At 38.3% G+C, this 144,179-nt stretch overlaps 2 protein-coding genes across 2 annotated transcripts; one reads left to right on the forward strand and one right to left on the reverse strand.

The window, feature by feature from the left end:
- Positions 1-7,901: 7,901 nt before the first annotated feature.
- Positions 7,902-57,415, reverse strand: lrch2 (leucine-rich repeats and calponin homology (CH) domain containing 2). Its single transcript, NM_001016380.2, is given in 21 exon segments — positions 7,902-8,230; positions 8,417-8,494; positions 9,225-9,362; positions 10,106-10,218; positions 10,781-10,838; positions 13,566-13,616; positions 15,033-15,077; positions 21,233-21,331; positions 22,252-22,294; positions 23,734-23,802; positions 28,815-28,922; positions 29,734-29,795; positions 29,967-30,070; positions 32,082-32,193; positions 33,065-33,152; positions 34,216-34,349; positions 35,125-35,261; positions 35,477-35,582; positions 38,730-38,856; positions 39,476-39,620; positions 57,054-57,415. Coding segments are annotated over 21 exon segments (2,247 nt in total). The 5' UTR covers positions 57,364-57,415; the 3' UTR covers positions 7,902-8,110.
- A 3,034-nt stretch (positions 57,416-60,449) lies between these two features.
- Positions 60,450-81,952, forward strand: LOC100497901 (UAP56-interacting factor). Its single transcript, XM_004916901.4, has 9 exons — positions 60,450-60,618; positions 69,071-69,193; positions 70,501-70,643; positions 71,271-71,368; positions 72,841-72,925; positions 73,613-73,650; positions 73,729-73,803; positions 74,691-74,811; positions 79,471-81,952. The coding sequence occupies exons 1-9, from the start codon at positions 60,549-60,551 to the stop codon at positions 79,564-79,566; spliced, it is 849 nt and encodes a 282-aa protein (XP_004916958.1). The 5' UTR covers positions 60,450-60,548; the 3' UTR covers positions 79,567-81,952.
- Positions 81,953-144,179: the final 62,227 nt, after the last annotated feature.

Genomic DNA, 144,179 nt, shown 5'->3' on the forward strand with positions numbered 1-144,179 from the left:
CCCCATCTTCCTTTCTGCTGATTCACTGCACATGCACTGTGCTGCGGTCACTTACTTGAGCTTAGGGACCCACTCACAATATACTGTGTATATAAAATATAAATGTCACAATATAAGAATTTAAATAATTAGTATAAGTATAAGTTGGCTCTGAAACAAGCACAGTTAGAATCAGAATTTAATAATCAGCCCTGTGATACAACCCCTAAGCTTAGCTTCTCAACAGCTGCTCAGAGCAGCACTGAACATGCAAGTGCCACTGCCACTGCTCCAGAATCCAAGATGGGGGACTCCTGTGACCGCTGTAAAGGCCTGGATCATTACTACTATAGATATTCTTGAACTTTAGACTGGCGCAGTAAGTTCAATATACAAAATATGGCATTACTATATTCAAATATGCAAAAATAAGGAAAGGGGCAAACACTTTGCTTACATCAATGTACATTCATTAATTGGGTGTAGCTGTGAGGATTAAGGAAAAAATCTGTATTAGTCAGAATTGTTATCATTTGTATGGATTTCCTTGTCTTGTTTTTTTTGGAACCATTTCAATGAATTTTTGCAACACACACAAAACAAGGGGGGAAAGCAAAGCTAAGCAAAGATAACAAAAGACACCTTAGTAAAAACTCATGTTAAATAAAGACAAAAGCGCTCATATACTTGAGCCCCAGACATGAGTGCAAGAGCACCCCCTTACTGCTCATGTACATGAATGCAGGCAGAATAGTATTTTAACCTTGGAATTTAAGTTGGCAAATCATTCCCCATCAAAATCAGTCTGGTAATTTAAATGCATGCCAAGTACAGCTATATAATTCAAGTTTTCACAAAGTAATGTAATTTTAGGGATCTGTCACTCCGAGCATATTTATTCCATAAAATACTTCTACACCCTGTAGATGTCTTCTGCTTGGCCCCTATAAATCAACAAATGCACTTCTTAGATGAGGTGCAGGGGACAGACAGGCCCAGACATGTAAGGTAAATCATGTTGTGAAATTCCAGCACCCTGTGACCCAAATAATCAATGGCACATTTTGCTTTTCATGGATGCATGAAAGTGGATCATCCCAAAATAAATCCCATATTCTATATAAGCTGAAAAAAATGTGTCAATATTAAAAATATCAATGACTTTAAAGACTCCATAGGCTGAGTCACTATAATTCTTAACCTTTTCCAAGGATTAACAGAAACTTGGATAAAAAGAATACTGTGACTCTGGTATATTAAAATAATACTATGGCAATTGATACAGAATTACGCTAAAGGCAGATCTGTAAACTAAGGGATTTAAACTGTTGGAATAAAACTGACTTCCTTCCAAGTAAGAAGAGTTGTTCATAGAAATTAGTCATAATGAAAAAGATATGCATGCGGATTAACTCAAGTTCAGTTAGGGACAAATACATTTTCATTTGTATATTATTGCTCTTCAGGAGATTATTGAAAGCTAATTTAATAGCTATACATATGACAAAAACAGAAAAGGGCAACTTTAAGGGCTAAAGTACAATTCGAAGGCAATTTAACATGTTATGTAACAACCTCTCAAGTTGTTGCACTGGGGACAAAAAAATACTCAAAACCACCTCAAGCACTTGCATGGCAATCTACAAAAAGCATGGGTTGCAAGGCTTGTCAAGCAACTGCTACTTGGAAAAGGGGTAGCGCAGGTGAAATGAAACTTAATTATACTTAGTAGCTCAAAGAATTTAATTGAAGACCTGTAAGCCACATTCAAATGGAAAAAGTATTGGGGAGCAACACAAGCATGGAAAAAGTTCCTGGGGGTGCAAATAAGAGCTATAATTGGCTATGTAGTACTTCCTATGTACACAGGTAACCTATAGAAGGCTCCGTCTGACTTTACACTGGGTTTTATGCAATCCACACTTGCTTCCAAGCCAGAAACTCAGAAACGGGCAACTACTTTGAGGCGACTGGGAGCAACATCCAAGGGGTTGGTAAGCAACATGTTGCTCACAAACCACTGGTTGGGGATGACTGAGTTATACTGTGCAGTGGGTGTGTACATTGAGATGGAGAGCTGGATTTTTAACCCCAGATGGCACGGTTACCTTCACTGATTGAAATACTGTGCGTTTTCATACTCACCTCAGCTGAAGTGGACTTCTTTTGTTTATATAATATAGGATTTTCAAAGTAAGTATCCGAAAAAAAAAAAATCTCAGATGACTTTACTATAAAATGCATACAAATGGTGTTTACAGTAAATTACAGCCAAATGTGTTTCTCAGTGGGTCTATCTTTCTCCAGAATTATTTTTCGGTTTTAAGGCAATTTTTTGTGTTTAGAAAGCTTTCTACGTTTCCTGCATTTTGAGCACTTTTCAATTCCTTCTAGCCTTTCTCACCCCAACCTCTATGTCTTTTCTGTTCAGCTGATCTGTACCAATTGGAATGGCGAGAGATGCTAAAAACAATTAAAACTGAGCAAGAGCATAAGTACAGACCTACTGGAAAAACAGCTACCACAGGCATTGCCTATTAAGAACATGGGTAAAGAGGTGTTGACAAACAGATTGGAATTGCTCTTAAACAAGGTTCTGCCTATTTCAAAAATTGTCAGGTCCAACGATGATAATTTTTCATCTGGCCTTCTACCTGCAGGTAGCTGAGAAAAGCTAATTACTGATGGGTTGATTAGTGATATGGGTGATATTAGTGAACATTATAAAGTATGTTTAGAGTTAATATTTGTATGTTTATGCCATTTGCTATAAGCACTTTCCCCAAAATGTAATACTATAACAGCATGGCACCTATCTTGATCCCTGTATATTCATGCCAATTCACCATTATCCAGTCAAAGCTTTTTTCCATTCATTTGAAAAGGAAACAAGCTACCCAGGTCAAAGCTGGTGCTGACTGCAATCACTCTGAAAAGTGGAATTTCCAAAACAATTCCAACTTATTGGACAGCCATCTAAATTAAGAGAATTGAACTAAGGGTATTGACACAAATGAGTGCTCTGTTGTCTGCCGAAAATCTCCCCTCCCATGTAAGACAAAGTGTTGAAAATACATTTGCATAAAATAAATGTAAATTTATGCGGATAAAACATATGAATCACATGATCGGTCAAAATTGCCTTCCAAGGCAATTGTGTGATTAATTTATTTTGCCGGCTACGATTTAAACTTATCTCCATGAAAAGGTATTTTGGGGCATTTTATGGCTCACAACATTTCCCGTGGGTGACAAAATCCTCCATGTGCAATCACCCTTAAAAAAGCTCAAAAAAGGTGTGCAGAGATATCCTAGAAAAATCCCTTTATTGCAGCTGGCAGAAAACAGCACAAAGTTGGTGTTTAATGTTATTGTAAAATCTAATCTCGCGCCAAAGATATTGAAACACCTGTGTTCTTTCATAATAAGATTTAGCCTAAAAATTCTGATAGATTGTCAGCATAACATCAGGTTAAATAAGAAAATGATTATACTCCACAATGTTCATTTCTAACAACAAACCTATCTTCGCTTGAATCCACAGTCAAACTACCTATACATCATTTCAGTCACTTGGTTCAGCTCTATATTACAAAGAGACAGAGCAAGAGAATGACCTCATCCTACTGGACCCTAGAGAAACAGTCTAGAAGAAAAAACAAAGGTAAGGATCTCTTATTTCTTATTATCTTTTATTTCTTTCCCAAAGGGCTCATTCTACCCATTATATATGGCTACTATCATCTGCTACACAGACATCAGGTCATTTGGGAAGTTTGTTTTTATGGCACATTATATTACTATTGTAACTATCAGCTCCTTTACATATGATAACCAGCTAGTTATACCTTACAAAAACAAGAGTAATCTCCTTGGACAGATTAGGACTAACTGGAAAGCACTTAAGCATAAGAAAGGAAAATCCAATAAGAGTTGCTCTCTGGGTTAATTGTACATGTCATTCCAATGGAGAATAAAAACAATGGTGACGCTGTTCTGAATATAGCTCATAGCTTTGCATCAGAGGTGACCTACTAAATTAGAACAATATCAAAATGTAACCAGTGTTCAAGTTACCATAAGACATATATAGATCACAGAGCTATAAATAATTGCATTAATGTTTTTATTGTCTCTATTTCATAGTATCCAAAAAGTGCCAACTTTCTAAGCTTGATAACCAATGCGAGAAAGTCCTCCTCCATAACTCAACTTATGCATATACTGATATTCGTGTTTCATGGAAAGGAACATACACAATAGTTTCATAGCATATGGCATTTTGGATTGCCATAATTATGTTATGCCTAATGAGAAGCTCATGAGAGCACATATAATATAAAAGCTTTAAGCATTATGTATTCTGGTTGCGTGAGTTAAAAATGGAATGCCTCTTGCTGACATCAATGAGAAAAGGCAGCAACATCCACGGATTAGTCACAGTGACTTGCTCCTAAATTTTTGCAGAAGATATTTGGAGTTTAGTTATTCGGGCTGCTTTCACTCCTTATATTGAACACAGGTGTTATAGGACATTGGCAACATTTTACGGAAAAATTTTATAATGGTATAGGATTCAAATAATTGTAACCAGCTAAAAATATGCAATAGCATGTTTCTTTACATAAAAGTTAAAACCTAGAAGGTTAAAGGACCTCTGAAAAAACGGACTATAGTGTGTTATTATGATAGGGACCTAAGATTGTAAGCTCCAGACACTGACTGCGAATGCTGTATATTCTATTGCAGTGAAATATATCTGCAATATATAAATAATAATAAAATGAAGGGACATAGCATCAAAAATGAGGTTTGTTTTTTCCTGAATTAGAGTAGCAGTGGAATGTACTGAGATTATTTATAAGAAAAAATGGGCTCTGAAATCCCTTTATTCTCTATCATCACAACCCAACAGCATATAGTATAAAAGTAGTGAAAAAAAACATAAGAATAATAGAAGGTTATCTTATTGGTTGTGGTTGGTATACAATTATTACTTTAAGTACAGGCTTCTAACCATTTTGGCACAGGCAAACAGGGTCCTATAAAAAAGGCATATTCCCTTAAAGGAGAAGGAAAGGCTAATAAAGAGTTAATCTCAAGCTGCAGGCATACCTTCAGTTGTCTCAATAGTGCCCTTAAGTCTCCCCATATTTCACCTGTTCAGAAGATCTGAAGCCAAACACTGAGAAAAAACGCTGAGCTGGGTACAGAGGATTCCCATAATGCATCACTCCCACATTGACTGTGTGACCGGGCACTGAAGGCAGCACATGCGCTGTAGTAGGTTTTAGTGAGAAGCCGGTGTGCTCCCCTCTTGCACACAGTGACATGAATCGCCGAACAGGCAAGGAGCACAGAGGCAAGCGGGGAGCGAGCGGTGGGGTGGGGGTGTTGCGGGGGGTTGATCGGCACAGGGGGGAAGCGAGCGGGGGTGAGAGCGGTGTTGTTAGATCACGGGGGTGCGAGTGGGGAATCCAAGATGGCGGCCGTGACAGGCTGCAAATAAACTTAAGTTAGAAGCAAATTTTTTGGAGATGTGAGCATTATTTTAAAAAACAAATTTGGCGATTTAGTTTGGGCAAGGGAGCTCTACACTATATTAAGGGCTACAGTAGTAGCCTTTCCTTGCTCTTTAAGCAGCTAAAGTGGCTATATGGTAACATTATAGCTGATACTTTTAGAACCTTATAACAGGTCAGGCTACAGCCACATGGGGCTAATTCTCTATGTTTATCCACAGGCTGAAAATCTGACTGGGTGCAGGCACATGGAGTGGATTATGTTGGCAAAATGTACACATTTCTAAGCTTACAATGCATACATTTCTAAGCCTACAATGCATACATTTCTAAGCCTACAATGCATACATTTCTAAGCCTACGATTATCTGCACATCAAGAATCAGCCCCATGTGGCTCAAAGTGATACAGACACTAAAACCTACGGATCAAAATATTAACGTATATTAAAAGTTCCCTAAGTAATTGTTACTTGAATTTCCTAAACCTGACTGTTCTGCCAACCTGAGCTTCTAATGCTAAGGGACTCCTGCTGCGCAAATATGGCAGCCCAAAGACAAAAGTTATGATAGATGTAAATGTAGATTTTAATTACTGGTATCAGTATCTCTTTAAGCCTTAGCTTGTGAATAACATGCATGTTTTTTACTGTTTGGATAACATTCCTACATTTAGCATGTGAGCCTAACACTAATAGATCCATATGCAAAAATACAAAATGAAAGCATAATGCAGTAGGGGGGCTAACTAAATGTACACAGAGTATTTTATCTTAAAAATGAACCTGAAAAATGTCCCTTTTCCTTCTTGCAATAAATAGCTAAACCATACTTTTCAAAAGTAAACAAAAAAGTGACACCCAATTTGAAGACCACAGTTTCAATCTACTCTTTAGAAATGTAAAACTTTTAAAAGGTCATTTGTACAGGCACTTCACATGTAAACAGTCTACAACAGAAAGGAAATTTGGCATCAACTTAGACTATAAAAATACTTAAAAAATTACAAATATATATAGAAAATCCAAATCAAGTCGTAAGTAATACTTAAAAGCAGTCACTAACTCAACAAATTTTACAAGTATCCTAATTACAAAAAATGACAAAATAAAAAAAAAAAAGAAAAATAAATTCCTTCCCTCCTAAGGAATCCCATGTTTGGTCAAATAGAAAAAAAATGCAATGGTTAAAAGGGACACTATCACTTTTTAACCAACTTAAAGGTGAAGGAAAGCTGTAGGTATAGTACAAATCATGCTAATGCTGTTCTCCTTGCCAAACTTTATATAACCAGAGTTACTGGCACCAGAAATCAGCTTTGTTCCTAGAACTTTGCAGAAACAATCCAAGCTCCCATTGAAAATTTTCTTCACTTGCCTTGCCGGCAGACCAGGATGCACCTGGGAATAATTATTCACCAAAGAAACTTGAAGCTTTGTTTTCTGTTTGTGACACATATAGAAAAGGGGTACTTGTAGGGACAGTAATGATGAGCAGGGTGATCATGTGGCTGACACTCGCCCAGGTGAAGGGGTTTTGGTCACAAAAAGAAAATGCAGTTTCATTGGTCAAGGTGAAAGTACTGAGCAGAGATGAGGGAAGATTGCAGGTTATAAGAACATTATGGAACAACACAGTGAGTTAAGAGTTACATACTGTATTCACAATATCCTAGATTCAGCTTAACTTTCCTTATCCTTTAAGATGTTTTTGCTGTGTTTAATGTAAACAAAAGAAATATAAATGAACATTTAAAACAACACCTCTTATTTTGATTTCAAAGCTGTAACTTTGCTGCTTAGGTGGGACATGCCTAGGCAGTAGCTTGTCTATAAACACAGCAGCTAGCTCTCACATGTGCATTATCTTGCCAATTATTCACTATGTGAAGGCACGTGGTAATTTTAGGGTGTTTTTGCTCATGTCATAATAAAAACATTCCATTGCTGGTGTTTAGATGCAAATTGCTTGCAATGAGAGGCAATTTCAACAGGGAAAAAGATGGGGCAAGCAAACAGCAGAAATTTACACTCTGTGACATTTCCCCCCCCCCCCACCCCCCCAATATCTATGCTTTAATATGCTGCAATGTATTTCCAGATGAATCATAAGCATGCTGAGTGGAATGCTGTTAATGACATTTATTGCTTTCTGCACCAATGTCACTTTTCAAAGATTTCAGCTGCATGCCCCACCCAGTGGAACAATTGTAAGTATTTTCATAACAATGCTTATGCTGTTATAAATACAAAAATGAACAAATGTACATTTTTAAAAATACATAAGAAAATAAGTGGTGAAAAATCAAGAGATAGTGTCCCTATAACAATGAACAACAAAACAGTTAACATTTGGTTTAAAGAAAATATATATTAAGAAATACTTCTTAGATTTTTTTTTGTTTTTTACTTTAAAAAAAAAAAAAAAAAAATGAGAATGGAATGGTAAAAATAGGATTTTTAACTTCAACTTAAATAGTACAGTAGCTGTGCACAGTGCCTATTTCAGCTTGCAGGATTTTACAAGAATTGTCCTAGGAATTAATTCTGAGATTTGACTTTTGAGGCTTAAGAATGAGTTAATTAGAATGTCAGTGCTTATTTGATCATTTTACAATGAAGAAAGTTGTGATGCTCTTAGTAAAGGTAACTCTAGAAGCGCCTGTACTGTGACACCAACTTTAACCAAACCTCTCTCTTCCAAGATATGATGTGGCAAGCAAAGATGGTCCTGCGGAAAAAAGAAATAAATAAATATCTGCTATGATAACGCTGCAGTACCACAATATGATGGGACCAGGCACAGTAGAAGGGAAATGCAGAAACAGAATAGGGGCACTAAGAGAAACATTATAAAGAAGTTGTGTCATTAAAGGAAATTCACAGATATTTGTTGGGGAGAGGAAACTAATCTCACCTGAGGAACACCAAGTTTCTTGCAAGCCTCGAGGAAGTTTTCAACATTTCGCCTGCATTTTGCCATACTTAGTTTAGGCTTAAAAAGAAAATAAAAAATAAATAAATAATTTCTTCTTTGGAGACTCTACTTTCTTAACATCCATAGGTCTCACATGGCCCATACAAGTTTCTCAGCATACCAGTAGAATAAACTGGGTTCCATGAGCCATGTGGGTCTCCCTCTTATTGAATATAGGATCTAGGTGCATTGTCATTAAGGCTAATAGCACTCAATTTTGTCCCCTCACTGTCTGCTCTAGCAAGCATGTGATCAACCAGTAAGTGCACACAGGTGTGATTTCAGTGTGAAAATGAAAGTTTTTGCACTTCCCCACAAAAATCATCTCAGTGGCAGTGACGAAAATACATAATCAATCAATATTTGCACATAGGTTTCATTTATTTTTTTCAAGTTTAAAGTTTCTGAAATATAAAAGATTTATTATTGTGCTTCTTCAACCTTACTTTTTTCCCAACAGCAAACAACTCAAACATGCTGTTTGCAAAGCACTACTATTCATTTGTAAAACTGTAAGAAAAAAATAAACCATTTGAAAAACAGATTTATTAAACATCCATCACAGTTTGGTGAAATACACAATAAGTATTGTGTGTAAAAGCATATAAGCTACTCTTATGTTTAGGTAATTTTAAACCATAAACAAATGTTCCAAGATGTGCTGTACAAAATGATATTCAGTATAAATATTCCAATACAGAAAATATATTAAATGATTTAAAATTAAGAAACAGATAGTAGCACATACCACTGCTGGTGAAGGGACATGAATACTGCCAACAGAACGTGGGCGTATATGATTTGCAAGATGGCACAAAACTACTCCATCCATCAGAGCTGCACCAATGTCCTCTGGTAAAATAACTTTCAGTCTGGACTCGAGATTCTAAAAAAAGAAAAATATATGAATGTAAGTTCTTGCGAGCAAAGCTCTCCCCTCCTATTGTCTTCTAACAAATAACCAATCGTTACTGTGAAATGATATTGGGGAAGTGTTGGTCTGTATGTAAACTGGTTATGCATATGTATCCTTTTACTCTGTAAAGCACTGCGGGAACAATAATTTGTCAGTATTGCTGTCACCATGATATTCCAAACAAGGATTATGACAACTTTTTAAAATATATATTATTTGGGATATTTAACTGTATCCATAAACACAAACCAACACAAGGTATTATATATACATCAGGTAAAGAGTAGGAAGATAAGAGCAGCTATTACATTGAAAGAAACATTTAACTTTATGTCATATGGCATATGGGGCAATTTCAAGTGCTTTGTAGCACTCTGGGCAAATAATAAAACTAATTTCTCTAATTTCACTTTGAAGAGAAATCACTGGCCCATGTTTTGTTCAGCAACAACACATTACAAGTTTAAATACAATTTTAAATACCATAATTAGCCAGTATAATGTACTTTTACTGAATGCTGGCATATTAAGCCCCACAGTGCCAGATCTTGTAGCATACAAATGATGTTGATGAAAAATGTATATACATACCCAAGTAATCCTTTCCCACTAAATACACAATAGTTACAGTTATAAATATAAAGGGTGAGCCAGTCTCCTTTTTTGGAACACAGACGCTGAAATTTCCCAAAATGTCATTGTATTTGACTTACATTCCGAAGCTGGTTTATTTGTTCCCTTTCTTCTCGTAAATGTTCCATCTTCCTCCGCATTGTAAATCCTGGATCCATTGAGGTATAATCTTGCCTGGAAGAACGGCTAAAAGCTGTAAAACACAAGTATATTATCTACAAGGGCACTTTAAGATAGGGAGATGCAAATTACAGAAATACCCCATATGTGGTAAACCCCATTTCACAAGCATTCCAGTTAATAGATCCTAAACCTGTACTAAGAAACACATTGGTTTAAAAATAACACTCTAGTTTAAAATTAAATTAGAGTTATAGAGGGTAACTCTATAACCGAACATAATTTCAATTATTCAAAGATGCAATAAACACTGTGTTTGATTACAATGACAGGCATGTCAGTAAAAAATCTGTTCTGTGGGGTGACAGTGAGCCATCTAGGCCAGTATATAGATCATGGATTCTTAAACTATAGGTTGGCACCCAGGCTGTTTAAGATTGGGTCTCCATGTTCCCACTATGTAATGCGAAACAATTAAACATGAGTAAAATAAGTGATTCTACATCAATTTTAGAGTGAAAAGGCTAATTCTGCAACAAAATTTGGAGCTTCTACAAAAAAGGTCAGGGACCATGGGTCTAGATAAATGTTATCCTCATTTTTATAGTATATAGAAAACAGAATGAGACACTCACCTGACCTTGGCTTTAGCCCAAATGGAGTAGGAGAATTGCTGTGAGATCTTTCACAGTCCTAAAGCATAAAACATTAGTATTATTGACTCATGTAAAGCAAATGCATTACCATCAACAAAGTTAAGGAATTAAAGACAAAACCCCAGCAGGGATGGTAAAAGGATTGTCACTTCACCATTAGTACCATGAATTGCAATGTCATTTTTGGTCTGTGTTTTAAGCAGAGGGTACACAGACAGATGCTTAACTGTTTCTGCTATAGCTTGGCCTTTATGGCTTAGTGACAATCACGACTTGTTAAGCTTCTTGAGGCGTAATTTTGGTTTATAATGTGAGGCCACTGCATTTCATCTGCTTACAAAGCCTTCAGAAAAAGTTATCATGATGTATTGTACTGGTACAATAACAGTTAGGAAAACAGATAGCCTTATTAGACCCTTCGTTATGACTTACTTCATGACTAAGGCACCTGGGATTATTTGCACTGGAGTTTTTTGCCAAAAATGGAAAAATCTGTCCTATAATATATATGTACAATATTTTCAATACTCTTCTCAATAAAAGCCTCTAATTTTGAAAATGTTACATAGCTAGTCAAGGTTAAGTTCCCAAGTAACAATGGCAGTAATATGTAAGCAAATACGGGCCAGGTATTTTTTTTTTTTTTTTTTTGCATTCTGACGTATTTTTAATATTCTTGACTGACTCCGCAACTTATTGCCCAGAGTATAGGACCACAAGCATTTCCTCCCCATACAATATCTTTTAGAAAGACTATTTCAGAATTTTGTAAATGTTATAACAGTAGAATCCCACTGAGATCACTGCAACCTACCTACTAACTGGTCTCCCAGATGCCGGTTAATCTCCCACTCTGGTTAATCTAAAACTTCAGTGCTAAAATCCTCCTGCTTTCTAAACTTGTTCATCCCCTATTAGTCTTTCCCATGGCTCCACATTAGGCAAAGTATATACAAAAAAAGCTTACAAAATTCTTCTTCTGACCTTTAGGGCAGTCGCACACAGCGAGATTAGTTGCCCACGATAAATCACTACTGCTGGCGACTAATCTCCCCGACATGCAGTTCCACAGGCAAGAATGTAAATCGCGTGTTTTCATCCTGCTGTGCCTTAGCTCTAGAATTACATACCTAAATTTCTCCTCAAAGAACTCCCCTCAAGTTTTTCAAAACTAAACACAGATCCTATCTTTTGGAGTATCTTTTTGGAGTAATAATATAGCATAAATAATAATAAAAAAGTATCTGATTCCATCTTGGCTCTTAAGGCCCAACGCACAAATTTGTGTGCACTTATTTTACTCCTCACTCCTCCCATGTCTCTTAGTACATATAATTTAATCTTCGTAACTCTGTATATTTCAAGTGATATTGACACCAAAAAAATTACTCTTCAAAATATGATGCATGAAAAGTCTCCTATAGGTCATGCTAATCATTTTTCACTGATAGGTCTCTGCTTGGGTAAGTAATTGTTACTTGAAGTTCCTAAACCTGACTGTCCCCTTTCAGCCTGTCAGTTATAGCTAATATGGCAGCCCACTCATAGAGGAACATGGGGGATCAAAAAGGTAATGTAAAAGCACCAAGCAAAACTTTTAAAGCACCTTTATAAAGTGCATGCAAAGACAATTTTACATTAAAAACAGTTTTATTTCTGGTGTCCGTATCTCTTTAATGTATTGTTTGTTCAGAGCATTCCTACTGCACTGTACAATTGTACATCCCTGTGTATACAAATAAAAGCTTGTAAGTGTATTTAAAGCCCCTTAAGCAAAAAACCCCAGGTTTTGTCCTAGAATTTAAAGGAGAAGGAAAGTCATTTTTGGCTTTTTACTGCCATTGGATTTGCCCCATATGTGCCACCTAGAACAATATATTTAATCAGCAGAAAGCTTTACTATACCTGAGTAAAGAGCCCCAGAAGCTTTCTACATTTGTTTAAACAGCTACAGCTCTAGCTGTTTGTAGCTCAGATCACACATTCCTAAGGGAGGGTGGAGGGAGTTCTTAGCATTCTTGCGGGAGGGGGGAGCAGGAGAGAGGAGAGAACTGCAAAGACTCTGGCCCTAGGAATGAAGGATTTTTCTGAGAGATACCCCAAGAACATGTTTATCAAAAGAAACAGGTTGTCTTGTCTCCTTTTTTTGTAGAGGACATAGTACAGCATTACTGTAAGGGCTTAGGCTGTATTTACATAGCCCTTTCTGATAAAGCTTACTTAGTTTTTACCTTTCCTTCTTCTTTAAGTGATCTTTTTTTGAATTTATAAATATGCCTCTAAACAGTTGCACACTACAGCGTATCTTATTTTTGTGGCTAATGTCTGAACGAACTCTATAACATATCAGTTCTTACAAGAGTTCTTATCATTTGTATAATTATAAACAGTAAATATCAGAAAAATAGGGCATCAGCATGTCAACACATGTATAATTCTCTCTCAAAATATGAAATACATTTTATATTGGACAACATCTGTCACTTGTTCTGATTTTACTGAAATAGCAAAGAACAGAAATCCTTCCAATTACAAATCAATGTTTATGTCTGCAGTTTCCAAGACCGGTTACAGGCCAACACAGAATGAAAGATGATTTGGAATAAAAAATAACTAAAGTGCATATTCTGAAGCAAATGCCTGTCACATACATGTTGACTCATTGCAATAACATATTTATTATAATAAATATTAACATTGTAAATATCAGAAAAAAATAAGGAAAAGAAAATAATAAAATAAAAAACTATATTTTATAATGTACCTCTGAGGAAACAGGAGATGAGGGTGACACATTGGCACTATCATTGTTATGCTGAAATGAGACAAAACAAAAAAGCAAATTTCCTAAATTCACAAAATCTTATACAATGAATAAGTAAAAACAATTTTAACTCTGTACATACATTCTGATCTGTGTAAACTTTTTAAATTACTGCATTTCAATGCAAACTTGACAGAGCATATAATACTATTACTAGAAATATTAGCTATAATTCAGCAAAAAACTTTATAAAACCATATTTATATCAGCATTCTGAAAAAAGGAGAACAAGCACAAATTAAATTAAAATAGCAGATAAGCTCTGTAGAATACAATGGTTTTAGCTCTAAAGGTGGCCATACACGAGCAGATCCGCTCGCTTGGCGATGTCGCCAAGCGAGCGGATCTTCCCCCGATATCCCCACCTACGAGCCGATGCAGTCCCCGATGCGGTCCCCGACCAGATTTTCTAACCTGGCCGATCGAGATCTGGCCAATTTCAGGCCAGATATCGGTCGGCCAGGCCGCTCTGCTCTCCCCATACACGGGCCGATTAGCTGCCGAATCGGTCCAAGGGACCGATATCGGCAGCTATAGTCGGCCCGTGTATGGCCACCTTTACACAGGATTCAAACCCCTATTGTTTTATACAGAGCTTATCTGCTATGTAACCTGTTCCTTTTCTCCTTTTACAGATAAAATAGCTACCCCCATGGCTACACAGCATTTTTTTTTTTAATATATTGATCATTTTTTACTAATAGGTTTGCTTTTGTAAGTAATCATTACTTGATGTTCCTAAATCTGACTGTTTTGCCAACCTGACTGTCCTAAGCAATTTTCGGCTTGCCAAAAATAAACACCATACGCATGGTGTTATATTAACCTTAGACGCTGTAACGGACAGGCTGAGAAGGGACAGTCAGGTTGGCAAAACAGTCAGATGTAGGAACATAAAGTAATGTTTTTACATAGGAATGTAAAAGCATAAAGCAAATACTTTTATGACAAAATTATATATAACATGAAGACTGTTATGATAAATATAAAAAAGGTTTAATTTCTGGTGTCAGTATCTCCTAAAAGGGGAAATAAAGCCTCCCTGGTGTATATTTTATGTTAGAACCAGTCCAATACCTTCCAATTCACTGACACTTTCTCTCTGCCTTTCTGGACATGCTACAGAGGCACATTTACAAAGCTGCGTTGGTGGCTGCAATGTTTGGCCATATGACTCCGACATGTAGCAGCAGATGTACAAAAATTTGCAAAAAAAAAAAAAAAAAAAAGAATAAAGACAAAATGACTGTTCCGATTATGGATTGGGTATCAAAAAAGAATGTCTTATGTTAAAATAAATAATATATTCCGTTCAACCACACTAGGTACAAAAGAAACCATCTTGAGCACTCTGATGGAGAAACAATATCAGTAATTTGCGCAAAAACCCACATTAAACAGCCTCACCTCATTATTTTCATTTCCACCTGAACACTTTCGGGAGGACTTGTACTGTTAAAAAAAAAAATCATAATTACAAAAAAAGGTTCAAAATGATGAGAGTGTTTTTTTATTTTGACCACTTTAAAATAAGATAGTGGGTTTTTATTTTGACCACTTAAAAAAATATCTTTTCTTCAAACCCTTTTCCAAATATGACTTTTTATTTTTTTTTTATATATTTCAATGAACTGGATCAATAAAATGTATAACTTTACTAGAAATTTCCTCATGCAGTCAAACAAATATAGTTTGCTTTATTATTTACTTTACTTATATTGCTTAGATGTTACAGGTTACCTTACTAGTATATTACTGGAGTTTGAGGGAAAACTAGAGCACCGGATATCCACCCAGACCTGGGGAGAACATTCAAGCTCCTTGCACATAATACATGGGCTAGAATCGAACCGAGGACCCCAGAAGTTCAAGGCAGCAGAGCTAACCACTAAACCATTATGATGTGCCAAACAATAGATTGAATACATGATTCCTTCTATTTGTATTTCCTTACAAAGATTAATTCTGGAAGTCACTTTAACTATCTTACATTTGGTTACGCTGGCCATACACGATTTTTAAAAGATCATTTCATTATCGTAGGACCAAGCTTATCCTAAAACTATTGTTTAAAAAGATGATATGCCAATCAATAAAAAGGGACCATTTCAAGTGATATTGTCTAGCTAGGAAAACTACCTGCTTGGTTTTTCAAACAACTGAAAAATGGGCAAATGGGAAAATTTTCAAACCTGCCCGATTGATTTTCTGACCGATATTGTATGAAAAAGCACTAGATGTGTGATCATTTGGTGCCAACTAACCTTACGATAATTTGATAGATTTGTCAGACTGCACTGAAATTGGTTGTTAGGGAGAGAAAAATCATAACGTGTATGGTCAGCTTTAGGCTTAACTACTGAACTCCTTTTCACCCTGCTTAACTAGAAATAAAATATCAACTGTGCTTAAAGAGATGACAGCCACAGAGCAAACCATTTAATATCCTACCTATAAGTCCAAAAACCATGCTATAATAATATGGTAGGGGCAAATAATGCAGTAATGTAATTTTAGCTATACTCTTTTTCTTTCTATACAACAAAATTGTTTAGCTGGAGATCCTTAGTCCAATCTGACCCAACACAGAAATATCACGGGCATTGACCTGCTAAACTACACAGTGTCAGTAGCCCCAAGTATTAGTGTGCACGTAATATAGATGTATTAATTAAGAAATACAATTGTACTCATTTTTGACTACTTCAAAATTCTACATCTGTATAAGAGCTATAAAAAGAGATGGGCTTAGATAGGTTAAGAGGAGTTGTTACCAAACTGTGGGAACGGGAAGCAATTTCCCAGGGCACAGTATTTACCAGGAATAGGGGTAAGATGTTTACTAGTGCCCTAAGTTCCCTGTGTCTATGCATCTATTACTCCTTAACGGAGCAGTAACATCAAAACATTTAAGCATTTTAAAGTAATTAAAACATAATGGTTCTGTTGCCCTGCACTGGTGAAACCAGTGAGTTTGCATCAGAAACACTACTATAGTTTATATAAATATGTTGCTGTGTAGCCATGGTGGTAGCAATACAGGTTGAATACAGAGGATTTAATTCTTACACGGGAATCTACAAAAACTATAGTTGTGTTTCTGAAGCAAAGACACCAGTTTTATCAGTGCAAGGCAACAGTACATTATGTTGTAATTACTTTAAAATACTTTAATGCTTTAATTCTCTTAGATGCAGTAGTTAACTAGGTTTGTCTCCATCTGTACAAGCAATTCACAGGTAAATCTGATAAAGCAGTTTTGCTGTATGAGCCTCCTACTGTATCCAATCACTTTTCTGCTCACTTGTGCATAAACACATTTATTTTACCACTGGGCCTATGGGAACAAAGAAGCAGTAGTTAGAGGAACAGAACAGAAGGATAAAACCACACAATAATGGCAGAAGGTAAGAAATGCTAAATGGAAAAAGTCGCAGAAAAGAAAATGGAGACCTACGAAGAGATAAGTGGCGAAATGACCAAGAAGGATTGGGTACACAAAAACAGACAGGTAATATACTGAAGGGACTAAATAGAAAAAACAAACAAACAGGAAAGGTGAATGAAATTTAGGACAGAAAACTTAAGTTGGATGAACACTTTAACTTGACAACACTTCCATCTGCTGAAAACTGATGGTACTGCAAAGAGCCTCATTTATGAAGATTGGCAGACAATGCACCATAATTTTTTTTTACCCAGGACTAGAGTGTGCAATAACTGTTGTGGAATATGTTGCCACTTTATAAATACCTTTTAATAATAACTTGTACCTATGCATGAGTACATTTCCCCTTAAGGCAAAACTATAAATATCAAGCAAAGAAAATGTTATGATAAAAGTAAAAAAGGTTTAATTTCATGTGTCAGTATCTCTTTAAAGCTGGTACTAATTCCAATGGCTGTATGTCCATGTACCATGTATTTTGCACCTTATTCTGAAAAGTAGAAGCAACTGGCATTTGGCACAAGTACTAAAGAACATGTAAAGGCACAAACACTTTAATTAATACTGTTAAAGTGAAAATCTGTAATAAAGTCTTTTTATTTTCTTACCAATACACAAGTCCGGATCTGTGGCAAGGCCACAAAGGCCCAGGCCTAGGGCACCACTAATTTAGGGGAGGCATGGCACCCAAGTCGCACTGAACCTTAGCTCCCAAAGGGGACAGGACACACAGAATACTTCAGCGCATTGTGATCGCTTCAGTATGTTGGCACAGGTGCAGTAAGCCATACTAACCACTGTGATTTGCTTTTTAACAGGTGAATAGTAAATCCTGCTGATTGGCTGCTACTTGTTACTGCTCCCGGGTTTAGTCTCTTAATGCATAACTTCTATAGACTGCTAAATTTGGGCAGAGACTTTAGTATATGATGAACATTGTAACAAATGCTAAGTGCGAAAATGTCACCACTATATAAATACAGGGTTACAAATAATCAGTACAGCTGCTTTGGATATTATTGTGGTTTAGTTAACAAAATTAATGCATTCTCTAATTATTACAGAGAAAAAAAATAACTGAAAAAATGAAGTATTGCTTTTTTTAAAGAATGCAATATGGAACTAGCATTTCAGGTTTTCTAGACCACTGGTTTCCAGATAATATGTCCCATCCCTGTTGCTAATTTTTCACACAATGTGAGTACTGGTCACCTTCCACTCACTGGAACCTGCTGTGCACCTCCCTCCCAAAGTCCTTTGCTAAAATGTGTGTGAGAAATTATTTTGTTGACTCATTATTAATTATAAAACAATTATGTAACCAATAACAGCTTCACAGCCCAGATGTGTCTCTTTCCTAATGTACTTCCACACAATGAAGCTAATTTTTGTGACTATAGACTGGATTCTATTAAATATTGCTGGCTTAATACACATGGCATTTTTAATTAAGAAAAAATAATTATTCTTCATTATGTCTAAATTAGTTGTTCAGTCAGTCCAGAGAAACACTAATTTAAGTCAGAACTCATTCTGAGTCATTTTAAAACCATTTTAACCACCAGATCCTTACAAGACCAATTTTGGCGGAAACTTTAGCCAAATACACAAAAAACTATAATGGAAAAAAAAGATGTAATAATTTTAATTTTACTATACAAATTTTGATTTATTATTGAGTATTTGTCTTTTGAGTTGCCATTACTACCTATTATCAGTTTTCAAACTGTGAAGTGAAATCCTTGAATGTATATATTGTTTTTTTCTGTACAATGAAAAAGGGGTTAGTACCAATTGAAAACTGGGTACCTAAGTTTGATTCAAGCCAGGGAACTACAGTATCTGCAAGCAGTTGTATGTTCTTCCTCAGTACACCAGTATTGCGGCTTCCTCCCACTTTCCAATAAAAATATAAAGAAGGCTAACTGGCATGTAAAGAAATTGACTGTGTATGTGGATGGGATTGGGACCTTAGTCTGTGTGCTCTATTAAACCAGGACCAGTATGCATTTAAAGCACCAAAGGTTGGTTTCTAATTACGCTTCAGGAAAAGGTGTTGTACTGTGTTAAGGAAAAAGTTATAACAGTTTAAACTTTGGAATGTAAAGCACATTACATGTATCGATCCCGGGGAATCGAGCAATATTGCCTTCTTCTGCATTTTAGGGTGATTGCCCACGTGATATATTTTACATGTGGTGATTCAAATGTATGTGAAAGAGTTGGTATTGTTGGGTGCTTCATTGCCCATGAGAGAAGAGATTTTCCATGAAGCAATAAAGTCAGGGCCCTTAAAGGAGAAAGAAAGGTAAAAGTTAGCTTTTACCTTTCTTTCTCCTTTAAGAAAGCTTTATTAGAAAGGTCTATGTAAACACAGCCTCTATCCTCTATCAAAAGAAACATGGGATTTCTTGTCTCCTTTTTTGGGAACATGTTCTTCAGTATCAGACTTGCTCTCTTAAAGGGCTCTTTCAGGTTTTGTGGGTTGATGTCTGCTCAGTTCTCTCCTCACCCCCCCCCCCCACACACTTCTCCTGCTCCCCCTCCCATAAGAACTCACTTCCCCAAACCTTAGGAATATGTGATCTGAGCTTCCAATAACTGCAACAGGAAGCTACCAGAGCAAGCTGAAATGGCAGCTGCTACCAGAGGGAGCATCTAGGGCTCATTACTCAGGTATAGTAAAGCTTTCTGCTGAATAAATATAGCGTTCTAGGTGGCACTAACGAATCTATTGGCAGTAAAATGCAAAAATGACTTTTCCTTCTCCTTTAAAGGAGAATGCAAGCCAAAATTTAAAAAGCATACTGCCCAATAGTCCTTCTATTGTTTAGTAAAAATGCCACACTTTTGGCTCACCTAATCAAATATTTACTCACACTTACTTCACATTTTCTAGAACAGGCAGCCATCTCTAAAAAGGTATTCTCCCTTCCTTTCCCTCCTTGCTTCATACTGCACATGTGTTTCATTCCCCCCCCCCTCCCCTCTGGCAGATCTACTTCTGATTGGCTGGTGGGCATGTGTAGCTCAGAACAGCAGACAGGATCAAGTTACACACATGCTCAGAGAATAGGAAGGCTACAGGAAGGACAGAGAGATTTCAGTGATGTCACTGTAGTCTTCACACTGCTGTAGGCTGCCAGAACCATATCTCAGAGAAGCAAGCAGGGATCTGGGAATTTAGATATGCAGTATGTACTTAAAAAGAATGCCTTTAGACTTACTTTTAATTTATATTAACCTTTCATTGTCCTTTAAGGTTAAACCTTTATTGGCTAACTAAGATAATAATCACAGGTAGCTTGCCAAGAATTGCAAAACTGAAATGTTCTGAAAGCTTGCTGCCAATATCATCTTAGTTCAGTAATAAAGGTACCACTTTTACAAGTCTGTTTCCACAAAAGAATCCAAAGCTGGCCCTTGTATTATGACCATACACTATTTTGGTGTATGCAGCAAAACATAGATTAACACATACTGTAATATAATGTGGTGCACACTATGGGGTATATTTATCGTGCTGTGTAAAAAGTGAAGTGAAGCATTACCGGTGATGTTCACCAGGGCAACCAATCAGCGGTTAGAAAACCGAACCAAAGCATCTGATTGGCTGCTATGAGCAACATCACCAGTAATGTTTCACTCCAATTTTTACACAGCATGATAAATATACCCCTTGGTGTCACTACAACAGAATAATGGAACATGAAAATGGATAACAAACTTCAAAAAATAAATTGCCCATGTTTTGGCTTTTGAATTCTTCAGCAACAAAAAAAATGTAAAGAAATTAACTGAAGATGAAATGTTGGTGACATATATTTGAAGTGCTTAATGCCAAAATGTGCAGTTTGCCAATTCTTTTCAAACGAATGGTAACGCTCCGGGGAACACTATCCTATGAGCATTTTAAAAATCTTTAAAAATATCAGTGGCCCTGTAATCAGGCATGTTGTAGAAATGTACACAGTAAAACTAAAACAGATTAATTATTTCCTAGTCATTTTAGGCAATGGAAGGGCATTGCAGTTTACCAAAAAGACAGTTCATTAAACTTTCTAATTGCAAACATGACAAATATAGGTGCACATGAAAATATTTTACATAGCTAACATATAAAGTAGATATAGCAGGTACATTACCATGAGCCCATTACCTTAAAATACTCTTTCCTGGTCTGCTTAGACCTCCGTCTTTCCTCTGTCTGGCAGCCTCCAGTACCCCCTTCTGTATCAGCATTATCTTTTTCTGATGCCTAAAACAGTTAACAGCTTAAACACAACTCCACAAATGTATGTCCTCTCTGGCTGCAGCTAATATGCCCATACAATGCTTATGTCTACTATACCAACCTTAAATAACTGGCTTCCCAGATTTCCCCACTTGAGACAATTATTTAATCTGGATATTAGAATTTAATAGAAGTGGGTGAGCAACAACAAAAATCTATTTTGTAGCTACCAATGAAGCAGTGTACAAAACCTCTTTAAGCATTAAATATATATTTATTATGAACCTAATCAAAATAGTGTGTTTCAACAATCTAATTAATTAAAGGAGAACTAAAGCTTATATAAAAAATAGGGCAGAAATGTACATTTTGTTTTGGGCTTCTATACATGCCCTCATTAGCTCCCCATCTTCTTTTCTGTTGATTCACTGCACATGCCCTGTATAGTAACTGAGCTTAGGGACAGACTCATAAAATACTGTCATATTTAGAATATAAATGCTATATTTTAAGGATGATTAGTAAATCATCCAGATTAGTACATGGCAGCTCTGAAACCAGTGCAATTAGCATCAGAATGTAATAATCAGCCCTGTAGCATCAGATTATATGACAGGCAAACCTCATTTTATGCTTGATGACTTGTGACGACCCCCTAAGCTTAGCATCTCAACAGCTGCCCAGAGCAGCACTGAGCATGCAAGTGTCACTGACATTTCTAACAAAATCTAAGATGGGGAGCTCATGTGCCTACCGTAAAGGCATTGCTGCTATAGAGATGCTGAAACTTTAGACTGGTGAAATAAGCTCAGTATGTAAAATACGGCACAAGCCATATTTGTTTTTAGGGTTTAGTTCTCCTAAATTAGTAAATTAATAAATGACACAAACATGTCAAAACAAAATATCTAATAAAAACCTCAAATAGCAATAACTTATCTTACCTGCCAGCCGCAAGGTGACAATGGCGAATTTTCTCCTGTTGGGCTAAAAGGAATAATGTGTGGTTAAACATATTTTCAAGTCCAGTTGCATTAGGTTTATTACTACTAGATACTGCATATCATGATTTGGATGAATAAGAACCTTTATACATGTTATATCTGTTACTAAAAGTAAAGGTTACATCTTCATTTGTTTGGCTGAGCAAAAACATCAAATCTTTTGCGGTCCACAACATGAGTGATACAAATGTATGTGGGCTGTTCGATTCTAAGAAGTAACTGCAAACTATTCATTTAATCAAATCTTATGTATAAGATCTGCTGAATAAAAGCAGCATAGTGTAATGCCATCAGACAGGGCAAAGAAACAGAAAGTAAAAGCTGCTTCTTTAGTAAGAGCCACTTGTACTGACTGAATTGTGAAACTCCTGGAAGTGAAACCTAAGGAATCACTCTTTAGGGACAGCTTTTAGTGCAAGGCCACCATCAGTAGAAAAAAATTAAATTATTCCATTTGGCGCATTCTTGAGTACTGCACCCAGAATTAGATATTATACTCTGACATGAGCAGGGTGTACTTTAATGTATTTCTAAATATAATAGAAAATGGTGACAGATATGAGGATCTGATCATTTAAAACCCATTAAAATGTATGTTACAGTATATCCTATTCTTACCAACTTATTTTTCCTCTTAAATTCCTTAGGGTATCTTTTTTTAAATGTATATCCTAATAAAGGTATGGGATCAAAAATCCAGAAACCCATTATCCAGAAAGCTCCAAAATATGGGAAGGTCATCTCACATAGACTCCATTTTAGTCAAATAATTGAAAATGTTAAAACATATTTCCTTTTTTTCTTTAATCATAAAAGAGTACCTTGTACTTGATCCTATCGAAGATACAGTTAATCCTTATTGGAGGCAAAACAATCTGTTTAATGTTTAAATTATTTTTTGGAAGTATGGAAATCCAAACTGCAGAAAGACCCCTTATCTGGAAAACCTCAGGTCTTAAGCATTCTGGATAACAGGTCTCATACCTGTATATATTATATACATGTCTTGAGTGCCTGGATGTGTAGAACATGTTAAACTGTTTTGTCTGCAGGGAGCAGAAGTATCAATCATAAAAAGAGATATGCCTTTATATTTTGGGGCTCTACATGACACACAGCCTCAGGCATTCATATTTTAGAAAAGTTGTCTTTATCTCAGTACATGTGGGAGAGATTAGCAAATAAATGCTTTAATATGACATATTTTAGCAAAGATGTGCAGCTTTCTATATTTGTGTACAAAGACAAATGTAACCATTTTGAATTTATTGAAATTCAATTTGAAGGCTTTGTGAATTAAGTTTTTTCTTGACACACAAAATGCAAGCAGTGGTCTTTTCTGATTAAACCTTCTGCAAGAGGATGTTATAAAAAAAAAAAAAATAAGATCTTTGCTTAATGCAAGAAAAGAGAAAAGCATACCATTTTTCCGATCCTCTGCTTTGCTTTGTTCTGTCCCGCGTGTTTGCAGAAGTAGTGTGGTGAAGAAACCTAGAAACAAATATAAATAGCATACATTAGCAGAAATCTAACGGACTGAGCTCTGTCCCACGTGCTTTGTGATGTAGCATGATTACTAAACCTCCATGCATATAAAGCCTACTTTGGAGTGAAATCTAGCAGACTGGCCTATGCTGCCCAGAAACATGCTTAAGGTGACTATTTATTAACAACCCAGTGGGGTCCATTAACTGAATGCACATCAACAAAGCTTAAATTCTTCATGATACAGGGCAAAGCTGATTATACAGGACAAAGAAGTTCATAAAGATAGAGTGATCACAAGACCCTTTTGATGTTGCCAGTCCTATTTTTACAAGCAGGCAAAATTTCTCAATTATGGGTTCAACAATGAAAGAAGAAAAATATGGAACATGTGACTTTGATTGTAAACAAGGTAAATCGCATTTTTACACAAGTACCTAATATAAATCCCTGCCCATAAAATCCCTGGTTAAACATCCATACATGATTTATTGTCTATTTCCTTATACAGGGATAGTTTTACCAGCACAATTAGGTTGAAAAACTAATGGCAGTATATACTGGACACCACAAAAATCAATTAAAAGAAACTGGAACGCTACAATGAGGATCAAGCCACTGTCCTTTTATGAACTTATAGCTATTCTACAAATGCAACTACATGTCAGTCAATCTGTAAGCTATAAAAAGCTTTTTATGTTTTAGCCAAATGGCAAATACAACCAATATGGAAAGAAACAGGGACAGGATAAAAGTAATAAGAAATCAAATGGTAATTTATTTGTCTATAACAGCTAATAAGGGGTAAAGAAAATTATTAATGAGGTAGAAGTCAATACTTAGTCCCTCAGGAATAACATTGCTAGTCTAGAACTAAGTTAAACATTACACTTTGATTAAAAACGTTAAAGGGGTTGTTCACCTTTGAGTTAAGTTTTAGTATGATGTACTAAATTAATAATATTCTGAGACAATTTGCAAATGGTCTTAATTTTTTATTATTTGTATTTTTTTCACTTTCAGGTCAGTAGCTCTCCAGTTTGGAGTTTCAGCAGTTATTTTGTTCAAGTTACCTTAGCAACCAGGTAGTGGTTTGGATGAGAGGCTGGTATATGAATAAGAAAAAGTTATAAAAAGTAACAATAACAATAAACCTGCAGCCTCACAAAGCAATAGTTTTTGGCTGCTGGGGTCAGTGACCCCCATTTAAAAACTGCAAAGAGTTAAAAGAAGACAGGAAATAATTCAAAAATGATAAATAATAAAGACTAATTGAAAAGTTGCTTAGAATATGTCATTCTACAATATACTAAAAGTTAACTTAAAGGTGAACCAGCCCTTACACTAGAAATCACCAAAGAAGTGTGACTGCAGTTTTCATAAAACAAATAATTACATATAGTAACAATTCATTTTTTTTTTAATCAGAATAAATCCAATGTGATGGCAAATACAAATAAAGGCACAGTTCTCCACAAACAAGTTTTCTCCCAAGTTATCTGGATAAGAGATCTCATAATTCTATTTACAAACACTTACACTGCATTGCTAAATAGAACATGCATTGTAAAACTCATTTAGTCCTAAGAAGACCATGAAACCTGTCAATGCCACTGAATCTCTGTATAAGCCAGTATTCTGAAGGCTTGTCTCACTGCTGTACAAAACTGCTTACACACATTGACATTTCTCATTAGAAAAATAATCAAGCAGTTTAGTAAACTATTTTATTAACTTAAACTGCTAAACTGCACAGTAAACTATAACTGCATAGCAAATATCTTTGCACATAGACTATATGGTTATTAACACAACAAAAACATCAGATCAAGTACTTTAAAAATACAAATTACAGACTGCATTCAAAAATATATTGTGGCAAAAGTCACAAATATTGCTGTATAAAGCAACAGCAAAAGCAGCACCAGAAACAGCACATTGCTAAAATCTAAATATAATATTCTGACCACAAGGCAACAACAGATAAACTAAATAAAATCAGTGCAGCAACAAACCTGCCTGTTGAAAAATGTTTTGGAATAAATCATCCCTCTGAAGACAATGTGCTGCACTCTACCCAAGTAACTAGATAATAGGCATAGACTGTGCTTGCACTCAGAAAGCACCCTACTGTACTCCTATGGGAAATGCTCCCTTCTTTTACCTGGTTAATGGCTAAACGCAATAAAAGGCATAACGGCTCCTGAGGGAAAATTCAGACACTATGGTAAGTGGCAGCAAACAAGTAAGAATCCCTTGGTTCTTTTGTTAGTGTTCTACAAAGGTACACTAAAGCACCATATCAAACAGGCTTAGATACCTTGATGCCCGTCCAGCTGCTCTTGTCCTCTGGAACAGCTTTTCACTGAATGAAGTTCTATAACTTAATGGCCGCCGTCTGCAGTCATATTTCAAACAGACAAGCCAAGCCCAATGAGCGAAGTAATAAGTGGAAGATACAGATGGAAAAGTACAGGTGGTGTTAGTTTTGCAAGGAGGAAAAAAAAAGAGAAGAGAAAGATTTTAAATTAAAGGATACCAGAAGAATATAACATATTGGCACTATGTTAAAGAAAAACTAAGGTGCTTTGTAAAACTTTTCTAAATATCCCAATGTTATTTACTGGCTAAGGGAAGAACAGCAGTACAGAGCTTCCTCAAAATAATGCCTGCTTGAAACATAGGACCAAGCCGGTATTGTAAATAGAGTAGCGTTATATAAAGAATGACACTTAACCGAGATAGTATAATTAAATGCACATTTTCACAAAGACAGGCTGACAAATATTCAGGGGTATAAAAAAAGAGCACCGTTTTTATTTAACTAAAGCAAAGATGCTTTTTTTCCATCTAGGTGCCTCTTATCACAGAATTTGTTTAAGCTATTATTAACTCTTAAATAATTCCTGTTCAATTACCCTAAAAGCTTTGGTCTTGGATTTTTAAAATAACTAGCTGAATTTATTTCACTGACTCAAGGTTATTAAAACTAATAAGAGAGTATATAAAGTCTGCAACAAACATGTCACTCAGTATGAGTCGTGATAGAAGAACACTGACCATAAGGAGGTTAAAGGGTATATATGTAATTAAATCAGCTTTCTTCCATGTCCCTAACTGCCCAGATAATACAGATGCAGCAAGAGGGTAAAGCCCAAGAATGAATTTTGTGTGTTACAAAGAAAATACAATCTTATCTGCCCAAAATGTAACTTATAGTAGCCCACAACAATAGATCCCCTACTAGGCAGAACTGTTGAAGCAGCAGACAAGAATTCAATTTATTATAAAACCATTATGGCTTATTACTAGGCTTACTAATCTGCAATCACACAAACAGCATGGAAGGTGCCAAATAGGTACCGCAAGCAAAAAGAGTATGTCAAGGGTTTCACAAATTGGGTCATATGACTTTCATAACCATATCACTTAACAGGGGTCCGACTCTTTTGGAGCTTTGTAGAGGATCTTTTACTGGCAAAATACTCAATCACGTTATTAGTTTGGTCAGAAGAGGGAGTAATATTTGCTCCAAAACTTTCACCTTGGGACATAGTCCCTGCGCAAAGAATTATGCTGCTGTTTTCAATAACATGCCTATACTGCACAATTTACAAAACAGGTAGACCATATGGTGACATATCAAATGATTCTCCGTTTTTTTTTTTTTTGTCACATCCATTACATGACCTCAACAATGACTTTCCGTTCTAAGGATAATTGAACTCAACATATTTTTTCTTTCCAATATTTCTCCCCACAAATATGAAAGAATATGTAGGACTAGGTTTTTGGATGTACAGTCAGATGTGCCATAGTTAACGTATCCACAGTAAAATATATTGGCAACATTTCCCATATTTTGTTGATGTTTCTTTTTCAGAATTAATTCACATTGACAGCGCTTGATAGAACCTACTCAAGTTCAAGCACAGTGTAATGTTTGAACAGATATTGAATGCGTAAAAAAAATAGAACAATTTTAATGATTTGTTTAACATGGGTGAAGATACCGTGACTGGATGTGAATTTAGGTGTCTCTCATTTCTTCAGGAACACAAGAAAAGTTTAGATCCTCTCGCGAGCAGAGTAGGTGGTCATACTGTCTGCTCACCAGTGTGGAAGCCAGTAGGTAAGTGCATTGCATCTCACGCCACCCTTATCATAGCTACAGTATGTCTGGCCACAGGTTAACTTTAAAAGTACACCATTACTTCTTCTAAAACAGTTTGACCGTAGTTAACAGTTGTTTTTGTTAGACATATACACTGATACTACTCCTGAAGAAGTGTACCGTTCAGTTTATGAGTTTATGAGAGTCTGTTCATTGTCTACATTCTGTAAGTAGCACCGATTTTAGCAGTCTTTAGTAATAAATAATTTTGCACTATTTGCCGTTCTTCTCTCTTTCTGAGCCCACACTGAGGACATGGCTACAACTTGACATTGGATATTTACATATTTGGCCAGTTCGTTACCGCCATCTGGTGAGCATTCTGCATTAAAGCATATGGTGGTTCACACAGTGAATAATTCTTTTCACATGTTTGGTGGTTGCTAATTTCTTCACCTTTGAGCAGATTTACTGTTAAACAGCTTTATTGTTAAACAATTTTGCACTATTTGTTTTTTGTTTTTACACACATGCGCTCCTGCTATATGTTTCTGTAAGCGTTTTGGACCTAGTCAAAGGGGTTGTCTCGAGGAGGAGCTGCAAGATCACATTTTCACAGTTAATATTCACTGGACACTATCGGATCAAGAGCGCTGAGGATTTGGTATTGTATATACCACAACACATATACAGCCAGTACGTAAGTGCATTGCATCTCACGCCACCCTTATCATAGCTACAGTATGTCTGGCCACATGTTAACTTTAAAAGTACACCATTACTTCTTCTAAAACAGTTTAACCGTAGTCAACAACAGTTGTTTTTGTTAGACATATACACTGTTGTAATGTAATTTGTCTTTTCAAATGTTAATATAAGTGTTCCACCCAGAATTCACATTTACCTGTTGTGCTTTTCTTGCTGCAGTAGCTGTGCTGCTATTTTTCTCAAGTCCATCACTTCCTTTATTTCATCTTCTTCTTCTTCAACCAGAAGTTGGTCTTTCTGAAGCCTTTTATTATTTAAAGACAGTTGTATTAGCTCCATTAGATTGGTAAGGATTCAGGCAGGTATTAGTGTGCTTAAAGTAACCAAACACATTCTAAATGGATACATTTTTCAATCTCTTACAACATTCCCAAAAGTTATGAAAGTTTTGAAACATACAAAATAATATTTAACTGCTTGGATTCCTTCTGGATTCCTTGTATGGATGTTTGATGAATTAACCCCTAATTTTCACTTTGTTGTAATCTAATTGACTTTGTGAACAGAAACAATTACTGTATGTTTCATTTACCCACAAAAACTACATTTGAAAATCTGTATTCAACAGCAATATACAAGCTTTCAGAAGGAGCCAGTGCTACACATTAGAACTGCTTTCAGGTAACCTAGTGTTTCTCCTACTCCCATGTAACTGGAGGAGTCCCAAGCAAGACTTGGATTTCTTACTATTGAGTTCTATTCTAATATCTACTGTGTGCTGCTATCTTGCTACCTTCCCATTGTTCTGCTGATCGGTTTCTGGGGGGGGTGATATTACTATAACTTGCAGTGCAGCAGTAAAGAGCGATTATCAGAGCACAAGTCACATGGCTGTGGCACCATGGGAAATAAAGAATATGGCTAGGCCCAAGCAAAATTAAATACAAAAAAAAAAATCTGTTTGCATTTTTGAACAACTGATCTCAATGCAGCATTCTGCTGGAGAAGCTCTATTAACTGATAAATTTTGAAAAAGACATGTTTTCTCATGACAGTACTCCTTTAACGAAAACTATTACTGATTATAATATAAAAAGAAACCAATTACAACCTACCTACTCTCTTCATCCCATTTCTCGTTTTCTTCAACCTTCTCAATTTCAAGTTTTCCTCTTTCCTTAAGGTGAGAGAAAAATGCAAACCTTAAATTCTTTCTGGTGAGTGCTGTAATCCCAGAATAAATGTATCTTTTCAAGGTACTGTGTCAGCACCCAGGTGGTAAAGTTGCTAGTGAAGGTGTACTGAGACTACTAGAGTAAGCCTGTATGTTTATAGCAAAATCTGTTACCTTGATATATGTTACAAATGGGCTACTAAGTTGTACATCTCCCCGGTCAGATAAGAGAGCTTCTTCGGCACTTGGGTCGTAATCATAAATATCATGTTCAAGACCTAGGTTATGAAAAAAAGGAATATGTGATTTTAACAATTATCATATGCTAAAGGGGACCTCTCACCCAGACATAAAAGCTGTATAATAAAAGTCAAATTAAACATGAAATCCAAATTCCTTTATAATTAACACATCCATAACTATTATAAAGATGTCTAAAAATCCCAGCTGTCAATCAAATATAGCCTTCCCCGCCTCTATGCCTATTTCCTTCAGCATTTTGTAGATGTCACTGCTCTCCTTACTTTCCTCTTCATCATCTTATTGTGTAGCCAGTGCATGACAATAGGTCCCCCATTCTGGCACATAAACAAGATTTAAGCATGATGCAAAATAGCACCTTGCTGCTTGCTGTAGTTGTGTAATTCCAAGACTGAAGGAAACAAGATTTAAATTTATATAGTGTAAGTGAAGTTTACTATGACTGACTAACTTGATAGAAAATATTTTTTCTTATTAAGGGGGGAGGTCCCCTTAAGAATATGTTGCATTACCCACCCCCACAGGAATAATTTTGGCACTTTACAAAATAGACAGAGAGGCATAAGTATGGAAAAAGAAAGACAATTTACAGACACTTTTGTGAATTTAAACGTTGTTTTAATGAAAGATTTTCCCGTCACTTTTCCCGCTATTTTCAAAATGGAGTAAAGCTCAGTGTAACTCTGTCAGACCAATTCTAAGCTCCTCTGTTTTGTTTTGTTTCCCCCGTCTACAATTCACACCTCTGGTAGGGGACCCATTGGGGGATCATCAACATATTAAGGGGGATTAGTAGACTATTGTTAGGGCACAAGTTTCTGTCTAATCCTAGAACAATAGGTGCAGATGTTTAGTTTTAGCAGCAGTGCCCCCTCTTTTAACTTCACTGACATTTGCCCCAACTTATTTGTGCCCCCATAGCATGTCCAGAACTACAGAGCTACTTGACAGCATTGGCCCACCACCTTTAGCTGTGTCCCTTCTGTTCCCAGCAGCCATTTCGGTAATCTGCAAACAGCACATGCACACTGGCACCCAAACTGGGATAATGGGGCACAGGGTTGGACTGGCCCAACAGGGCACTGGATAACAACCAGCTGGGTCCTAGTCTTGTTGAACCTCTTTTTTTTTTACCAGGCATGTTGGTGTGTGGGCCAGATTGCTGCTGACCAGTAATGCTGGAGAAGATGGTATTTAGACCCTTAAATCATGTTACAGAAGTGGAATTACACAGAAACAAAGAAAACATTAGAAAGTCCAGCTTGTCCTGAAAAAAATGATGTACAGTTTCCCTGGGCAAACTAAAATTACCCTTTAGGAAATACCCACAAAATGAAATGACAAATGAAATTCAAAATACTGCTGGTAAAATCCTTATTCCAAGGCTCATGTAGATGTGGGACTGAGTTTGTTGTTACCGACAGATTTACTAAGAGCTAAAGGCAAATTCATAAAAAAAATGTCGGGAAAATGACAAAATCTGAAAACTGTCTGTTTAAAAGACAAATTCACAAAAGTGGAGATTTGTGAATTAGGTGGAAAATCCGACAAATCTATCTCTACTTTTATTTTGTCTCAATATCACCACATTTGTGAATTCTCCCCATAGACTAACTTAAGGCTTCTTTTTTGGTAAGAAAACAGTATGTAGAAATCAAAATGATACAGGATAAGAATGTGAGAGCAACATCAGTAAAACCATTTCTGTTTCTGCTGCTTTTTTTTTTTTTTTTTTTTTTTTTACAACAGAGCCCATTGCAAAATGTGTTGGTTCAAATGCAGAAATAATATGCCCAAAGAGTAAATTTCCCAGGTAAAGCTTTTAATCTGATGGGAGAGATTGCTCCCAATTACTAAATAGCAGGGAATGGTTACAAACATTTTCCACAGTCTGTTTTAATCTGCCTGGAAAATATGCAAGCAAACCAATTCAGTATGTACCTTTTCAAAGTCAAATAGACTTCACAAAACAAAGATTCAAAATAATCTTTATGTAAAACCAAAAAATATTGCCAAGGGAACTCTTACCTTTATTAGGATCAGGTTTTGTGCCAAGTATTTGATTGTCAATTTTTGGTAACTGATCTCTTGTTGATTCTGACACCTGAGAATGAAGGCTGATTGTATCATCATCTGATGGCTTGAAAAAAACAAAAAACAAAACCACAATTGAGATTTAACACACTCCACCAACTCAATCACTCTTAATTTGTATTAGTTTGAAGCTATTTTTTATTTGTTTAGTGTTGCCAAACCAGCTGAAGATTCTGTTTTGTGTCAATGTATTCACACAGGAACAAACAATTAATGTGGGATAGGAGGAGCAGAAGTTCAAATACATGGACTACATTAAATTTCATTGGCATGCCTTGCATACAGCTGTTTTCCTTGCTTCTCCCTTGCTAACTTCTCAAAGCCTTTCTTAAAATATGTTACCTTGTGGCGTTCTGTACCTTGATTTTAATCAATTACATATAGGGTTCACATCTGGTTTAACTAGACTTATTAGAGGCTTACCCAAAATATGAGTCTTACAAGAAAGAAAGCTACGATCTGGCCAATTTCCATTCTTAATTTTGAATGCATCCCTATTTAAAGTGATATTTATGTTTTATTCCAAAGAAAAAATGTGGTTTTAATGGCTACAAAAAAATAAACAAGCACAACAAAACTTCCAAGTTACCACAGAACCAAATGCAGTACAAGTACATTGCAATGGGCTCTTAGGCTAAAGCCATACTGGGTTGTTTCTTGGACAGCCTATAAATGTAGGCAGAGAAACAGCCGAATCACACATATGCTCTCTTTTGTGTCTGCAACCAAAGTCATTGCTGTAGCTCAGGTGTAGACCCCTGGAGAGGATTTCAGTGCATTTCAGCACTAAAATCTTCTCAGTGTGTCTGTGTTTATACGAAGGCCAAGAAACAGCACAGTTTTCATCAGCCTTATAGGTCACCAAACAGCCTTATAGGTCACCAAACAGCCTTATAGGTCACCAAACAAGAACTTACTTCAGTGGTTGACAGACGCTTATCTCCATTATCACTACCAATCCCAGAATCTGGGCCATGATTTTTATTTGGATAAAAATCTTCGATACTGTGGGGGAAGAAAACCAAACAATGCAATTTCCAGTTCTCAGTTCTAAAGAAGTAATATTCATTTTATTACCATAATAAAATAAAAAAAAAAAGAAAATACATTATATATAAATCAAAGCATGGGTTAAATGTGAAGGAAAGGCTACGTCACTTGGGGGTGCTAAAATGTTAAGCACCCCCAAGTAACTTTAATCGCTTACCTGGTACCCCGGGCTGGTGCCCCTGTTAGGAGAACACAGCACCAGCCCGGGGTACCTGGAGCGATGCGCTTCCTCCTTCGTTTCGCTAAGACTAACACAATAGGCGCATGCGCAGTAGAGTGAAAAGCCGACTTCTCTGTTAAAGTTCGGCTTTTCACTCTACTGTGCATGCGCGCGCTCGCGAAGCTGGAAGGAGGAAGCGATGCAGCTACCCCGGGCTGGTGCTGTTCTCTCCCAACAGGGACACCAGCCCGGGGTAAAAGGTATGCAATTCAAGTCACTTGGGGGTGCCTAACATTTTGGCACCCCCAAGTGACTTTGCCTTTCCTTCTCCTTTAAGAGAAAATAAAAAACAAAAATGTCTGACAGTTAAGTGCATATTCACAGCCCTTTAGAAAATTTAACCTAGAGCAGTCATGCACTAACAGTCAAGCTGAAGAATAATATACTTGAGGTAAATGAATGTATTATATAGAAATGCAGTCAATGGGACTATCATTAGATCCTTGTCTTAAGTCACAGCAACAATCATGCTTGTTACACAAATTATTAATAAACATAGATTGTGCATGCCACATCTGTTCATTAGAATTCTTATGACTGCAAGCTAAATGTGCATGAGTAGAGAGAGTTGAAGTACAATGCAGGTTATTAATGGGAATAGGGCTACACTAGAAACCAGAAATGAAGTGGCTAGGTTTTGTAGAACAGTAGACCTCAGATGTGATGGTAGAAATAAATTCTGAGAGGGGGCTTCACCAACACAATTTCTTTTTGGACAGGGCAAGAGAGAGAAAATGCCTGTACATTTTGACAGTATAGGGAGACAATAAGCAATGTAAATTGTTAAAAGCAGAGTACCTGTCTGTTAGAGGTTGGCAAGGCATTCGTTTTATTAAAGAAGGCAAGTCAAGAGAGTCTGGCTTCTTTTCTGTTCTGCAACAAGCTTGAATGTTGAGATATTTAAATATATGCACTTTACCCTTTAGGCAAATCTGTATGAGAATAGCATGGAAATAAAATAGTTGAATTTCCGAAACTGCAAATGTAAGGAAATTACACAAAAAAACCCCCAAAGATTATATAGGTGAATATTCCATTATAGAGAAATATATAAAATATTTACATTTAAGTTTTACAAATATAAAGAACTAGTAATATAATAAAGCGTTGATCTACTTATCACCTTTTAATCTTGTAACATATGCGTAACTAGTAATTTATACTAGATTCAGGGCTTTTACGTACTATATAGAGCATAATATAACCAAAGAAGAAAGCTAATGTCAACATTAAGGCAGATTCTATCAGCCTCTGTGTGGCATTAGCCTAATATCTTCATATCAACAAGGTACAGTGAGTCATGTTACAAAAGTGACTTCGCAACATAAGTACATATTTTCACAGGTTATTCAAGACTTGTGAATTATATACAGGTATGGGACCGGTCGTTTTCAGATAATGGATCCCATATCTGTGCTGTATTAATACCAGGTAGTTTACCTGATAATACCAAAGACCTCAGTGCACCTTATGAAGCAAAACACAAACCATTAGCAATGCACATATAAAAAGTTAACAGTAAACAATATTTGTTAAATGTGTTTCTTGGGCAATACAATAAAAAATGCGTATTTTAATGTGCATGCACCACCACATACACAGCAGTTCCCCAACCTGCATAAGCAGTTCCAAGTGGAACTGGGTTTAAAATAAAACTGTATTAGACAAAAGGGAAAGTGAAAAGTGAGTAAAGAATATTTTAAATACCTGGGCAGGAGGCATCTGCATAGGATTATTGTCCAAAATAATAAGCTCTAGATGACGGAGTTTTCTATAACTTACTGGGATTTCCGTAATTTTATTACATGAAAAATCCAATTTTACCAAAGGTAAGAATGACAGCTCTAAAGACAGGAAACATGGTAATTGTGATTATTTGGTGCAATTTCATATTCTGGGATTAAAATAATAGGATTGAATAGCAATACAGAACACACAACCAATAAGTAATTGTTCATGGGCTCTTAAGTGACAAATCTGACTTCTGAAGACTTTTTTCCTGACTTGTTTCTTCTGTACTGTACCACTCCTCATACTTCATGGGTATTCAAAAACTTACCATCTGGCAATACTTGGAGATTATTTCTTCTTAAATTAAGTTCCCTTAGTGAATGCAGCTTTCCTACTTGCTGAGGGAGAACTTGCAGTTCGTTACAGCTGACATCCTGAAAAAAAATTAAGGATTGTAAAATTTGTCCACCCAGTCCCTCCTAACATAAGCTTTATAAGTTTAAAGTGTGTACAACTCAGGCCCAACTAACTAATTGGTTTCTGCTCTTATATGCCTGTATACCTTACCTACCCAGTGATATCTCGTTCTCTTTCCCTTTATCATTTCTTTTTTTTTTAAAAAAAAAAAAAAAAGAGAGACCGGTACAGAACTAATCTTCTCTCTATTTCTTTACTTTACCCTATCCTGCTTTCTATTACTTTATTGCAATTGTTCCTTTGGTTAGTGGATAATTATGATTATGAGGAATCAACAGGGTTCAGATGGAATTGTTTTTTTTTCTTTTCTCTCAACACCATCTTCGGTCTTATACTTTTTTACTATTATGTAAGCAAGAACTGACAATTGCTACCATGTATATGCTTTTTGTACTTCTCTTTTCCCTGAATTTATGATACGGTATTACTGTACTGTTGGAACCTCAAGATCAATAAAAATATTAAAAAAAAAAATTGTAAACTTCTTTTTTGAAAAAGAATAGGATATGATGTACAACAATTCTACGTAAACACTGCTATTTTGGGAGATTTAAAAGCTTATTAGCTGTTACCTTTGTTACAAAACAAGTACCGTATATACTCGAGTATAAGCCGATCCGAATATAAGCCGATCCGAATATAAGCCGAGGTACCTAATTTTACCTAAGAAAGCTGGAAAAACTTATTGACTCGAGTATAAGCCTAGGGTGGGAAAAAATAAATACCAATAAAATTACATTAAATGAGGCATCAGTGGGGTATATGTTTTTAAATATTTATTTCAAATAAAAACTGTAAACTAGCTCTGTAAGTGGAGGGTCAACAAAAACAAATGTTTTATCAACAATGATACCTTAAGAGTACTCAATCAGCAACCAAGCTAAAACACAAAGAGTTAAAATCCTTTAAAACTATATATAGTTTATATAGAATATAAAGTGCAGTGTCTAGTGCAGAATGAGACAGGTGAGGATGGTAGATGAAGATGAATTTGGGAGCGGGCCTGGGCACTGGAGGGTCTGGTTGCGGGTGGCCTAATTTGCACACAAAGGACAGAGGGTGCTAGTCTGGAGGGACCCATGGCACCCGACTCGAGTATAAGCCAAGGGTGACTTTTTCAGCACATTTTGGAGGCTGAAAAACTAGGCTTATACTTGAGTATATACAGTAAGCTAAAGCATAAACCTTCAGATTTTCCATCACCTGTGAGTAGAAATCACCAACAATCCCTTGTCTATCAGAAGTTAAAGCAAGAGTGTGCAATAAACAATTTGAATATGGCCTGGTACAAATTCAACATATAATACCACAATTTTAGACACCTGGTCTCTTTGGATCTTAATACACAAATGGCTATTCTACATTACACTCTTTAATCCTGTTTTGTTTTTACCCATTCACCTCCCCTAACTGAAAACCTCCTGATATTACTGCTGATACAGGTACAAGCAAGTTGGTATTATTGTATGCCTTTATAGGACATTTCTATGTTAAGTTGCAGCACTACATGATTAACGATTTGTTTGTTTGTTTTTGCTTTTGGACCAAGCAATTGGCAGCAACTGTACCAAGCAACTGTAGCTGTCAATTTTAACCCTTGTTGTTTGTATATACTGTATAACTCCAAATAAAAATGTAAGTTGCGAAGCAAATAAAATCAATAAAAATTAACCTTAGTTCTTTGTATATGCAGCATGTGTCCTAAAGTATAAACCAACATCCAGCTATAAAAGTAAGCAAATATAACTCTTCTCCCGTTACCAGCAAGGCATCAAAACCTTGCCAGGATTGTAACTCTTGTAGTTGCCACATAGATGGGTGAAATCACCTTTCCATTCACTTTAGGGTGAAAGTAAAAGGTTTATCCCTGTCAGCCATAAGGGGGCTGATTTATGATCAAAACTCTGCAAATTTTTTGTCCACAAATTTTTTCCACATACATGTTTTTGGGTTTTTTTTGAAATGCAAGGTTATAGGTATTAGCTTTTAAGCTTTTTTGAAAACACACATGTGATAAATAAAATGCAAACTGATGGCAGAAAACATGACAGCTCCTTAGTTTCCTGCCAGCTATGGGGGTGTGCGGAAGCTGCTTGCAATGATGCACAAGGTCTACAAGGGTATAGCTGTTAAAATTTGTGGGAATTTTGTTCTTCTTAATGGCCAATACATATTGAAATATGTTTTAATTCCTTATGTTCTCTATTTCTGGCTCCTAAAATAATGAAGCAGAAGTCAGTTCTCCTCCAGGCATGTTAATTAATTGTCTTTAGCAGCACTGTCGCAGGAGTGAGAACTGTTAAAGGGGACCTGCCACTCAGACATAAATAGCTATAAAATGAGTCCTGTATAAAACTCAAATTCCTTTTTTTATTATCACATCCGTACTAATCATAAAGCTCTTAAAAAATGCCAGCTGTCAATCATATATTGCCTGCCTATGTCAATCTGTGCCAGTGCAAGGGCATGTGAATAAGGTCCCCCTATTCTATCACATAAATAAGAATTTGGCATGATGTAAAGCTTGCCTTACTAACAGTGTATTATGGGAGGATTCAGTTCACCTTTAACAGGAAAGTGTTCATTTCTTCCTCCATCTGGACTATTGTAAATTGCCTAAAAAAAGCTAATTAGGTTTCACATTGCCAAAATCCTCCTCTTTGAAGCTAGGGCTAAAACCCAGATGAAGGCACTCAACCTATCCATTTTTGACTTTAGTAACTTTCACTAACCTCTGTATCTGTTTGCCATAATTCATCTTTATGAACTTATCCACTTTTCAGTTAATTGCTCAAAAGACCTTAAAATGTCTTTAAAAAAAGATCTCCTTCCTACCTAATATTCACTGCAAAATGTGCATCTTCCTACTTTTGCTCACTTGCACCTCCCCACATGCCAGCTTTTAGCACTACAACCTCTTTTAAGGACTACATACATCTACCATTCTCTAAACATTTTGTTAACTTCAATATTTGTCTGTCACCATTAGTAAAGTACAAGCCAGGGGACATCAAAACATCATCCTTCTGTTATTACTATTAGTAAAATGCAAAACTTAACCTTTAAAATGATTTTTTTTTTAATTTCACGTAAGATGTACTTACCAGTTCCATTAAATCTTTCAACTTCCCAACTTCTTCTGGTATAGAAACTAATTTATTATTACTAATGACCAACACTTTCAATGGCAAGTCAAAGAGATATTTTGGCAAGGTTGATAGAAGATTTCGACTACAGTGAAAATACAAAAAAACCCAAAGTATTAGAGAGCATGTTAGCAGCCTGCTAAATAGTGCACTATCAAAGAACAAAAATATCAAGACCATGCCAAATTATGAGCCTAAATTCCTAACAACTACCTTTTTCTTTTTTCAAATGCAGGATATATGTAGCAGTGCATCTGACCATATTCCAGGTTGACCATTAGGAAGGTGGGATGCTGCCCACATCTATACAAGAGCATTACTTCCAGTGATTCCAAATTGAGCCTCGGCAGAAAGTTTGCACAACTGTACAACAGTAAATATTAGGCACAGTGATCCAAATTAAGGAAGCAAACTCCCTCACTAAAAGCAATTGTGGATTACGGATCTTATAATTGTAATTGTGGTTTAATTGTAATTGTGGTTGCTGTCAGAAATCATGGGCCAAGTCCTTGATCCAAACAATCCCTAACCCAAACCACCCAAACTATACCCCTTTAGTAGGAAGCAAACTTGCCCCATTCATGGTAGTACTGCACCTGCCAACAAAATCTATTGTGACTGCATCCCTTAATATGGGAAGCAAATAAAATGAATGCAGCACACAATATATAAAGACAAATATAGAAAGACAGAAGAAATCTCACCTAATGTTTAGGTAAGTTAGCATCTGGAGATTTTTTATGGTCTCTGGAATGCATTTGATGCAGTTGTGGTATAAATTTAAGGTTTCCAAAGGTGCAAATGAGTAAACATCTGGTGGGATTTCAGTAAATCTATTTTTGGAGAGATCTGAAAAAAAAAAAATCAAACAAATATCAAGATTAATATTTGGTAGAAAATCCAACTTTGTTTTTATCCAAAATAAATTATAAAAGATATAATTACATATAAAAGACATTAAAGTTCAAAAATGGTTGCTTAAATCAGAAAAAAAAATATTTTACAGTTTCATTCATACATTCAGCATTTTTTTGTATTTTTGTAAAAGCTTTACTTTGGATAATTCATAAAATAAAAGGATTACATGGCTGAAACTATTTTCTCGCTTATATTAATACATGGTACATCTATATAACACAGAACTTTAACAAAAAAAGATGGCTTTTCACTCAATTATGCACGCACAGGTCCCAGGATCTCATCAAAAGGAGAAGGAAGAGGATTGCTTGCCTGCATAGGAGCACCGGCCAGGGGTTTCAGGTAAGCGATTACATTCACAGGGGGTGCTTAACATTTGGCACCCCTCAGGGATTAAGCCTTTCCTTCTTTAATACACTGCATAGCATGTTAATAAAGCAGGATCTACAATGTAATTGTGTTTTAATTTTAACTAAATAGTTATTTTTTGTATGAACTTCTTAACTAGAAGTTCATCTTTTTGTATGAACAATGCATCAAAACATTGTGAAGGAAAGGACACTGAAAATTTGCTAGTAAACCTTAAACATTTTCATGCTATATTGCTCCAGTTTTAGAGCCATTTAAGCTATTTATTTTTTTATTAACTTACAATATAATAAATTCTGCAACAACATCACCACCTGCTGGTCAGTTCCTGTAACTAGTGAAGAGTTCTGATGTTGCTCTTCTCAGGAAGGAGATGAGAAAGGGCTTCTGATTTCTTTTCTGAGCAAAGCAACATCAGAACACTTCTCTGAAGGTATATCACTCAACAGAGAGAATATTAATAACAATATTTATGGTCATGTTTTTTGTGGAAAAACCACTGCACACAAGAGAGTATTTCACTGTTCTATTTATTTCCAACAAGGCTGAAAATCTTGAATGTTTTAATAAACCGCCAAAAAAAAAAGGTTGTTAGAAGCAATTACCATTGATTTGTATAGGAACTCATCAGCTTTTACCAATGTTGCCAAGTTTTTCTGGCAACTTTTCACTTTTTTTTCTTTAATAAATCTCCACTAATTGAGGTTTCAGATAACTAATGATTGTATGAGGTTACTTTTTACTTGTTTTTCATGAATTGAGAAAAACACTAACTTGATTTTTTTATCAATAACATACTTAGCGTACAAGTAATTACTACTGAATATGTGAACACAAACTCTGCTTGGTTGCAGGGGGGGCCAGTAAGGCCATAAGTAATGAGCAACTTCAATATATTTTGGTAGATATCAATTTAGCAATGTTTTCATGCCGCAAATTGAATTGGCTGTGGGGCTCAGGAACATCTTGTTACACCACTGATTGCATTATAAAATCTAAAGAGTAAAATAATTGTGTGTATGGCAGCCCTACCTATATAGCAAATTTATTTGCCTTTCTTACAAAATTAGCCATTTTCTCTATGCCACTATGCAAGACAGATTTTGTCAAGTACTACCTATTGTTCAGGACAGAAACCTCAACACTTTTAAAATGGGAACTCATGGCCTTCTGATATCGGCTCATTAGGCAATCAGTACTCAAATGTAATCCTCTCCCAAGGAGTCTGTATGAGGCTCCTATGTGATCAAATAGTTGAGCTTACATATGCATCAGATCCTCATTGCAATTGCAGGTGAATGCAGCTTGGCCATCCATTATAAACACACAACATTAATAATAAAATTACTCTTTATAAAGATCCAGAAACAATGTAGTAGCAGCTATAAAGAGCATTTTTTTTTTAAATGTGGTGCTTTTAAACCATGATCACACAGGTCTACTTAAAAAAAAAAATATATATATATATATATATATATATATATATATATATATATATATATACACAGCTGTAGTAGAAAGCACTCACGGCTTCAATTGTTCAAAAATATCAAAAAAGTTTTATTGCTCCACACTCACATCGACGCGTTTCGATCCACAAGGGACCGTCGTCAGGATAATACCCAGAAGTGACCACGGTGTTTAAATAGTGCATACAACCAATCATTATACATACCCGATTAAACATGATAATATATCCAAATTCATACCCTCCCATCTAAAGGGGAAATAACAATGCTGATCATAAACATATCTATCATAATATTTCCCTCGTATTAATCAAAACCGTGATTAAAAAGTGAATAAATAGTGATTAAAACAAATAGAGATCATATATAAATTTTCAAAAGCTTCGCAATCACCTAGGCATCATAATTAGTCAGGGGCTAACCAGAGGAGAATAAGCTTTCCATCTGGAATAAGACAAAAAATATAAAATATAAATTTTATGTCAAAGAATACAAATTTGTAGATGCACACTAGATCACTAGGGGCTAACCAGAGGAGAATAAGCTTTCCAGCTGGAATAAGACAAAAGGTATTGGTCCCTTGTGGATCGAAACGCGTCGATGTGAGTGTGGAGCAATAAAACTTTTTTGATATTTTTGAACAATTGAAGCCGTGAGTGCTTTCTACTACAGCTGTGTGAATATTTTTGGTGAGCACCCGGCGTGTGGCCTGTGATTGGTGAGTGCCGTCAGTGGAATAGATATATATATATATATATATATATATATATATGAAAAGTCATCAGAATCTAGTAAAAATAAGTGTAAAGTAACTGGACTTTTAAAAATATCTTGAAAAAGATTCACCACTCATTTGGGTGGCTTATTCAGTTCAACAAAGTGGTAAATAATTCCCTGACATTTCATCCCCTAAGAGTAGTACAGTCAATAACATCCATTACAATGTTTCCACTGAGGTATTTAGACTGAATAATGTTTTCAAGATAACTCAAAGTCCAGTTGCTGTACACTTATTCCTACTAGATGCTGTATATTATGACCTATGTCTAAGAAGACTTTCATTCACACATAGTGACCTCTTGTCACAAAGATTTCTATGCATTGGTGCAGGGCACTTGAACCTGTCACTGCCTGCCAGCTGACCCACTGTCTAGTACTTCAATCTTGCTTGACACTCAACGTGCCTATGTGTCTAATAGATGCAATGTCCTAGATGTGCCCACTAACCCCGCACACCTGCTAAGTAGCGCTTGCCCTGGGTAATTTCGTGACTTGGTGCGTCCATGATTGGGCACTGCTAGTGCAAGTGATGCAATTCGCTCAAAATGATGATTGAGAGGCCACACACTGTTACAGTGTTTCTGTCCTTCAGGAGTTTATGTGGGCAGTTCGAGACTATTCTCCCTGATTTGCCTTCAGTCCTGCTGTTGTTGCTCTGCTTGTCCCTGATATGTTGTATGAAACTTATTCCCTATAATTTAATGTTTAGATACTTCTTGCAACATTCTTTCACTTGATACATGTGTTGAAACCAAATAACCACTTACACTTAACTGTAACACTATAGTTTCACCTATTTTCACTCCATTTTACTATATTTCTTTGCCTCTTTTTGCTTCTTTTCTCCATGCTGTTTGTTTACAGTGGTTGCTGTGGTTACCAGGGTTACTCTTTGGCATCATTTTTTTTGGGGGGGTACTTAAATTGTATGTTGGTATTCAGTCAGTTGGTTTTTCACTGAAAAAGAGTACTGTTTGTACTCAAAACTTTGGAATTTTTTCAGTAATCTCTCTCTCTCTCTCTCAATACCTATATTAAATAACTTTAAATCACAATAGCCTTTGGTATTATGCTTGTCAAAGAAGTCATACAAAGTTCAATGTTCAAATATAAAAATGGAAAATTACAAAAACAAATGTAAACTTCATGTTGGGTTAAAAAACATGAAGTCACTGAATGGGCTCTGCCCACTTTCTTTGACCTTGGACCATAGTTATATAGTAAAAACCACTGTGCAAAGTTTGGGGACCCTGGTTTTAATAGTGTCTGAATGGTAGCAATTTAAATTTCCCCACTGAAAGTCAACGAGTGACATCTGATTGGCGGTTGGTGGCTCCACCCCCTTTTTCTAACCTGGAACTGCAGTTAACCAGTGACTAACTCTGCAAAGTTTAGGGACCCTTGGATTAATAGTTAAAGTACAGCAGCATTTTAAATTTAAAGCAATACAATTCAATGGATGAAATCTGATTGGCTGTTGGTGGCCCAACCCACTTTTCCTATTTTTGAACTGCAGTTCCCCAAATGACCAACTTTGCAAATTTTGGGGACTCGGGCATAAAAATTGTGAGACTGACAGCATTTTACACTTTACCATTGAAAGAAAAAAGGTGAAATGTTATTGGCTGTTGGTGGCTCCGCCCACTTGTCTAACTTTGAACAGCAAATACCCAGTGACTAACTCTGGAAACTATAACAACCCTGGAATTAATATTTAAATAATGGCATCAGTTTAAATATAAACCAATGAAATCTAATGGGTGGAAATGGATTTGCTGTTGGTGGCTCCTCCCACTTGTTCTAACCGTGACTATGAAGTTAGCCAGTGACTGATTGTGCAAAGTATGGGAACCCTGAATAAACAGTGTAAGAAAAGCAGCATTTTAAATTTAAACAAAAAAAAAATCAATTGGTGAAGTCTGATTGGCTGTTGGTGGCTCCAACCACTTTTTAAAACCTAAAAATGCAGTCCCCTAGTGACCCTGGTGTTAATACTGTAAGAATGGCAGAAGGTTGAATTTCCCCATTGAAAATCAATAGTTAAAATCTGATTGGCTGCTGGTGGCTCCACCCACTTTTTCTAATTCTGAACCGCAGTTACCAGGTGACTAGCTCTGCAAAGTTTGGAGACCTTAGTATTAATATTTAAAGAATGGCAGCAGTTTAAATTTAAACATATGAAGTGTATAGGTGAAATCTGATTGGTTGCTGTTGGCCCCGCCCACTTTTCTAAACTTGGAACATAGTCACTCAGTGACAAACTGTGCAAAGTTTGGGGACCCTGACATTAAACATGTGAGAATGGCAGCAGTTAAAATTTCCCCACTGAAAACAATGAAAGAAATGTGATTGGCTTTTGGCGGCCCCGCTCACTTTTCCAAAACTAAAACTGCAGTCCCCTAGTGACCAACTGTGAAAAGTTTGGGGACCCTGGTGTTAACACTGGGAGAATGGCAGCAGGTTGAATTTCCCCATTTAAAGTCAATAGGTAAAATCTGATTGGCTGTTGGTGGCTCCACCCACTTACAAAAATACAAAAAACCTTAAATGCGTAGTCACCCAGTGTCTGACTATGCAAAGTTTGGGAACCCTGGCAAAAAAACAATAAAAATCAATAGGTGAAATCTGATTGGTTGTTGGTGGCTCCGCCCACTATTCTAAACTAAAACTGCAGTGCACTAGTGACCAACTGTGAAAAGTTTGGGGACCCTGGTGTCAATTCTGTGAGAATGGCAGCAGGTTGGATTTCCACAAGTCCATAGGTAAAATCTGATTGGCTGTTCACAGCTCCGCCCACTTTTGGGCATTCAACAATCATCATATTTTCATTTAGGCTGACCCCATGACTATGTGATTCAAGTTTGGGGAGTGTAGCCTCAAAGCTGTAACATTGGCAGCAGTTTCAATTATCCCATAAAAGTCAATGGGTAAAATTTGATTGGCTGTTGTTGGCCCCTCCCTCTTTGCATTTTTTTTTTAAACTTGAATGCGTAGTCACCCAGTGACTGACTGTGCAAAGTTTGGGAACTCTGGCATCAAACCAATAAAAATCAATAGGTGAAATTTGATTGGCTGTTGGTGGCTCCTGCCACTTTTCAAATCCTAGTAACCAAGTGTAAAAAGTTTGGGGACCCCAGCGTTATTACTGGGAGAATGGCAGCAGGTTGAATTTCCGCCAAATCAATAGGTAAAATCTGATTGGCTGTTCACAGCTCCGCCCACTTTTGGGCATCCAGAAATCATCATATTTTCATTCAGGCTGAGCCCATGACTATGTGATTCAAGTTTGGGGAGTGTAGCCTTATAGCTGTAAGATTGAAAGCAGTTTCAATTTCCCCATTAAAGTCAATGGGTGAAATTTGATTGGCTGTTGCTGGCCCCTCCCACTTTGGGGGTCATCCAACAAATGTTGCTGTTTCATTCGGGGTGACCCCATTATTATGTTATTCAAGTTTGGGGGGTGTAGCTTCAAAGATGTAAGCAGCAGCAGTTTAAAAATCTTCCCAGTCAGGGCGAATAAGTGTGGGGAGCTTGGGTGTTGTACCCCTAAAACTGTAGGAGTAGTACCGTTTAGAAAACGGGGGGCTCGAAGAAAGAAGAAGAAGAAAGAAGGAAGAAGAAAGAAGAAGAAAGAAGAAAGAAGAAAGAAGAAAGAAGAAAGAAAGAAGAAGAAGAAAGGAAGAAGAAGAAAGAAGAAGGAAGACGAAAGAAGAAGAAAGAAGAAGAAGAAAGAAAGAAGAAAGAAGAAAGAAGAAAGAAGAAAGAAGAAGAAAGAAAGAAGAAAGAAGAAGAAGGAAGAATAAGCCAAAGTCTAAGAACAGTGTGTTGGGGTTTTCAACCCAACACAATGATAATCATGACTTAGACCTTTGGGGGATAAACCTTGTAATTCCTTTAACCAAAAAACTTCCCTCTGTTTGAGAACAAGCTGTTACCACCCCTTAACCCCTCTTTAATGGCAAGACCCCTTTAATCACCTTAAACTGCATCTGCTTAGAGCTATGAGACCTCACATAAATGTTTGACTTCCACAGGTTTCTGCTTTATAGTTACATAGTTACATAGGGTCGAAAAAAGACCATTGTCCATCAAGTTCAACCCATCCGAGTAAACCCAGCACACAACCTATACTAACCAATCTATACACTCACATACATAAACTATATATAAACAACCAGTAATACTAACTGTAGATATTAGTATCACAATAGCCTTGGATATTCTGCTTATTCAAAAACTCATCCAGGCCCCTCTTAAAGGCATTAACAGAATCTGCCATTACCACATCACTAGGAAGGGCATTCCACAGCCTCACTGCCCTCACCGTGAAAAACCACCTACGCTGCTTCAAATGGAAGCTCTGTTCCTGTGGGCAAACTTTTGGGCTCACAGGCCACATTTACTTACCCCCCGGCCGGACCGGACCAGGGCGGGCAGGGCCAGGGCAGCGTTAAGCCCTCCTTCGTCTCTTTAATTCCAGCCCGCCAATGACACCAAGTCTCGCGTGATGAGATTTGGCGTTGTCGGCGGGCCGGATTAAAAGGCCAAGGGGCCGGATGTGGCCTGCGGGCCGTAGTTTGCCCACCCCTGCTCTAATCTATAGGGGTGACCTCTGGTGCGCTGATTGTTTTTATGGGAAAAAAGAACATCCCCCAACTGCCTATAATCCCCTCTAATGTACTTGTACAGAGTAATCATGTCCCCTCGCAAGCGCCTCTTTTCCAGAGAAAACAACCCCAACCTCGACAGTCTAACCTCATAGCTTAAATCTTCCATCCCCTTTACCAGTTTAGTTGCACGTCTCTGCACTCTCTCCAGCTCATTAATATCCTTCTTAAGGAGCCCAAAACTGCACTGCATACTCAAGGTGAGGCCTTACCAGGGACCTATAAAGAGGCAAAAATATGTTCTCATCCTTTGAGTCAATGCCCTTTTTTATACAAGACAGCACTTTATTTTCTGTAGTAGCCACAGAATGACACTGCCTGGAATTAGACAACTTGTGATCTACAAAAACCCTTAGATCCTTCTCCATTAAGGATGCCCCCAACACACTACCATTCAGTAGATAGTTTGCGTTTATATTATTCCTACCAAAGTGCATAACTTTGCACTTGTCAACATTGAACCTCATTTTGCAGTTTGCTGCCCAGTTTTCCAATTTTGTCAAATCGCTCTGCAAAGCGGCAGCATCCTGCATGGAACTTATAGTTTTGCACAATTTAGTGTCATCAGCAAAAATAGAAACAGTACTCTCTATGCCCACCTCCAGGTCATTAATAAACAAGTTAAAAAGCAAAGGACCAAGGACTGACCCCTGCGGTACTCCACTAACCACACTGGCCCAATTAGAAAATGTTCCATTTACCACCACTCTTTGTACTCTTATCCTTCAGCCAGTTCTCTATCCAATTACAAATATTATGTTCTAGGCCAATATTCCTCAATTTGATCATTAACCTTCTGTGAGGTACTGTATCAAACGCTTTAGCAAAATCTAAGTAGATGACATCAACTGCCATTCCAGCATCAAGGTTCCTGCTCACCTCCTCATAAAAGGCAACTAAATTAGTCTGGCAAGATCTGTTACGCATAAAACCATGCTGGCACAAACTAATAGTATTGTGAACTGCAATGTATTCAACTATCCTATCCCTTATTACCCCTTCCAGAAGCTTTCCTACTACTGATGTCAGACTAACAGGCCTATAGTTTTCAGGCTGAGAACGAGATCCCTTTTTAAATAATGGCACCACATTAGCAATTCGCCAGTCTCTCGGCACCATGCCAAACCTCAACGAATCCTGAAAAATTATGTGAAGAGGCTTGGCAATCACAGCGCTCAGCTCATTTAATACCCTGGGATGAATCCCGTCCTGGACCTTTGTTTACCTTTACATGTTCAAGTCTCTTTTGAATTTCCTCCTGAGTGACCCATGCGTCAGTAGCTAAATTACTAGCACTGGGTATATTAAAAGGGACGCCTTCATTAGGTTGCTCCTCAGATGTATAGACAGATGAAAAATAAGAGTTCAAAATTTCTGCTTTTTCCCCGTTCTTATCAACCAACGTACCCCCCCCATGATAATAAAGTTCCCACCCCTTCTTGCTTCATTTTTTTACTATTCACATAATTAAAAAATAATTTTGGATTCCTTTTACTCCTAGCTGCAATATCCCTTTCCATCTCTATTTTAGCTTGCCTGATAGCTTTTTTGCATGCTTTATTTGCTTCCTTGTACCTGATGAAAGTTTCCGCTGTCCCAGCTAACTTGAATGCTTTAAAAGCACGTTTTTTATTACCAACCTCGACCCTAACTCTTTTATTCAGCCATAAAGGTTTTGCTTTGCGATGCCTCTCCTTGCTTACAAGGGTAATATACTGTTGTGTATACCTGCAAAGCAATGTTTTAAAGATGTTCCATTTTCCTTCTGTGTCTAACCCCATGAAAAGCCTTTCCCAGTTGACACATTGCAGAGATGCCCTTATACTGGCAAAGTCTGCACGTCTAAAATTGAGCGTTTTAGTTACTCCCTTATAGAGCTGTCTCTGTAGCATTATCTCAAAGGAGACCATGTTGTGATCACTGTTCCCCAAATGCTCACCCACACAAATGTTAGAGATAAGTTCAGTATTATTAGATATTACCAGGTCCAAAATAGAATCATTCCTAGTAGGTTCTTGAACCACCTGAAATAAAAAGTTGTCATTTAGCATGTTTACAAACCTACTAGCTTTTTCTGACTTAGCCACCCCATTACTCCAGTCAATGTCCGGATAATTAAAGTCCCCCATAATAACAACTTGACCCAATTTTGAAGCCTCCTCCATTTGCAAAAGTAGCTGGGACTCATCCCCCTCATCTATACGGGGTGGTTTATAGCATACACCAATGATCATTTTCTTTGTGACCTTCAGCCCTACTGAAATTTCTACCCAAAGAGATTCAACGTTTTCATTGGTAATGTCTTTATTACATGGCTTTAAATCTGACTTTACATAAAGACAAACCCCTCCACCCTTTTTAATCACTCTGTCCCTCCTAAAAAGCGTATACCCATTTAAATTCACAGCCCAGTCGCATTTTTCATCCCACCAGGTCTCAGTGATACCAATTAAATCATAATTTTCAATACATGCAATAGCCTGCAGCTCCCCTAATTTACCCGACAAGCTACGCGCATTAGCCAGCATGCAGCGGAGATTACTACTTCTTCCTCTGATGTTTACATAGGCTAAAGGACAGTTAGAGCTAAGGTGAAAATTATTGTAACAATGGAAGCTCCTTATCTGATAAACTATATGCCCCCCTCACTCCTCCCCCACAACCCTTTACTGGTCCCACTGCCCCATTTACACTAGCTCTCCCATAAGAATCTAGCTTACCAACTCCCCCCTTGTCTAGTTTAAACACTCCTCCAGCCTCTTAACCATTCTCTCCCCTAGCACAGTAGACCCCCTTCCATTGAGGTGCAATCCGTCAGGGCTGTATAGATTGTACCCCAAAGAAAAGTCAGCCCAGTGCTCTAGGAACCCAAACCCTTCCTTTCCTACACCAAGACTTTAGCCACGCATTTAGCTCCCTAAGCTCCCGCTGTCTCCCTAAACTAGCACGCGGCACCGGCAAAATTTCCGAAAAAATTACATTGGAGGACCTTTGCTTTATGGACAATTAATGTTGGGACTGTCTCTCCCACAGAGGTATTTGAGGAGCCTTGGATACTATATTGCTTTCCATCATCAGCAACACAAAATGTAGCACCCTTAAAGAGATACTGACACCAGAAATGAAACCTTTTTTACATCTATCATAACATTGTCTTTGCATGAGCTTTATAATTTTGCCATAAAAGTATTTCCTGATGCTTTTACATTACGTATCTGATCCCCCGTGTTACTCTATGAGGGGGCGGCCATATTTGTGCAGCAGGAGTCTGTTAGCATTAGAAGCTATAACTAACAGGCTGAGAAGGGTCAGGTTGGCAAAACAGTCAGGTTTAGGAACTTTGAGAAGCAATTGCCTATAAAAGCAGCCCTATCAAAGAAAAAAGATCAACATGACCTATAGGTAACTTCTTATGTAGATTCATCATTTAAAAAGTACCTTTTTCATTTCAGTATCACTTGTAACAGCTGTCTGGCACTTCTACCTGCTCTATGTCTGGCCATTCTGTTTCAGAGAGGCCCATGGAATACACAGCGAGACCCATGGGATACACAGCGAGACCCATGGGATACACAGCGAGACCCATGGGATACACAGCGAGACCCATGACACAGCATCATTTTGCAGTGCTGGGCTTTCTATATTACACTGAATAGAATAGCTTGCTTTGCTAAAGGAAAGGAAAAGGGAGGGGGTTGGGAATAAGCACAAAGGTTAGGAACTGAAAGAAATAAATGGTTGGCAGCTTGATGAACGGAGATGCAATGTTACCCAACACAAAGGTTTTCACCCAGCACAGAAAAATGAACACAATTTAGAAATAGTCTAGAAGGTATACTATATAATATTAATAGCTAAAACAGAAGGTTTAATGGTATTTAATTGCAGGCCGATTCTTTTCGTTTTTGACAATACCAACTGTGCCCATCATTACTATCACAGCCATGCATAACGTAAATTTCCCAGGACTATGTGTGAGTCTTTCCCAGCAGTAATTTATCCAGCTAGGCGACAGTATCATTAAAGAAGAATGATTTTTGCACTTAAAGGATAAAAAAAACAAAGCACACAGAATATACAAGTGGAATAAGAATCAATTTCATTCATTTTAGCATGTATTCGTTTTTGCATGCCAATAATTGCGTAACAAATGGTCAACTCTGACACTACATAAGGCACAAGCTACTTTTAGTGCACACTGACTGGTCACTTATAAATATATTTCTTAAAAGAAAAGACCACACTCAAATTTCCCCAAAACACACCCAGCCCATGAATCAGGTAACAACGTGGTTGTCAAGCCATGACAAAAACATTAATTACTTTAGTTTATCTCTTAAAAACAGAACAGAGTATGGTGAGTTATTATGTATAAAAACAATGAAAGAATACCTTACAAAAGAGCGTAACATACATTAATCATTATATTACCAGGGATGAAACATCTTCTATAGACTGGTTTAATAGAACTGTAAATTATATGAATTGTGGAACTGCACGTAGGCTTTGTTTAATTATTACAAATATAACATTCAGCATATTGTGTGACATTGAATGGCTTCCTTCTTCCATTTCTCAGTTCCTAGAAACACAATGAAAAGGGGAAGAAGCCAAGCTTCTCAAAAGTAGCAATTACAATATCCCAAATAAAACAAATGTTACATTAACAACAAGCAAAAGAAATATCTTGATCAAATTAAGACAGGAAAAATATGGCGCATGAAAAATTCATCTAAAATGAGCAGAACACCATAAATTACATTGTGCGACAGCAGTGGAACACAAAGACCATAAAACAAGAAGCCAGCAACAAAGCACATTTGGCAGACCTGAGTGAAGCCTTCACTAACAAAAAGAGATTTATATTAAAATGTTCAGAGAAAGAAATATGTAAAAAATAAAAAAAATGAATTAAGGCAGATCAGATAAATATCTAGATCAGTGTAAAGAATAATAAGGCCTAATCTGTGAAAAGCAATAAAAACCTATGTAAAAAATAAATGTAAAAATAAACAAATGTCTCTGGACAATTATTTCTAGTTAAACCAAATCATGGTTGCCTGTATACAATTGCACAGGGATTCAGCATATACAAATGTTACAAACCCCCGTGTGCATCCTACTTTGCTTGCATATTTTTATGCAGGTGTATCTTCCAATGCTCCATGTGTATGACAGCCTAAGGTTTCCCCCCATAAACTTTCTTAAAGGAAAACTATACCCGCAGAATGAATACTTAACCAACAGATAGGCCACTTAACATAATATAAACTATTATATATATTCCAGTTTTCTAATTGTAACACAAAAAAGTGTGGGAGTAAAAGACAGAACTCTGTCCATTCATTTGCTGATGTGGCCTAGCATGTATGTGTACCTTGGCTTGTTTGTGTGCACTGTGAATCCTATGATCCCAGGAGGCGGCCCTTAATTCTTAAAATGGCAATTTTCTATTTAAGATTACCCAATAGCACATACTACTAAAAAAGTATATTTTTATGAAAATGTTTTATTTTGATAAAGCAGGGTGTTACATATGAGCTTGTTTATGCAATAAATTATTATAGAGACCTACATTGCTTGAGGGTATAGTTTTTCTTTAAGTCTGCCACTACTAATAGAGCCTGTGCTTCAGTTGGGGGAAACAACAATATTTGTAAGGCTGCAATTGGTGCAATAGATACTCTTTAACCTATTAACTCTACCTTGAGTCTTTTTGTACAACTATTTTGTCTTTTACTAGTCACCAGGCTCTCTTGCTAACCTTTATTACAAATATAATTAATCTATTTTTACAAGCAACATTCACACATTTGGCGAGATGTACGACATAAAAATAAAAGTCACAGCATAAATACACCAGACATAACTCATTAAGGAAAATAGGTTGTACTATTTACAATATAATATGTCTAGGTGCAATTTATTATAATTGCAGTAGTAAAAACAAGCAGTAGCAAGACAAAACTAATCATACGGTATAAAGCTATTTGTAAACAATAACAAACAACTTAAAAGGGGGTCCTACTGGTTCAGCCCTAGCATAGCTTCCTCCTTGCCATTACTAGCAATGCAGTGCAAAGGTGGCATTCTACCCCTAAAAAACATGTTGCTCCGGGTCTCTGTGGTCTTTCCACAAATTTAGGCCTAATGGTGCCAACATATTCAAAAGCTATTTACAGAGATGATGATCAGTCACATGAGTCCCCCCTTCCCCCCCAGTGGAGCTTAAAGGAACAGTAACACTAAAAAATAAAAATGTTTTAAAATAATTAAAATATAATGTACTGTTGCCCTGCACTGGTAAAAGTTGCGCGTTTGCTTCAGAAAGACTACTATAGTTAATAGAAATAGCTGCTGTGTAGCCATGGGGGCAGCCATTTAAATTGAAAAAAGGAGAAAAGGCACAGGTTACATAAGGGCTCTGGCACACGGGGGAGATTAGTCGCCCGCGATTAACTCCCTGTTCGCGGGCGACTAATCTCCCCGAGTTGCCTACCCCTGCCATCCCACCGGCGAACATGTAAGTCGCCGGCGGGATGGCAGACGCGGCGGGGCGATTTGCGGAAATCGGCGAAAAAGCCTTGCGAGTCTTTTTCGGCGATTTGCGCGAAATCGCGCCGCCGCGTCTGCCATCCCGCCGGCGACTTACATGTTCGCCGGTGGGATGGCAGGGGTAGGTAACTCGGGGAGATTAGTCGCCCACGAACAGGGAGTTAATCGCGGGCGACTAATCTCCCCCGTGTGCCAGAGCCCTAAGAAGATACCAGATAAACTGTGTAGAATACAATGGGAATCTGCTACTTATCTGTTATCTGCTTAGTAACCTGTGCCTTTTCTCCTTTTTTCAATTTAAATGGCTGCCCCCAGCAGCTACACAGCAGGGTATTTATATAAACTGCAGCAGTGTTTATGAAGAAAACACAACTTTTAACAGTGCAGGGCAATAGTATATAATATATTTATTTTTATACACTTTCATTTTTTGGTGTTACTGTTCCTTTAAAGTCTAAGGTCCATATCTGGTAGAAATGTTCCTACGTGAACCCACTCTAAACTCTCTCCTCTCAACCCAACCTGAGATTAAGATGGGACAAGATAGCCCCCTCAGACGATATGAGAGGTGACCTCAGAGGAGGAAAAGCTGTGGGAAACACCACTATACAACCAAATGTGTGGGGAGCTTTGGCAGACAACAAAATGATAGATATTGTGTGCTGCAAACCTGGACCAAAGCAGGTGCCCATTTTTCATCCTAAACACATAACTAAAAACCAGACTAGAAGAAATGTAGTAATTGAATTGAAAAAGTAGCAAGGGGTTGAAAAATAAATAAAATGTAATCTAAACAAGGTGAAATGGAAAAAGCAATGAAATGAGCATCAAAGTATCCTATACACGCAAGCATCTCAATAACTTTACAAAGATTAAAATTCACTGAGTCTATTCATATTAGGTTTTATCCACTTTGCCTCTCCCAAGCTGCATGTATGTAAAGCTTAATCATTGGGAAATGCAGAAGCTGGTGTTTAACCAGGAGAAAGGTGGATAACAATGTGTAAAACACAAGTGCAGGAAAAGGTTTGTGCACCTAACCCTTACTAAACCACAACCTTTGGCTCTTGGGAAATGTCAGAAGTAGTTCCACAAGCAGTGGTGTAACTTGTATCCACAATCTCTGCTGCCACAGTACTTTCGTCACTATATACAAGGCCTCAATAACTGCAAAAAGCGCTGAAGTTGCATGATTTTTTTTTTTTTTCAACATCAGCAACAATGTTACAGGTATGGGGATCCGTCTAATATGTTTAATGTTAAAGCACCACCTAAGGCTTTTTGTATAAGGGGTAGAGCACCATGCAATAAGGCAACTAAAAATATATTTCAACATTAAAAGTGTAAACATTCAATATGATGTTTTGCATAAACGCTGATATAGTGCAGCCTTTTAAATATCAAAAACACCGCATTCTGTGCGCCACTGCTTAAGACAATATAGGAGGACTATGGGTAACAATTCTGCGCTTTGTAACGGAGTGGGCAAGTTAGGGCCTTAAATCAGGGAGAATCCTGACAAATACAGGGAAGCTGACATGTCTGAGGTAGATGAATTACTCCTGCAAAGAAAACATTCATGGACTTATGTATGAACATTAAATTAAAGGTAATATAGCTTCTCCAGCAGAATCCTGCATTGTGCTCTGATAAACTTCAGTCACACTTTACTGCTGAGCTGCAAGTTGGAGTGATATCACCCCCTTCCCTTCCCCTAATAACTTTTGAAGACAATTATATTGTTCATAAGTGCAAATAGTATGATCATGCAAGCAAAACAGTACGTCATGGGGTTTAGTCTAGGTATCAAAATTATTTTATTTCACTAAAACATCATACACATAACAGCTAACCAACAAAACTCACTGCTACTGCTCTGTCGAAATTGTCTGACAAAACATTATCCAACAATGTTGCACTCATAATAGCAAATCAAATCAATTAAATAGCACATTTTCTTTTTTGTGGTAAAAACTTTAAATGGCAACGATCTACACACAAGATATAGAACAAAGATCCCTGTAATGATATTTTTACTTAATTCCCATAAGTCTTTCACCCATATGGGGGAGGAAGAAAACACTGAAGGAATATTTCATTGAAAATGAGTCTTGCTAATCAGGTAACATTATATTAAACAATTGAGGGAACATCTATCTGTTATAGGTAAAAAACTGGTAAAACTAGTAACTGCTAATACAGCTGTGATAGTACCCGAGTAAGATCACTGAACTCATAAGATTATAAAAAGGGGTAACTGGAGTACCACTGACTGTATGGGAACATCCTTATTCAAAAGCACGCAGGTGATACTGAGAGTTCCATTTTTCACATTAAAAAGGGGTCTTTTCTAATGGGATGAGTGCATATTAGATTTTTTTTTTTTTTTCAAAGGACAGTGTATATAGCATTACATTTACTAAGATGTTAGATATTATGGAATGCAAAGTGTAATTTATGAAATAAGAGTGTATCGTAAACAAAGGTCATTACAGGAATGAGACAATTACTCAGGTTGTTATCAAAGAAATACACTCTTGCATTTACCACAGCTGCTGAATGAGGAGTTGGTATTTCACTGAATACTGTAAGTGTATCTGGAATAGTATTGACCTAGGAAGATTGGTTATATGAATGCAATGGAAGAGTATCCCTCATGATAGCATGATGGTTCAATAACTCACGATGACTGAAAAGGGGAATGCTTTACACCTGAGGTGGTGCAACAGATTTATAGTTCAAAGACAGGACATAGATTTCTAAAGTAAAACACAGGGTTATCACTCGCTATTACTATTACTCACTTAGACTATTAAGGATGCTAGAAGCTATGGAAACAATACAACATGGGGTTATGACTCTGCAACAAAGGAATGACAATGTCACAGTATATAATTCATATCATTTGGAGAGAGGGATGCCACCCGATGTATGAACTTCCGAGTACAGGTATGGGATCCGTTATCCGGACACCTGTTATCCAGAAAGTTCCAAATTACAGAAAGGCCATCTCCCATAGACTCTATTATAAGCAAATAATAGTCATTTTTAAAAATGATTTCCTTTTTCTCTGTAATAATAAAACAGTACCTTGTACTTGATCCCAACTAAGATACAATTAATCCTTACTGGAAGCAAAACTGTCCTATTTGGTTTAATTAATGTTTGCATAATCTTTTAGTAGACTTAAGTTATGAAGATCCAAATTATGGAAAGATCCTTTATTCGGAAAACCCCAGGTCCCGAGCATTCCGGATAATGGGTCCCATACCTGTACTATATAATTCACTTAATGTATGAATGCAAACCACTTAAGAACGTGGGGACCAGTCTCTTTGTACCACAAAATGGAGAGAACCATATGACTGATGGACTGGAAGTATCACATATGCCTTACTGGGGAGATACCAGGAAATGGGGACCCATTCTCTGTGCACCAGAAGATAACCATTTGAGTGATGGGCTGGAGATAACCACACAGAAAGCACTGGTGGGAGGTTTCCTTGTGAGAACCAGGGCCCCACCTGCTTGTGTAGTGTCCGTCAGATCGTAGCCGGTACCAGGAAAGTCCCTGAGCTTTCGGCCGCTCAAGCTGAGGATGCCAGTGTTGACCGCCTCTTCCAAGGCCCGGTCCAAGCTTCTTGCCGTGTGCTGATAAATGATCCCTGTGCTCCAATTAGGTCCATTGGGGAAGCCACTGTGCATGGACAACGAGGCCGTACATAAGCCGGTACCCTGTATGGTAGCATTCCCACCGCTGCCTCCTCCCCCAGGTCCTGAACTTCCTCCTCCAGGACCACCGGAGCCCCCAGCCGCAGACAGACTGGCCGCCATTGCTGCTAAGGGGGAGCCCTGCTATAACGATTCCGTTAGCAAGTGCTCTCTTCCATGCGCTTGCGCGGCGCCGAGCAGAGGGGCAGGTACCAAGTCATAAGAAAGGAGGAGGGGAAAGGGGCTATCAGGAGAAGCGCCGCCAGCGCAGTTCTTAGAACCAGTGAGGAAACAATTGTTGAAAGCGTAACGAATGACGGCGGCTGGGCTTTGTGCGAGTCGGGGCAGCGTGTTCCTGCCTGCGCCTCCCCAACACATTTGCAACTCCAATTCCCAGCGCTCTGGCAACACAAAGGCTGTCCCTCAGAGTTTATTGGCAGTTATGGGGGCAGAGTGAGGAAGCGCCTTCGCCTTCTTTCCCACTGCTCTCATATAAACAATGATCTTATCTGCGCTACTTTCACTTTCTGCTGCTTCGCCCCAGGAAAAGCTTCCAGTAGGAGTCACACCAGCGGGCATATTTGCTACTCAATATGAGCAGGATTACCTTTGGTGATTCCTGCTGCTCTATTACCTCTCCCTTTGGCAGTGCTTCCTAAATTGTGGGCTGTAAATGGCCTTTAGTGTAGACAGAAGAAGATGGTTTTTGTGTTTGGGCAGGCTAAATAAAGATATTTCAGTTTCAACATGGATTTCTTTACAGTATCCCTGGACCAAAATAATTCCCCAGAACATGTGGCAGAATAAATACAGTGTTAGTTCAATGTATAATACAGCAGAACAGAAGATACTGTACCTATTTCATTTACAGTGCACTTATGGTAGCATAAACACTGTGCCAGTTTTAAGTATAATACCCAAGAATCCATGGCAGAATACATGCAGTGGCAATTGTATCATACCCAGGACACATGACAAGATACAGTATCTTGGTGTTACTTTTCTTTTGAGATCCGCTCATTTGGTGAGGTCGCCAAACGAGCAGATCTCCCAATATGCCCACCTAAGGTGGGTGACGTCAGGCTAATTCGATTATTTGGCCCTTCCAGCACTTATTGGTGTGCAAGGCCAGAACTAGGGGTAGGCTAGGGACTCACACACAATATACTGTATATACAGGATATAATACAATGTATATATATATACTATCCATCGAAAGCACTCACGGCTCCAAGTAGTTCAAAGAATAACGTACTTTATTGCTCCACACTCATATTGGCGCGATGCGGTCCACTAGGGACCGTCATCAGGGATCTTAGAACCAGTGAGGAAAACAATTGTTGAAAGCGTAACGGAAAGGGGCTATTTCCCTAGTGGACCGAAACGCGTCGATATGAGTGTGGAACAATAAAGTACGTTATTCACACACACACAATATAAGGCTGCTCAGAGCACACTGAACATGTGAGTGTCACTGTCACTTTCCAAGATGGAGAATCCCTGTGACCATTAGGAGAACTAAACCCTAAAAATGAATATGACTAAAATGACATATTTTATATACAGAACTTACTGCCCCAGCCTAAAGGTTACTTCTATAGCAGTAATGATCCAGAACTTCAAACAATACTGGATTCTGTTCACATACTGTTCACATACTGCTGCTAATTGCACTGGTTTTAGAACTGCCATGCACTAATAATCTGTACTATGTTCTAACCAGTTTTATATTGTAACATTTAGTCAGTCCCTAAGCTCAGGTAAGTGACAGCAGGACAGAGCATGTGCAGTGAATCAGCAGAAAAGAAGATGGCTACTGGGGGCACCTTTTGGGACACATATCTTCCCTATTAAGTTCTGTGGTTGCCTTGGACTGGTGCAGAAGCCTAAAACATAATGTACAACATTTCTGCCCTACATCTTTAGTTATGTTTTCTCATTTAAAGGAGAAGGAAAGGTAAAAACTAAGTAAGCTTTATCAGAAAGGTCTATGTAAATACAGCCATAAGCATTGCTGAGTCCTCTATCAAAAGAAACACAGGACTTTTTTTTCTCATTTTTTGTAAAAATGATGTTCCAGTGTCTGACTTCCTCTCTCAGAAACAGCCTTAATTCCCGGGGCCAGAGTCTGCACAGTTCTCTCCTCCTTCCCCTCACCTGCTCCCCCCTCCCCTCTCCTGCTCCTCCCTCCCACCAGAATGCTAAGAACTCCCTCCCTTAGGAATGTGTGATCTCAGCTATAACAGCTAGTGACTGCAGGAAGGAAGCTACTTAAAATGGCAGCTGCTATCTTAAGCAAATGGAGAAAGCTTCTAAATCCGTTTACTCGGGTATGTTAATAGTTTCTGCAGAACAAATATATTGTTCTAGGTGGCACTAATGTGGCAAATCTATTGGCAGTTAAATGCCAAAATGACTTTCCTCTACTGTCACCTTGTCATGGATTTTTTTTCTTTATGCCGTTTGAAGGTAGTTTTACCATTTATACATTATAATCCAATTTATAAAGAATTATTTCTGACACTAGGTGGAGCACTCAGTAAAAGCTAAGACAGTTAACAGCTGTTCTCTTCTAGGTGAACTAAAGTACTTTGGAGAAGATTTTCTTCATATACTTCTTATTGTTATAATCAAACCTTAAGGAGTCTATGGCAGAAGACATAGCTCCTGCATTTACACACACCTATGCTACCACCTATTGCATCCACCCCTTATTCTCCTCCAAACTAAACAACAGCTGTACTTTTAAAACAATATGCAGGTATGGATCTGTTATTCAGAAACCCGTTATCTAGCAAGCTATGGAAATTACCGGAAAGTCATCTCCCTTGACCATTTTAATAAAATAATTCTAATTTTTAAAAATACTTTCCTTTTTTCTCTGTGATAATCAAACAGTACATTGTATTTGATCCTAACTAAGATATAATTAATCCTTATCTTTTGGTATAGCTATATTCTGACATACTTTACATCTGGTAGCTATGTTCATAATAGTTTTGTGTTTCCAAATATTAAACCCCTAGATATCTGTTACTGTTACTTAAATCAGTTTTCCTTTAGTTTATATAGATGTAAGGGTATGAGCAGACTCTGGATTTCAGGGAAGCTGTCATTTGCTTTCAGTGAGTAGGTCAGATTGTTGTCCCTATATTTGGCTCTCTCCATGCTTGGCTGGAATTGCCTGAATTCCAGGACAGGCACTGACTCTCCAGCTAGAAACAGACTAGTCAGAGTTCTTGTCTCCAGAGAGCGACGTTTTCTGTCTCTCTACCACCACTCAGTCTTTGTTCCTTAAAACTAGAGCCATGGAAGAGCAGCAGGATCAGCAAGCACATGAACTCCAAGCAGACAATAAGAAGATTGACATGTCCTTAGGTTGGTAATATTTACACAAAGTTACATTTACTGCTAAACCTACTCAACTGTCATTTAATAGAATATAAATATAATTTATGCAGATAACACTATTTACTGTGTGAGTAAATACCTTGCAGGCTTTATAGAACTATATTGTTTTGTTAAATAAAAAAAATAAATTATTTTTTGTTTTTGGGGGTAAGTCAAAATTGTAGAAAATTAAAGCTTCGTATTACCCTTATACCCTCACCACTGTGCATGTCACAAAGGATTCGATTCTGGCTTATAGGCAAAATGTTTGTGTGTGTGTATACACCAGGCCTTGGCACAGGCTGCCACTATGCTGTTGCTTTATACTAGGAAATAGACAGGACACCTCTGCATTCAGCAGTGCCTTATGAATTAACTTAGATATTCCAACCCATTTGTCAGTTCATGGCTGTAGGTAGGGTTCTCTTCTTTTATAGGGGACACTTTATTGCTCTCAGACAAGCGACCAGTAAGGGAGGAGAATCATCTTGCTCTGAGCTGACTAATAATAAGCTACCAAACCATTGGAATATATCTAGGAAAATAAAGGCTTGGGTTGCACAGACATACTGCTAAAATTTTACTTCAAAGTAGACAAAGTTTCTTCTCCATGTGGGATAGGTGCATTTTGGAGCCAAAATCAATGGAAGCTTAGCATAATAGCAATGTAGCCACTATGTTCAGGATCACACACATTTTTACCCTAACTTAGTTAAGTAATCTGATATATGAAACTCTGTCAGAAATCAGGATAGTCTACAAAATCAGATTCAAGACTCTATTTTGTAGTTTAGGTTATTAAGATGAGTACTAGTCAGTCTTAATGTGCCTAGCAGAGCAGCATATGTTCACAAGCTTCAACAGGCTGTCAGCTGCTGCTGACTCATTTAGCGATTTCCCACATAGATTTTAAGGTAGTCATTTCGGAGTATGATTAAGTTTTAGGCAAATCACTTAGATTAACTTGGTTGAAAAATGATACTATCAAATTCAGATGCCTGACTATAGAATGGTTTATGTGTATAGTGCTTTTCCATATCTAAGATAGCTGTTTAGTACTCTGGTATATAATATATGTTCAGTCAGACATGGCCTAAATGTTTGTCTACTAGATATATCACTCATTTAATATTAACGGGGTTGTTCATCTTTGAGTTAACTTTTAGTATGATGTAGAGAATGATATTCTGAGACATTTTGCAATTGGTATTCATTTTTTATTTGTAGTTTTTTCATTTTTATTTCAGGAGCTCTCCAGTTTGGAGTTTTAGCAGCTATTTGGTTGCTAGAGTCCAAGTTACCTCAGCAACCAGGGAGTGGTTTGGATGAGAGACTGGTATATGAATAGGAGAGGGCCTGAATAGAAAAGAAAGTTACAAAAAGTAACAATAACAATAAAACTGTAGCCTCACAAAGCAATAGTTTTTTCGCTGCTATGGCCATTGACCCCCATTTAAAAACTGCAAACAGTTGGAAGAAGGCGGCAAATAATTTTAAAACTAGAACAAATAAATAATGAAGACCAATTGAAAAGTTGCTTGGAATTAGCCATTCTATAACATGCTTAAACTAAAGGTGAACTCCCCTCTTTAATAAAACAATAGAAGCTACCATACCAATTCTCTTTACAGATTCATAGTTTATTCTCCTGTAAATGTAGAATATTTAGATTTAGCACTACATTTCTTTTGCAAAATGGAGTTATGGTGTCATCTGCTTGCTTGCTCAAGTGTAGCTATATGTATTCTATACATGTATCATCTACTATGTAGCTTGAATGAAGCTGGTTTAAACATCAAATGCAAACACAGTCCCATTCAGCCATGTTGCAAAGTAAACAGAATGCTACTGGAAGTTTTAACTTTGTTGCAGTATTACAATAATTGTATGATCTATATATATATAGATAGATATAGCAGGGAAAGGTGAAGGGGGCAAAAGAAGGTTTAGGGAAAAGAAAATTTGTGACACTGCATGCAACTGCAATGCAATTTATGTAGTTATGCTGCATCTGGTGCAATTGCATCATATTTGCCAAAATTAATGCAACTGTGAGTGCATTTCGCCACAAATCACATGCAGTTGCATGGAAGCACATTTGGCGTAAGTTCTGGTGTTTGGCACGTGAGTGATGTTTACAACCATTCCGTTTTAAGTTTGCCTATTGACACTAAGCACAAAGGTAAACCTGAAGCTACCACCTGGTCAGGAGGTATTGGTAGCTCTAGGGTTCCCCTACGTCAATATGTGACGCAGTGCTTGATTTAAAACAGTGGGAGCGGCACAGAGCATGACTATATGGAAGTGCAAGGAGTGCATTTTCGTGAAAGTACCTTTAATGAAAGTGGTTATTCACGTCACTGCAGGGATATTGCTGTAACCACAACTGAGCTTGCGGATGTAAAATGAGCCCTAAAGTCTGTTAGCTGTCAGTGTTTTATTAGCATGTTTGAGACAAAACAGGCAAAGCTGGGGGGCAACAATGTCTTCTACCTGCTGTCCCATATATTATAATTGATTTCACTGCAGTGCAGATGACCATGTTCTTAACCTGACAGGGAATCACTATATAGCATGTTTAAATATATAAGTAAAGACTAATTCAACATAAACAGGGCACAAATGTAACAACCAGGGCCGGAACTAGGGGTAGGCAGAAGAGGCAGTTGCCTAGGGCACAATGCGATGGGGGTGCTAGACATGTACCTCTTCTGCACCCCTATTCCGTGCCCTTGTCCCCTCACAATCTGCTCCTTACTAGTAACAATGCGTTCCCCCTCCCCTTACTGTCAGTGCGCACGCATGCACGCTGACTGGAGGGGTGGTTCAGGGCAGGAGAAGGGGTGGTGCGGCAGGAAAGTGGCCAGTTGGGTTGCCTAGGGCACCCGTCTGGCTAGGCCTGGCACTGGCAACAACACATATAGATGAAATGTTTGAATGCTGTAAATGAGCTCTAGGCTAACTTAGCTGCTGCTGAACTACAAATCCCTGGATCCCTCCACAGCTTAGTTGTAGTCCAATAATAGCTGGTGGCCCACAGGTAATTACTGCCATCTGTCACTTAGAAAATGAATCCAAATTGTTAGAGTGACAGTAAACCTTCCCCCTCATTTGCTATTTTTAACGTCTGAAGATGGAGGGAATTCCCAGCTCAGAGCTTACTGCTTGGCTGAATTAACAAGCTATGGTACTGCTTATACCAGCTATATAAATGTATACAAAATACTTTCTATGTCCTGGGCTCATTCACTAACTTTGCCTCACTATGATACTGACATCTCAAAAAAACTGATACAAATATACAAAATATTACCAAATAGATAAAAATGCAGAATTAGACAGGATTGTATACAGTGGAAGGATGCTTGACCTTCCATTATTGTTGATCAAAAGAGCCGTCAAGAAAAAAAAAATCACAACTATCATGTGTACATAAGTATTTACCACACAGTTTATATGCTGAAATGCCACATTTTACAGCAAAAACAACTGTTACATCTTTTGCATTATGTACACACCAGCTTTGAACACTGTTGGGATATAATTTTGAACAAACATATAGCAACGGCACTCAAGAGCTTCATACGGGACTTTGCCCTTAAAATTCTTTATTGCAGAAAATGCAACGTTTCGAGGCAAAGACCGCCCCTTTGTCATGCTTGACAAAGTGGCGGTCTTTGCCTCGAAACGTTGCATTTTCTGCAATAAAGAATTTTAAGGGCAAAGTCCAGTATGAAGCTCTTGAGTGCCGTTGCTATATGTTTGTTTGGAGTTTGTGGAGAAGGTGCCGATCCCTCTGAGCATTGTGCACCGAGTGGTGAGTAACTATTGGAGAGCTGAGGGTGTGCGGGTGAAGGTTTAAATTGTACTCGGGATATAATTTTGACCCATTCTTTAAGATTTACATGGGGTTTTTTTTAGGTTCATTAGGTTAGGTTTTAGGTTAATTGGATGACACAACTGGATTGAAATCAGGACCACTGTAGGACATTCACCTTTGTGTTCCTGAGCCACTCAATGTTACTTGAGCTGGCTATACATGTAAAGAGATCTGCTCGTTTGGCAAGGTCACCACAGAATTTGATCTTTAACAAATATGCCCACTTTTAGGTAGGCAAAAATGGGCAAACAATCAAATAACAATGTCATACCAGCAGGTCATCGGGGTGCACATCAATAAGTTGATGCTTTCCTTGGCTGACAGGATGTTTAAATCTGCCTTATCTACATCTAGTTAATTTTTGGGGAGGCCCCCATACGTGGGCCAATAAGCTGCCGACACTGGTATGAACCCATGTATGACCACCTTTAGGCCTTGTTCTTTCTGAAAATGTTGTATGCTGAAAGATGGACCTGATAATAGAAATACATTGTTTGTTCCAAATTTTAACAAGACACCATAATGTAATGCCATTATGTATTACTATATAGGGAATGCATTACTAAATAGGGAATATATGTTAAATGTTTCCACTTCCGTAGTAACGTGACAAAAAGTCATGTGAATTTTTGGATTCAGTTCGGCTAGGACCATGGATTTGGCTGAATCCGAATCCTGACAAAAAGAGGCCAAATCATGGCCGAATACCAAACCAAATCCTGGATTCGGTGCTTAAAGATATTAGAAGTCACAAAGAAGTTCCATGACCAAATAAAAGCACAACTCCACAATCTGAGTGCTTTTATTTGGTCAGGGAACTCTGAGGTGACTTCTAATATCCTAATATTTTAGGTAGTAAACCATTTTTTATAAAACGCAAGTTTTAGCAAGGCATGTGACAAATTACATCACCAATTATAACTGATTACATCACTAAGCTTCAGTTATAAAGATTTAATTTACAGGATATTGAGATATTATTATTATATTTTACTAAATAGTGAGAAAAGTACCCACTACTGTAAATATAAGGATATTGTAAGTCACTTCTAATACCTTCATATTTTACCACAGGGGTTACTTTATTTATTATAATACACATATGAGAGAAATTTCATCACTAAGCACCGTTTAAAAGGAGTATTTTAAGGTTAATAGGTAATAATATCAGCAGTTACGAGGCTACATGCAACATACAGCAGGTTATTATAGATAATAATTTACAGTAATTTACAGTATTGCTACTTAATAATTCGAGTAGCAATAAATGTATTATTTATCATGAAGCAGAAGCAGCAGCAGCTATCAGATCAGCTAATCAGTTATTATTTTACGGCATGTTATAACTGGTAACCTTGTGATGCACACTAAAAGATAATTATTTACTAACTGAAATCATCCAGTAACAGGTTTTAATCTGATATATTCCCTTACTGACAACCCTGTATGGGACTAGAAACAAAGATGGATTATGCAGTTGTGTGTTCTTAAGTGCACATCAGTCATTTAAAAAAACATAAATTGTTGTTATTTTATATAGTAGCCTATATAGTAATACTTTTCTTTAATTTAAACCAATTATATCACAAAGTCAGAATAGTGATACTTATCACACTTAGCTGAAATGCCACTTTCAGCAAAAACCCTTGTATATGCTTACCTAAATATATAATAAAATATATCAGCCCATGTGGAATTTTACTCCTGTGGTCTTGATTTAACTTGAAAGGCAGTGAAGACAGCCTATTGCTTATCTAAACATGGCAAGTCCTACATAGCACTGTCTTCATTGTCACTTTGCATTAGCACTCATGGTTGGATTCAGTGGCATTTCTTAGCTTTCTTAGGCCAAGTGACAGCTCTTAGACCTTTCATGCAAACATTTCTTCCTTTGTACATCATGACATCCTATTTACCCTTTGGGCATTATTTTAGTTTTCATGAAAGGACCATGATAACAATGATGGCAGTTGCTTTAATCAGAATCCTGGTGTGGAAGACCCAAAGTGATTGTACTGCAGAAACGCTGATTTTAATGCATGTATTCTGTTTGCCCATATTTAAAAATAGCCTGAGGAGTTATAATTGGCAGGAGTAACAGTACTTTTTATACTGAGTTACAGAGAGATTTCTTTTATTGCATATATGTTTTTCATTAATGAAAAAGTGACAGTTCCATATACTTTATGATATAAAAGATCAGCATTGCATGAATATAAATTACAGGTAGGGAATCTGTTATCCGGAAATTCATTATCCAGAAAGCTTCACATCATGGAAAGCCCATCTGCTATAGACTCCATTTTAAGTAAATAATTCTAAATAATAAAAATTATTTCTTTTTCTCTGTAATAATAAAACAGTAGCTTGTACTAAGCTGCATGAATCCAACAACTATAAGTTCCATGCAGAGTGATTTGATAAAATTGGAAAACTGGGCAGCAAACTAGAAAATGAGGTTCAATGTGTAAAAGAGCAAAGTTATGCACTTTGGTAGAAATTATATAAATGTGAGTTATACACTAAGGGCTCTGGCACACGGGGAGATTAGTCGCCCTGCATTAAAATTCCCTCTGCCTTATAAAATTGTCATGAACCGCTCTACACATCCACTATTCCCAGAACACATTATGTGTCATATGGGAAATGTATGAAGATAAAAGAGAACAAATGCATTATTTGTTAAGAAAATACATTTATTTTCTGGGCAACAAAAAAATAGAAATGTAGCACTAATTATGTAGCTCCAAAGTAGAAAGTTATTCTCAGATCTGTACATTGTGACAAAGCATTCCAAAAATTGCACAGAAACTAAAGTGTCTGTAAACATTCTTTCGCCATGTCATATAGTTATTGTTCTTTATAAAATAATTAAATGTAATTGGAGAAAAATACAAGACCATCCAATGCAAACTGGTATTGATATAGAAGCGATGGTATGGGAGTTTGTGCTTATGAGGAGATATAGGAGCCGATTCACTAGTGCGATAACGCTTATCGCATGCTTTTTTGCGTTAAAAAGCACACAATAAATAAGTACCGATTCATCAGAGTCATTTCGCATGCGTTAAAACGCATATCACATGCGCAAACAAATCGCATGCGTTATTTACCTCGCATTGCGTTAATTCTTGCATAGATATAATACTAACACATGATTCACAAACACCTAAAAAGCGTTGAATGCGCTAAATATTGCATTAGTCTGTGCGAAAATTAACACCTACTTGGGGTAGGCGGTACTTAAAGAAAATTGTGGTTCGTGAGCTTTTGGCAACACAACATGGACTTTGCAGTGGGCTTTTTCACGTATGTGTTGGCCCTAGAGTGATGCATCCTCCAGTTTTCAGGGAAATGGTATTTTTCAGAAAAATAGTTTTCCGAAAGTAATGGTTATGTGCGTTAAATCGTGCGCTAATATCGCACGCGGCAAATATATCGCGCGCAGCAGGAAATAACGCATGCGGCGGAAAATAATGCAAGAAAAACGCTCTTCGCGAGTTAAATAATGCAAAGAACATTGCGTCTCAATTATGATGCCTGTCCTTTTAGCAAATCGTGCGGTAAGTCGCAAAAAATAAGAAGCGATAAAATTTTTAACGCATGCTATAAATAGCGCTCGTTTTACTGCACTTTAGTGAATCGGCCCCATAGTCTCTAAGCAGTATCCGTATCACTGCAGAGTGCTAGAATGGATACAAAGTTGTTCAGTCGACAAATGTACTTGTGTCCATACATGTTTCTTGCAATTTGTGATGAACACTAGTTCAGCCTGCTATGATGAATTATGCACAAATGTATAATAGCAGTTTGCATGAAACATTGTGACTGACTGGTACCAAGTGAATCAGAACCTAATTCTTTTATTGATACTTGCATGTATTGGAGTCCTGGAAGTGATGCCGTCCTCCAGAAACTGCATACCACATCCCAAGAAAAAAAAGCATGCTTCTAATTTGCACCTATATAGCTGCATTACTCTCAAGTTGCAGTGAATTCTACTTAGCTGGCACACACAGTTACTGTGGAATTATGCATTGTGGGTTAAAAAAGTATTTTCTTACTGTTGCACTTAGTGCCTTTTATTACCTATGGGGGTAAACTAGGGCCCATTTACAAATGTAAATTCAAAGTGCTAAGTTTGCATAGGAGCAGTAGCCCATAGCAACCAGTAAGATGTGTGCATTTAAACAGGTGAGCAATAAATTGTATTTGCTGATTGGATGCTACGGGTTACTGATCCCGAGCAAACTTACCTTTTACTACATAGCCCCATAAATGCAATGAGCACAGCTCTTAGGCAAACTTGGTAGAGTGGCAATTGATTTGCTCTTTATTTATTTATTTATTTGTTTATCTGTATCTGCTCCTATTTTACCATAAACATTAGGTTTAAATTAGAGGTCCAAGACACAGTTATAAGAATCATACACTTTTTGTGTGTAGTACTCCCCCAGATGTCAAATACATGCCCAAACACACATATACAGTATCATTGTAGTTGAGCATTTATTATAGAAATATTCAAATATTACACATATACACTTTTCCCTACTGCAGATGACATCATAAAACTTCAAAATGAAGAAACTCAGCCTACCTCAAACCAACCAGGGCAGCTGGGGAGAAATAGAACTTTTCATAAACAGAGATTTTTCAGAGGAGTGCAAACCAATAAGCAAGGTACGTGTCTACATTTAGTGAATTGTGTTTTGAATTTGATTATTTTTCACATAATGGTTTATTAGTTCTTTACTAAACACCAAATGCTTGATTACTGAAACTTGAAGAATGTAATTTTTTTCCACATGGTGGGTACACAAAAAAGGCTGGAATAACAGTTGGATTTGCCAAAACAATACAAGCATGATAGCACTTGTTGTATTCTTTATGAAAACTAGTGTAATGGGAATTTAAGAACAGATAAAAAGCCATTGGGCAATAAGTACAAAAACACCTATATGTTCAGACCAGCAGGATCCTGGGGAAAAAATGGAGACCAATAGGCAGGGCTGGCCCTGTTCAAAATAGTGCAGTGGACACACATCAACAATCTAAATGTACAAAGTAGAGTCATCCCTTTATTAAGAGCCTGATTGATAGCTTTCTACAATACCTTAAAGGAGAATGCAAGTCAAAATTTAAAAAGCATACTGCCCAATAGTCCTCCTATTGTTTAGTAAAAACTCCACCTTTTTGGCTCACCTAATCAAATATTTACTCAGTCACATACATTTTCTAGAACAGGCAGCCATCTCTAAAAATGTATTCTCCCTTCCTTTCCCTCCTTGCTTCATACTGCACATGTATTTAATTCCCCCCTTCCCCTCTGGCCGATCTGCTTCTGATTGGCTGGTGGGCATGTGTAGCTCAGAACAGCAGACAGGATCAAGTTACACACATGCTCAGAGAATAGGAAAGCTGCCGCTGGCAGCTACAGGGAGGACAGAGAGATTTCAGTGATGTAACTATAGTCTTCACACTGCTGTAGGCTGCCAGCACCATATCTCAGAGAAGCAAGCAGGGATCTGGGAATTTAGATATGCAGTAAGTACTTAAAAAGAATGCCTTTAGACTTACTTTTAATTTATATTAACCTTTTGTTGTCCTTTAAAAATCTCATAAAATGAAAGGACAAGGAAATATGTTCATCACGCCCTGTAAATTAAATCTTTAACTCTCTTTCCCCAAGGCCCGCGTGGCTGTTTAGACTAAAATATTGCACTGGTCTAGGGGGTCTTTCTAACTAAGCGTAGGCGCTTTTCCACCTAGACTTGTGTAAATAGTACAGTAAAATTGGAAGATTTTAAGATAATTTGATACAGTTGCTGGATTGCCTCAGGTATGCATTGGATAGGTTGCACCAGAGTTTTGAGCATCAGATATCTGAGATTTGTTTTTGCATCAAGACTAAAAATGAACCCAAGTGTATGGAAATGTATTAGCAATGGCAAAAACCCTTATATGTATATACTTTCTCTCTCCAACAGGACTTAGAAATAAACGGTACTTGAAACAGCAGGGCTATTCAGGTGTTAAAGTTCAAAATAATGGTGTTGGTCCTATAACTAGAAGGCAAGCTGCATCACTGAAAGGAGTGAGTCCCCTGAACCGTCAGAATTCAAATAAACAGGTATAAGATCTAACTTTGCTCTCATTGTATGCATGTGTGTCTATAAAAAAAACTTCAGTCATGGGAAGCTCTACAGTTCTGTCATGTAAGGTTGCTGAATGGGTGTCCATACAGGACATGTATCTTTTTTAACTAAAAAAGAACAGGGTGGCTTACAAATGCAATAGACATTTACAATGAAGCTAGTTACTGATGCTATGGCACTACCCCACGGTGCATATACTGACAGTTCTCAGAGTTTGCAGGTAGAGGCTAAACATGGTCTGTGGTTCCTCCTTAGGTGTTTTAGGTTTATAAAAATGTTTTGCAGTTGTGCTGAAATATCATGTGCCTGTTACCTGCACTTAGGACTCCAAGGAATAGACTGCTGCATCTTTGTTTACAGCCTAAAGAAGGCAAAGAGAGGGAGGAAAGGGTAATAGATAGTTTAGAAAATGTATATATGTTTCTACTGGTGCAGGTTGTCTTGCCAAGGTCATGATATCTCAGCTGTTTAGCTTGCCTAATTGAAGAACTGGCCAATTGGCTTCTTCTAAAGAGCCAGCAAGAGATAATAATATTGGAGGTCTTGTAAAGGGACAAAAAAGTAGCTGATAAATGTTTTTCTTAAAAATATTTTTTTTACAGAAAACACCAAACGGCAAAGGGCCTAAAACTCTGAGAAATCGTCAAGAACGCCAGAAAGGTTATAGACCATCCTCTACACCTGTTCAAGGTTTACAGAGGTAACAACCAGAATATTTTGAAAGGGCCACTGATCAAGTTTTCTGCATATTTTTACCTGTTCTGGGTGAACAGATGAGGACTGCATAGCGCTATTTCTGTGAGCTTTAAAGCAAATATTTTTGGGGCTGCCTCATTTATCAATGGAGAGGACAATGCTATAGGGTAGAAAATAAAGCCTTCATGAAGGTTAAAGGGCTGAACATTTAATTTCTTCACTATTACATTATTGGAAGTATTATTATCCACTTTGGAGAAGCAAAGTTGATTTATCAAGCTCAGAATATTGGGAAGGGTACAGCATTTCAGCAGCAGCTGGAGAGTGATGAATTGGCTATAGCCACCAACAACCACTGAAAGAGCATAACATATGAGGGTTCAATCCTTTACTAATTGCATATATGAAATATACATAAGACACAGAAGAGTGCATAATGATTTCACAGCAGTAATTCTGTCCAGGCTATAATCTTGTACCAGGGGTATTTAGAGACATTACAACATATATCTGCTACACCATATATCTTTTCCATCCCCAAAATTCTCCAAATACTGAAGTCTGAAGTCAACATGAAAGTAAGGGGAACTGGTGATCAGGAGCATTGGCATTTTTTTCCAGTATTAATGATACTATCCATCTGTCAGGATGCATACAGTAGAGGACCTGCACCTTTATGACCTACTGTGAAATTTAAAAGTCTGTGTTTTGAATCAATTTGCCTGGGGTTCCTTAACATGATGGTGATGCAGCCAAATATCTGCAAAAGCCTTTCTGATTTCAGCAGGCCTGTTCGTTGCTGTAATTTAAGAACATTTTTCAGGGGTATTTTGCCTCTGTGACAATTCTTTACTTACGTCCTACACTATTAAATGGAGGTAAATGACACCTACGCCATACATCCCATGTTAAATCAGCATAAAGTATAATAATGTATAATGATTTTGTTATAGCATGCTCTGGACTTCTGATATCTAGGGGCACATTTACAAAAGCACGAACGCTCGAGCGTTCATGCGAGCGCTCCGAGCGTATTTTCGCTGATTTTTTCGAGTGTCCGCATGACTTTTTCTTACGGCGCATGACTTTTTCGTATGGCGCACGACTTTTTCATACGCCGCACAACTTTTTCTGACGTTTGCACGAAAAAATCGGAAAGGTTTTACCACTGTTTACAATTGTTCGGTACGAAAATTTCGTGACTTTCGGATCGCCAATACGATATTACCGTAACTAATACGATTTTTTCATAAGCATTTTCGTGATATTTTCGATCTTCCGAAATTTTGGTTTCCAATGCGATTTTTTCCCATTCGTGATTCGGATTCGTGGATTAGTAAATGTACCCCCTAGTTATGGTAAATATTCACATTCTGGGCAGCTGGTCAGTTTAAATATCTGAAACCTTTCCACGGACACGTTTCCTGGGACACAGTGCAAATCCAAAGGATGTAACTGCATTTTATATTTTTACAGAAGAATTAATACACAGAACAGACGAACGCAGTTCAGTTTGACAAACAGGAAGCAACAATCAAATGAAGTCAACCAGACAAGAGGAGTAAGTTTTAAAGAAGTCTTATACATTAAAAATTAAGATATTGTTGTTATAAAAATCCCTTATAAAATCCATTACTGTCCTTTAACTATTTAAATATATATATATTTTATAAACCAATATTATGGTCACATAGCAAATATAATGAATAATGTACCCCCAAGTGAAAAATATAAGGACCAAGGAGTCCCATGACCATATGAAAACATGAGGCTGAAGGTGCAGTGCTTTTATACAGGTCATGGATCTCTCACATGACTTCAAATATTCTCATATTTTAGTGTATATAGTGTATATATTCTAGCAATACACTTTTAACCAGACATGTGGGTCCCCTTAAATTTTTTTGGAAATCCCAACTTTTATGGTGCCTATGAAATGTAGTTGATCTTCTTTTAAAGGAGAAGGAAAGTTAGGCAGCCCAACTGATTTTAATTGCTTACCTGATAACCCAGGCTGGTGCTCCTGTTAGCAGAAAACTGCGCCAACCTGTGGCACTATGCAGAAACCATCTTCTTCTTTCTTTCTTTCTTCTGTTGTCCCGCACATAACATTTTGCACCCCCAGTGATTTAACATTTCTTTAACATTTTGTAGCCCTTTGATTTTCTGAGGCTTAATTTTTTAAACTGCATCAACAGTGGCTGTATCCTTGAATAACAATAGTAAAGGTATATTTTGTTGGTTTCAGCTTACAAAACAAATAACCCCAAGAAGATACACAAGAAGGTACTAAAACCCCTGATTTTTCATTATAAGAGTAACATCTGGACTGGAAATCAATACATATCTTACTTTCCTGCACAGATGGCAAAGAGAAGAGGGATTTGGATCAACTTTAACAGTTTCTCTTCCAAATCCCAAAGCAAGCCAAATGAAAAAGTAAGTAGAGTAGTACTCTTTAAAACCACTCCCTGGTTGATAAGATAATTTTGACCCTAACAAGATAGCTGCTGAAATTCCAAACTGGAGAGCTACTAAACAAAAAGTAAAATAATTAAAGAACTACAGTACAAATAATAAAAAATGAAGGCCAATTACAAATTGTCTCAGAATACTACCCTCTACAGCAGTGATCTCCAAACAGTGGCTTGTAAACAACATGTTGCTCACCATCCTCTTTGATGTTGCTCCCAGTGGCCACAAAGTAGGTGCCCTTTTTTACATTTCTGGCTTGGAGGCAAATTTTGGAAACACAGAAACACAGTTTTACTGCAAGCAGGGCCTCCAACAGCTCAGCAGTCCACATGGGGCTACCAAATAGCCAATCACAGCCAGGGTCGGACTGGGACCCCGCACCCCCCAAGGTCCTCCCGCCGGCCGCGTTCCCCCACACACACACCCCCTCCCAATGTCCTCCCCTGAGCACGCATAAGTGAAACCGGGAAACACGGGGGCCCACTGGGGTTTTGTCCCGGTGGCCCAGTCTGACCTGATCACAGGTCATGCTTGTGTGGCTCACCAACACATTTTACATCTCTGTGGCTCACGGGTAAAAAAGATGTACTAAAAGTTAATTCCAACGACCACTTTAATATAAGGGTCTGGGTTTCTATATTTGAAATTGTGGTCATGGTCACCTCCTCTGATGAAGCACCCAATGGTGTGAAACGCATTAGAAGGGCGGGGTTTGGGTACCATGAGGCACTGGGAAAATTTATATTCAGGACCTAACAGTGAGTTTTAAAACACTAGGTTCTCTTTCTCAGTCCATTATCTATTTTGTCATTTCATAAAAAGTGGAATATGACCCTGGTTTCTCTTCATAGATTTTCTGGTCCTGCAAATAAACGACATGATGGGAGATTTAGGAAACAAACAGCGAAGTCCACAGATCCACCTCCAAAGGGAGTCCCATTGAGATTTAATTTCCGAGCAATGGGCAATCACGTGAGTAGGCATTATGCAATTTATTAAATTTATGCAATTTATTAAAATGGCTGTTTTGTGTGTGCTCAGACTGACATTATTTATAATGTTAATCTACAAATGGTACATTAATGATGGTGTAATTGAATGCAATTATATAAGCTGTTTGGCAGAATGCTGTAAAGTAAGGGATTTTTAAAACCAGTCAGCAATAACCAAATAAGGAAAGAATGAGAGTAATGGAAATATATATAATATAAAATATATATATAATATAATATCTGCATGATACAAAGTCCATATGTTCCTGGCCAACTCCTCTGCTCCTCACAGAGCAACCGCTTGGTTGCACCCCCCACTACTACTGCTGTTTCCCGCCTTAAACCTTTCTGCCTTGCTGCTCCTTACATTTGGAATGCCCTCTCTGATTTCCTCCGGAAAGGCTACCTCTTGGAGCACTCGCACAGATGTGCAAGTTAGAGGATGGGTAGAGGGACACCTATGTTCCCCCCCCCCCACACAACCCTCATTTATACAGTGCTGCCAAACACAGGCAGCCCTCCTTGAAGGGATCTCTGCCCTGTTTAACAGAGCACAGAGACCTTTAGCTATTCATTTATCCAGGAAGACAGGGTGCAAAATGCAAAAATATGATGTATTGCCATCATGTGTTGCACTTTGCACACTTCCCAGAGGTAACTTATACAAAATGATAAGGAGACATGAGTAACATGAGTATAAGGATATACATGCAAAAATGTAAGCATACAAGTGATTATTGCTTTTTCAGAACAAAATAGTTCTATATATATAGATCTATAGGTTTAGGTATAAGCACATCATAAAGGGAAATAACTAAAGATAGCATTATATTCAGCCAGTTGAAATAAGATACAGAACCCTTTTATTTCCCCTGCACTCAACATTGTTCAGTCGAAAGGCAGGGAATTAAATTAAGTCCTAATCAAAAAAATATATACAACTGTCGGAAATGACAGCAAAGGAGAAAATAGAGCTTAATGACACTAAATTAACTCAGAGGAGTGCATTACACTGATAATACCCTAATAGTACTTTACTTTAGTAAGCAGTGAAGCATGTACTGTGTTTAATTGAGTTAAAGCTCATAAAATGCAACCTGACTATAGCTTTAAAAAGTATGGAACTCATTTAACTTTTAATGTACTTAGAGTTTATTACAAGAGGTTGTGGCTAAGTGCTTTAGAAGTCCTTTTGAGGAATTAGTGTATGCATAGCTTTTATACAGATTTAATCCATATTGTAGCTCCCACCCTTTCCAGCTACAGTCAGGTGATCCCAATGGGCCAATAAAAGTGCAACCAAAAGGGAGTTTTACTTAGTCCTTGTGCAAAATGTATAATGAAGCAGTAGAATTCTTAATAAATCTGATGAAAGTGAGTGTACGACTGGCCAGACTGGGGATGACTTTGACGTAGTTGGCCAGCTTGAGTATATTGCAATGTATGGACAAACAATCCCTGTTTTGTTTAAAGGGCAAGGCATATCTTAGTAGCTTAATGCACATAACATCTTAATGTCTTATGTATATTGATAAAGGGTATGAGTGCAGAGTATCTCTTGTCTTTGTCTGCATGAATTTTGTGCATGCTTTTGAACCACTTGTAGATGAATCATTGTATGTATAGCTTGTATACAGAGTATATAGGAAGAAAACACCAGGATGTCATATAGGTATACTACGAGGCTGGACTGCAAAATTTCATGAAAAATATAACTTATGAAATTTCGGAAGACAGCAAAGGCATTGCACAACCTGAAGGTCATGACAAGGTATTCATAATGGCCATCATGGGTATTTAATGCAGTCTCCCTGACGGATGCGTATTAGATTGTATGCACCCTGGAGATCAACTTGGAGAAAATCTTAGCTCCCTTTAATCTATTGAACAACTTAGGGATAAAAGGAAGTGGCTAGCGATTCTTAACTGTCATTTTGTTCAGGCCACGGTAGTCGATACAGGGTCTAAGACCACCATCCTTCTTTTGTACAATGAAAAAGCCGCCCCCTGCTGGAGAAGTGGACTTCCTAATAAAACCTCTGGAAAGATTTTCCTGAATGTATTCTTTTATGGCTTGAGTTTCCGGGACAAACAAAGGGTAGGTTCTACCTCTTGGAGGAATAGTGCAGAGAATGAGATCAATGTGGCAATTGTAGGGCCTGTGTGGAGGAAGAGTCTCAGCGTCCTTCTTTTCAAATACGTCAGAAAATTCAGCATAACGTTTTAGAAGGAGAGAAGAATATTGAGTAACAGATGAAACCTGCAACAACTTTATTGAAGCAGGTAAACAAAAGGGATGGCAGAAGGAGCTCCAAGCCGTGTGGTGTCCGTAAACCCAATCAATAGCAGGATTATGTTGTCTTAACCATGGTAGACTGAGAATGACTGGAGTGGCAGGACTCTTAATGATCAAGAAGGAAATTTCTTGGGAATGTAACCATCCCACTCACAGCAACGGTACAGTGGCAGTCATTTTTCTTCTACAGTGTTGACTCCCAGGCAAAAGCTTTGCTGTAAGGCAAGACAATAATGTAAGCAACCAGGCAAAGAGTCAAAAACCAATCAAAAACAAGGCTTAGCAAAATACTCAGAGCCATTTGAATTTGTGGCCAAAGTCACATCAGCACATCTGCTGACATCAGGACACTGCACCAAGCACTACTGCACATGTACTTGAACATGCGCCGACATCAAGACATCTGGCGTGCATTTGGACTCCAGATGGACAATGTTAAAAAAGATAGATAGATAGATAGATAGAGATATTTTTGAGAGATTCCATATGCATTGATTCAGAAGAGGCAATCTCCCCAACAGCATTCCGTTGGGGGTCATGAACAGATTGCATTGTATGTGTATTCTTCTATTAATAAAGCCTCAAACTACGGGTATATGATCCGTTATCTGGAAACCCATTATCCAGAAAGCTGTGAATTACTGAATGGCCATCTCCCATAGACTGCAATTTAATAAAATAATTAAAAAAAAACTATTTCCTTTTTCTCTGTAAAAATAAAATAGTATTTTGTACTTGATCCCATCTAAGATATAATTAATCCTTACTTGAGGCAAAGTGATCCTTTTGCGTTTCAGTAATGTATAAATGATTTTTAGTAGACTATTTGGAGACCCAAATTATGAAAAGACCCCTTATCTGGTATATCCCAGGTCCCAAGCATTATGGATAACAGGTCCAATACCTGTATTTATAAATGCAATTGCCAAATAGCTGACAAGAAATTCTCTCCAGGCTATTCAGGGGGGAAATGATACGAGAATAAAAAGATAGCTATAAATAATATATAAGGCTAGTGGTTAGTGTTAAAATATTCTCTATATGTAGTCACACATCCATACCAGTATGTAGCTTTAATTCCTTCCTGTCAATCTAATGGACCACTGTATAGCTCCTAATAACTAGAGCTGTGCATAGTTACATATAGTTACATAGGGTTGAAAAAAGACCAAAAAGAGTCCATTATGTTCAACCCTTCCAAGTAAACCCAGCACACCTATACTTACCAATCTATACACTCACAGACATAAACTATATATACAGTATACAACTACCAATACTAACTGTAGATATTAGTGTCACAATAGCCTTGTATACTATGCTTGTTCAAGAACTCATCCAGGCCCCTCTTAAAGGCATTAACAGAATCTGCCATGACAACATCTCTGGAAAGGGCATTCCCCAACCTCACTGCCCTCACCGTGAAAAACCACCTACGCTGCTTCAAATGGAAGCTCCGTTCCTCTAATCTACAGGTGTGGCCTCTGGTGCGTTTTTATGGGAAAAAAGAACACCCCGTATCTGCCTATAATCCCCTCTAATGTACTTGTACAGAGTAATCATGTCCCCTCGCAAGCGCCTCTTTTCCAGAGAAAACAACCCCAACCTCAACAGTCTAACCTCATAGTTTAAATCTTCCATCCCCTTTACCAGTTTAGTTGCACATCTCTGCACTCTCTCCAGCTCATTAATATCCTTCTTAAGGACTGGAGCCCAAAACTGCACTGCATACTCAAGGTGAGGCCTTACCAGGAACCTATAAAGAGGAAAATTATGTTTCATCCCTTGAGTCAATGCCCTTTTTTATACAAGACAGCACTTTATTTGCTTTAGTAGCCACAGAATGACACTGCCTGGAATTAGACAACTTGTTATCAACAAAAACCCCCAAATCCTTCTACATTAAGGATACCCCCAACACACTACCATTCAGTAGATAGTTCGCGTTTATATTATTTCTACTAAAGTACATAACTTTGCACTTATCCACATTGAACCTCATTTTCCAGTTTGCTGCCCAGTTTTCCAATTTTTTCAAATCGCTCTGCAAAGGGGCATCATCCTGCATGGAACTTATATTTTTGCACAATTTAGTGTTGTCAACAAAAATAGAAATAGTACTCTCTATGCCCACCTCCAGGTCATTAATAAACAAGTTAAAAAGCAATCAATCTGTCAATCTAATGGACCACCCTATAGCTCCTAATAACTAGATCTGTGCATAGTGCTATCTATTCCTGTTTTCTAAATAATCTTTTTCTGTGATAATTGCAATTTTGTCAAAATAGTAATATTTTAATGTATTCTGTTTCAGCTCACGATTATATATTGTTTTCTTTGCAGACCAATGTTACCCTCAATGAGAGGTTCTCCAGTCTCAAGATTAAAGGGCAGTTTACAACAAGAAGAAGAGGTGGAAGAACTGTTATGCTTGCTTAGGACAGAGGGCAAGGAAAATAATATAGTTGAGAGATATCAGTTTTTGACAGATTTGTCACCATTGACTGAAAGGCGTTCCAAAATTCCAATTTATTGTTATATGAACATTACCATTAGGCTAATGCCCCACAAAGAGGTTAGTCGCCCACACTAAACCTCTGATACTGCAGGCAATTAATCTCTCTTTGTGTTTCTGAAGTTGCATGAAGTTTCCTCCTGCAGACAACTTTGTGCAACTTCAGAAAACAAAGCAACGCTTATGCCTTTCCACCGGTGATTCAAACGGGGAAAAGAAAAAATTCTGGAACGAATATCAAGACAGCGATTTTACCTGGCAAAGACCAAGCATTTGCTACATTTCACAAATGTAGCAGTTTTGTGTGTCAAAATGATGCTATTATTTAGATAAAAATGTATCTATGTTAGAAAACCATATATTTTAACTTATACTGAGTAGTGTACTGAGAGATTCTTTTACAAAGGTGGGTTCAGATTGTTTAAGACATATGACCATTAGCAAACAAGGCAAGGCTGATGATCAGGATGTGACGGCGAACCATAATAAAACAGTGTAGATATATGGAAGAGGAGCTAAAACCAAACAACCAGGAACTAAGGTAAAAAAATTTTTTTTTTAAAATATATATTATTTAATGATCACCAATCATTTTGAGATCACCAACTGATAAATCCCAAGGAGTGATTAGCAATTGGGTGAGTTTTTCTCTGATGAGTGTTAATTTCATACTTTGATAAATCTGCCCCTATGTCTGGTTCACCATTTTGTTGTGTAGGTCCTTGTCTTGTTTTTGTGTTAGAGACTTTTGCTCAGTTATTCACCAATTGTCTTGCAATGGGGCTCTGACAGGTTCCACCATAGAGGAGACAAATAACCCAGGTTCTACAAATGCAAAAAAACGCAAAAGACATTGGCTACCAACCTAAGCTGGCTAGTACAGAAAGGGTTCCTTAAGGGCATAATAGTGTGCCCAATATCTAATGCAGCTACCTTATTGTGATTTTATAAAATAATGATTATATGATTAAGTACAATAGAAAATTATATCACATAAAAACAGAAGAATTGATAGTATGAATCAAGTATAGCAGCAGAAGTCAAGTCGCAATTGCATTGGTATACTCCCTTTATATGCAACCCTTTGCATTTTACCAGGTAAAGTGATATTCTGAAAAATTGAATTGGTATTTTTTTTTTAATTATTTAACATTTTGGTTAGCAACTCTCCTGTTTGGAATCCCATCTGTTAATCTGGTTCCTGGGGTCCAAATTTCCCTAGCAACCAGTCAGTACACACTAGAATATAAATAGGAAAGGATCTGGATAGAAAGGTAAGTATATTATAAGTATAGTAATAAAAAGTAACAATAACAATAAAATTGTAGCTTCAAGGAGCAATAGATTTTTGTCTTCAGGGGCAGTGAAAACACCCATTTGAAAGAAGTCAAATAATTCAAAATGATAACAATTAAAAAATGAATACTAAATTAAAAGTTGCAAAGAATGGGACATTTTAACATACTAAAAGTTAACTTTAAGGTGAACTTAGCCACAACTGCACATACAATTCAGTTGCAGGTGAAAAAGTGCATTCGTTCAAAAATGACTCCAGTGCATATATTCTATGGCAAACTGTATGCACCAATTAATCTGCATATGCCAGCACTGATATCTCTCCTGCTCTGCGCTTGTAACTTTAGTGTCGGAGCAGGTTCAGAGGGGGCTGCATCACTAGTGCAGAGAGCAAAGGTTTTGTGCTCTCTCACTAACAGAGCCGAATTTACATTTTAAAAAAATGACTCTTAAAGTTACCAGAGGCATCTTTTGTTTGAACCTTGCCTCGTGACAGGCATATCCTAGTGCATCAAACTTATAGGATAGCTTATTGCAATCGTATAACACAAGAGAACCCTTTAATGTTTCAAAGAAATGACCCATTGCCAAAAGATCACAGGCATTACCATGTGTGAAACGCAAGACTGGATAAGGCTGCTGTGCAAGCAGACACATTATATGTATACACTTAGGTCAAGGGCACATGTGGGGAGATTGGCCTAAAAACCACAAAGGCAGGCATTCGGACCAATCTGCACTCGGTGTAGCTGGCCAAAGCTGAACATGTCAGTGCAGCCACAGGAAGCTCCTGATTATATTGGATCCGCTTCTCTCTGCCCAAGATGCAGGTGGAGAGAAATGTTTAATATGCAAGTGTGCCCTTGCCCTTAGGCTACTGCTGCACAAGGCTTATTCTGCCCCGTGCTAGCATCAGCCTTCTCCTGTACCTTCACCCAGACCCAGCACGTGGGCCTGACTGCAGGCACACGGAGCCTTAACCTAAAGGAATCCATACATGACATGCGGTTGTGTATATATATATATATTTCTCCAAAAGTTATGTGCACTCCAGCGTAGATCAATCAGCTTTATTAATAACTTACATCATAGCTCAAACATCAACGTTTCGGTCCGGGTCTAGGACCTTGTTCATGATGTCAAACCCCACTAATGAATTCACTTCAATACATCCCATATATACAAAACAAAACCCCCACCTCCAAACATTTCATAACCACCCGTTAGCTCCACCTCCCCCAACCACCACCCACTGGTTATAGTTAAAGGGACGTGGACTACTATATACACAAATGGAAGTATATCACAAGCATATTAAAAAACAATGTTAAAACATTATTAAATTTCATTATAACCGTAGTTTATCTAATAGCCAAAAAGCAATTAAAGGAGCAATATTCATTCAAGCCCCTAGGAGACAATGTGTCTAATTTCTTTATCCAAAATGTTTCACGCTGAAGGAGTAATCTAGACCGATCCCCCCCGCGTCTGGGCATGGGTACATGATCTATAGCTATATATCTAAATGTGGGCAATCTATGGCCACACTCGAGAAAATGTTTAGCCACCGGTTTAGTCGTTTTATTATCACGATAAGCCGTATTTATTGCCGATCTATGTGCATCCATCCGTAATCGTAACGTCAAATCAGTCTTTCCCACATATGAAAGACCACAGGGGCACGTGATTAAATATATTACATGTGTAGTAGTACAAGAAATGTGATGTCTAATCTTAAAACGCTTCCCCGTGTGGGGATACGAAAAGCTACCCCCCGGGGTCATATAACTTGAAACCGGATCGCTGACCACAAAGAGATCCCTCAAATTCTTCCCTCTACGGTATCCAACAATAGGAGGATTTGGACATAGTTTACCTAAGGTCTCATCAACCTTCATAATAGCCCAATTCGCACGTATTATCAAGGCTGATGAGACCTTAGGTAAACTATGTCCAAATCCTCCTATTGTTGGATACCGTAGAGGGAAGAATTTGAGGGATCTCTTGGTGATCAGCGATCCGGTTTCAAGTTTTGCCCCGGAAAAAGGCCCTGCAACATGGTTGAATAATAACAAAATGGGCTGTTTTAAATGCCCCTCATGTACGTCTTGTCGGTATATGACCCCAGGGTAGCTTTTCGCATCCCCACACGGGGAAGCGTTTTAAGATTAGACATCACATTTCTTGTACAACTACACATGTAATATATTTAATCACGTGCCCCTGTGGTCTTTCATATGTGGGAAAGGCTGATTTGACGTTGCGATTACGGATGGATGCACATAGATCGGCAATAAATACGGCTTATCGTGATAATAAAACTACTAAACTGGTGGCTAAACATTTTCTCGAGTGTGGCCATAGATTGCCCACATTTAGATATATAGCTATAGATCATGTACCCATGCCCAGACGCGTGGGGGATTGGTCTAGATTACTCCTTCAGCGTGAAACATTTTGGATAAAGAAATTAGACACATTGTCTCCTAAATTGCTTTTTGGCCATTAGATGAACTACGGTTATAATGAATTTTAATAATGTTTTAACATTGTTTTTTAATATGCTTGTAATATACTTCCATTTGTGTGTATAGTAGTCCATGTCACTTTAACTATAACCAGTGAGTGGTTGTTGGGGGAGGTGGAGCTAACGGGTGGTTACGAAATGTTTGGAGGTGGGGGTTTTGTTTTGTATATATGGGATGTATTGAAGTGAATTCATTAGTGGGGTTTGACATCGTGAACAAGGTCCTAGACCCGGACCGAAACGTTGATGTTTGAGCTATGATGTAAGTTATTAATAAAGCTGATTGATATACGCTGGAGTGCACATAACTTTTGGAGAAATATACAAGGTACAACCCTATGTAGCACCCGTTCATTTTGCCTAAAGGATTAATTAAAGGGAGTGCGGACCTATTGGTGTATTATTTACGTATGAATATATATATATACAGTATCTGCCTGGTTAAGGACAGGTATGAGAAGCAAAGATAGCATACATTGAAATTGTCAACTTCTAAAAATAAAAACAAGAAATGTATCAGTTTTTGTGATTTTGATGTTTATGGCACATTTTCTTTGTAATAATTTTTATGAGACTTAAAAGTCAAGTAATAAATCTGCTTTTCCTTTTAATCTTTAAATCCTATGATTGCCTTCCTTTATGTTTCTATCTATCTATCTATCTATCTATCATTTATCCTCCCTGTTGCCTGCATGGTTTCCTCTGAATTACTCTGGTTTCCTACCACACTCCAAAAATACAGATAAAAGCAGTAAATTGAGTATTATATTGTTTTGCCACTAGAGGGCAGCAACACCTAAGATTGGCCTTGGTGAGGATTCCCCTGGAATTTTTCTGCAGAGAGAGAGAGAGGCCCAAAGGGCTGAAGCCTGTAAAAGAGGGTTAGAAAGTGGAAAAGGTTCCTTTGGCTTCATTACAAGGAATATATACCCCTTTTTTCACTTGAGCTCATGCAGTTGTGCAAAACACTTCAATTCCAGAAATAAATATAAATGCATAGACATACCTGATTTTAAAGAGTGAATAGAAGCCATGTTACTCAAGAAGAACTTAAGAACTATTTTCCAACCCCCCATAGGCTGACAGTATAATCTAATCCCTCCCTCACCTTGTTCCATTGTGAAGTAATGAATTCTGGGACTTGAAGTTCCTCTGCTTTCCATAGTGGGTGGTGCACAGACTGCAAAGCACAGTGACTGTCCCAGAATCCATCACTTTGTTATGAAACAAGGTGAGGGATGGATTGGATCACTCTGGTCACTCACTCTATACTAGTGTCATATATATATATATATATATATATATATATACATATACATATACATATATTCATCATACACACACACACACACACACAAGTTAGAAAAAGGAAAAAACACATTGCTTTACTCCTGGAAAAATTATCATCACTCTTTTTTTTTATGTCTGCAAGAGCAAACAATTTCCTGATACTCATGGAACTACTTCTATTTCCTTTCTGGCAAACAACAGAATCCCTATCTTGCTTTATGGCTAGGATTCAAGATACAGAATACTGTGTTCCGCTGGACAAAGCAAGATCAATCACCTTTTATCTGAATTGCTTATTAACATTTACTATGCTTCTGCTTGGATGCCTGCTGCTGATTGAAGAATGATAGTGCCAGAGATTAGAAGAGTAGTGGTGGCAAAGTAAATAGGTTCCTTGAACTTACAATCAATATTAATATACACAACACAAACGATAGGAGAATCTGCCGAATGGCACTATCTGCAGGCTGAGAATCTGCCCCTCCACTTTAAAAAATCTGCAAGTTGTGCCTGCAGCTGAAAGCATTGGCAGATTATTCTACTATGCACCCAACACTATAGGAGGGGCATGCAGGACATCTGTGAATAGCACCAAGAAGGTGAGAAGATGCTCTCCTGGGACACATCAAGCACACACTCCATGTTATTCTAAAAAAAAAAAAAAACAGACTGCTGTTAGGTACAGCAGTTTTACAAGAACCAAAGACTTACAACACAACTGGGAGGAGCACAATGATGAGTTTGTATCTATCCAGGCATGTTTCTGTATAAGTGACTTAGCTGTGTCATTTGATGACAGATTTGTCAATTTGTATAATGCCCATGTTTCAATAGTTGTCTTTTAATGTTGTAATGTGTAAAACACACTTTCAGGGGCAGTGCTTGTCAGCAGTCTGTAGTTATATTCAGGACTAGCATACAAAAGTGAGGGAGATAGATCAATACATTTTGTTAACACTTTTCTATATATAAGAATTTTCAAGGACTGGTTGTCAGTATGCACATACGGGGTTAAATTGTTGTAATTAACCATTCTGTCACTGGAGTAGGGGAGGTTTTTTCTATCCCCACCCATTTCACAACTTTTATAACTTGAACACTAAATAGTGCACCATTAGCTTGAGAAAGGCTCCAGAGGGGCCCGAAAGGTTGCTCTTGTTTTTTGTATGTACTCGGGCAAATAAAACACGTTTTTCACAGCTTGCAACTTCAGTGTGCTACTGGATTTTTTTGCTGTTGGATATTGACCACCATGCAAGGTGAGGTTCTTCCAGTATTTGCACCTGATACCCATTTGGGTAAGTTAACAGAGAGTTGAGCTCTCCAATACTGCTATTGCTATATTTTTCATAGGCTGGCACCTCACCTCCCCACATAGTTGCATTTCTTGGAAAAGTGTTCCCTGACCAACACATTGGTCTCTCAGCCTGCTCCTCCCGTGCTGTAGAAGAGAGATGTCCAAGCCCAAAACCCTTTTTTAAAGGCATAAGACCACCATTAAGGGGACGAGTGTTGGGGTGCTGCAACCACATGGAAATGAGGCCATTCTGTCTATATAATAACTCTATTATGCTAAAGCAGGGGTGGCCAATATGCCAATTGTGGCCCACCAGTCAATCCCCGTGGATTCCTGGTGGGCCGTTATCAAGCCGGGGATGTGGAAGTGCTACATGAATGCGTACATACGTTGCGTCGCATATGTACGCATTCACGCCTCACGCCCACATTCCGCATAGGTCCGATCGACCGAAAAAATTCTTCCCACCCCTGTGCTAAAGTAATGTTATAGGAACACCAGGACTACAGTAATTCAAATATAAGTAAAGTACAATGGAATTGTGACCAGTCTGGGCAATTTTAGTAAAAGTAGATAAAAGAGAGGGACTGATAAATACACAGTCAGGTTCTCCCAAACCTGTTATATACCCCATTCATGATTCATAGATCTGACTAAATCTAAGGTTCTCTTGTATGTAGACAGCAAAATCACATGTAAATTCCCATGTAAAACTAAATATCAATTGATGAATATTTTCTACATTGCTGCCCAGAAACCATGTATCCAAATTCATTGTTAATTATCCTTGTGTGAGACTGCGTATATACATGTGAACATTCCCAGGAGGCTGCTTCGTTTTTATACTCACAAAAACCCATAGCATGAAGCACTACATAAATAAAATTTATATACATACAACATGGCTACCAACATGGCGATACAAAATAGCAAGAGCAACATTAACGGTAGGAACAATGCAGGAATGTCCATGTTCAAGCCCTCTAAACCTCAAATCTGTAATTGTAGACATCACCCATTTCCTTGACATTTATACATATTTGGGATTATTTGTATAAAGCATCAATAACATACCTTAATAAGTATCCAGTAAATGTCCACCACTTCCCACACTTTTATATACTTGTAGAGCTAAATAGATTAAAATATACAGACATGTCAATCAACATAGAGATACAAAATAGTAGGAGCAGTCTCACTTTAATGCAAACCCACACTTATTTTGTTCCATTGTGAAGGGATGGATTTTGGGACTTGAAGTCCCTATGCTTTCCTGGCGATCTTTGCCATTCTTTTTAAAGGCATAAGACCACCATTAAAGGGACGGGTGTGGGGGTGCTGAACCCACATGGAAGTTTGGCCATTCTTCCTGCAGAATTAAATCTGCTAAAATACATAAATACACAAAAAGAGGTTGTGGGAGCACTCCAAGGCTAAATAAAGTATACAAATACAATGGAAGTGCAACTGATCTGGCCAAATTAACTACAAACAAACAGAAAGACAAAAAGGGATTGATCAATGCACATTCCCTGGTCCCCTGTTTCATAAGTAAATTGTCTATTAGTTTCATGCTAGTGCATACAGTATATTGACAAGAAACAGGGGTTTTTAGTTACAAAGTTATGATCATAAGATTGGTAAGCCACCATACCACGTCAAGGTAAACCCCGTATGGTGGTCCTATCTATTTACCTCTGGTCATATTTTTCAAAGGCTGGCACTCCCGTGCACTATTGCCATTCTTGACCTGGGGGCTGGTTTGAATCAGAGGCCTTTAATGGTGGTCTTATGCCTTTAAAAAGAATGGGTGTTGGTTAATGGGCAGTCTTCTCCTCTACAAGCCGCAAGCGGGGGAGGATTTGGTCTGGGGAACCAGGCAATCTCTCTCTATATAAGCAAAAGGCATGGGAGTGACTAAGCCCTCTGATTCAAACCAGCCCCCAGGTCAAGAATGGCAATAGTGCACGGGAGTGCCAGCCTTTGAAAAATATGACCAGAGGTAAATAGATAGGACCACCATACGGGGTTTACCTTGACGTGGTATGGTGGCTTACCAATCTTATGATCATAACTTTGTAACTAAAAACCCCTGTTTCTTGTCAATATACTGTATGCACTAGCATGAAACTAATAGACAATTTACTTATGAAACAGGGGACCAGGGAATGTGCATTGATCAATCCCTTTTTGTCTTTCTGTATGTTTGTAGTTAATTTGGCCAGATCATATTTTCTCTTAAACTATAAAGTCATAATAGTAAACATTTTTACAATCCTTAATCCTTATCTATGGATAAAGACGTGAACATTTTGCTTTAAAGAACAGATTCTACAAATAAAATCCATGAGACCTAAAAAAAAAAAAAAAAGAACATACCTGAAGATTACACACACACAAATAGTAGCTCTTACAAATGGACGTTATTCTTTGTGCATTTGAGGCGTAACGCACCTATGCTAATTAATTCCACTATATCCTGCCTGGTTGTACACATGAGCATGAAATATAAGTTATAGTCTTTCTCCTTGCATAATGGCTATATTCATAAACTGACAGTTGAAAGCTGATATTAGAAATTCCTGTGCAGACAACTGCTAATGGACTGCTGCATTAAACAGATTGCTTCTGCCTCCAAGGAATAGCCTGTTAGTGAAAAGAGCTAATGGGTCTGTTCTATGTGGATAAATCCAAACAGCATATCTATTATATATGTGTATCGTTCACTTATTACAGCAGTGAATGAGTAAAAGCTTTGATGTGTAATAAAAAGTGAACCTACAAGTATAATAAGCTTAGAATAGTCCTTTATTATGGAACAGACACAGTTTTACTCTATGTGCTAAAGTCTAGCACATTGTGAGATCAATACTGGCATTGTTATGGACAATAAAGCCTGACTGAACAAGCCCAACTAAAGCTTCAGCACAACTGCTTTGCTTCTACCCTGGTTTCATTACAAACTCACCAAGCTCAGGGTCTACCTTTAAAGAAATAACATAAATATAAATAAATAAGACTAAATATTATACAGAGCAGGTAACACACTAAGCAGCCATAAACATGACCATATTAGAGTTTACTAATGCAATCAGTTTATCATTTCAGCAACAGAACCAGTTGTGTCATTACCATAGAAAGGCAAAACATACAGCTTCACAAAACAAGAGGAAAAAGTATTAGGACCCCTTTATCTGGGCACTCTGGGCATTTACATTTAATCAACTTTTTTTTCCTAATTATATTTATTTACTGACAAAGGTCCCATAACCTTAATCAACCAAATCTACAGAAATTTCTAAATTTCTAATATCCCATACAACATATGTGTGCTTTTTACAGCTCCCTGTTTGTTTTCTATATACTGGCCTTGACGTAAAAGCAACTATATCGAAGTGCAAGGAGTGCATTTTGGCACAAGTAATGTGTGGTTTTTATGAGAAACTGACTGTAGGAATATTGCAGGTACCACAACTGCACTTGCAGACGTACATGAGTTTCAGTATACAAGCTGAGAAAACAGTACTTTTTGAACTTAAGGTAGCAGAACATGAAAAATCATATGCAGTGGTAGTCTTGCATCACAAAGTATAAAATGGGGCAAATAGCTCTCATCTGATTCACCACATGTTTCTTTTCCTCTTTTGCCTTGTTGATTTCAGCTGATAAATATGCTTGGTCATGGAATCAGCATGCCCCAAGACCAGTGTTGATTTTCAGGCAAATTGTTGTTTTATTGGCTACATCATTGCATATAACTCTCTTGTGTATTTGACTCTTATCTTATTGCAACTGTAACTGTATCTTGTATTTATTTGTATTTATTGTTGTACTTTGTATTTATCTATTATCTTATTAACCCCGTTTGTATTAATGTATTCTACTGTACAGCGCTTGTATTCTACTGTACAGCGCTGCATACATAAGTAGCGCTTTATAAATAAAAATATACATACATATATAACTTATATATTCCCATGCATATCCCATGTAAGTGCAGCTGTCACATTGATGACTGTGCTGCCCATATAATATATCTGGCACAAATAGTACAGATATAATAGGGTTGTGGTCCCATATGACATTTTGCTTCAAAAAATGGTGCCATTGCACCTCAATGAATGCCTTTACAATATACCAGTTCTCTTTGACTGTTCAGCTGTTGCTGCTGGGCTACAACTGCAGCTGCCATGAGGGAATGGTGAGTGCTTTATTCAGCAGCAGCAGTGAAGCCACAGGCTTGAGGTCCATTCTGTGGAAAAATGGTACATTTGTTTAGCATGATATGATTTCCACAAAGGGTAAGAACACAGGAGCGGCTGCACTGTATTGTCATTCAAATAATATTTCATACTGGTGATATTAGTTTACCATGAGGCATAGAAGTTTTTCTGTTTTCTAACAAACCACATGTTAAGCATTTACATATGTTCCCACTTTCAGCAGTCTCCACTTTCATTGCAAATAATGTTCTGTCAGTAATGGATCTGAGAACCTCTGAGCATTATAACCATCAAGGAACATAATTAGAGGTTCTTAAAATAAGCAGCAAGAAAACAGTATTTTCTTTAATCTTGCTTTTCAGACCTCTGCTATATAGTATAGTACTAGTCTAGTGAATCTGTTGCATTATTCCTTATAATGTGCTGTGCCATTACAATATTCTGAGGAGGGGTAAGCGTGGCAATAACTTCATTGTTGAGTAGAGAACTTTGTTTGGTAATGATCATAAGATTGGTAAGCCACCATACCACGTCAAGGTAAATCCCGTATGGTGGTCGCACTTACATTCAGAGCATTGTTTATCTGTAGGTACTGGACATTCAAGAATGTAGGTTTCTTTAGGAATTGCACGCTGAAAATGGAAACCTGAGTACTGAGATGAGCATGGCTTGAGATGCAGTAATTTTATGTTTTATTCTTTTGCCATTTACAAAGCCTGCCAGAATATTTCAGTTCCTTTTTCTTTCTGCCACTCTTCTTTCTATCAGAGGCTTCCCTCCCATCCTGTGAATACAACCATAACCTTGGGCATAGTTTGTCTGGATACACCATACAAAGCAGCAGTGTTAATCATTAACTGCCCTGCTACACGCTCACCAGCAAGCTTTCATTTTCCTGTTTACTAATACAGAATATTTCATAAATACAATATATGCATAGATTCTGGGGTTGCAGACCCGGTGAGCTTTGCACGCCCCAGTTTGACTCTAGAGAAGATTACCCTGAAGAAGATTTTCATGTAGAACCAAAGCATTTATCAGAAGATTCTTTTTCAAGAAAAAGTAAGTATAAAATACATCCAGGATAAGCACTACTAAAGTAGGGATGCACCGAACCCTGAATCCGTCCGAACCCTGAATCCTTTGTGAAGGATTTGGCCGAATACTGAACCGAATACGTATCCTAACTTGAATATGCAAATCAGGATATGGTAGGGTCACAGACAAAAAAAGAGTGCAAAAGATTTTCAACTTCTGTGTTTATGTGACAAAAAGTCACATGATTTTAAGGATTTGAATTTGGTTCAGCCAGAGGCATGGATTCCGCTGAATCCAAATCTTGCTGAATAAGGCCGAATCTTAGCCAAATCCTAAACCTAATCCTGGATTCGGTGCATCCCTAATATTTTTTTCGTAATCTTTTTTTTTATAATTTTTTCGTAATCTGTATTTTGTGATTATTTCGTCGCCGTCGCGACTTTTTCGTAAATTGTTGCGACTTTTTCGTCGCTGTCGTGAAAAAATCGTACTGTCGTGCCGAGTACTTGAATGGATTCATTCAAGTATCGTGACTTTCCTTGGGCCAGGTTGGAGCTGCAGAGTGCCATTGAGTCCTATGGGAGGCTTCCAAAATCATGCGGAAAAAAAATCAAGTCGGAAAGGTTTGCCCGCCGCTTCTGAGCGTTCAATACGAAAAAGTTGTGACAATTTGCGCAAGTTGTAATGGCTACGAAAAAGTCACGACAATTTGCGCAAGTCGTAACGGCTACGAAAAAGTCGCGACGGCGACAAAAAAAACGCAAAAATACGAAAAAGTCGCAAAATGTTCATTTCCAATCCGATTTTTTCCCATTCGGGATTTGGATTCGTGGATTAGTAAATCAGCCCCATACAGTATATGGGTTTAAACTGGCTAATTATTCAGTCAGTTGCCCAAAGACATTGCCTGATGAGTGCTAATGACTAAATAGAGTGCTCCTGTGTGTAATCTAATGTCAGTACAAATACAGCTGCTCTGTGACGGCCTCAGAAGATGTCTAAGAGAATATTGGGAGCAACAACACCATGAAGTCCAAAGAACACACCAGACAGGTTAGGGATAAAGTTATTGAGAAATTTAAAGCAGGCTTAGGCTACAAAAAGATTTCCAAAGCCTTGAACATCCCACGGAGCAGTGTTCAAGCGATCATTCAGAAATGGAAGGAGTATGGCACAACTGTAAACCTACCAAGACAAGGCCGTCCACCTAAACTCACAGGCCGAACAAGGAGAGCGCTGATCAGAAATGCAGCCAAGAGGCCCATGGTGACTCTGGACGAGCTGCAGAGATCTACAGCTCAGGTGGAGGAATCTGTCCATAGGACAACTATTAGTCATGCACTGCACAAAGTTGGCCTTTATGGAAGAGTGGCAAGAAGAAAGCCATTGTTAACAGAAAACCATAAGAAGTCCCATTTGCAGTTTGCCACAAGCCATGTGGGGGACACAGCAAACATGTGAAAGAAGGTGCTCTGGTCAGATGAGACCAAAATGGAACTTTTTGGCCAAAATGCAAAATGCTATGTGTGGCGGAAAACTAACACTGCACATCACTCTGAACACACCATCCCCACTGTCACATATGGTGGTGGCAGCATCATGCTCTGGGGGTGCTTCTCTTCAGCAGGGACAGGGAAGCTGGTCAGAGTTGATGGGAAGATGAATGGAACACCTCTTGGAGTCTGCAAAAGACTTGAGACTGGGGCGGAGGTTCACCTTCCAGCAGGACAAAGACCCTAAACATAAAGCCAGGGCAACAATGGAATGGTTTAAAACAAAACATATCCATGTGTTAGAATGGCCCAGTTACAGTCCAGATCTAAATCCAATGGAGAATCTGTGGCAAGATCTGAAAACTGCTGTTCACAAACGCTGTCCATCTAATCTGACTGAGCTGGAGCTGTTTTGCAAAGAAGAATGGGCAAGGATTTCAGTCTCTAGATGTGCAAAGCTGGTAGAGACATACCCTAAAAGACTGGCAGCTGGAATTGCAGCAAAAGGTGTTTCTACAAAGTATTGACTCAGGGGGCTGAATAATTACGCACACCCCACTTTGCAGTTATTTATTTGTAAAAAATGTTTGGAATCATGTATGATTTTCGTTCCACTTCTCACGTGTACACCACTTTGTATTGGTCTTTCACGTGGAATGCCAATAAAATTGATTCATGTTTGTGGCTGTAATGTGACAAAATGTGGAAAAGTTCAAGGGGGCTGAATACTTTTGCAAAACACTGTATACGGTGAAGATGGAACTCGCTGCGCATCACCATGCGTTCACTGCTCGCACCCCCCCCCGTGCCTTCGTACGTTCGTGAGTCTGACACTATATTAGAGTATATATGGTATACGGTATATACGGAACCTGCTACCTGCTGGCGCGTACGCATCCATTCGCTGCTCTTTCTCAGCGAGCCCAGCCTGTTAGTGTGCCGCTTGTTGCGCTCAGTACTGCGGGAAGTTGGACTGTTCCGGGGCAAAACGTCTCAGCGCTAAGGTCACGGGGCAGATCAGGGGTGGGAGAGTAGGGCATACCCAAGGGGGCCGATACCTAGGGGGCTGAACAGCGTTTGCATGGGCCCTATAGGCCGGGAAGGGACTTAGATCTGTAGAATGGAGCCTACAAGGCGTGGCTGCCAGGCTGACTCCTAACTAACTTTGACCCAACACATTGTTACATGACCAGGCACTTCGATTTTCCGCTGGAACGGAATGTACTGTATATGCCTACACCTGTACTGCCTGTATAGGGCATTAGCCCAACTTGCTCCTTTCCTGCTGTGGCTGGACTACAACTCACAGCATCCTTAGCAGCTCCACAGTAGCTGCATGTTGGCTATTTCATTAAGATTTCTTGACAGTTCCACAGCACAAACCCCCCAGAATCTGTAGCAGGCCCGAAATTCTGAGGAATCCAGATCTGCAATAGAACTGCTGCTTCCTGCCTGGGCCTGTGTCATGGTGCTGTGGGTGGTGATAGAGGCAGAATTGCCCCTAGATATGAGCGAAGGGAAGGCTGATCTGTGCCCTTATTATTCTGAATTCTGGGACTACAATTAAGTAGTGGAGGTTGAAGTGGGGATCATGGGAGTTGTAGTTCCGGATGAGGTGAGTTGTAGAGGCTTTATTTTTCTCTTGCACCTGCTCTCCATTGCATAAAACATGGGAATTTGTCCTGAAATTGCACAGGCTCATCAGTCGGTGAGAATTTGCATTTAGTGTAACCTCGGCTCTTATACTGCGCTGCTCGCACGGACTCATGCTAGGGGGGTAGAAGAAACACGGGAAGAAGCACGGGGGGGGAGAAGAAGCCCCCTAGGAACTTACGTCCACTGGGGGGGTAAGCATGATTCACTTATTCCAGCAGATTGGTATGCTGTAATATCCTGGCCATTTCAGTATCTGGTTATATGCATTTAGCTTGTACTCACTATACCTTGTCGATTATTTACAGGGTTTGCACAGAAAGTTTTATATGTGGCATATATATGTGCATCCACGGGGTGGGGGGGGCAAGTGAGTTGCATGCAAGGCTGCATGTAATCATTTGCATAAGGCTGCACGTAAAAAAAAATGCTTTCTTTATGTAAACAGTACACGCAGTGATAAATTGTTGCATCTAATCCCAAGTGCCTTGGCGCACACAAGGGATCGCACAGTAGCTGTTAGCAGTAGCGGCTGCATTTCCCTCCCTAGGCTTATACTCGAGTCAATAAGTTTTTCCAGTTTTCTTAGGTAAAATTAGGTACCTCGGCTTATACTCGGATCGGCTTATACTCGAGTATATACGGTACTTTCTAGGTACAAAATGCCAATAGTTTATGCATTCTGTTTGAATCTGGGGAATCAATGGGAAAGCAACATTATTCTCAGAGTGACATTGCAACTCAAAAGGGGTTTATATATATATATATAATTTTGCTTTACTTATAATGAAAATGTTCACGTTTTTATTTCAGTCAGATTTTTTTTAGTATTGCATTTTCCCCCTCTATTATTAATTAGGATTTCCAGATAAACAGACCTACCAACAGGAAACAAGCTGCATTTTTTTGTTTTTTAATTGTCACTTAAATCTATTCAGCAGTTACAAAAGCATTGTGAACTTTCTCATCTATTCAAAAATCACAATGAGATAGAAAATGCATGAAATATGCACAATTTAGTCAGCATTATTTGTCAGATCAGCAATAAGGGCCTCATGTTCCAAAGGCATTTCTTGATTAGAATTTGTCCTAAACTACACAGTAAGCTAATGAGTCATTCACACATGAATGAGTTAATTATTAAAGAAATATTTGCAAAGAAGCTGAAAAGAGTTAGGAGTTAGCGGGATTTCTGGTTGGAGAAACCTGACTCAGCATCCCCTCTGAACCAGACTGTGAGCCAAATCAGCAGCTTTGCCAAAACCCACAGTATAAAGGTCAGAAAGAGAAGCTTTAAATACTCTGTTCTAAAGATAGAAATGCAGAAACACCACACAGAAGACTAGCTGCTGTTTTTTTATTCTACCTACAGATTGTTGGACCTCAATGGGCAATGGGATCAGGCGGATGGGAAGATGGCCCTATGAAGTGCTTTCGACATGCCTAATTTACAACATGTTTACAGTATTTGGTTTGTACCCTATAAAGGTATAAAGCAAAAAAGGTATAAATCAATAAAGGTATATAACCTAACATAATACTAGAAAGTAGTAAGAAATAAGTAATAATATATATGTTTTTGTAGTAAGGAGCATTACTGTGGGCAGGTGGAAATAGTGTGGATAAAGAACAATTACAGCATTTACAGGATTAACCATAAACTTTTTATATTATATATCACTGTAATCTGTAAAGACTGAATAAATAACATTTTTATCTGCTGAAAACCAGCTGTAAAACAGTTTTTCTCGTTCTTCATCATTTGAAATCCTGACAGGGGAGGAGGGACAAGAACACTGATGTTACAAATTGTAACAACTTCTCCACAGCTTACAGACAGTGTGCAGGAACAACATAAACCACAATGCATTGCACTGTGTTGTTACTTTCCCTATTCCCAGTTCCTTTGCAGGCAATTGTGGGATTTGGAGGATTCGGACTGTTACATTTTTTTTTTTCAAAGTAGTCAGCCAGATCAGCAGGAGAACAGAGGCCAGGCTTAGGTAACTGTTCTAAACCATATTATTACATTAAAAATCATGAAAAGGCTGCATATTTTTAACTAATGTATATTGCAAAGTTACTAGAAACTGTGTTATTTTTTAAAAAGTTTATGTTGTGTTTGGGTGGAGTTCTCCTTTAATACTGTTATTAATACAGGTATAGGACCCATTATCCAGAATGCTCGGGACCAAAGGTGTTCCGGATAAGGGGTCTTTCCGTAATTTGGATCTCCATACCTTAAGTCTACTAAAAAATCAATAAAACATTATTTAAACCCAATAGGCTTGTTTTGCATCTAATAAGGATTATTTATATCTTAACTGGAGTCAAGTACAAGGTACTGTTTTATTACTACAGGGAAAAAGGAAATCATTTTTAAAATTCTGAATTATTTGATTAAAATGGAGTCTATGGGAGACGGGTGTTCTGTAATTCGGAGCTTTCTGGATACCAGGTTTCCGGATAATGGATCCCATACCTGTACTTGAGTGGAGCATCAATATGAAGTATTTAAGAGAGAGTTCCTTTAATTTCAGGTGCTAAAATCAAAACACCTATTACCATTAAGCATTTGTAGGACAAAGTACAGCAGCAAGCTTTATTTCATACATTTAAAAGAGAATCGCCTGATGGGTTTCGCTCACATACATACAAAAAATATTTTAAAGAATACTTATAGAAAACCTCAGTGAGCCGCTCCGAAACATGTACATAATATTGAACCCTCGAGTACTATAGTGAAACTGTTAGACTAGTGTTTGTACACTGTCAGTTAGCAACAAAAGCCTTCTCTCTAATATACTGTGTTATACTGTTATGTTCTGCCAGTAGGTGTCAGTATACATACTGTTTTGTGTTTATAAAGCTTTTATAAACCTATGCATTCTGGGAAGATTCTCCAGGATGTGATGTTATGTTCCTGTTTCCTTCTTGTTGTAAGGTGAATAAAGTATCAGCCATGCTTGCAGCATCATCCTGATTGGTAAGACTCCTGACTGTTACTGCTACTCCAGATTACCCAGATACTCTGCTAACAGGTTATGGGCCCAGATACAGCTCCCAGATACAGCTGGCAGATAAAGCTCACAGATAAGCTGCCACATACAGCCTGCAGATAGAGCTAGCAGATACCACTCCAGCTATATACCTGTATAGTGGTGCAGTTATAAGCACAGCTCAGGCACCCAGCAGGGACAGCAAGAGTAAAGTCAGAGAGCAGAAGTAATGGCTGCTAACAGCACAAAGTTCTCAGTAGCTAATCTGACTAACCAGAACTACCAGTCTTGGAAGTTTAAAATAAAGATGCTGCTAATCAGAGAAGGTACATGGAAGTGCATACAGGAGGCCAGGCCAAATCCACCCACAGATGAATGGCTAGAGAAAGATCAAAAGGCACAGAGCACTATTTCTCTCAGCATTGATGATGATCAGATTGTGCATATTTGCAAATGTGAAACTGCAAAACAAATGTGGGAGGAGCTACAGAAAGTACATGAGAGGGCAAATCTCAGCAATAAACTGTACCTAATTAGAAAGCTGTACCAGACTAAGCTGATAAAAGGCCAGCATATGCAGGACTATATAAGAAGCACCTTAGAAATGGTGGAACGCCTGCGAGGTGTAGGAGAAGAAATAAAAGACTTTCATGTTGCAGCACTGCTGCTCAGCGGTCTTCCAGAGAGTTATGAAACACTTGTCACAGCACTAGATGCACGGCCAGATGATGAGCTTACACTAGAGTATGTTAAAGGCAAGCTTGTGGATGAATACAAGCGTAAAGCAGAAAGTGCAAATGACAAATCTGCTACAGAAACAGAGACTGCACTAAAAATTAAAGATCAAACTAAAAACCCTATTGCACTGCGGGAAACACGTGAATGTTATGTTTGCAAAAAGCCAGGTCATTTAAAGGCAAACTGCAGAGTCTGGAAAGCTAGAATGAATCAGCTAAAGAGGCAAGCTAACCAACAAAAGGCCAAAAGTGTTAAAGGAGAAATGGAAGACACAAATGCAGAGTGTGCCTTTCACTCCAAAGAGGATGGCACATCAATTCACAACTGGTGTATTGACTCAGGAGCTACAAGTCATATGACCAATGATAAGAAATTCTTCACACAGCTTGATCAAAGTAAAGCAGAAAGAATTGCTACAGCTAATGGGCAATATATGGTCTCAGAGGGAGTGGGGGAAGGTTTTCTTCACTGCCCTGTCTCCAAAACAGTCACTAGAAAGATACCTGTCAAGAATGTCCTATATGTCCCAGCTCTTGAAAGTAATTTGTTGTCTGTGAAAAAGCTAACTAAGCAAGGGAATACAGTTACATTTAAAGGTAATGACTGCATTATTACAAAGGGGAGTTGCATACTCGCCAAAGGAAAAATCAGAGATGAACTTTATCAGCTGGACTGTAAGGAAATGGTTAAGGCTGCTAAAGAGGAAAGACATGTAAACTGTATTCATACATGGCACCGTCGCCTTGGGCACAGAAATCCTGAAGCCATAAAAAGACTAGTTCAGGATCAGCATGCCAGTGGTATAAAAATTGATGCATGTAGTAAGCAAATGAAATGTTCTAGCTGCATAAAGGGGAAAATGACAAAGAAACCTTTTCCAAAAGCCAGCAACAGCCGAGCTCAACAACCCCTGGACCTAATTCACACAGATCTATGTGGTCCAATGAAAACTCAGAAGAAAAGAAAGAAAGAAGAGATATTTTCTTACATTTATTGATGATTTCTCAAGGTACACAGTAGTCTACCTTCTGCACAGCAAGGATGAAGTTCCAGAGAAGCTTGAAGAGTATCTTGCTCAAGTAAGCAATAAATTTAGCAAAATGCCAAAAATACTGCGTGCAGACAATGGGACTGAGTACACAAGTGGCAAAACACAAGCCATTCTGAGAAAACATGGAATTATGTTTCAGACTACTGTACCATACAACCCAGAGCAAAATGGTGTTGCAGAGAGAATGAACCGCACATTGTGTGAAAGTGGAAGAAGCATGCTCTTTGATGCAGATATGGCAACCATGTACTGGGGAGAAGCAATTGTGACAGCCTGTTATCTTCAAAACCGCTTACCCGGAAAAGCAATAGAAAAGACTCCATTTGAGCTATGGAATGAAAAGAAACCAGACTTGAGGCACATTAAAATCTTTGGAAGCAAAGCCTATGTACATGTTCCCAAACAAAAGCGTACAAAGTGGGAAGCTTGTGCTGAGGAAGGGATACTTGTTGGCTATAGTGAATCTCAAAAAGGGTACAGAATCCTGCACCCAAACACCAACAAAGTAACAATCAGCAGAAGTGTGATTATTGATGAAAACTCTGTAAGTCTAAAGTTTCATGATGTGATAACAACTGCCCAATCTACAGAAGATCCTCAACCAACACAGAGCACAGAAACTGAAGTCAGTGTAAGTGATACAGAAACTAAACAGGCAGAAGATGAAACCTCTACAAGTTCAGTTAGAAAGTCCTCAAGAAGTAATAAGGGCATCCTAGCTAAACGCTTGTCCTATATGGTTCGGACAGCACCACAGCCTGAACCAGCATCATGGGAGGAAATGCAAAAGTTGCCTATCCCTGAGAAGCAAATGTGGATTAACGCAGCCAATGAAGAAATGGCATCTCTCAACCAGCTCCAAACTTGGAAACTTACAGAGTTACCTCAAGGTAAATGTGCAATTGGATGTAAATGGGTTTTTAAGGCTAAATGTGATTCTGAAGGTAACATCCATAGATACAAGGCAAGATTGGTTGCAAAGGGATTCTCACAGAAATATGGAGAAGATTATGATGCTACTTTTGCTCCTGTTGCCAAGCAAAGTACTTTTAGAACTTTAATGGCTATTGCAGTTCTGAGAAATATGATTGTGAGACATCATGACATTAAAACAGCCTTTCTTAATGGTGACATAGTAGAGGAACTGTACATGACACAACCAGAAGGTTATGTGAAAGATGGAGAAGAACATCTTGTTTGTAAATTGAGTAAATCACTCTATGGGCTGAAGCAATCAGCGAGGGCATGGAATGCAAAAATGAATAAAGTCCTGTTAGATGAAGGCTTCACAAGAAGTAAAGCTGATCCATGCCTATACTGCAAACACACAGGTGAGGAGTGGATGTATTTACTACTCTATGTTGATGATTTGATAATTGTTCACAAAGAGCATAAGGAAATTGCAAAGCTAAATTCAACTCTCAACAAGCACTTTGAAACCAAAGACCTAGGAGATGTGACCTACTACCTAGGAATACAGATACAAAGAGAGGATGATGGAAGCTTTCTACTAAATCAAAGTGCCAAAATTGGTGTTATCCTTAATCAGTTTGGCATGGCAGAATGCAAAGGTGTGAGCACCCCAATGGACACAGCCTACTTAAAGTTGGAAGGAGAAGAAGATCTTCTGCCAAATAATGAAAAATACAGACAAGCAGTGGGGGCACTCTTGTACATTGCCACCACTACACGTCCAGATATAGGTGCTGCTATGTCATTTCTTTGCAGACGTGTAAGTAAACCTCGTCAGAAAGATTGGAATGCAATTAAGAGAGTCATGCAATACCTCAAACAAACTAAAGACTTGAGTTTAAAGATATCAGCAAATGGTGTCCTAGAACTCACAGGATATGTGGACTCAGACTGGGCAGGTGACCCCAGTACTCGCAAATCTACAAGTGGCTACTTGTTCAAGTTGGGTAACAGCCCAATATCCTGGTCTAGCAAAAAGCAAATCTCTGTGGCATTGTCTTCTACAGAAGCAGAATACATTTCAGCAGCTCATGCTAGTCAAGAAGTAATTTGGTTGCGTCAACTATTAGAAGATCTTGGTGAGCCGCTATCCCAGCCAACAGTTTTATATGAGGACAACCAAGGATGTATAAAGCTTGCAAACAGTGAAAAGATCAACGCCAGAACCAAGCACATTGATGTTAAACATCACTACCTGCGTGATCTACTGGAACAAAATGTCATTGAGCTTGTATACTGTGAGACTGACAATATGATAGCAGATGCTATGACAAAGCCACTACCACGATCTAAATTTGAGAAGCTCAGAACAAGAATGGGACTAATGTGAGAAGTATTTGTTGAGTGGGGGTGTTAGACTAGTGTTTGTACACTGTCAGTTAGCAACAAAAGCCTTCTCTCTAATATACTGTGTTATACTGTTATGTTCTGCCAGTAGGTGTCAGTATACATACTGTTTTGTGTTTATAAAGCTTTTATAAACCTATGCATTCTGGGAAGATTCTCCAGGATGTGATGTTATGTTCCTGTTTCCTTCTTGTTGTAAGGTGAATAAAGTATCAGCCATGCTTGCAGCATCATCCTGATTGGTAAGACTCCTGACTGTTACTGCTACTCCAGATTACCCAGATACTCTGCTAACAGAAACCAATTCACAAGTATTTCATCATACAATGAATGGGATATATACAAAGGGCCCGATTCACTAAAGTCCGAAATAAGGAGTGCTATTTATAGCATGCGTTAAAAATCTTATCACTTCTTATTTTTCGCTCGATTCACTAAAAGGACACTTGTCATAATTAAGAAGCGATGTTCTTGGCGTTATTTATCTTGCGACGACATATTTTCAAGCAATGTACTGCGTAATATGTTGTGCGCTGCGTAATATATTGCTTGAAAATATGTCATCGCAAGATAAATAACGCCAAGAACATCGCTTCTTAATTATGACAAGTGTCCTTTTAGTGAATCGAGCGAAAAATAAGAAGTGATAAGATTTTTAACGCATGCTATAAATAGCACTCCTTATTTCGGACTTTAGTGAATCAGGCCCAAAGTTTATTAGCACACCCACTATACAATAAACCCTTTCCCATATTCAGACAGAACCTCCTTTCTTCTAATTGGAACGAGTGCCCTCGTGTCAGTTGAAAGGAACTACTGGTATATATATTAGAGAGATCATTTACATGCTCTTCAGTTTCTTGGTTCTATTGCATTGCTTGAAATAATTCTTTCTTAAGTTCCCTACACACAAATATTAGGGGGCAACATGTATGTCTGTATGTTCAACACAAGCCTGATTAATAATAGATACCCTGGTAATCTGAACAAAAATTATGTTTGAACAAGGAAGGTGACACCCAATACCCTGAGGGAACCCTGGGAGTCTACACTACTAGTCAGTCCTGGACTGGGATACATAACAAGCCCTGGAATTTCAAGTACACAGAGACCCAAACAGCCCCATACCAGCCCGCTAAGGGCCTTGAGAGGAAACTTCCGCAATTTCGGGAAATCGCGGTGCCGCGTATGCCATCCCACCGGCGATTTACATTCTATCCATTGGGATGGCATATCGCGGAGATTAGTCGCCCGGCGACAAGGGAGATTTGTCACGTGGTGACTAATCTCCCCGTCTGCCACGGCCCTAAAGTGTACAGTGGTATCTTACAGCAGCCCCTCTGGCATTTGCCAGAATTCACAGATTGCTAGTCTGGGCCTGCTACTAGCCCCTCGAGTACAAATGGCTTACTGTTCGAGACAAAATAACAAAATTAATTAGAAACACATTACAGGTCACGGTAAAAAGTAAACTGAAGGATATGGATTGGTATGTAAATGGAGGGATATAAAGTTTTTCTTTAATGTTTTAAAAATAATTTTATAATGAACATGTGTAGGAATCAAAGAGCTTTGTTTAAAGGGTATTCAGACACTACTGTATAAGGACTAGATGCCTGCAGGTAACCAGTAAGTATTAAGTTCCAGAATAAAATACAGCCAAAATAAAAATCATAGGATCATCCCATCATACCTCACAATCCCTTATCAATACAAAAGTTCTGCCATTTAAAACATATTCAAAATAGTCATTAAACTTTATTTGCAGGTTTCACGGAACTACTTTTAACTCTCTTCCAGTATGACTTCTGGGATACGTTCAGCAGAGAAGTGTATAGATGGTTTAATTGCTGAAACTGAGCAGGGGAAAGGAGAGGACAAGATAAAATTACTAACTCTGTTGTAAGTAACTGTGGCAATGCCCTCTGAATTCATATTTCAGCCATATTGATTTAAGTACAGGAATGGGATCCATTATTCTGAAACCCGCTATCCAGAAAGTTCTAAATTACGGAAAGGCCATCTCCCATAGACTCCATTATAAGCAAATAATTCTGATTTTTAAAAATGATTTCCTTTTTCTCTGTAATTATAAAACAGTACTTTCTATTTAAACATAACTAAGATATAATTAATCTCTATTGGAAACAAAACAATTCTGTTGGGTTTAATTGATGTTTAAACTATTTTTCAGTAGACTTAAGGTATGGTGATTCAAATTACGGAATCACCCTTTATCTGGAAAACCCCAGGTCATGAGCATTTTGAATGAGGGGTCCCATACCTGTACTAACTTAATGCACCAAGATCATTATTCCACAATGAGAGCTCTAATAGTCAGTTTAAAAACAATGCCTCATCTGGTGCACCCAGTCATGTCCTTGATTTCTTTGTTGCAGAATATTCGATTGCTTTACATAGCTGGAACTGAATACATAGCCTAGCAGAAGGGCAGCCGTGTGACAGCACTGTGTGAAACACTTAATTGTGAAAAGAGTAATTACACAGTTACCATGCTTTCTTTGCTAGTGTAAAACAGCTTAGGTTACAAAGAAAAAATCTAAATGAACTCCCATGAGCCCTTCCTTAGTGGATTAAATTACCTTTCATTTTTTGAAATGGCAAAAAAACAATACAGTATCTAACAGGGTTTGTTTTCTATCCTGGTGAATCAACAGTGAGTGCATGCAAAATTTTAACTGACATATTACCCCCATATTTAGAGGGTTCAGCAAAAGGCCAATGTTTAACTATTTCTTTGATAATTTATAGGTTCTCTATGTAAATAACCTAACCAGCATTATACTTGTAGAATCAGCGGGGCTCAGTTAATAATGACTTGGCGACTATGCAGACAGTGAATCTGCACCCACTGGGGTCTAAATAGAGTTGCATCAGTAGTGAAAGACAGTGGGACATGTCCTGGGTCTGTGGAGCAGTGAGTGGGGTATTCCCTAAATATATCTATATAATATATGAGTGTGTGTGTAAATATGTAAATGCTGTATATGCACTCCATACTTGCAAACATAAGGATATTACAAGTCATTGAGGTGGTCCATGACAACCTAAAGACCTAAAGCTGGAGGAAGAATATTTTTAAACAGGTTATAGAAATTGAAGGTGCCATAAGCAGTCATTTACAATGAAAAATGCAGTTGCATTGCTTAATTGTAGACACAGTTGTTGCATGGAAAAAATGGCATTCACTTCCGCATAGTTGCACTGCTGATTGCTGGTTGCACTGCTGATTCTGCCCTGCCTCCTTTTGCAAATCATATACAGGTATCAGACCCATTATCCAGAAAGTTCCAAATTACGGAAAGGCAACCTCCCATAGACTCCATTTTAATCAAATAATTCACATTTTTAAAAATGATTTCCTTTTTCTCTGTAATAATAAAACAGAACCTTGTACTTGATCCCAACTAAGATATAATTAATCCTTATTGGAGCCAAAACCATCCATTGGTTTTATTTAATGTTTAAATAACTTTATTAGTACACTTAAGGTAGGAGATCTGAATTATGGAAAAACCCCTTATCCAGAAAACCCCCAGGTCCCAAGCATTCTGGATAATGGGTCCCATACCTGTATATAGTTTGCCTATTGACACAGGGGTGCACTGGAGATACCACCACCCTGAACGTAGCAGTTGCGCCAGGATTCACACAGCAGCCTCAATCAATAGATGCATTGCACTTAAGCCTAAAGACTTGGGCACAGACAATTATATTAATCCTGAGCACCATAAGTGATGCCATCTGAACTTAGAACATTCTCAGCACATGTAAATTCACTCATTTTAACGTTTTAGCTGCATTGCCCCCTGAAATTCTGCTGGAACTGTAAGAAAATGCTGCTGCCTTGTGGATAAAAAAAACAATTAAACCCTTAGGGGCTGATTTACTAACCCACGAATCCGACCCGAATTGGAAAAGTTCCGACTTGAAAACGAACATTTTGCGACTTTTTCGTATGTTTTGCGATTTTTTCGGCGTCTTTACGAATTTTTCGTTACCAATACGATTTTTGCGTAAAAACGCGAGTTTTTCGTAGCCTTTACGAAAGTTGCGTAAAATCTTGCGATTTTTCCGTAGCGTTAAAACTTACGCGAAAAGTTGCGCCTTTTTCGTAGCGTTAAAACTTAAAAGGTGCGAAGTTTCGTGTAAGTTTTAACGCTATGAAAAAAGCGCAACTTTTTGCGCAAGTTTTAACGCTACGAAAAAAGCGCAACTTTTTGCGCAAGTTTTAACGCTACGAAAAATCGCAAGATTTTACGCAACTTTCGTAATGGCTACGAAAAACTCGCGTTTTTAAGCAAAAATCGTATTGGTAACGAAAAATTCGTAAAGACTCCGAAAAAATCGCAAAATACCGATCTTTACGAAAAAAACGCAATCGGACTCATTTCAACCCGTTCGTGGGTTAGTAAATCAGCCCCTTAGTATTTATATTTTTATCAATAAGCACTATATTATTCATAGTTTGGATAACAAATGAAATGTAGTTCAGTAGAGATATGTGTGCTTAGAAAAGCAGATTGTACTGGTTTTCACATGTGAGAAAAGGTGATTATGTTGTAATGTCAAGGCTAGCAGATTGAATGCAGTCTCTTTACAGGGAATAATCAAGCACAGGGGGTTGTTCCTGCTGCTGTACTGCCTGTAGTATTTAATTACCATCAAATTCATTATTTGAAGAATTGTCAGAGGTAAGGAGAGGTCTCTAAAACCAAGATGCCCAAGGGGAAGAGAGAAAATCATAAAAGCATTGGCAAGAGTAGGGCAAATTTATCTAGGTTTGAGCATTTTTTCCACTTGTTTTCGAATACAAAGCAAATTAGGGTTGATTCACTGAAGTGCGTTAAAACGTGCGCTATTTATAGCATGTGTTAAAAATTTTATCGTGTCTAATTTTTCGTGTCAACACACGATTCACTAAAAGCATACTTGTGTTAATTTAGACGCGATGTTGCTTGCGTTATTTAAGTCGCGAAGACTATTTTCGTGCGGTATTTGACGGAACGCGCGCTAATCAACGCATCGCGCACAAATAGTCACCGCATGCGAAAAAACGCACGCCATATTAGCCATACACAGCATTACTTTCGTAAAACTACTACTTTTATGAAAATGACCATTTCCCTGCAAACTGGAGGCTGCATCACTCTAGGGCCAACACAGACTTGAATAAATAACACTGCAAAGTCCATATTGTGTTGCCAAAAGCTCATGGACTGTACTTTTCTATAATTACTGCCTGCCTCAAGTAGGTGTTAATTTTCGCTCAGACAAATGCGATATTTAGCGCATCTAAGTGTTTGTGAATCATGCATTAGTATTATTTTGGCACGCAAATTAACGCATGCGGTAGCGCGAAATTTAACGCACTCGATATGCAACTTAACGCATACGTTAATACTTTAGCGAATCGCGCGGGTTTTTTTTTTTTGCGTCAATTTTACCGCAAAAAAACATGCAATAAAACTTATCAACCCCTTTAGTGAATCAGCCCTGTTGTGTTTTTTTCACATTCATGAAACCCCCCAAATTGTCATCAAATATAAAAAAATACAAAAAATTATGCAAGATACATTCTCACAATGGATGTCAATGGGAAATTTGTGATTCCCCAAAAAAAACATTTCTTGGGCATTGTAGCACACGCACACACAAAAACAAATTGTTGCTGTAAAAGTAAATGCCATAAAATGACTATTATAACTGGTGTGGTAACTGGTCTTTTTTCCCATCAAGAATAGGCTTAAAAAGCATATCTAGTGTTTCCAATAACTTTTAATGCAGGGGAACTAAAGCTCTCCTGACATCTGTCCTTTTCTTCAACCCTTCCTTTGCCCCTTATGATTTTATTCACTATTATAAATTGTAACCAAGGCAGCATCTTCCTGTCTATAATATCACAAACAGAATATTGTATTTGTTGAAATGGTAACCTTTGTATCCTTATTAGTTTATGGTACCAACAGAAAATCAGCAGTGCAGCAGTTCTTTGGCTTCAGATAGATAGATAGATCGATAGATAGATATTCACATATACATTCATATAACCAGGGGCGCTTCTGCCATGAGGCGAGTTGAGAAACTCGCCTCAGGCGGCAGAAGCGCCCCAGTTACAAGGGGCAGCAAAAAGCCGCTCCTGGTAACTTTAAGAGCCGAATTTCCGGTTTTTAAACCGGAAATTCGGCTCTTCTAGTGCAGAGAGCGCAATTGCGCTCTCTGCGCTAGCGATCAGACCGCCCCCGGACCCGCTCCTGCGCTGGAGAGGTAAGCGCTGGGGAGCGGGAGGGGGGCGGCATCCAGGAGCCGCCTCAGGCGGCAAGAGGGGCCCAAAAGCCCCTGCATATAACCTATATATCCAAATCCAAAATGTGCCCAGATCTAGTGTTCAAGAGGTGCATAGTCTCCACAGTCTTCAAATATACAATTCTGCAGAGTATAAACTGTGCTCATTCACAATATTTTTACTTTTACTACAATCATTTTTTTAGTGTTTTTACGGGACCTCAATAATAGCATAAGATGCTAAAAATTATTTAATCATTGTAATTTAATGAAGTTTTTGAGCTATGCCTTGTTTCATATTGGACTTGAAATACATATTGGCACATGCTGCAGAGCTTCACCTAATGACAGTGACACAAGGGTTAAGTGTGGGCTCTAAGGGATGCAACTTTGCACCCATTAACACTCCACTAGTTGCACCTTCCAATAGTGAATGAACCCTAGGGGCCTATTTATCAAAACTCTCATTTTTGTAGTTTTAGAGATCTTTGAAACCATGACTAAACTCATTTCCACTTACCCACAAATATCTAGCCATTTATTAAAAGATCAGCATTAGAAAATGATGAGAAAAAAATGCTTTTTTTTTAGCAAATCGAGCATCCAAAAAATCCTAAAACCTCTACTATCACGAAGCAAAAAAGACCTTCCAAGTGGAAATAGAACAGCTGCCCATTGACTTCAGCTTTTAGATGCTGTATTTTTTCTTTTGTTGCAATTTTGAAGTAATAAATAGAGAAAAAACTTCAAGTTGTACTGCAACAAAAAACACAAATCGTGAAAAATATGAACATTAGTAAATGCCCCCCCTTGAGTCACTTTTTGAAAACCAGTAAATAAGCATTTATATCTCTTTTAAGCCATAAAAAAGAAACATGCACGGCTATTATACATATCATACAAAAAACTAAATGTTGTAATGTTGTTCGATAAAGACAAATGGTTATTGTGCGCTGTGTGTACATTCAGAAATCTTCATTTTCCTCATAATATAAAATAACAGGGCAGGGAAAAAGAATGTTTGGCCAAGGTCATTTATTTCTAAACAGAAACAAGTATTTTTTTTTTTTATGATATGGAATGGAATGTAGATAAAGTTGATGTAACGGAAATTGTGGTCTATAAAACAAAGTAACACAGCAGCATTGTACTTAATACTAAAGTAGTCCAAGAAATATACTATGGAACAAACAGAATAACTGGTTTAGGGCATTTTTAAACATGCAGTAGCCAGAGCATTACTGGATCCTTTGATATTTATGTAAACAAATAACAAAACTGTGGCCAGTCATAACCTGTCCACATAGTGCAGCACATAGCCCTGTAGCTATTCCCTGCACTGAGATAGATAGTTATTACAGTGCTCCTGCTGCTCCCTGCAGCAACTGTACTCTTACCATGTGTTGTGTGTAAGGCCAGTGTGGCAAATGGGCCTTTTCTAGGGATACCTCCTGGTCTGCCCCTGGTGCCCACTGCCAGCCTTGTACAACCCTTGTAACATGCTACTTGAGTACAGTAAGCAGTACATGGGCCTGTACCATACTGACATCCTTTGTAGACAATACATACAAGATATATATCTTTCCTGTATCACGTTGTACTAGTTTCCCTGCTTTTCTATTTTGATTTTATTTAGTCTTATGTTCCCTTCCTTTTATGTCTTCTTCCACATTTTTCTAGTCTTAGGTGCTTCTCTAATGTTTTTACCGCAGCAGGCAAAATATTTTTACCTTTGCCCTTCTCTAATTATTTTATTCATTTCTATTCCATCTTTCCTAATAGTCAGAATGCTGCTTCCTTCCTTCTCTTTGTGACATCCTCCTCTCCCCTCCTCTTTTTCTACTCTGCCTTTCTTTTTTGCTCTCTGCTTCTTTACCCCCTTTGGCCTTTTCTTTTGTCTCAAATTTTACTGTCTTTTCTTTTGCCCTTTCCCCTCTCTTTCTCCTATTTTATATCCTTCTCTGACTATTTTATAACCTTTCTATGCCCCCTTTTTTCTGTGATTCTGTTATGCTCTTCATGACTTCTCTTTTCCCTGCTTTCCTTTCTTTTCTTGATTTTAACTTCTCTGTCCCATTTCTCCAATGCTTTACATCACTTACATCCTCATGCTTTTTTTTTCTTCCAGGATCACGTTGTATAAAGTCCCCTTAAATATTTGAGACAACTCTACAGAAAGTAGTTAGCTGTAAATGCATTTCTTAGATAAACAATTCATGTAGTTATATTAGAGCAGCTGAGGCAAATTTCTATTTATTTGTCTGTATTTACAACATTCAGTTACAATCTTTTTCACTGGAGATTCAATACAATACATTCTTTAAGAAACATTTTGGTATACCACAATACACTTAGCTAACAAGATTTCTCTGCCCTTCGTTCTAACACAAAAATCAATACATTCTGTCACCACATCTTGTTTTTATTACAAATAGTTTGCATATTTTTCTTAAACCCACAGGAGATCCTTAGTCAGAGAAATTATTTAAATCTGTGTGTTGAAAAGGGATATGTGCTAACATGGGCAAAGAGTAACCCTGTCCAGTACCCCGTAACAACTAATAAAATATTAGCTTTCATAATTTAAACTGTACTAGACCAATACAACTGTTAACTAGCTGGTTGTTATGGGTTACCTTTTATGAATAAATATAAAAGTGTTTTAGATTTTTATAGGCTGACTCATTTTCTATAATTTAATCTACTCCATAAAATGGGGAGTGGCAAAACATATTGACACTTGAACATTGCAATACAAGTTACAGTTAAATTATGGTTGCTTCAGTGGGAACTTTATATTTGTCGGTTTTAGTCCCATCCAGATAAAAATCTATTTAGATTAATAGAAATGAGGCTCCAACATGATGCTTGAAAAAGCATTGTGTGAATTGTGTGGAATTTGATGGTTTTTTAGCAAGTGATTAAATACAGGGTTACTGAAATTAGCTTTTAGCACAAAGATCCAGGAACTATGCTTTGCAGTACTGGTGTGCAAGGATTCTACCAATGTCTTTGTGGGTTTCCACCGGGTTCTTTGGTTTGCTACCACACCCCAAAAGCATACTCAAAGCTTATTTAATTCCTAAAGAAATGTATGAATCTATTATGGACCTTAGACTGTAACCTCCACAATGGCAGGGGTTGTTGCAAATGATGTAAAATGCTGATAAAATGATGTATCTATCGGCCTAGATAAGTTACTGGTTCACGTGCATTATAAATCCAACAATATTTTTGTAATGTACAGAATGAGCTTGCATTTTATATTTCCCCTCTGTCAGGACCTGCTTGCAATGAGAAACTCTGTTCTCAAAATAGTTCCCTGAAAAACCACTGGAAGCTTTGGGAGCTCAGTATTATTAATAATTCTAATAGGCATGTAACACCTCCCTTCTCTACACTGGTTGCACCCCTATCTTTTTAAGGCCAGGGGTCGGCAATCCTACTCTCAGGGGTCTGTATAAGCCTGGCTCCTCTCTTTCATAATGCTTCACAGTACATTTCAAGTCTTATCTCCAGATACACTTCAAACTGACCACTTCATTCCATCAATGACTTTCCTTCTCTCTAGGAACCTACTCACATACACAAACATGTCTCCGTACATGAGCAAATTTTAAGTGTGGCTGGGCGGCATGCCGCCCCTAAATTTATGCCGCCCTAGGTCACAAACCCAAGTAATCAGTACCCAAAATACAACATTACCCTTCTTACAACCCATCCTACTGATCTATTAGCTACTAACAGTCACAACACTAACAATATTTGTTCAACACAATCACATAATTTTAGTCTAACTCACATATCCCACTCCTATAGATTGTAAACCCTTGCATACAGCGCCCTCATTATTGTATTGGTTTTACTGTATGTTTATTACTCTGTAGCTTTTTGTTAAGCTCTGCAGAAAATGTTAGTGGTTTATAAATAAATGTATTTATAATAATCCTTGCCTGTCGCTTGCCCTGACCATTGGCCAGTTTAGGGACTAGTGCTGTGCTTGCTTGTCACCGTCCTGCTTATTGCCCATGTACAGACCTATCTTCTACTGCAGCCAACAAAAATGTGTAATTGGTCTATTTGGTATAGAGGAGTAGCCTATTCCTCTCCTGCTTTATTGAATGCTTACTGCGCATGTGCTTATCTTACTCAGACGCCACTTACTGTGCATATGCTCATGCAAATTTTGTAAAACTCCCTGGAAATCTGGGGGAGTTGACAAGTTTGTTAGACAGCAAATAGGCTCCTTGTAGCCACACTATCATTTATGTGCAGATTTACATCAAAGAACATGGAAAGCTCTGAAACAAGGGTATGAAGCTGGAAATACACCATGTGGCACAAGGTGCAGAAAGGCTTAGCTATCCAAAAGGGATTCTGTCTGTTTTTTATATTGTTTTGATATTTCTAAATCACACCGTTTACATAGCAAATAATTCAATCTGCCATTTAAAATTTGATTCTTGGACCAACACATATATTTTTTTAGTTGTAATATTGGTGTTTAGGTGCCATCCCACTGCATTGTGCCTGAGTCTGAGCTTTCAGAAGGAGCCAGTGTTACACATTAGAACTGCTTTCAGGTAAACTTTTGTTTCTCCTACTCCAATGTAACTGGAGGAGTCCCAAGCTGGACTTGGATTTCTTACTATTAAGTGCTATTCTGATATCTACTGGAAGCTGCTATCTTGCTACCTTCCCATTGTTCTGCATTGTTCAGCTGCTTGGAAGGGGTTCATGTCACTCCAACTTGCAGCTCAGCAGTATAGTGTGACTGAAGTTTATCAGAACACAGGTCACATGGCTGTGGCACCCTGGTAAATAAAGAATATGGCTATGGATTTCAATGCAAGATTCTGCTGGAGAAGCTCTGTGATGCAAAACTGAAAAAAACATGTTTTCCCATGACAGTATTTGGCATATCTTTTTATCAGCACGCTCAAAATTCCTTTTCAGTAAGTGCTGATTCCCATCCCCTCTAATGCCTCAACATTAACTACCAAAATTATGCACATTACTTTTCAAAAGGCACACAGAATATTAAGCTGAGTAACCCAATGTAGATCCCAATGTAAGTCAATTAAACCTGCACTAGGCACAGTGCAGCATAAACCCACTGGTGCAATGCATGGCCAGCACCCAAGGACTGATTAAACTAAAACTCTACGTAGCTAAAGTATCTGAAGTGTTCTTTCACAAGTACATTGCAAAATCCCATTTTAGATAATAACCTTTTTATTTTTTTTTAACTGCAAACAATACTTGGTTATAAAATGAAAACATAAACTTGAATTATCTTGCAAAGAAGATAAACTTTGGAAAATAGCACTGTGAGACATGGGTTACACCCTAAGAGCCTGCTATGTGTCTAGACTGCCCACTGCTATTTCTGGATTTTGACAGAACAAGACAAATGCACTACTGTTTGTTAACCACTTCACACACACACAGAAAGAGGGTATATTGTGAAATCACATTGTGTATATTGGGCTGTTTTTGAGCCGAGAATTGATTCCCTACATCTATAATATCCTAGTCTGGGTAATAAAAATGCCCTATCCCCATTTAAAAGCTATAAAAATGTAGACCAATTGAAAAGTTGCTAAGAATAGACCATTCTGTAACATACTAAAAGTTAGCCTGAAGATGAACCACCCCTTCAAAAGAAAATAATTTAAATAATTATAAACCAAATAGCAATGCTGATGTTGCTTTGTGTAGTCTGCTTATCAAATTGGCTGAAGAGCACACTGCGGAACAACAAAACTCTATGGGAAATAAAAGATACAGTGGTTTTTTATGACTGGAAAATATTTTTATTATTGCCAGATAAAGTCTATACTACACTGTGCAATTTTAAAATGAAAGTTTCCACTTCAAAAGACATTTGCTTTATAAAAGTGTTTTATAAAACACAGTATTGTTTATATACAATGTAGAAATGGTAAAAGTGTACCTTTAGAGAAGAGGAAACATGCCTTCTGGCTTCTGTGGATTACAACAAAAATGAATTCTGCCCACAAAGTCCATTAGATACATCTTTTTAGAGCTAATGGAAATTAGCATCTAAATGTGTGTTACATCAGGAATGGCTGGAAGTCATCAGAACGTTCCTAGCAAGTGACAGGACCTGCATTTATTAAAAAAATAAGAGAGCAGAATGTTAGTAGTGGGTTTTTTTTATCAATAATGTTACAGTAAACATGAAAGCACACTGTACTGTAATAACAATTCATAGGACTGATGTGAATATCCCTGAGAGGGCTTCCCAGTAGTGATGAGCGAATCTGTCCTGTTTCGCTGAAAAATTCGCTAAACAAATTTGTGTGCCCAATTTGTGTGGTGAATTTTCAAGGAAGTTTTGCGAAACAATTTGCCAATGGCGAAATGCGGAAATTTGCTGCGAATCCATGCCTGCCGAAATAATTCGCTCATCACTATTTCTAACGGATCTGAGAGCACATATATCACTGGGGAATGGAGTACAAGGACTGGAGCAGGTACAAGCAAAGTGCTTGTACCTGCTAGTGTACAAGAGGGGTAACACAAGGGTGTGATGTGGGAATTACCTCCTATTGACCCTCCTTTTGCATGATTTAAGAGACACAAGGAAGAAGTAGCAGGGGTGAAAAATGTTCTGGACCCTATAGTTTACTCCTGCTCAGGCATTAATTATAGTGCTCCCTTGGGCCTGTGTGTGCTGGGCTCTGCTTGCTATGCCAGATGTTTAATCCAGTGTAGGGCACAGAAGACAGCTTCTTATAGGAATGGTGCAGTTTGGAGCTGGCACCCAGAGTAAATGAGCCCCTTAGCCTCCTTTGTATTGGACTGTAAATAGTTGCCTCCCTCAGTTGCTTCTTCCTGTTTGTTTAGATGGTTTCATTAACTAGAAGGCTGGCCTTAAAAGAGACATTTTATATAAAGTTCATATTCAGTTATAATATTCATCCTCCCTCAAAATGCGACATGATGCAGAAAGAAAGAGGTTTTGAAAGCATTTTATCTCCTAAAACTGCCATTATATGAGAGCTGCAGAGACAACCACTCAAGTCTGAAGCCAGAGCCAAATGAGACATGGGAGTGTCCTTCAGTCTCCCACAGGAAGTGGTCACAGCACTGACTGACAGGCTTTACTCAGCAGCAGCAGGGAAAACCCCTCCCTCCTTCTGTGTCTCTCTGCTTGTGCTGCTGCCGGGGGGGGGGGGGGGGGGAAGGAGCGAGTAGAGCAGGAACGGACTGTCTGTGACATTGCTAAGCCCCGCACACTCTATGAATATTCTCTTCACTTTAAGTAGGTAAGGTGGTGTCATTGAAGTCTATCTGGGCCGGCGGCTCTGAGCTGTATAGTGAAGCTGACATAATGTCTGGGTAGAGCACAGTTTTCAAGCAGTTATGTACATATTTTAACCCAAAGGTATTAAAATAAAAGCACTTCCTTCTATTTTACTGTTTTTTACATGGTTTAGTGCATTGTAAAAATGTATGCTATATATCCCCTTTAAAAAGCTTGATAATAAACAAATGATGCTTCCTGCACACTAAGACAGAAAACATATAATAAGCCCCAGCATGCATGGGTATAAAGCCTATAGTGTTCACAATGAGGCCACTACCTACACAAGGCTACTTTGATAATATTTCCAGCATTTCACTTTATTATAATTATTATTTAATAATATTAATTATAATGTAATAACATTTATGTATACATGTATTATACATTATACATGTACTTATAAAGTGTCCATATATTCCGAAGTGCTGTACAATAAATGGTTTTATACACTGAACATACATTACATACAAAGCAACCAATAACTGATACAAGAAGAGAAGAAGGCCCTGCACAAGAAAACTTAACTTACTCAAATATTGGTGTTATTAGCTATATTATTTGAGATCACAAGGAATTAAATAAATATTTAGCAACTTTAATATGTGTTGACATTTCATTTCACTGTGAAGTTTATGGGTAATTAAATCCAATGACTGGCACCATTTTAACTGTTTCCTGGTGATACCTTTTATACTGGTAATAAAGAGTAAGGACATGGATCTGGAAAAACCAGAACTTTTATGTAAAAAAAATCCAAAACACTAGGGCAGGGGTACCCAGAGTTTGTCACCCTGTGATCTACTCTTACCACCTGGCCTCCATCATGAGATCTACTTTAATAAAAATAGTTGATGTTTAATACCTAAATACACATAGCAATATATATATATATATTCAGTGTCAAACATGTAATGCTCACATAACATTATACAAGTGTCAACACAGCAGTATGGCTGTAGTCAAAAGCTCTGTTATGTTGGGGCACAAAAGAAGTGGTGGGATGGCATCCCACCTTGTTGTCTACCAAAAGCTTTAAAGTGATCTACTGGTAGACCGCGATCTACCTATCGGGCACCCCTGCACTAGGGTAATAGCTTTGTTTGAAATTAAAATTCTACTGCATGAAAAGAAAAAGTGTGCCTGCCTCGGGAAGCATCTACTGGAGTATGTCAATATTTCTATAGAGAAAATAATCTGTACAATGTAAGGAATTCTAAGTCTGTGCGAACAATGGTCTGTGTATTTTTACAAAGAGGTTATGGAGTTACAAATGTGCTTAAATGCAACAGCCCACAGCAATCACATGTGTGCTTTCTTTATTCCAACTGCAGCCTTACAATTACCAGGGCTTTTATTACATTAGCAGGACAAGCGTGCACCATGTTCCTGTATATTGTGTCATTTTGTTGAACAATCTCTTGTAGCTGTGCTGAAACAGAAGACATATGGAAAAGAATGGATTAATAAATAAGCAAAGTGCTGGCAGGCTCAGAAGTCAAATCTCTTTTGTCTGCCTTGTCCATTGGATGTGCTACAGTGTTTCTTCTGCGGATGCCTGAAACATAACCCAGGCATTTTATACAGTGTGCATAAATGCACAGGGTTTGGGAGCTAGATCAGACAAGAAACATTAAGGGAAAAATGTAATTAAGGTTGCAAATGAGGGTGGGGTGGGGTGGAGGATTGTGGTGACTGGTAGAGTTCATGACTTGGTGCCCTGCCCTGTCCTGAGGTGGCATCCCTGATGGGCTCCAGACACCCCAGTCTGACACTGTCCATTAGAGACTTTTATTATGTTCCCCCTGTTGGCATCTTAGTACACTGTTACAATAGTACAGACTTTAGATGAGTTAATCAGCATACAATCTTATTTCCATTTTTATACTAGATATTGTTGTAAAACTTTAAGGGCTATGATGCACGGAGCTACTAGTCGAGGCTACAAAACACCAGAAAATACCCTGCCATAGAGAATACTGCTAAAACACACATACACAATTATGAGTATTGTCTATTTTGTAGCTGCAACAAGTAGCTCTGTATGTCATTACAGTAAAAAGTAAATTAAACTTTCATGGTGCTGTCGTGAGCACCTTTTAAATTTACCATCATTTTCTGTTTTCATTTATTTAAAATATATTAGCAGGTTTATACTGTCTGGTGGCTCCCCAACAAAAGTCTGGCAGTACTACCCTCACCCTACTGAATACAAAGTTTGTATATTACTGTTATCTGAAAATGCAGATGTCATATAGAGTAACCTGACTACACTGAGCATCCATAGTCCATTCCTGAATAAGCACTGTTATTGTGCATTGCCTTAGATTTAATGATATAGATCATTCACTAGGGAGGAAAAACAAAGAAACCCATAGATTTTTTTAAATGTGTGCTTGTGTGGTTGTAAATGAGGAATCAGAGCAAAAACCCACTTCTGTAATTAATACAACATTAATTACAAGGGCAACTGGTGCCTCTCCATAATTATGAACCCCTTCTTATTGAAATCAGGTGCTGTCAACAATATAACCTCATGAACGCTGCAGACCAGTGACAGGATACGATTGCAAGTAAGGGGAGGCTTAAGAAAATGTGTTGGGCTGTTTATCCAGGGTCCAAAAGGACCACCCCCCAAAAACCATACTAAATTATCATGTTTTTGCTTTCTATCAGTCTTTAGATCATTTTTACTCATCCAGGTAGTGTAAATCAAGGGCAAATTTTACACAGAAAAAGATTATTTTCAGATGGATTTGTTATTATAAAAACAAAATGGAGAAATTGATGAACAGAACAAGCAGCGAGACAAAAAAACACATGTTAATAATATCATCTACTTTGCAGACACATGAAAGCTGACACTATTCTGCATTTCTGTGTTCCCTACTTGACTTGGTAATTGGGCGGAACTGGACAAGCTTTTTTTAATTATTTGCATTCTTTCTGTAGACAGAAGTTACATTGTTATATTTCCTGGACCAGCCAATGAAATTATAGGTACTGCATAAGAAACCATTGAAGTTAACAAACGCCTTGTTTTTTGCACATTGGCTATTGTAGAAAATGAAGATTGGGTAAACAGGCAAAGATCCGTACCCTGACTGGGCCAGTGAGTGGTTTAATAAGTTGCATGCAAGCATTGTCACTTTCATGTATATGACTTACCCTTTAAGGAAACCGCAGCACACAAAAATAAAGTAGACAACAATATGTCTGGCCTCATTGGGCCCTTTATCAAGCCTGTAAACCATTTCCTGGTTAAAATAAAGACCAATTGCAGATTGTCTGAGAGTATTACTCTCTACATCATACTTAACGTTATTAAAAAGGTGAACAACCCCTTAAACTGCTAGAGAAGAATGAAAGTTATCACTGTACAGTATTTTGGTGCTACTGAACTTACTTGTAGTGATGAGCCATTGTTTCGGCAGGCATAGATTTGCACCAGATTTCCACATTTTGCCACTGGCTAATTGTTTTTCAAAACATTTTGCTGCGAAAATTCACAGTCACATCTAGATAGTCGCAGTTGCATCAATAAAGACAAGCAGCACCCGTGTTTCGCAATTTTTTCACTATTTCGCAAAGTTTCCCATAGTTTTGCTAATTTTTCAGCGAAACGAGACAGATTCGCTCATGACTGTTTATTTGGAAATTCCAGCCGTACATTTGGCGTAGGGGGCAGAAATCCACATTTCAAATCATATGAGCAAAAAAGTAGGACATTTGGCCACAAATAATTTTTCAGACCAAAGGATTATTTGGTATTTTATTTGGTATTTTGGGGAACATATCCCCTTTGTCCCAGTTGAGGCATGGTTCTGCTGGAAGTTACTATATTACATGATATCACAAGGAAGGTAACAGTGTAAAGGTCCCCATACACGGGCCGATTATAGCTGCCGATATTGGTCCCTTGGACCGATTCGGCAGCTTATCGGCCCGTGTAGGGGCAGAACCGAGGGGCCTGGCCTGAAATTGGGCAGATATCGATCGGCCAGGTTAGAAAATCCAGTCGGATCGGGGACCACACCGGCTCGTTGATGCGGTCCCCGAACCGACTGCCGTGTGTAGAATTTGATCGTTTGGCCCCAGGCCATGCCTCCCTGATATCGCCCACCCGTAGGTGGGGATATCGGGTGAAGAATTTAGGGAATTTACAACGTCGGGTATTTATAAATTGTTGCCAGCTGCTGTTGTATACCTTATTAGATGGAAATATGATAAATAATGCAAAATGAGGCATAGCTACAAAGCACCAATCCAACTCTCACTTGGTAGCTTTGTTATAAATACTTTCTGCCATATTAAATGGTACCAAATACTCAAAAAAACATACAAAGTATATAGTTTCTTGCCTGCCTATATATTGCCTGCTCCTGGTCTGGATGTCATGATCATCTTCAGGATTTAATTTCATTATTCATTTTATATGCCATTGGCCCATGACAATTCTTACACCAACAGCATAATTGTTTCCTGAAGCTGAAAAAGTATTTTAGAAACTATTGAACTAACTTACTTAATTAATTATATATTTAAATTGGTTAGACATAGTCTCTTAAGATAAACTGATATATAATAATAAATTATTAGTATTCTGTTTTTGTTGCTTTCTATATCTCATTGTGGTGTTTATATTTTCCAAGTGTGGTATGCTCAGCGTCTGAGCATACCACACTTAAAACTGGTTTGCATTTTGCTGACATAAAACAACGTGAGAGTTCAGCTGTAGGCTGGTTATTATTTTTACTATATTCCCAGAATCCTTTTTTTTGCTTACTTCATACTCTGATGCAATTTCAATTTTCATAAAAATAGCAAAAAACCCACACTGGTCACAAATATACTATAGACAGCATATCCCAATTTGTAGCTACACATTACCCAATATGCTACACAGAATGAATTGGCTTAAAGAATATATTTTAGAATCCACCATAGTTGTAATCATTTTAACTTTAGTGCCCCTGACAGAAAGTGACTATGAATGTGATAGTACAGGTATGGGATCCCTTATCTGGAAAACTGTTATCCAGAAAGTTACGAATTACGGAAAGGCCATCTCCCATATAAGCAAATAATTCAATTTTTATAAGTGATTTCCTTTTTCCCTGTAATAATAAAACAGTACCTTGTACTTGATCCCAACTAAGATATAATAAATCCTTATTGGAGGCAAAACAATCCTATTGGGCGTATTCAATATTTAAATGGTTTTTAACAGACTCAAGTTATGGAGATCCAAATTACGGAAACATCCCTCATCCGGAAAACCCCGGGTCCCTTTTTTATCTAATTTGTATAGTTTTTTTTTATCCTGCTTATTTGCTGCCTGCAATTGAATAATTGGTCTTCTTGTCACCTTGAGGGTTCGGTTTTATTATTAATTTTTAAACGAACTCACTTTAACATTTTATACATTAAGGGCTTCATTTATCAATGTACGACTGAGTCCGAATACTAAAAATTCCATATTCAATTCTAAGTTTTAGAACTGTGTGTATTGTCTGTGATTTTTTCGTTAATTTGCACGACTTTTTCATACTTTGGGACAATTTGTGCTACAAAATCGGATTTGTCACAACGAGTACAAACGTTTTGGAATTCATTCAAGCTTCGATATCGTGACTTTCCTTGGGCCAGGTTGGAGCTGCAGAGTGCCATTAATTCCTATGGGAGGCTTCCAAAAACATGCACAGAAGGTTCAAAGTCAGAAATTTTTTTGCGCCTTTTACAATCGTTCGGTTACAAAAATTTTGGAACTTTGGATCGTACCACAATATTTTTGTACGACCACGATCCGAAATTTTCGTACTTTTAGCGCACATCAGAAAATATCAGATTTAATCCGAAATTCGGACTTTGATAAATGGGCCCCTAAATAAGGGATCCTCAACCGCACTCAGATGTAAAAAGTGTTGGTGAACAACACAAGCATGAAAGAGTTCTTTAGATTCATGTGGACTGATAGCCTGCAGGAGGCTCTGCTTGGAGTAGAACTGCATTTCAATGCTTCCAAAACTTGTCTCCAAGTCAGAGATTTAAAAATACACACCTACTTTGAGGCCACTGGGAGCAACATCAAAGGTGGTAGTGAGCAACATGTTGCTCACAAGCTACTGGTTGGGGATCACTGCATTAAATCATTGTGTTATATTGATGTCACAGTTTTACTTCTTCAGGTGGCACTTTTTGCATGATAGCCTTTTTTTGCAACATTACTATTTGATTTCAAATCTAAAAAGTGTTGTAGGGAAAAATTATTCTGCAAATAGCATCCTTTAAATTCTCTTATTTATTTTTACTTCTATTTATTTTCTATTATTTATTTTTTGTTTCTAGTAGAAATCAAATGGCCTATAGTTTACAGAAGCTTTAGAGCACTTGGAACACATGAAACATCTTGGTCATACAGTATGATGCAATTAGCATGTGACTGTGTTTATACCAGTATAATATTGCCTAATATCTTGAGCAAATAAAATTATGCAGCTATTCAGAAAATGTTGTCCTGCAGGCAATCCATACTGGGTAATGTCTGATAATAAGCAGTTTCTTCATTAAGGCTAATGTTAGACAAGGTTGATACCCCACCATTTGCTGGAGAAATGTCCCAAACCACCCATGCAGCTCTTCATTGAGCATTATGAAATAACTTATCCCCACTGGCACTGGTACAAAACGACCACTAATTTCTGGTCAAAAACTGCCTGTAACAGTGGTGAGAGAGAGTTTTCATTAAAGTCAGTGGGAGGCAACAGGGCATTTGCCTGCCATCCATACAAAACTGCCTCCTCTGACACAGATAAGGAAAGTTTCATAGTATGTATGCTTATCACAAATGATACAATAACTATATACACAGCAAATAAGTTGAAGCAGTACTCACAAATACTTTAATATTAGATACAGTAAGTATCACATGACTGAACAAATTGGCCTTTTCCTTCACATAAGCCTGCACAAGTACCCTGGCTGTGTGGGATTGTGCTCAGATTAATTTGGCTTGGACTGGTTCTGGCAAATTATAGAACTGGCGATTATTTGGTAGCACTCAAGAGATCTGTGCTGGGGGGCACATTATACAGTGTACTTTTATTTTGTTACCCTTTATCTGAAAATTAATAATTAAGAACTGTATATTTTCTATGATTGATACTTTGTGTACTGTTAAAAAATAGGGCAATTGTCTCCCATCCAATGGCAGATATTAGTGGTATCAATATCACCCAATGTGCTCCTGTCTGTTGGTCCCTTTTGACTGCAGAGTTTTCTACACCACCTGCATTTTCACCCCAGCATTAATATTCCAAAGTGGTAGCTGTTACATCAAATATTAGAGAAATATTAGCCATTCCTCCTTCAATTAAATGACTGTATTGTGGGGGGGCATGTCTAGTCACTCTACAAGGAAGATGCAGCCCTCAGCGCTCCCAGGATCCCAAGCAAAGTACAGACCCATCCTGGCATCCAGAGGCACCAAAACCTCTAGAACAACATGGAGGGAGTTTTTGTGTACCCTGCTCTCCCAATCGCCACCAGAACTGCCACTGCAGCCTCAACTGTGGCAGAGTTACACCTGAGGCCTAGCGGTGAACTGAAACTGTGGTATAAATTTTGCACCCAGACACAAAAGCGCTTGAGCCGAACACCAACTTCACCAGTGCTATACAGCCCAACAGAGGCTACCTACCGGCGGGTGAGTGTTAGTCTAGCCCCGGGGTTACCCCTTATTATTATTATACATCAGATACCTAATCCCTGCATGTGTATTAAAACACTCTCTGCTCACTGTGCCAAGACAATTTGCATATCGCACTGCCAAAGACCTAATATAACTCTATGGAAAAGTTTCAGTTCCTCCATTAGCACAATGCATCCAGTAGTCCAAGCCTAGCATCCAGGGCAAAGGGCGCAATCAAATGTTACATTAGAAAGATGGGAGCACTCGGCTCCATGACACATTTCGCCTGAATATCAGTCCATATATATCAGCCCAGTTAATACTGATGAGTGAAATTTTTCGCCATTGGCAATTTTTTTTTTGCGAAACTGCCACATATTCTTCATTTTGCCAGATACAACCATGTGACCTGTGTTCTGATAAACTTCAGTCACACTTTACTGCTGAGCTACAAGTTGGAGTGATATCACCCCCTCCCAGCAACTGATCAGCAGAACAATGGAAAGGTACAAGATAGCAGCTCCCAGTAGATATTACAATAGCACTCAAAAGTAAAAAATCCAAGTCCGGCTTGGGACTCCTCCAGTTACATGGGAGTAGGAGAAACAATAGGTTACCAGAAAGCATCGCTAATGTGTAGCGCTGGCTCCTTCTGGAAGCTCAGACTCAGGCACAATGCACTGAGAGGGCTGCCTACACACCAATATTACAACTGAAAAAAAAGCATTTGTTGGTTCAAGAATAAAATTTTAAATGGTAGAATGAATTATTTGCTATGTAAACAGTGTGATTTAGAAATAAAAAGTATACCATACAAATCATGACAGTATCCCTTTAACACATACTTAGACACTACCATGGACAAACTACTCTCCTTCACGGCCTCCCCTTTCAAACTAATAGACTGGCTCAATGCCTACAATTTAGACCTAGACCTTACCAAAAAAACAACTCTTATACTCGGCTAGCCAGTCTTTTGCCCTTGGAGACAAAAAGAGCCTTTTTAGCTAAAACATCAGACCATACCACTGCTGTTCCCAAATTCATTACCCCACAGGGCTCAGTTATCCTCTCTCCTCCTGACATTGCTACAGAATGTATTGCTTACTACGCACACCTATATGCCTCCAAAGCTCACTACACAAATGAGGAACTACATTCATACCTGAAACATGATTACTTTCCCACTTTTGACCCAACACCAGCCCAAATATCTGGACAAACTGATCACACATCTAGAATTAGCAAAAGCCATTATGGCCTTTTTTGTAAACATGTTCTTCGCTATTAGACTTCCTCTCTCAGAAAAATCCTTCATTCCCGGGGCAGGAGTCTGCTCAGCTCTCTCCCCTCTCCCTTCTCCTGCTCCCCCCTCCCATAAGTTTTTGTAAGAATTCACTCCACCCTCCCATCAGAATGTGTGATCTGAACTACCAACGGCTAGAGGTGCAGCAGGAAGCTACTGAGAACGAGCTAAAATGGCAGCTGTTATCTTAAACAAACGGAGGGAGCTTCTAGGGATCTTTACTCAGGAATGGTAAAGTTTTCTGCAGAATAAATATAGTGTTCTAGGTGGCACTAATGTGGCTAATCTATTGGCAGTAAAATGCCAAAATGGCTTTCCTTCTTCATTAATCCAATTTAAAATCATACATCAAACTTACTTGACACCAAAGAAACTGAACTTTGTGTTTTTTAGATCATTCCAGATGCATTCCCTGCAACAACTTTTTACATTTTATATGGCATTGCCCAGATGTCCAGAGGTTCTAGAGTGTTAAACCCAATTACCTGTCTGTTGGCCTTGTAGATTCTTTGATACCCAGAACTGCCTTCAGACTACTCATGGGTGCACTTCTGTTTTATGCCAAAAAAATAGTGGCAGATACAACTAATCGACTTCCAGTTAGAACTTTATAGGTTGACTTACTTAGCCAGAGGCTGTCCACACAGTTTGAGAAGATATGGAATTCTAGACTTGAATCGCTTGGAACCAAAGTCTCCTAATACTGCCTCGATGCACTCTCCAACTACTCTTTCTGTTCTTTTCCTCTTTTCTCTCCTCTTTTCCTTTCTTATTATGTGTAATAAATCAATAAAAAGTTACTTTAAAAAAAAATACCCAAGAGTTTTGGTACATTCCTCCCTCCCAAACTTATGATCAGAAAAAGGATAATCATGTAAATGGGATAAGAGTTCTCCATTTGCATTCCTCTTGTTTCCTTTTACTTTGAATAATTTTTAGTTTACCTTGGGCCTTTTGCTTGCTTCCAGCATGAAGCTGAATTTCTTTGTGAGCTAGGGTAAATAAAACTTGCCTGATTATTAAATAGTCTGAAAACTAGCTTCAAAGTCACAGACCATAACAGCACATAACAATCACATGACTGCAAAAAATGAAAGCTTTGCTCCGAAAATAACTTGGCTCCTACTGACATACTGTATAAAGATAGAAATTTGGCAGGAAGCACAAACGTCCTCAGTGCCATCTTCTTATAGCAATGCATTCTGCTGTCTAGCTTGCTTAAATCTTTTGAAGTAAGAAGATCTAATACAATAAATCATGCCTTTAGAATTAAGTTGAATGAAACAGTCTTTCCTGTCTGTGCATCAGACTAGTTAATATAGTACAATCCATGCCAATGCCTTACACCATCAGCATTATTCCTTCCTAAGCTTTTAGAGCTATTGATTCAACTGACTTAATTATATATATTAAATATTGGTTTGACATTAAAATGTTTTCCTAAGATAAACTTTACTGATAAGGTACATAGTAAAAAATACTACAATTATGTCATCTCATTTTGGTGTTTATATGCCTAAGAACTGAAGCCAGCATTGTCCTTGTCATGGGTTCTTAAAGGGTACTTATCACCTGAAAATTGCTTCCCCCACCAGAGATGAGGGGAAATGAGGGAAACAATAGCTTACTCTAAAAACAACCATTAGCTCTCAATGCGGACGGCCATGTTATTTATTGCACATAATCAGCAAGACTCCAAGCTCATTATGCGCATGCGTGTGACATAGGATTGATGGATGCGACTCACCCACCTACGCCACACGCATGTACATAATAAGTGAGTTGTCTGCCTGCACCGAGAGCTCCCTCCTGGTGCAGGCAGCCTAGCACTGTAGGGGGGCTATTTAAAAAAAAAAAATGCCACTATTGTTTCCCCTAACCAAAGTGCAGCCTCTATTAGGCGGCACCCCTAGTGGGGGAAGTCATTTTCAGGTGATAGGTGCCCTTTAAAACTTGTGTTTTGCTAACATAAAAAAATGAGGGATCCAATGAATGTAGGTTATTGTTTTTACAATAATCCCATAATCCTGTTTATCTTACTTCATACTCATGTAATTTTAAATTTCATAAATATACCAAAAAACACACTCAGGTTATGAATATACTATAGACAGCATACCCAAGTTAGTAGGTTGGACCACACATTATACAATAAGCTGCACAGGGTAAATTGGCCTACAGAATACATTTTAGGCTCCATCACAAGCTATTTTGGACTTTTAAAGTACAGCTGTAGTCATTTTAACTTTACTGCACCTAATAGGAAGTAAATATGAATGGGATAGTTGACATTTTGGGCTAGAATAACTGGGGGAGTAAGAGTCTGTGTTATATTATGAACTGCAGAGTAAATATGAACCCTGTGAACCCTGGATAAAGGGGAAATTAACCAAAGGGGTAATGAAGATAGAAAATGAAGTAATGTTATAAAAGTTTTACAGGCACTAAACATCTTTGTTGCATGGTTCCCTTAGCCCATCTATTGCTAGTTCCTTGCTTTACAACTGTCAGTGTCGATAGCACAAATAACAGAATCAGTTCCTAAATGACTTGAATATAAAAACTGCAGCAGGAAACAAGAAGTGCTAGGTAGCGTCCCCTGAATATGATCCAACCTAAAGTTCATTCTGATGCCATACTTTGATCTCTGGAATTGCCTGGATGCATTACATTACTTTATTTTTGATTATCATGTAATTTTGGAACCTAGTTAAAATGTAACTATAAATAATTTTTATTAATGCAATGAATTGATAAATTTAAAATGAACTGCTGAAATTAAGAAAAATGTCTTCCATTCTTTTGTGTGCATTACAAGGTGATCATTTGGTACGTAAAAAAAGTAATTTTGGTAAAAGTAAAATTGGTGAATTTTCCACCAGCTAAAAAGAGACTGCTGGTTTACAGTTTGAGCCATTACACAGTGTTTGTAACAAGGACACAGTGGCATACTACATTACTAGGACCCTGTCAGGATCAGCGGGATTCGAACACCACTTGGGGTGTTCCTGGCGGCATGCATTTGCCTCTGTAGCCACTGGAGGCATTTCGGTCTGTCTGTTTCTGCTCTTGTCTCCTACTTTCTGTCTGCTCCCTTTCCTCCGCCCACCTCATTAACCTCATGTGTTTCCCATCTTCTAATCTTCTCCCTTTATAAGCCTTTCCCTGACCATTGCCCCTTGCTTGGTCATTAATTGTCTCCCGTGACCCTGCCTTCGTGTTCCCTGTTCCTGTGTCTGTGTTCTTGTTCTCGCTGGTTCCAAGCTCCAGTTCCGTGTCCTGATTCTGCCTTCTGCCTTGTTCCTGAGCCCTTCCTAGTTCTGCCTTGATTTTCCGGTTTTGACCTTGGCCTGTCCTTTACTTCGTTTGACTGCCGCTTGCCCTGACCTTTTGCCTGTTTTTGGATTTTGCCTCTGCCTGCTGTTCTACAATCAGTCTGTATATTCTTTGTGTGTTCGGTTACATCACTCAGTTTATTAAAGTTCTGCATTTTCAACATGGCCTCTGGCACCAGTTCTGTGACTTATGGTTACACTCCGGGTTACCCAGTCTTCAGGCTCCCACCTTCCTGGTACTCCACAGCGTCTCCACAGGGAGACCGTGACAGAATGACCAAGCCATACAAAATGGAGCCTGCCGGTAACTCCTCCATGTCCTGTGATGTTGAACTACAACTCTCTACCGCTCCTTGGCTCTCTACCCTCAAGAAATACAAAGGTGAGGAAGATTCTTTTTCTGCCTTTCTGCTATCATGTAAAGCCTTAAGTTCTGCTCCATTTTTTGTACAAGCCACTAATCCTTTAAGGAGTAGACTTATAGCTCATTATCTCCTAGAGGGAGATGCTCGTGTATGGGCGGAATGGTGCATTGCTGAAAAGGCCAGTTTTTTGGAGGATCCCTGTGCTTTTTTGTCCTATCTGAAAGCTACTTTTACTGGGGATTTATTCCCAGTTACCTCTGACTCATTCTCTTCAAGTGCCACTGGGACTGCCGGTTCTGTAAAACCTTTCCCGTTTACCCCTTCAGTCCCAAGATATTCACAGCTTGTTGAGTTAAATATATTGAATATTCACCAGCCTACTGTTCCTTCCTATTATGATTTTTATGATGAGGAACCAGACTGTGAAGATGATTATACTGATTTTTCTGATTATGAAGATTGGGAGGATGTGGATACTGATGAGGATGAGATTCAAACTGCCATTAAGCCCATGTCTGTTCATTTACCTTCAGTTCAGTCTGTAACTGCTCCCCTGTCCGCTTTGGCTGTTCCGCAGTCTGACATCAAACCTGTGACAGTTTTCAAGTCTCTCAGACCTGAACCCCAGTTCGTGAGTCTGTCTATTAAAAACCAGTCTCTTACTCAAGTTCCTGCAGCCAAGCTTCCAGTGTCTGCTCCAGTGCCAGCTATCTCCCTGTCTGCTCCAGTGCCAGCTATCCCCCTGTCTGTTCCGGTGCCGGCTGCCCAGCTTCCAGTGTCTGCTCCAATGCTGGCTATCTCCATGCTACCTGCTCCAGGGCCGGCTGCCCAGCCTTCAGCACCTGCGTATTTGTCAATTTTTCTGGTACCTGCTCTCAGGCGGCTTGGTCCCTTGCCAGCTTTCCCACGGATTGGGTCCCTACCAGTCCTCGGGCAGTCCAGCTCTGAACATTCATCAGCTCCTGTGCCTGAACTGCAACCCTCAGCTCCTGTGCCTGAACTGCAACCCTCAGCTCCTGTGCCTGAACTGCAACCCTCAGCTCCTGTGCCTGAACTGCAACCCTCAGCTCCTGTGCCTGAACTGCAACCCTCAGCTCCTGTGCCGGCTCCCCGAAAGCTGACTACTCCAGTGTCAGCTGACTCCCTGCCCGCTCCTGTGCCAGTCTCCGCTCCTGTGCCAGTCTCCGCTCCTGTGCCAGTCTCCGCTCCTGTGCCGGCTCCCCGAAAGCTGTCTGCTCCTGTGCCGGCTCCCCGAAAGCTGTCTGCTCCTGTGCCGGCTCCCCGAAAGCTGTCTGCTCCTGTGCCGGCTCCCCGAAAGCTGTCTGCTCCTGTGCCGGCTCCCCGAAAGCTGTCTGCTCCTGTGCCGGCTCCCCGAAAGCTGTCTGCTCCTGTGCCGGCTCCCCGTAAGCTGCTGCTGTCTGCTCTAGCACCTGCTGTTAACCTGCCGGTTCCTGCATCCGCAGTCCAGTCTCCGGTTCCTGCATCCGCAGTCCAGTCTCCGGTTCCTGCATCCGCAGTCCAGTCTCCGGTGTCTGCCATCCAGCCAGTGCCCGCTCCGGTGTCTGCCATCCAGCCAGTGCCCGCTCCGGTGTCTGCCATCCAGCCAGTGCCCGCTCCGGTGTCTGCCATCCAGCCAGTGCTCGCTCCGGTGTCTGCTACTCAGCCTGTGCTTGCACCCCGACGGCTGCCTGCTCCTGTGCCTGCACCCCGGCGGCTGCCTCCTCCTGTGCCAGCAGTAAGGTCTGTACCAGCTCCAACCTCCGTGCCGGTTCTCCAGCCATCAGCTCCTGAGCCGGTTCTCCAGCCATCAGTTTCAGCTCCTGTGCCAGTGGTCCTGCCAGCTCCCATGCCAGCAGTTGTGGCTGCTCCAGCCTCTGTGCCAGCGGTCGTGCCTGTTTTCGCTTCAGTGCCTATGCTTCTGCCACCTGCCTCTGAGGACAAAATTGCTTCCGGGCCTACCTTCCCTGCTACTAGATCTGGTGGTTCTGTTGTCACAGGCACTGCCAGTTCTGTTGCAGTGAGTGGTGGTCTTGTTGCTTCCCTGGGCATCTCTCTTCCACCTGTAGTGGGTGTGTATGATGGTGCTTCACCTGTAATGGGTGTCTATGATGGTCCTCCACCTGTAATGGGTGTGTTTGATGGTACTTCACCTGTAATGGGTGTTTTGTGTGGCGTCTCATCCGCTGTGGCTCCTGACCCTGGCGTCTCATCCGCTGTGGCTCCTGACCCTGGCGTCTCATCCGCTGTGGCTCCTGACCCTGGCGTCTCATCCGCTGTGGCTCCTGACCCTGGCGTCTCATCCGCTGTGGCTCCTGACCCTGGCGTCTCATCCGCTGTGGCTCCTGACCCTGGCGTCTCATCCGCTGTGGCTCCTGACCCTGGCGTCTCATCCGCTGTGGCTCCTGACCCTGGCGTCTCATCCGCTGTGGCTCTCGATTCTGGCAACTTCTCTGTTCTAAATCCTGACCTTGGTGGCCTACCTTGTGTTAATGATCCTCTGGCTTCGGCTCCTGACTCTGGCGACACTCCTGTTCTGGCTCCTGACTTTGGCGACCCTCTGGCTTCGGCTTCTGTTCCTGACGACCCTCTGGCTTCGGCTTCTGTTCCTGACGACCCTCTGGCTTCGGCTTCTGTTCCTGGCGACCCTCTGGCTTCGGCTTCTGTTCCTGGCGACCCTTTGGCTTCGGCTTCTGTTCCTGGCGACCCTTTGGCTTCGGCTTCTGTTCCTGGCGACCCTTTGGCTTCGGCTTCTGTTCCTGGCGACCCTTTGGCTTCGGCTTCTGTTCCTGGCGACCCTTTGGCTTCGGCTTCTGTTCCTGGCGACCCTCTGGCTTCGGCTTCTGTTCCTGGCGACCCTTTGGCTTCGACTTCTGATGACCCTCTGATTCCGGCTTCTGTTCCTGACGACCCTCTGGCTTTGGCTTCTGATCCTGGTTATTTTCAATTTTTTGCAGTTCTTTTTGTTTTTGGTCTCTCTGGACTTGAAACTTTTGGACATTTTTTGGACTGCAAGCCTTAAGGACATTTTTGGTAGGAAAATGTTTAAAATATGTCCACCCGATCCTGGGATCGCCCAGTGGTCGATCCTCAAGGGGGGGGTAATGTCAGGATCAGCGGGATTCGAACACCACTTGGGGTGTTCCTGGCGGCATGCATTTGCCTCTGTAGCCACTGGAGGCATTTCGGTCTGTCTGTTTCTGCTCTTGTCTCCTACTTTCTGTCTGCTCCCTTTCCTCCGCCCACCTCATTAACCTCATGTGTTTCCCATCATCTAATCTTCTCCCTTTATAAGCCTTTCCCTGACCATTGCCCCTTGCTTGGTCATTAATTGTCTCCCGTGACCCTGCCTTCGTGTTCCCTGTTCCTGTGTCTGTGTTCTTGTTCTCGCTGGTTCCAAGCTCCAGTTCCGTGTCCTGATTCTGCCTTCTGCCTTGTTCCTGAGCCCTTCCTAGTTCTGCCTTGATTTCCCGGTTTTGACCTTGGCCTGTCCTTTACTTCGTTTGACTGCCGCTTGCCCTGACCTTTTGCCTGTTTTTGGATTTTGCCTCTGCCTGCCGTTCTACAATCAGTCTGTATATTCTTTGTGTGTTCGGTTACATCACTCAGTTTATTAAAGTTCTGCATTTTCAACATGGCCTCTGGCACCAGTTCTGTGACTTATGGTTACACTCTGGGTTACCCAGTCTTCAGGCTCCCACCTTCCTGGTACTCCACAGCGTCTCCACAGGGAGACCGTGACAGACCCACATCAAAATAATTTTTGAGGGCAAAATCTTTTTTAAAACCATGTGTGTACTATTAAAAACTGTGTGTGCAGAAAAGTCATCACGATATGTGCAAATGTATGTATTTTACACAAAACTCTTTGTGCACAATGGCATTTGTTGTTTGCACTAGCCTCAAAATTTGTGCGTGTTCGACAATCACATGGCTTAGAGGGAACATTGCTCTGAACTAAAAAGTGCTCATGTGAGCACATTGCACTTAATAAATGCTGTTGAAGGGGTGCTTAGCAGCAGAACTGATAGGACAAGGGGCTCAATGCTTGAGCAAGGAGTCTATTTCTTGCATAAACCCCACCAGTTCTTTAAAGGAAAACTATACCCCCAGAAAGAATATTTGCCCAACAGATAGTTTATATCATATTAAGTGGCCTATTAAAGAATTTTACCAATATATATCAGTAAATATTGCCCTTTACCTCTGTTACCTTGAGCCACCATTTAGTGATGGGCTGTGTGCTTCCTCAGAGATCACTTGACCAGAAATAATGCAGCTCTAACTGTAACAGTTAGAAGCAAGGAAGCAAAAGACACAACTCTGTCCATTAATTAACTAATGTGACCTAAAATGTATGTGTACTCTTGGTTTGTTTGTGTGAATTGTATGATCCCAGGGGGCCGTCCTTTGTATTTAAAATACATTTTTTCTATTTAAGATTGCCTACATTGTTCAGGGGTATAGATTTCCTTTAAAAACTGTCATGGGCTCTTGCTTGTACTCTTTTGTGAATCAACATCTTGATATTTGCTCAATCAATTAGCATGGCTGAGACAATCTAAACTTACTTACCCCTAGATGGGTGGGAGAGGTGGGAATCACTGCTTTCATCCATCCAGGATCTTTTTAAAAGTATTTATGAGAATTAGTAAAGACTCTCCAGTCCCATGTCCAACTTCTGGGAGTTCCAGCTGTCCTGGTGCAGCAAGCAGCTCTTTGTTCACGATTACAGCTCCCCAAGGAGAAGAGTCCAAGACCTGTTAAGAATTCCTAAATCAATTCTGCATCCAATTTAAGCTCCTGCCTGGAAATGTCATATGTACCATAACATACATTATTTCAGAGCTCTCTGGCAATAAGTTAAGATGGGAACCTCCACTCTGGGGAAGGATTTATCCAATATATACAATAAGTATTCAATAAACTAGGCGGGACACCTTCAGGCTGGTATTCACCAGTACAGCTGCTCTGTAGGACAATACTTGATCTATACCTTACTTGCTGGGATGGGATGGAATAAGTGCAGATTTTTGGAAAGGACTTTCTAAAAACATCAAAGACTTTCTTACAAGCCTTTACTTTGCTACTAATTTAGAGTAATTCATTTCTTTAGCTATTAAGATGGCCATTACACCACAGGAATGTAAGCTGCATTGTGACTGCACCCGCAATACCCCCAGGCCACAGATTCATCTTATATCTATATTATATCAATAGGAAATATGATGAAATAAATTCCTTTATGCAATAAGGAAAAAGTACAGGTATGGGATCCCTTATCCGAAAATAATTCTAATTTTAAAAAATGATTTCCTTTTTCTCTGTAATAATAAAACAGTACCTTGTAATAGATCCCAACTAAGATATAATTAATCCTTATTGAAGGCAAAACAATCCTATTGGGTTTATTTAATATTTAAATGATTTTTAGCAGATTTAATTTATGGAGATCCAAATTATGGAAAGATCCCTCATCCGGAAAACCCCAGGTCCCTAGCATTCTGGATATCAGGTACCACACCTGTACATTTTCTTCTATCTATGTTACACAAATCTAACTAAAATTACATTTCTTTATAAAAATATAGAAAGGAACAACTAAATGCTAGGTAATCAGCAGTTTAAGCCATTATTCTCTTAAACTAACCTCATTAGTTTTTTGCACTGCTGCCAGTAATAATAGGAAAACTATCTTGAACCTTATTATCCACATAAAACATTAATTATAGTACATGGCAGCTGTGGGCCATAAAAGCTTTACTTTATATATGAATGAACTGCAAAGTGCAATTACACTTAGGGGCTGATTTACTTACCCACGAACGGGTCGAAATGAGTCCGATTGCGTTTTTTTCGTAATGATCGGTATTTTGCGATTTTTTTGTATGTTTTGCGATTTTTTCGGATTCTTTACGAATTTTTCGTTACCAATACGATTTTTGCGTAAAAACGCGAGTTTTTCGTATCCATTACGAAAGTTGCGTAAAAAGTTGCGCATTTTTCGTAGCGTTAAAACTTACGCGAAAAGTTGCGCATTTTTCGTAGCGTTAAAACTTACGTGAAAAGTTGCGCATTTTAAGTTTTAACGCTACGAAAAATGCGCAACTTTTCGCGTAAGTTTTAACGCTACGAAAAATGCGCAACTTTTTACGCAACTTTCGTAATGGATACGAAAAACTCGCGTTTTTACGCAAAAATCGTATTGGTAACGAAAAATTCGTAAAGAATCCGAAAAAATCGCAAAACATACGAAAAAGTCGCAAAATGTTCGTTTTCAAGTCGGAACTTTTCCAATTCGGGTCGGATTCGTGGGTTAGTAAATCAGCCCCTTAGTATGCATAGAAAGATTGTCATTACATAAGTTCATCCTGGCTATAAAATGGGAACGGATCTGTCTCAGTGCCTGTCATTTGCAACAACAAACAGAATGTTTGCCTAAAAGCCTGTTATTTAAGGTGCCTGCCATATATTTTTTTCAGGTAAGTTTCACCCGCATCCAAAGTGTCCAAAATTCCGTAGAGCTGCACGGTATATTCTATTTGTGGTATCCTTGAGCTTAATAATCATATGACTTGGCTTGGATGATAAGTGTTGCTTCTGTTTTAGTATTTTCCTATTTCTGCAACCTCATTGCACAGGAAACATTTTTGTGGTCACCTATTCAGAGCTTTCCAGTTTAGCTTCAAGCATATTTTTCCTTTGATGCTTTTCTTTCACATGCTCTTCTAATTATACATTGCTCTATAAATATTCTGCAGGTAGAAACTTCACATATATTTTAAGTGTATTGAGGGTTATTCCAAGTGTGTGCTGGATCCATTTAAGCAAAATCCTGTAATTGAAACTCAAAAATGCACAGTACTCTGAATGGTTCATCTATCTAAGGATTCTGTTAACCCATCATTGAGCTGCCTATGACAGGAAAAAAACATCCTCTGTGGTGTTAAACCAAAGATGTACTTGATACATTATGGCAGGGATGCAATTAGGAAATCATGGGGCCCCATCCTACTCCATTTGCAAGGCCCTCCCCTGCAAAGGGGCCCCAATTATTAACACATTGGTCACTTTGGACCCTGGGTAGAGGGCACTGCCAACAAGTAGAATGGGACCTTAATAAAAAAAATGACCCAAGCACTCATGACCATGTCCCATATCCACCCCAGTAATGCCACTTTATGTGAAAACCACACCCATAACCCACTTTAACCCCACACTCCTACACACCCCCTTTACAACCTAGGAATCACACTTTTAAGCCTCTTGGGGCATCCTCTGCCATAGGGCCCCTGACTGCAGTAACGTAACCCCTGTACCTCCCAGATGGCTGCCCTGCATTATAGTTCGTAATGCCTGGGGGTACCCCATTACCCATGTACTAAAAAGTACACATAATGTTAAGCACATGGCGACTTTAGGCTAATGTCATGATTAGTGTTTTCTCCACTTTTGCCTTTAAGTTGGTGACATCAGTGCCATCCATGTGTCACTATACACACAGGGTAGATTTTTGCTTGAAATGTGCTGTAGATTATTTGGCCTATATCTATGTCATGTGCACAGAGATGGGCTTTTTTGCCAGCCCTCATTGCTCTATCTATCTATCTATCTATCTATCTATCTATCTATCTATCTATCTATCTATCTATCATCTATCTATCTATCTATCTATCTATCTATCTATCATCTAGTATCTATCTGTGTATCTATCTGTGTATCTATCTATCTGTCATCTATGTATATGAACTTACAGAAGTAAGATGGAGCAGTGGGAAGACTGAATACTAAAGTTACAGAACAAAAACTAGGGTGTAAAATTGGAGATGAAATACTTAACATTTAGGAGTAAGAAGCTAAGTTTAAAAAGTAAGTTTATATTATGCCTAGCAAGGAATCAGGAAACTGCTATATACACAAAGCCTTTGGATGAGGTTTACAGTTGAGAACACTTTAATCATATTGTTTTAACTGTGATTATATGGCCACAATTCTGGAAGTCAAGTGAAACCTTTATACTGCCAAAGTTCTCCCAGCAACTCCATTTCCATAAAACACTGATATAGATAACAGATATATCATTGAAGAGCTATTCATTTTAATTATATCATATCACAAAATATGCATCAGTTATTTGTTTGCATTTGTAAACCTGACTGATATCAAGTAGATTCCAGGAACAAGCAAAGGGTGTATTTGGTGGAACATGATGATGCCTACTTAATGGGTTAGTCAATTCTTATTATATGGGTGATGAGTAATACGCCTGCCTCATATTATTGACCCAAACATCCGGAGACAGAAGAAGCTATTTTATTCTGAACATGCTGTTTGTCAGCCTCATGCATCTGGTAAGTATCAGGGATAAATATATGTGACCTTGCTGCAGACTGAAAGGTAATAAATTTGAACTCAGAACAAACAATTATTGATGGTTTGTGTATGGAAGAAAATCATGGGCATGCTCACCTACCACGAAACTCCTCTCTTTTAGACTTACCAACCTTTACCACATAGCTTTTGGAATGATGTCATGAGTAAAGTCAATGACTGCCCTTAATCATTGGCTCCTCTGTATGGAGTCACAAAACTCTTATTTACCATACAGACATAGCACCATCATTGTTTTCCTGTACCTGTTTAACTTAAAAATAAACACATCAAATCAGTACAGGTATAGGACCCGTTATCCAAAATGCTCGGGACCAAGGGTCTTTCCGTAATTTAGATCTCCATACCTTAAGTCTAAAAAAAAATCAATACAACATTAATTAAACCCAATAAGATTGTTTTGCATCCAATAAGGATTAAATATATCTTAGTTGGGATCAAGTACAAGGTACTGTTTTATTACTACAGAGAAAAAGGAAGGAAAGTTTTTTAAATTATGAATTATTTGATTAAAATGGAGTCTATGGGAGACGGGCTTTCCGTAATTTGTAGCTTTCTGTATAACAGGTTTCCGGATAAGGGATCCCATACTTGTATATACTGTATAGATTGGGGTTTCATGCTTTTGATATTAGTTTTTTTTCTCTCCTATACAGTATAATGTTTGAGATTATATTTTATTTCTGTGATTAATATATGGTATAGACAAGTTATATGTGTCACATGTTCTAGCCTTGTCTTGAAGGTTGCAGTAAGTGCATTGCACTCACAGCCCATTTGATTTAAGCCCAATGTCAGGCACATGTGTCGAGCTGATTCAAAGCCCAGTGTCAGACAAGTACTGTTAGCTAGATTTCAGTCACACCTAATAGACAACTTCACAGTTACTTAGAAACAAACTTGGGACACAGTTAAGTAACATGGACAAACAAATGCCTCAAAGCAAAATAGTGAGTGAGATCCAGTGAATTCAGCACTGAAATGAAAAGCCTCTTCATAAGCTGAATTATACATAATGGCATACACTGAATGTTTTTAGTATTACAGTATTTAGCTTGTTCTAACCTGATAAGCAGCTTGTGACATTATTTAGTAATGCTCTTTGCTCACAAACCCTGTTTTGCAATCTTAATAGGTTACTGAATACAGTTTTTTATTTTCTGGGTTTATGGTCATTTAGAAGAACGCAGCACTAACAGCAAAGGACTTATCCTTAACCCAATAATACTATAAAAGTGTTTTGTGTAGTAAATAAATGGAAATAATGGAAATAAAGTACAGCGCCAAATTATTTTTTTACATACATACCAGAACCCATTTCTATGCAAAGCACTGTGGTCTTCCGAAAAATGTGGTACCCAGTGCAAAATATCATTCACCGAAGAATAAATATGTAAGCAATGACTTCAACACTGATGTCATTACCCAAAATAATCAATAACGCTTGAAGAATTTCTGGCTAGCAGGACGCTACCTTGACCTGTTACATCTGCTGATATGCTGCTTACAGACCAAAAGGTATTCTATTCTTTCTTTATTGTACAACTAAGCATTTAAAAGAAGCTTAAAGGCTTCTGACAAAAAAGTTAAAGAGACGAATAACATGCAAGCTATAAACTACATTAAAAAGCAAAGAGATGCAGAATATCCCTAAATTATAAGCAATGTTTTATTATTATTATTATAGCCTTGTTGTCATTTTGATTTTTTTTGTGAAGTGTTCCTGTCCTGTGGGTTGTCAGTCATGGAAGAATTACTTGAGGTGTAGTTTCCTGAAAAGTTCTTCTATTTCATTTTAGTGTTTGACACAATAAATTACATACCAACATATATCAAAAACCCACAGACAAACCATCCTACCAGACGTATGACAGCTTCCACCAGAACCAAACTAAACATGCCATTATCTATAGCCAGACATTACGCTACCACCAAATCTGTTCTGAAAGGGATCAACGCCTTGTAACCCTCAGAAAAGACACAGAGGCTACAACCCAAGAATTGTAGTCCACAATATACACCAAGCGACCATGGTCTCCAGAAGCCAACTACTAAAATACAAACAGAAAACAAGATAAAAACAGGTCCCACCTTTCACAACCTACAAAACATAGTAAAAGGCCCTTGCTAAATGATATATTTTTGGATCCACCTCTTCTGGGATTCAGACAATCTCCAAACTTAAGGAGACTTATTATAACAAGTTCCCGTTCAGGACCCACCAGCAATGGAACCCACTCATGTGGAAGAAAAAGATGCAAGACATGCCCACACATCCTCTCGACATTTAAAGTGCCAATTCCTGGCACACTAGGGGAATACAATTTCCATGGCCACTGCACTTGCTCATCCAGCACAATGTGGTTTACGCAAAAACATGCACAAAATGTCCAAAAGGAGGCATTTACACTACAAAGCCATAGAAAAAGGATCAGTCGACACCATTTTACAATAAACAATAAAAAACTCGACACACCAGTAGGTAAACTTCTTAATAGCCCCCACCACAGCCTGGGTAACTTTAAAATTTCTCTTATCAAAGGCAATTTCAAAACAGAAAATGACCGAAAAGTGTGGGAATACAAACTTATGCAAACTTTCAAGTCTGGAGGCAGGACTGAATTTAGGCCATGGATGTATCTGTGTAGACAACAAACTATTACATTAATCTGTAATCTATTTCACCTCTTAGGTCTAATTCATGCCTGGTCTGGACTCCTTTACATAGCCAGCCTCCCCATATGTCTGTCTTCTTGCAGTCCACATTATGCTTATGTGTTTTTTCTTTTGTTATTAATGTATACAAAATGCTGTATATATGTCAAAGCCATCATAGCTTCTTTGTAATCAGCTTTAAAGAAGGAACTGAAATGTTCTGAACGCTTGTTGTGATTATCATCCTAGTTAGCCTTTACACCACTTTTGTTATGATTCATATGAAAAGTCCTACTCCATAAATTTTTCAACTGGCTAACACAGTACAAAACACTTTATCAGGATACATTTTGGGTCAAAGACTGTGTGTACCACTGAATTTTGTTCATTACACATACAATATCATTTTTCTATTTCTAGCTTCACGAATACCTCTAGATAAAAAAAAAAATATGCTCAAGTACCAAGAAAGTATCATTTTTGATCACACTAGCATTCATTTTTACACAGCGGTATTTCCTTCCATATTGTTATCTTTATGTACCCTGCCCTTTGTTTGAGAAGGGTGTAGGTTAAGCACTATATTGTACCTTATATTGTGTTATATTTGTACAGCATAGAAGCACGCACTAGGGGAAAGTTCACAGATAGACTGCAAACAGTGGCAGTGCACATAAGCTCAGTGACATTACATAAAGGCAAATAAAACAATATGCACAATATTGCATTATTGTACCCTTATTACATTCCAGGCCTATATCAAAGCTTCCACCAAATAACATTTCTTTGTTATCATAAAATGTCATGTGTTTATGGTTTTAACTCCCAATGCCTTCTTTTAGAAAGTGGGTGGCTGACAAGGTTTGGGGTTGGCAGATTGAAGATTATAGTGAGTAGAATAGAAAATGTATGGAAAGATAGGCAAAGCGCATGGCAGCTCCAAGGGAAGTCTGAAAGTGGTACAGCATGTTAATTGTATAGGATAGAGAGGATAGAGAGGGCTACATGTGCAGAGCTAGGAGTAAATGGGCTTGGAAAAGTATATATACCATGGACAGAAAACAAGGGTGTGTCTGGAGAGGAGTTGACTAAAATGAATTGTGGGTCTGCATGTATCTGCTAGTGTCAGTGTGATGTGTTTGTTTGTTGACTGGATTGTGGTAATTTGTTGTTTTTTTCTTACATTTCTCAGATTTAAATTTAGAGGAGGGCTACCACCATTACTGACAATGTTCTGATCAGACTGTGGGAAATTTGCCCTTTTAAATTCCCCACTCACCTGTATACCTGCGCATATGTATTGTGTTCCAGGGTCTTAGGAGAGTGCCTCTGGTTACGTTTTTCTAGCATATTTGCTTGCCATTGGTCACACTCTTCGCTTCCCATCTCTCCATAATCCTATCGGCTCCCAGTTGTCAGTTTCTCCGATCAGTCAGCACTTCTGCTTAATTTTTTGGTGTCTCCCTGTTTAATGTGAAAGCAACTTTTTTCTCTCCACACATTGCCTGCTTCCTACTCTGTCCAATCTGTCCAGCAAATCCCTCCCGTCAACCAGGTTACACTATCAGTGTATAACTATGGTCGTTGCATGTTATTTATAGTTAGTTTCTTTCATTGTAATCTTTTACAAAAGATGCAGGCATGTTATATTGCGCAAAAAGCCTTATTACTATAAATATTTGTGTATAATAATATGTGCAAGGGCTATCACACTGCTTACTTTGCCAAGGTTAAATGCAATGTCATTGATACAGTTTAATGAAATAGTTGCATTTGCTAAGTAGAATGTCTCATTAATAATGAAAACGTACCCAAACACACTCTATTTTCAGTCTACTACATATATTTTTATATCTTCTACATATCTTCTGTTATTTCTATCAAAATGATTTGACTTCATGGCATATCACGTGTGGGGGAGACAAATGATCTCATCTGTTGATATTTGGAGATAGGAATCAAGGAAAGTTTTATAAACAGGTCAAACAGGTCAACACCTAGAATCAACTGGAAGCACAAGTGCAATGACATCTGGGCTCTCCGGTTGCAGAACACATGCAGCTGCTGCCTATCACTGCCAAAGAAAACTAAACAATGACATAGTCTTCACCTGTTGTAGTGCTTAGTGGCCACATTAACCCACCCGAAGTGAATGACAGCCACACGTGTAAGATGTATAAAAAATGTGGCAGATTTAAAAATACCAAAGAGAGACCAATGATAAATAAAATATGTTGAAAAATTTATTTTACATAACCAGTCGATTAAACACTACCCCTTTCAGTACAGTACAGAAGGTAGAAATAAACTGTCCCTTTGTGCCTATTATTATCTCATTGACGACATTTCATATAAGATTATTTTATTTCCATACTTTTTCTCTATATTTTTTACCAAAGCATATACAGGTATGGGATTAGTTATCTGAAAATCCATTATCCAGAAAGCTCCTATTAACGAGAAGGCCATCTCCATTATAATCAAATAATTAAATTTTTTTTTTTAATTATTTCCTTTTACCCTGTAGTAATAAAACAGTGCCTTGTACTTGATCTGATCCTAACTAAGATATAATTAATCCTTATTGGAGGCAAAACAATACTATAGGGTTTATTTAATGTTTAAATGAATTTTTAGTAGACTCTTAAGTCTTAAGTATGGTGATCCAAATTATGGAAATACCCCCTTACCGGAAAACCCAAGGTCTTGAGACTGTGCATATTTCTTCAAATGGTGTGCACCCTTTGGACTAGTTTATATATTTTTATACCAGGAATGGTATTATGAGGTTGCAGCTCCCATCATCAACAATGGACAGAATCCTACAGCAGTATATAAGGATAGAGATGAGCACCCAACCATAAAAAGGCAATAAAATATCCCCTCATATAGATAATAAGGATCAAGTGATGTGGTGCATTTTTCTGTCATAGAACTTTTTGCTGACAGCTTATACTCTACTGATATCCTTATAATCGGTGCTTAGTGATCATCAGTTTTAATTATAAAATGATATATAATTATAAACTCGGTCAGTTACTGTATATAATAAACTCGGCCTTGTGCTTTTATATGGTCATGGAACGCCTCACTGACTTATAATATCTTTATTCACTATATAATCTTCCCAGAAGCATTAAAGGTTATATATACATGTGCACTGGTCCTTTATGATAGCACAGTACAATCATTTATCACACAAAAAACAACACAATGATGAGAAAAGCCAGCTTTATAAAAAGGCAGAAAGACAGGTTCATCAGATAAATTACAATTTTTCTTAGGTGATGTGGAGGTTCATAGTATATAGCTGAATCAGCTATTGTCTTGGCAAAAATAATCCATAAAGCGGTTACACTCATCACTAATTCTTTTTATGGATCACTCTGCAATGAATAGGGCTCCTATAACTTTGAAGCAGAAAACAGGACACCAAAGTTTTATTAAGTGTGTTTAGGCTATAACAGCTCTAGCTGCTTTTTCTTGCTTGTCACACACTGCAGTAATAGTAAACTATGACCACTGAATATTTTATATTAGGTTTATAAGAAGTCCTGATTCTTTAAAAAAAAGAAAAAAAAAGTTCAGATTTCCAAAAAGGGCTGCCCCAGGAAAGGTTTAACACAAACAGGCTTGTGCTCCAGAGACAAAGGGAATATCATGCTGCCTAGCCATTTGTTGAGCTTGAACAGCTGCTTCTTCAGTCCTGAGGATTGAAAGTCAGTGTCTACTTAAATAAGAGACAACTGGTGCTATTATAAACAACAGCAACAGATCTGTTCATATTAGAATAATAATGTTTGGAAAAGTAAGAATGTAAAAAATATGGTAGAGAACACAATTATAATTCTACTGTAATTCTACTTTCTATGGGATGCACACATAAAAGGTTGTAACATAAGCCTTTTAGCGAATATTTCACTTATGTCCGTTATCTATTCATTTCCATCTACCCATGAGCCGGTTGTATTGCTGATGTTTAGATGTTGTGATTCTGATTGTAACTGCCATTTAACAACCTGCATCATCCAATCAAATAATATCGGCACATCTGCATTTCCATCTGTACAAAGTTGACAGTTGCAAACTGTTCCATATGGGTTGAATTAATGCACTTTATTGTGGTTCCACAGTTGTTTATTTTATATCACATATTAGGGAATTTGTTTTGTGTTTTATAGGCTGGCTCCTGGATAGAAATTGTTTCTAGCCCGTATAGCTTAAAGGGTATGGACACAGCTTATTTTTTAACATATCGAAGATAAGGATACATGAGTCTTGGAAGCAGGACAGAAGAGAACAGTAGCTGCTTGTGTTCATTATGCTTAAAGGGCTACTTCACCCAAAAAATATTTTTGCATTGTGAAAGAAAATGTAATTCTAAGCAACTTTTCAAGATATTCAATATGTTGTTAAAGCTATGTGTATCTTTAATTGCTACTGAAAGCTGTAACTGTCTGGCAGTTTATATTTTTTGCAAACCGCACTCCTGAAATGATTTGTTAGATATAATGGTACTTTGCCAGCCATAATTTCAAGTGTTTGCCCTTCGAGTGACATCTGTAACTGATTCTTTAGACACAAGTGTCCTGTGTCTATTGATGCTGGGTACAAAGGGAACCTAGGAGCTACCACCTTGTCAGGAGGAAATGGTAGCTCCAGGAAGGACTAAGCTGCGCCTACTGCAAGTAGCGCGTTTTGATGCAGATACCTTTGATTAAAAATATTGAGAAGATGTGACTACAACTTAGATGGTTTGGATCCTGAAAAAGTCTCTAAGGCTAATGTCCCACGGACAGAATTAGTCACCAACGTTAGATCTCTGCTACCATGTGAGACTAATCGCCTTTTCAATCGGTGACTCCTATTGTAGCAGAGATCAACTTGGCTTTCCAAAGTTGCATGAAATTGCCTGCATGAGGAAACTTTGCACGACGCGATGCGTAGGCCTTTCTACCACCATAGAGATCTATAGCAGGCCACTAACTCGCTCCGTGGGACATTAGCCTAAAAATGGCATACCTTCATCCAACATCAAATCTGATGTCCTTTCTAAGATAAAAGCTGAAATCTTGAGCTACAATCTGTAACTTTCCTTTCTAGTAGGAAGCTGGTCAAAGAGCTACTGAGCATGCACCATTGATTTCTGTTGGAGCAGGAGGCAACAAGCATGTGTTATAGACAGGTCTTTGACGGGCTTCCTATTCAACGGAGAAAGAAGGCTCAGTATACAAA

Source organism: Xenopus tropicalis, chromosome 8 (genome assembly GCF_000004195.4).
Source record: "Xenopus tropicalis strain Nigerian chromosome 8, UCB_Xtro_10.0, whole genome shotgun sequence".
Lineage (NCBI taxonomy): Eukaryota > Metazoa > Chordata > Amphibia > Anura > Pipidae > Xenopus > Xenopus tropicalis.

What these genes read in the sequence shown, in the direction of transcription:
- LOC100497901 (XM_004916901.4), top strand. Translation starts at nt 60,549, where the DNA reads ATGGAAGAGCAGCAGGATCAGCAAGCACATGAACTCCAAGCAGACAAT. An exon ending in AAAGCAAGCCAAATGAAAAA is followed by an intron (nt 73,804 to 74,690) that starts GTAAGTAGAGTA and finishes TTCTCTTCATAG; the next exon opens with ATTTTCTGGTCCTGCAAATA. An exon ending in TCCGAGCAATGGGCAATCAC is followed by an intron (nt 74,812 to 79,470) that starts GTGAGTAGGCAT and finishes TTTTCTTTGCAG; the next exon opens with ACCAATGTTACCCTCAATGA.